Here is a 144,179-nt window from a genome sequence, read left to right as displayed (position 1 = left end):
GCTTGGAGCCCTAACGACTTAGCCGTGGCCCTGCTTTCCTTAAAACGTTCCAAGGCCGAATCAGCCTTGGCTCCAAACAGTTTGTCCCCATCAAACGGGAGATCCAACAATGTGGACTGTACATCTGCAGAAAAGCCCGAGTTACGGAGCCAGGCCTGTCTCCTTGCCACCACAGTTGTGCCCATTGCTCTGGCTACCGAGTCGGTGGTATCCAGTCCCGTCTGGATAATCTGGGTCGCAGCAGCCTGGGCATTTGAGACAAGATCCAAAAGACCCTGGGGAAGCTCTGTAAACGATGAGGAAATGTCATCCATCAGAGCATGAATATACCTCCCCAGGATACAGGTTGCATTGGTGGCTTTTAACGCCAGACTGCAGGACGAAAAAATCTTCTTCGACTGCGCCTCTAGCTTCTTTGAATCTCTGTCCCCAGGCACCGTCGGGAAAGAACCAGGCGCTGACTTGGATGAACAGGAGGCCTGCACCACCAAGCTCTCCGGCGTAGGGTGCCTAGATAGAAACCCAGGGTCAGTCGGAGCCGCCCGATACCTCCTGGCCACGGCTCTGTGAACTGCTGGGGAAGATACCGGCCTCTTCCACACCTCTAACACCGGATCCAGCAGAGCGTCATTAAATGGCAACAGAGGCTCCGCCGCAGCTGAGGCCGGATGTAGCACCTCTGTTAAAAGGTTTTGTTTAGCCTCCACCACCGGCAAAGGCAGGTCCAAAAAACTAGCTGCCTTCCGTACCACTGCATGAAAGGAAGCAGCCTCCTCAGTATATTCCCCCGGGGACGAAAGATCCCACTCAGGGGAAGTGTCCAGCCCACTGGCCGACTCCAGTCCACGCAGCCCATCACCCGAGTCCTCTAGCTCTCCTTCCTCCAGGGCTCGTTCGTACTCCTGCTCTTCTAATACACGGAGAGCACGTCTCCTGGAATGAAGTCGTTGTTCAATACGCGGAGTCGACAATGCCTCCGCCGAAGTCGAAGATCGGCGCCGATCTTCAGAAGCCACCGACGCCGCGTCCGGCGCCACAGGTAACTTCGGCGCCGACAAAAGAGCAGCTGAAGCCGATGGACCCACCGGAGTCACAGGCCGAAATCCCGACTTCGACGTCGACAGGATGGAAATCCCCGGGGCCAATCCTTCTGAAGCCACCAGAGCGGCCACCGGCGCCGACACTGGCTCCGAGCCCACGTTCCCAAAAGGGAGAAAGGGCATAAAGGATGCCGGCCGAAGAGGCGCAGGATCACCCAAAGAAAAGGCCAAAGGCCCAGCCGGAGCACCCCCAGGAGCCATCTGTTGGAAGATGGCATACATCGCATTCAAGAATGCGGAACTATCGGCTCCAGGGGTGGGAAAAGCCGGATACTGAGGTGCCTGTCTCGGAGGCGACCCCGACGCCGGCCTCGGCGTCTGCGCCGGAGAAAACACCTGAGGCTCCAATACCTCAATCACCGACGCCTGTCCAGGTGAAGTCGGAGACGCCGGAGAGGGCAACGGCGTCGAAGGATGCGGCGTAACCGTGGGACTGATCTCCCATGTCCTTCGGCGCCGATCCGAAGACCTGGAACGAGTCTCCTTCGAATGACGCCGAGATTCTCTACGGCGCCGGGAGTCTCGATGACGCCGATGTCTTGGAGAAGAAGACTTCTTGTGATGCTTCTCCTTCGATTTAGCCATAAACAGCTTCGCCTCACGTTCCTTGAGGGCCTTTGGATTCATGTGCTGGCATGAATCACAAGTCGAGACGTCGTGGTCGGAGCTCAAACACCAAAGGCAATCGGAATGAGGATCCGTCAACGACATCTTGCCTCCACACTCACGACAAGGCTTAAATCCAGACTTTCTCTGCGACATTATTACCACAGCGAAAGACTACGCAGCAAAAATACACTGTAACCAAAAAAGTAACAGTTGCTCCCTCGAAGATAACCGTTTCGAATGCACGGAAAAAAGGGAACTGACGTCCGCACGTCGTCGAGGACCTCTTATTGCCTGTATGACGTCAGACGGCGTCGCGTGGGCTAGAGTGACGTCCTCGTCGACGTGCAGAGACTAGTAAGAAGATTTCCGTTGAATGCTGGCGCCATGGGAGTATTCATTAGGTGAGGAATCCACAGGTAGTTGTATCCATCAGAAGCCAATCTCTGCAACCCATGGACTGTTGAAGTTAGCACCTTGAATAGGCTTTACTTGTGTTTCTTGTAGTAAAGCAATATCACCTGTCAGTTTATTACAATAGTCTGCAGTCTTTCATCTTTTAACTGAGTGATAAGGACTTTTCTATTTTATGAAAGTACTGTAATGGCTGATGTCATAGGGCAATTGTGAGACATCATTATAAATAATGGTGATAGCTAAAGAAAACAAAGATGAGTCGAGGACCCAGAAGAAAACATTGGTTAGGGCATTCATTAAGATAATCATCACAAACAAAACGTAATGCAGCAGTGCCCCATGTCACAAGAGAGTGTGTAGCATAATGCATCTTCTAGGTAGCCAATAGAAGTAAGAAAGACAGGGGGAAAGGAAAAACAAAAGCAAAGAACCAAACAGAAATCCACAATGATCAAGACATGAGAAATAGTCTCCGAGTCTGTCCCTCCTGCTACCCCTCCTGTGAAATGCGAGTAAGGCACATTTCACCAGCTCTTCTCTATTTCAGATGCTAGAACCACTAACATGCCTGCCTTAGTATACCTCTTATTACATTTTAAAATAACAATATCTTAGAACAACTCAACATAATATCACATACACCATATAGATCAGGACAGTGAAAGTAGTAGCAGCAGCATTTTAAATTTTTTACAGGTAAATATATCTTTAAGATAATATATAACAAATAAGAGAAAGAGAGCAAAGCAAAATGAAAAAAAATATATTATATCAGTTACCAACATCGGGTATGTATAGTACAGCTGCCTTGATGAGACTAAAGAAGATGAGAAAGTAACACGTTCATTCAAATGTGGCCAGTACAGGTAGGATTATGGAACCTCGTATAAATAAGAACATAAAAAGTAGGTTGAGGTAAACTCTCAATCTTTTTATTAAATGAGGTCCCCAAGATGCTTAGAATCCAAGTTTCAAGGAATTCAGCACAAGAATTTGCTCCCCCATCCACATTCTCCAAACATACACAAATTGCCTCTCTGATTAATACCTTAAAGTTCGGACATCTCTCTGGTTAAGGATTTAACCTTGTTCGCTGTCGCCTTGTTTCGCTTTTCCTCAGAAGTAGACAGATTATCCAACATACCAATTCTAGATGCTGCATCAGTTAGCCTACCCGCAAGGTTTTTGTAGTCAACACGTAGAGCCTGCAGGTCTTGATGCATAGTGTCTGCATCCGTCTTGATGTCTTGGGCTAGATCATGGAGCACCCAAGTCTTTGTTGAATAACGTCAAAGGTAGCATTCATACTCGTTTTTATTTTGATTGGGGAGTCTGGTAAGGGTGTTTCGGCTTTTGCCCTTTTTAGTGTTGTCTTGTTATCTTTGTGATCTTTTCTATCCTTCACTTCCTTGGATTTATGATACACAATTTTGAATATAGGTTGTTATTCAGTGTGATCAAGGAGAGATTTCAGATAGATGATGAAAGATACTTATAAGTAGAATCGAGAGGCCAGCTATTCTATCGGTAATAGAATCGAGAGGTTCATTACCTGATCATTACTTATGATCAGGTAATGAACGTATCTTTAAGCCAGGTATAAATTAACAATGCATCTCCAGTGAACAGATCATCACGATTGGATGAGAGATGACAGTTATAGGAAGACATATATAGCACAAAGTATTGGATTCTAGTGGATGTTCAGCATGCTTTACACCACATCATATTTTTCGCCGATTCGTACGGGAGTGTGTGCATAAGTAGGCAGTAGAATGGTTATTACTTATATGTACGAGCTGGATGAGCACAGCCACACTTTGTGAGATAGGCAAGTTCTCGGTGAGCACAGCATGTGTAACATAGCAACTCTTGTTTATGTTCATGACCCCAGAGTACTCAGCACTGAGTTTGCATATGCAATTGAAGGCGATGGATCAGCAAAGAGATGCAGTAAATATCATCCTTTATAATAGAAAGAAGCGATAGCTGTCAATTGGGAGACTCTGCCGAGAACGGGCCATGAATAGTAGATAGAACACTCATCTCGTTATCTAATAACCCAGCACTCAATGTCTTGAGTGAGGGCACAACATTCTAGTTACAACAAAGAATAACACTTCATATTTCTAACATCAGGTTACTTCAGAAGCGGTACAGAATATAATCGGCAATAGGTTCTAGCGGTGCCAGACATTAGCACATTGAAAAATTGATCAAAGTTCCCCAATGAGCGCCACTTTCCAGGCGTAAGCATCTTGTCATTATTTTGATATTGAATGCCCTGCAGTCATCAGAGGTGGTGTGTCATTGGAGCAAATCAATGAGAAATGCGTCCGCCGTCATTTAGAGGGACTATGGCTCATATTTATACTTTTTTAGCGCCCCATTTGCGTCATTTTTTTACGCAAATGCGGCGCTAAAAAGTATAAATATGGGCCTATGTATGTATCATGCCAAAACAAGGACTTAGAACACTTTGTTAGTCATTTGGTAAGCCCACAATGAGTGGCTTAAGTAGGGCAGCATGCACACGATACAAAAAGGATTAGTGCAGCATGCCTCAGTAAGATTCAACAAGCTCCAATGGTTCCTATCATTAGCGTGCATATATAAAAAGTTAGTCAAAAAGCGCTACTCACCAAGTGTAAGAGCCTTGTATTATTTTTATCATTCATCATCCTGCAGAGATTAGAGTTGGTGTGCTGAGAGTCCGATCCGGAGTTACACATAAAGAGGGGCCACCATTTTGTTTTTGTGTGGTCGTTCAGAATGCAGAGACAAATTTCTCTTCCCTCCTTTGAGATCTCTGCCTGACTTCTTGCCTGTTTACAGTGGCAGATTTCACATCTCAGTATCTGCACTTTTTGCATATCCTGGTATGTTTTAAGGTATCAGGGACCCAAATGAGTATAGGTCAGGATCATAGAAGCCAACTCAGGCTGCCATCGTGCTAGGGCTTAGGCTACGCCCCCTTGTGGAATTTATTTTAAAGTTCGGTGATCACATACATTCGAGAGACAATCCAAAAATGCCAGCAGTAAAAACGGGGAATAAAAAAGGTAAATCATGTAAGGCCTAAAACAATGTAGACATGACATACAAACAAGACATCAAAGATTATCCTTGTCCACATCAGTTCCTAGCAGATGCTTTCGGTTTATCACTGTTCTAGTGCAATAGAAATCTAGCATCTCATTCTTTCCTTCTATGACTATATCACTCTTTGTCCATATAACCTCTAAACGACCTGCAACTACGACAAAAAAACTAAGGGCCACATGTACGAATATTTGGAATTGTGATTTTCTATGTGAAATTCCAGTTGTGCATCACAATTTGGGAATTGCAATTCCAAATGTAAGAAACTCCAATATTAATGAGGTAGGTTGCATTTTGCGACCCACCGGGAATCGCAAAAATCACAGGGATGGTGGCCTGCAGGTGTCAGCAGACCAGCATGTCTGTGATTGCTTTCAAATAAAGCAATCTTTTTCTAAAATGCAGCTTGATTTCCTTAAAGGAAAACAGGCTGCGTTTAAAAAGGAAAAATTAAATGTTTCAGTTTCATTTCTGAAGAGTAGGCAGTGGTCCGTGGGACCACTAGCTGCTCTTAAAAAATGTTTTTGCATGCATTCACAAAGGGGAAGGGATCCCGCTGCGACCTATTCCCCTTTGCAAATGGGTTACCACAAATTTGAAATTGATGCTAACTGAGATTGCTTTGCAACCACATTCATGGTCACAAAACAATCATACATACCGTTTAGATTTGGTATTAGGAAGGGACGCCCTGAACACGTGCCTTCCTAATACCGAATCGCAAACCCCAAATTGCGATTTGGTAACAAGTTACCGAATCGAAGTTTGGGCTTTCGACATCTGTGAATTGGCCCGTTTGCGACTAGAAAAATGCTTTGTACATGTGGCTCTAACATCCTTCTGCTGTGACTTTGATGAGTTTGCAGTTTGGGATGATATTATGGATTGTAATTACATTTCTTACTCTGAAAATGGCAATTAACCTGTTTAGTGCGGACGTCGGCCACACTACCTCCCTGGTGCGGGTCATGACCAGTGGCCAACACCTGGGAGGGGGTTAAAAAATCCTCGGGGGCATCGCACCTGGGGATTTAAAAAAATAAATAAACCCGGGAGGCACAGAAGATCTTTTGTGTCTCCACCCGCCACGGCGCGCTGACGTCACAGTTTTGTTTTCCCCATTGGATCAGGAAGAGGCTGCAAGGCCGCTTCGTGCTCTGATGGGGAAAACGGCCCCAAACAGCCTTTCCGACATTCGGGAAGGCCTCGTTTGAAAGGGGAGACTCTACCCTTTCAAATCAGGCCTTCCTGAACAGGTTTCCTGGCCCTCGATCGCAGTGCAGGTGCGATTGAGGGTCAGGACCCCCCACTAGACACCAGGGATTTCACTTGGCAAACCGGCCGCCCTCCCCCCGGGGGCATATTTTTAAAAATAAAGGAAGGTGTCCCCTGGGGGGGCGCGATCACGCCTGATCGTGCCCCCCTTGGGCTAATTGTTTTTTTTTTAAATAAGGAAATTGACAGGGGGTCACCCGTGGGCTGGGCGACCCACTGTGGGGGCAATAATGTTTTTAGTAGTTGTAGGGTTTCCCTGGGGGTCATTATGTCCCCCAAGGAAACCATACAACTACTAAAAAAATATATAGATCTATATATATATATATATATATATATATATATATATATATATATATATATATATATAGATAGATAGATATATCTATCTATGTAGATAGATCTATCTATGTAGATAGACATAGCTATCTACATAATAATAGATATATCTATCTATCCATATATATATATATATATATATATAGAGATCACTTTTGTCAATGCATGTGTGGTTTCCCTGGGGGATGTGACCCCAGGTAAACCAGACCCACATATAAAAGTGATCTATATATATATATATATATATATATATATATATATATACATCTGTGTATGTATATATATGTGTGTGTGTGTGTGTGTGTATAGATATATATATATATATATATATATATATATATATATATATATATATATATATATATATGAAATCCAAAAAACGCGAGTCAGTCAGCACCCAACACGGCAGGCTGCAACAGGATCGCCAACCCTTGTAAATCATCAATAGTACTTCTCAAAAAGAAGACGGTGTCACAGCCACTTACTTGTTACAGTCCAAATATCTTTAATCAGGCAGACTAATAAAAAGGCAAAATGCTCTCCAACGCGTTTCAGGAGACTCAGCTCCCTTGCTCACAGAGATATTCCTAACCCCATTTCCCTTTCCATTATAACTGATGCAATGAACATAAACACAAAAAACGGACTACATTTAATGCATATACCAATGTCAGCCATCTTAGAATGTATTACTACTACTAAAAATACAACCTCATTTTTATAGCACATTTCATCTAATTTACCACGTTCTATTTAATACACCTCTACTTCCTTGTGATAATTCCAATCATCCTACTTTTTGCACATTTCCAAATGGTCCAAAATTTCATAAAGATATAACTGCTCATTTACTTGTTACATAAATAGTCATACCTCTTGTAGTATCACCAGTCTTTCTCCTATTATACCTGTTCAAGTAATCCTTTTTTGTAGATATAATAGCTCCTTTGCTTTTTTGTTTGGTCAGTCAAACCTCCTGCCAAAAATAAAAATAAAAATGGGGACCCATTTTTAACATCTTAACTCTAAATGAATACTATAATAATTTCAAAACCAATTACAAACACCTTACCAAGGAAATTATTTGTTTCATGACCAGTTAATATAAATGCACAGATAATTCTTCATCCTTGTTCATTCCTATAGGTTCCATTGTATTACATTTAATAATCAGCCATGATTCTAATTTTCTTAAATCCAAAGTTCTGTTGCCACCCCTCATTTTCATTGTGACCCTATCAAGAACCATAAATTGTAGTTTGTTTTCATTTTTGTCATGATATTCCTTGAAATGTCTTGCTACAGGATATGATTTGTCTTCGTTCCTTATTGCTCTCATGTGTTCCAAAATGCGTATTTTTGCCATATGTATTGTGCTACCAATGTAGAATTTATTACATGGGCATTTTAAAGCATAAATACAGTAATCCGATGAACATGAGACATGCTTTCTTATTATAAATGATTTTAGTGTCCCCGGAAAATGCACCACCTTACAATTGGAACTATATTTACAAGCTTTACATTTACCACAAGTGTAAAACCTTTGAATAGATTTGACTTTTTCATTGCTAGATATTAAACTGTGACTTAACATATCTTTCAAGGACCGACTCCTTCTAAAAGTGAAAGCCGGATAATCATCCAATAGTTTACCTACATTTTCATCAGTCTTAAGGGCTGGCCAAAATTTTAAAAAGGATTTCTTAATTTCTTTAACTCTGTCATGATATGAGGTTATAAATCTTATCTTAATGTTCTCTTTCTTGGTATCATCCAACTTGTCAACCAAGAGGTCATCCCTTTTGATTTGTCGAACCCTTCTCATGGCTTTTTCTATTACAGCCTGTGGGTAACCTCTTTCACTAAATCTTTTAGCCATTACTTCAACCTCACTTTCAAATGTAGCATCTAAACTACAATTTCTTCTGGCCCGTAGTAGTTCCCCATAAGGAATACTATAGATCTATTTTTTTGCATGACTACTGCAGTGTTTTTCCTGTATAATTCACATTCCAATTTGTCCTTATTTACCTTAATTCTCACGTCCAAAAATTCCAATTCAGCTGAATTCATCGTACAGCTGAACTAAAGATTCAATTGGTTATCATTGAGTTCCTCAACAAAATTGAGGGCTGATTCCTTCTGCCTTTCCAAATGCAAAAAATATCATCAATATACCTCACCCACAGGACTGCTCGGTCTTCAAAACCTGAAATGTTCCAGACCACCTGTTCCTCCCACCAGCCCAGGTATAAACCAGCATAGCTGGGGCAAAGCAGGTCCCCATCGCAGTCCCCTGGCACTGATGGTATAGAGTATTGTCAAAAATGAAAAAATTATAAGTCAGACACATTTGCACCATGTCTAATAAAATTCAGTATGTAAAAGATATAATAATGACCTTGCCCTCAAAAAATGTCTCACTGCCTCAATACCCTTCTCATGTGCTATACATGTGTATAGACTATTAACATCTAGACTTAAGAGAAGGTAATCATCCTCCCATCCTACTCCATTAATTATCCGTAAAAAGTCTCGTGTCTTTAATATATAATGGTAAAGCCTCCATAAAAGGACACAAAAATAATATACATACTTGGAGACATTCTCCAACAACCTCCCCATAGAGTATACAATGGGCCTTCCAGATAGATCTTTCGCATTTTTGTGTAATTTGGGTAAAAAGTAAATTGCTGCTGTTTTAGGAAATTCAACCTTCAAAAACTGGTATTCTTCCAGTTCAATCAATCCTAGTTCCTTCCATTCATCTAATCTGTCGAACACTTTCTTCTTAGCTGTTAACATTTCATTTCTATCAACCACTGAGTGACTTTCTTTGTCTGGCAATTGCCTTAATCCCTCCTTTAGATAATTATCTCTGGATAGAATTAGAACATTTCCGCCTTTGTCAGATTGCTTAATTATTATACTGTTATCATTTTGTAAGGACTCAATTGCTTTTCGATGTTTCCTTGATAAATTGTAATGCTTGGGTCTCCTCTTATGCCTTAAAGCTTTCAAACATCCAATTACACCCTTCTCAAAGACATTAATTGCATCACAATTTACTGGTGGTGAAAATGTTGATTTGGGGACATCTCTCATCAATTTCAATTCCTATCTGAGATAAGTTCATAATTGGATCTTGTTCAGCCACAATATTCTCATCTAATTCACAATACAATACAATACACAAAGTGTGTAACAATCCAATATCTCCAATTTCTAAATTAGATGGCCTAATCATACTACTTTTATCTCCATCCTTCAATTTTGTTTCAAACCACTTTTTCAGCTTTAATTTTCTCACAAAATGAAAAAAAACAATACGACTTTGTGTATAATCAAATTGCATAACTGGACAAAACGAAAGACCCAATGATAATACTTCACGTTCTATGTCAGAGATATTTCTATTGGAGAGATTAACAACTGTCATTTTCTGCATTATTTCATTAACGATTGACCTCTTGTCTGTACTCCCATTGGGCCTTCCTTTGATTCTCTGAGACCTCTCCTTGGTCTTCCTCCTCTTCCTCGACCTGGCTGAACATCTCTTCCTCTTCCTGCTTGGCCCATTGATCTCCTTTGGGCTATCATGGCAAACTCCTTCAAAACATTATCTTTTACTCCACCACTGTCCGACTGTGAGGAAATAACACTCTCACTTTCCTCACTGTCTCGTACTTCTTAGGTCCCTTCCTGTTGTGTTTTTGTTATTTCCTCTCCTAATTTCAAATTCTTATCACTTCCAGTTCTCATACTCAAGAAGCCCTCCTTTGACCTATTCCTAATCACTTCATATTTCGTCCCAAAAGTGAGACTCTGTCCTCTTTCATAATCTTTAAGATCTCTTAAGAATTTCTGTTGCTTCTTTGCTTTTAACACATCTTCTGTTTTACGTAATCTTTCATTACACTTTTCCATTTCTTTTTCAAAAACTTCCGCAGTGCACAAGTCTTTCAGATCCTTAATTATTGCTTCAATCTCTTCACTCAATTTTGTTTGATCATTCCATGCATATTTGACTAATATTTTTAACATGTTTATACTGCACTGGTGGTTATTCTCCATCCATTCCACCACCCTTTCTGGATCTGGATTCTCAAAGGTTGGTATTATAAAAATCCTCAAACCTCTAGGAATTCTTTCACAGTCTATATATTTCTGCAGGGTTACTGCCTCCCACCATTTTGACTGTTCCTTTTTAGAGTTTTTCCACAATTTATTCCATAATACTCGCTGATTTTTAACTCCTCCTTCATTATTTCCGGATTCCAAATTATTATTATTCACTGCACTAAACAGTGCCTCAGCTGCCACTAGTTGGGAAACATTCTTATCAGAAGCCATCATGTTTTCTGCCTGAATGTCATTTGATTTAACCCCTGTAGCACAAACTCTGTTCACTCACAGAGTATTCCGTTGCTATACACCCAGCTTAAATAATTCAAAATATACTGTATGAATCACCATTTCACTATGTGCAATATCACATTAGTCAGTCTTCATTCATTCATTCAGTAAGGCTCACAAATTATTAACATCCTGTCACTGCTTTAATCCATTTAGATGAACCACACTTACATTTTGGCCAGCATAACTTATTTTAATTTTAGGCACCACCAAGAAACAATTCTGCTCGACACACTCTACCGCTCGACACGCGCTGATGATCTTAACAGGTGTGTCCCAAATTGAAGATCAAACGCACTGTATCTTCTCCTGCGCATGTTCGATTTCACAGTTAAGTAAATAAAAGCACGTATACAAGAACTTCTACTTCTTGTACGGCACACGCTAATGGTCGTAACGCGTGTGTCTCGAGTGAAAGTTACTCAGTGGTTGATAGAAATGAAATGTTAACAGCTAAGAAGAAAGTGTTCGACAGATTAGATGAATGGAAGGAACTAGGATTGATTGAATTGGAAGAATAACAGTTTTTGAAAGTTGAATTTCCTAATACAGCAGCAATTTACTTTTTACCCAAATTACACAAAAATGCAAAAGATCCACCCAGAAGGCCCATTGTATCCTCTACGGGGAGCTTGTTGGAGAATGTCTCCAAGTATGTAGATTATTTTGTGCGTCCTTTTGTGGAGGCTTTACCATCATATATTAAAGACACAAGAGACTTTTTACGGATAATTAATGGAGTAGGATGGGAGGATGATTACCTTCTCTTAAGTCTAGTTGTTAATAGTCTATACATATGTATACCGCATGAGAAGGGTATTGAGGCAGTGAGACATTTTTTGAGGGCAAGGTCATTATCACATATTTTACATACTGAAATGTTATTAGACATGGTGCAAATGTGTCTGACTTATAATTTTTTCATTTTTGACAATACTCTATACCGTCAGTGCCAGGGGACTGCAATGGGGACCTGTTTTGCACCCAGCTATACGGGTTTATACCTGGGCTGGTGGGAGAAACAGGTGGTTTGGAACATCTCAGGTTTTGAAGACCGAGCAGTCCTGTGGGTGAGGTATATTGATGATATTTTTTGCATTTGGAAAGGCAGCAAGGAATCAGCCCTCAATTTTGTTGAGGAATTGAATGATAACCAATTGAATCTTAAGTTCAGCTGTACAATGAATTCAGCTGAATTGGAATTTTTGGACGTGAGAATTAAGGTAATTAATGACAAATTGGAATGTGAATTATACAGGAAAAGCACTGCAGTAGTCATCCCAAAAATTTGATCTATAGTATTCCTTATGGGGAACTACTATGGGCCAGAAGAAATTGTAGTTTAGATGCTAAATTTGAAAGTGAGGTTGAAGTAATGGCTAAAAGATTTAGTGAAAGAGGTTACCCACAGGCTGTAATATAAAAAGCCGTAAGAATGATTCGACAAATCAAAAGGGATGAACTGTTGGTTGACAAGTTGGATGATACCAAGAAAGAGAACATTAAGACAAGATTTATAACCTCATATCATGACAGAGTTAAAGAAATTAAGAAAGCCTTTTTAAAATTTTGGCCAGCCCTTAAGACTGATGAAAATATAGGTAAACTATTGGATGATTATCCGGCTTTCACTTTTAGAAGGAGTCGGTCCTTGAAAGATACGTTAAGTCACAGTTTAATATCTAGCAATGAAAAAGTCAAATTTATTCAAGGTTTTTACACTTGTGGTAAATGTAAAGCTTGTAAATATAGTTCCAATTGTAAGGAGGTGCATTTTCCGGGGACACTAAAATCATTTATAATAAAAAAGCATGTCTCGTGTTCATCGGATTACTGTATTTATGCTTTAAAATGCCCATGTAATAAATTCTACATTGGTAGCACAATACATATGGCAAAAAAATGCATTGTGCAACACATGAGAGCAATTAGGAACGAAGACAAATCATATCCTGTAGCAAGACATTTCAAGGAATATCATGACAAAAATGAAAACAAATTACAATTTATGGTTCTTGATAGGGTCACAATGAAAATGAGGGGTGGCAACAGGACTCTGGACTTAAGAAAATTAGAATCATGGCTGATTATTAATTGTAATACAATGGAACTTATAGGAATGAACAAGGATGAAGAATTATCTGTGCATTTATATTAACTGGTCGTGAAACAAATAATTTCCTTGGTAAAGTGTTTGTAATTGGTTTTGAAATTATTATAGTATTCATTTAGAGTTAAGATGTTAAAAATGTTTCCCCATTTTTATTTTTATTTTTGGCAGGAGGTTTGACTGACCAAACACAAAAGCAAAGGAGCTAGTATATCTACAAAAAAGGATTACTTGAACAGGTATAATTAGAAGAAAGACTGGTGATACTACAAGAGGTATGACTATTTATGTAACAAGTAAATGAGCTGTTATATCTTTATGAAATTTTGGACCATTTGGAAATGTACAAACAGTAGAATGATTGGAATTATCACAAGGAAGTAGAGGTGTATTAAATAGAACGTGGTAAATTAGATGAAATGTGCTATAAAAATGAGGTTGTATTTTTAGTAGTAGTAATACATTCTAAGATGGCTGACATTGGCATATGCATTAAATGTAGTCCGTTTTTTTGTTTATGTTCATAGCATCAGTTATAATGGAAAGGGAAATGGGGTTAGGAATATCTCTGTGAGCAAGGGAGCTGAGGCTCCTGAAACGCGTTGGAGAGCATTTTGCCTTTTTATTTGTCTGCCTGATTGAAGATATTTGGACTGTAACAAGTAAGTGGCTGTGACACCGTCTTCTTTTTGAGAAGTACTATTAATGATATATATATATATATATATATATATATATATATATATATATATATATATATATATTTGCCACCAGTTGTTTTGCAGTTGCAGCTTGCGTCTTCAAAGCGATACACATACTTCAACTGACACGTTTCAACTGTAGCTTTTAGGCAGCAATAAAAAAGTCAAGTAAGTCTTGTGATTATCAGAATTTGTAACACTTTCTTACAACCTTTAGTGATTAATTTGCCATCATATATTAAAGTCATGAAACACATTTTGAGTTTGTTGACAGATATACAATGGGAATGTGGTATGATTTTGGTTACCTTGCATGTGGTAGCTTTATACACTAGTATTAAACACGAAGTCTGCATGCGAGCATTAAAACACATGATTTCAGGAGGTCGGTGAGCCTACTAGAACACACGGACATGATTCTGAAAATGGTTGATCTGATTTTGAATCAGAATGTCTTTCTATTCAATAACACATGGTATAGACAAAAGCAAGGAGTAGCCATGGGCTCCAGGTTCTCTCCCTCGTACGCGAATCTCTTTATGGGATGGCTCGAGGAAAAGTGGATCTGGGGACCAGGGGCAGCAACATGGCAGACGTACATCTTGTATTGGGGTAGATATGTAGATGACTACCTCATGATATGGACGGGTACTACAGCAGAATTGGAGGAATTCTGTAACTACCTCAATGCAAATGAGGGCAATAAAAAAATTACTTACCAACACAGTATGGAAAAAACAGAATTCCTGGATGTGTAATTGTTTGTTCTAGACAACAAAATCCACAGTAAATTATATAGAAAACCAACCTCGTGCAATGCTATACTACATGCCTCGAGTGCACATCCCAAACATCAGATACATGCAATCGCCTATGGGGAGATGATAAGAGCAAAACAGAATTGTAGCTGAACTGAAGACTTTGATATGTGTATACAGGATATGGGACAACGTTTTGCACCAAGAGGCTATCAAACTCAGGTGATTAAGAGAGCAAAACAAAAAGCCAGACAAGTAACTAGGGATGAGACTTTACTCTCTAGGGTAACTAAGGTTAAACACCAGGATAGAATCAGAATAGTTACTGATTACACAGAGTCCTCTAATATGTTGAGGAGAATAATGAGCTGCCATTGGAACATTTTAAGGCAGGATGAGACATTAGCAGATTGTTGAACGAGCAGACCAGAAATAACATACCGAAGAGGGAGATCATTAACAAATTTCCTATGTGTTAGTTATCCAAATTATGAAAGGAGAGACAATTGGTTAACGGAACGGAGTAGGGGATTTTTTAAATGTGGACAATGTGGGGTTTGCAAATGGACTTGGCATGGAAAAAAAAGATTTCATGGATCATGATGGTCACCAATTCAAAATACAATCAAATATCACATGTGGGACAGCATTTGTGGTCTATTTAATACTATGCAAATGTGAGCGTATGTATGTAGGGAGCACGATTCGTCCCTTGAAAGTCAGAACTGGGGAACATATGAGGTCTATTAAACAGGAGGACAAAAGGTACCCTATTGTGCAACATTTAAAATTGTGTGAAACACAAAATTTGAATCAAAACCTAAAATCTTTTGTTATTGAACACATACGTGTTGACCCTAGGGGAGGCAATAGAGAACTTCACTTAAGGAGGAGGGAATCTCTGTGGATTATGAAATTGCGGGCGGTAGAAGAGGGTCTCAACATTGACTCGGAACTTGAATATTTTCTAGGAACGTAATGACAATCTGTCTAACGTGATATATATGTATAATATGTATGTATATAACCAACTCTAAGAGTTGAGATCTATGAACATTATGTAGTTGGCAAGTGTTCGGGATATATAGTATTTGTATCAAGGAACAACTCAAAGGGCTATGTTATGGCATACAAATATTAGTTGGTTTCAGAGAATGGACTAAAATGGAATATATAATACAAACTAATGTGCATGCATGCAGATGTGGAGTTTTCTATATATATCACCCCACTTACATTCAGGAATGGAACTACATTATGGGAAAATAGTATGCTACACTTGTGGCTTGTAGGACAGGGACAACATAATCACCGACACTGGAATCACGGCGTTTCTCTGAGCATAATATAGTCCCATTTTGATATCCATGAATGGCTGACTACATATAGAGGTAAAATAGAAAATGGACTAGATGATATCACAGGGATCATACTCACGGCAGTGATAAGACGCTGGAATCAGGTGAGGAGACTCAGTTTTTAAAGTTGAAACTTGGCACGGCGTTATACACTACCAAAACACTTATTGGGCCCCAAAAGGTGGGGACTGGAGGCAATTTTCAACTGACAGAATAATGGACTAGATCTGGGGAACCATGGCACTCTAGCGTGTGATAACCGTTAGCGGGTTGGAGATTTGCCAACACGCAGTATTTTGGGGCACGCAGCGGTTTCTTGATTTATGCTTAATGGGGTACGCTTTACAAAAGCAGTGAGGGACCGGGGGAGCCCACATGAGTATAACGACACTCGAGTTAATATTTATTGTCAAATAGACTGTTATTACGGACAACAGATATTTTTGGATATCACTGGATTATGCAACATACTGATAGTGCATTACGCGTTTACGTTGGAAAAACTAGACTCATGGTGTAGGTGGGAAAAAAAAGAATATTTTTTTCATGCCAAACGATATATATTCTTAAATCTAACAGGGGGAGTTTACGAATATGGTTTGGTTACAGACTACATGGCAGACACGACACAAGAGTCAATATTTATTGATAATTAGAATGTTTATTACAGACAACAGATATATTTGGATACACGGTGTTACTTAATATATTGATAGTGCATCACGCGTTTATGCTGGAATAATTAGACCCATGGTGAAAAGTTTCATGCTAAACGGTATTTATACTGAATTCTAACAGGGGGAGTTTGCGAATATGGTTTGTTTACAGACTACAAAGTTACACCCCACAATATTACCTGACCAAATGACGGAGGCTCACATTGGTTCGAACTAGAGGAGCTAACATAACTAGATATTAAAGAGGATAAGACAGTATACAGAAGAATGCATATAAGGAATCTACAGGCATTTTTCATTGGTGAAGGGATGATCTTTTGAGCTCTAAACTCAACAGGCATAGAATTATTGACAAAACTGCACTTGTGTATGCTTGCACATTGGGGTACTCATGGGCTAAAAATCCAATAAAATATAAGCACTATAAGTCTATAATGAGAAAAATCAAGTCTGAGAAAATAATGGGTGCACTAGAACACTGCCTTTGAACATAGTTTTCTATGTATTTACTTTTTGTATTATTTACAAACAATTATTTTCTATATTCTCTATTGTTCACTTTCACTGGGTTAGTTGGTATGAATAATTAACCATATCAGCATCCCACTCTTTGCACAAGAGGTGTAATTAATTGTATGATAACAATGTCACTATGTTTTGAAAATGAATAGACAGTTTTTCATATATATGTAATTGCAGCCCTGATGAAGTTACGGGGTACACCCATAATGAAATACGTGTTGGCGGCAATTGGCAAGTGATGATTGGGACTTACGGCTGAAACTCAAGATTCAAAGAATTAAAGATGAAAAAACTGACTTAAAGTTGACTTTTGTTGGATGTGTGCCTTATATATATCAATGTTGTCATCAGTGATTTTTGATCACTGAGCAGAAGGAGTTAGGGGTGATCTTTCTTTAAGTGCACCATCTGGATTACTGGATACAAGAAATATCAATAGATTTTTTATAGAAAACTGACAGCGGCACCACACACTCCTCACAATCACCCATCATCACAATAAGTCTTGTGATTATGTTTCCGCTACAAAAGGATCAGACTTTTGTCTAGTGGCAGTTTTGGTGCCATAAAGAAGCGCAGAAGGTTTATATGCCTACTGCAAAGAACAAATCTGTATTTTATGTAAGTAGCTGAGTACATTAGTAAAGTCAGCCATTACCTGTGCTATAATATAAATAAAATGTATGTGCTGGGGCGACTATGCAGAGATGAAGGGCACTTTTGCTAGGTGGTAGTGAGGGAATCGGAGGAGGAGGACATGGGAGTGGGAGCACCAATAATGATTGTTAGACTGGGCGCTAGAGGTGCTAAAGACTGTGACGATTGGTGTGAAACAAGGTGTTTTTTGAGTGTCTTGAAAGAATGTGCTGATTGAGGGAAGAAGTGAAGGTAAGGTGACCTCTACTGTTGCACGTATCACACACACACCAGCACTTTTGTGACTGACTACGTAGGCTAGTGTTTTAGAGAAACAGTTTAGCCAGTAGCAGAGATGGCATTTTGTTGGGTGACTGCTGCACGCACCCTCACTCAGGTTATAGAGGACCGCTCTGACATTGGATCAGAGACTGAGACAGCAGATACTGAGATAACATCTGAGGGGTAGGACAATGGCGCAGACTCTGGGAGTGATTTTTCAGTCAGAGGAGTCCCTTTCGATAACTCCTCTTCCAGTCATTATGAGGGAGGTGAAGAGGACAGTCCAGCTGTCCCTTTGCAAGCACAGTCTGTGCAATGGGACAATAGGGGGTTAGCCCAACCCAGAGAGCAGGTGAATGCAGCGGCAAGCACAGAGAGAGAGTGCTCTCTTGGGAGCTCCCCAATTTAGTTCAGCCCCAAATTTCACCACACAAATCGTATTGTTGAGACATCAAAATTATATATCACAAAACAAACTGGTTTGTTAAGGCATGCATCTGAGTTTTTGGTCCTGGACTCGGCGGCCATATAGGGAAACATACTAAACCCAGACATTTCTGGAAACTAGACATCCAGGGGAGTCCAAAGAGATGTGACTTGTGTGGATTCCCCAAAGTTTTCTTACCCTGCAAATCTGAAATGTTGAATAAAAACTCTATTTCTCTTGCATTTCTGTCACACAAACTACAGGAATATGCTGGGATCCACAAAATTCCTAACACCCAGTGATTCCTCACCTGTCCTGATAAAAACGCTACCCCACTTGAGTGCCTGTACCTAGTGCCTGCGTCAGGAATGGATCACCCCAGGGTCAACAGTTGCCTCATGGAAGGACCAACATTGACCGTTGTGTGATCTCTTCCTGTCGCGGGCACTAGGCCTACCCACACAAGTGAAGTACCATTTTTATAAGAAAACTTGGGGGAATGCTGGGTGGAAGAAAATGTGTGGCTCCTCCCAGATTTCAGAATGTTCTATCACCGAAATGTGAGGAAAAAGTGTTTTTTTTGCCAAATATTGAGGTTTGCATAGGATTCTGGGTAACAGAACCTGGTGAGAGCCCCACAAGTCACCTCATCTTGAATTCTCCTAGGTGTCTAGTTTTCAAAAATGCACATGTTTGGTAGGTTTCCCTAGGTCCCGGCTGAGCTAGTGGCCAAAATCCACAGCTAGGCACTTTGCAAAAAACAGGTCTGTTTTCTTTGGGAAAATGTGATGTGTCCACGTTGTGTTTTGGGGCATTTTCTGTTGCGGGCGCTAGTCCTACCCACACAAGTGAGGTACCATTTTTATCGGGAGACTTGAGGGAACGTTGGGTGGAAGAAAAATCATGGCTCCTCTCAGATTCCAGAACTTTCTGTCACCGAAATGTGAGGGAAAGTATTTTTGGGGCCAAATTTTGAGGTTTGCAAAGGATTCTGGGTAACAGAACCTGGTGAGAGCCCCACAAGTCACCCCATCTTGGATTCCCCTAGGTGTCCAGTTTTAAAAAATGCGCAGGTTTGGTAGGTTTCCCTAGAGCCGGCTGAGCTAGAGGCCAAAATCTATAGCTAGACACTTTGCAAAAAAACACTTCAGATTTCAATGTAAAAATGTGATGTGTCCATGTTGCGTTTCCTGTCATGAGCATTAGGCCTACCCACGCAAATGAGGTACCATTTTTATCAGTAGACTTGGGGGAACACAGATTAGCAAAACAAGTGTTATTGCCCCTTGTCTTTCTCTACATTTTTTCCTTCCAAATGTAAGACAGTGGGTAAAAAAGACGTCTATTTGAGAAATGGCCTGTAATTCACATGCTAGTATGGGCCCCCGGGATTCAGAGATGTGCAAATAATCACTGCTTCTCAACACCTTATCTTATGCCCATTTTGGAAATACAAAGGTTTTTTTGATACCTATTTTTCACTCTTTATATTTCAGTAAATGAATTGCTGTGTACCCAGAATGGAATGAAAACCCATTGCAAGGTGTAGCTCGTTTATTGGGTCTGGGTACCCAGGGATCTTGATGATCCTACAAGCCCTATATATCTACACAACCAGAAGGCTCCAGCAGACGTAACAGTATATTGCTTTAAAAAATCTGACATTGCAGGAAAAAGTTACAGAGTAAAACGTGGAGAAAAATGGCTGGTTTTTTTCAGCTCAATTTCAAAATATTTTATTTCAGCTGTTTTTTCTGTAGGGAAACCTTGTAGGATCTACACAAATGACCCCTTGCTGAATTCAGAATTTTGTTTACATTTCAGAACTGTTTAGCTTCTGGGATTCAGCATTGGTTTCACACTCATTCCTGTCACTAACTGGAAGGAGGTTGAAAGCACAAAAAGTTGTCAAAATGAGTTATGTCCCAGTAAAATGCCAAAGTTGTGTTGAAAAATGTGGTTTTCTGATTCAAGTCTGCCTGTTCCTGAAAGCTGGGAAGATGGTGATTTTAGCACTGCAAACCCTTTGTTGATGCCATTTTCAGGGGAAAAAACACAAGCCTTCTTCTGCAGCCCTTTTTCCCATTTTTTTGAAAACAAATCAATTTTTGCTTTATTTTGGCTAATTTCTTGGTCTCCTCCAGGGGAACCCACAAAGTCTGGGTACCTTTAGAATCCCTACAATGTTGGGAAAAAGGATGTAAACTTGGTGTGGATAGCTTTTATGGACAAAATCTTATGAAGGCCTAAGCACGAACTACCCCAAATAGCCAAAAAAAGGGATCAGCACGGGGTGAGGGGGGGAGAGGAGGGGGGAGCCCAGCAGCTAAGAGGTTAAAATGTCAATTGCATGGGACAAGGAAACACATATATGTAGACTTTCGGTCTTTGAGGAGCCACATCTGAGATAATGCTCCAGCATAGTTTAATGTAACCTACTCTGTCAATTTGAAGGGAGTATGATAAAAATCAAAGAGTCCCTGATACTGTTAAAGCATATATGTGGAGGTATATCATTTTAAGTTGGATTTTGTAAATTATTCTTCCAGTGTTCAAATAAATACGGGAAACTCCTGCTAATTGAACTATTTATTTACCCTTTTTCTAGATGTTCGAAAGCATAGGAAAGATAAAATTGGTAGAAAATTGAAGAGAGCTAAAGAGAAAATCAGAGTATGGGCAATTCATTCCTTAAGACATGATTAAATAAATGATAGTTCTAAACACCTAAAAAGAATGCAATCCTGAGGTGATATCTGCTGAAATTCTTAATTATAAAATCATAAAAAAATAGAAATCCGTTTGAGATATGAAGTTTACCAAATTTTCCAACTTCCATCCCTGAAGATTAATCTTAGTAAAGGTTTGTCGTAGGGCAGATGTTCACCTGTAACAAGAACTTGGTGTGTCTCTAAGGAAGAATAACAGATCAGAAAGAAAAGAGAAGGCTTTTACTGCACCTGAAGCATGAGAGCAGCCCAACAATTGATTCTCATTGTGGACAAATATCATTTCCCATTTAGCAACTCAATTGTCAGACAGCACCCCCACTGAATAGTTCTTCTACAAACTTATGAAACAATGTAGTAGAACTTATCTGTTGTAATTCTTGGGCTAGATATCAATGTAAACCAATTAATCATGTCTCTTTTTTCTCATTCCCTATAAGAAGAAAAACAGGAAAGCAGGTAACTTTACTTTGTTTTCAGTCAGTGATTTACCATATAGGGGGTTATTCTAACTTTGGAGGAGGTGTTAATCCGTCCCAAAAGTGACGGAAAAGTGACGGATTTACCACCAGCCGTATTACGAGTCCATTATATCCTATGGAACTCGTAATACGGCTGGTGGTATATCCGTCACTTTACCGTCACTTTTGGGACGGATTAACACTCCTCCAAAGTTAGAATAACCCCCATAGTGTATTGAGAAAAAAAACCTCTTCTGAAACATGACTAGACATTTTGATACAACGTGGTGCACTTCAGTAGATGACGTTGATTGAAGAATAGTTAGTGGCAATAAAGGCCATGACTATGATGCATGAGATTACTTTATTGAATGATTGTCTAATAATGGAATGGGAGAGGGTGGATTTCATGGTGAAGCAGAAGCCAACATCAAACCATAAAATAGATAGAGGGGACAAAAGAGCGTAATTTGCTAAAAATGTAAATTCAGCGTCCTAATGTTTTTCTTAGGAGCCAACTGCTGAATTCTAGGCCTGCCAAATACCTAGTCTGCCCAGTCTTGATTCCACCTCCTGCCTCTTTTTTTAGTCACTGTATTCTCTCTGACGCCTCATTCCACTTTTACAGGGTTTTCTCCCTCCAATGTTTGCCTCTCTCTCTTTCTCTCTTTTGCTCTTTTCTTTCTCTTTGTTCAGCAACAACGAGTGCTTGTGCCCACCACCTGTCACCACTGGCACAAATTAAGCACATTGTTATAGAATAATGAATATAGTGAACATGAGTGACAACTGAATCCCTATGTAGTTTCCTGTCCACACTGAGCACCAAGTGTTTTGACCTGCTGTAGCATTGTGGCCTTTTGACCACGTTCACTGCACGCCCATCAATTTCACTCGTTCGTGGGCTTGTCTTAGAAAAATCCTTTGTTATCATTGGTAAATGCTTTACATTTGTTCCTCTTTGGGGCGTATTTGTTACCACCTTGCAAACTGCCCCTGTTACATGGATAATTGCATGATTGCCAATAAGTTTGACAGTGAGCGAACTTCTTTTTCATTTTGTGTTGCTCCTTCGCAGTTATGCTCATGGAGGCCATAGCACTCTGAATCAGCTCACTTATGTCAACTGTTTTACTTTTCATTTTCAATTAGTGGCAAGAAAACTCCAGATAGGAATTTACAATGCTAGTAGCTCTAACTCGAGCAAATGCGAGACCTACTGCATATGCTTGCTTTCTTTTTCACACACTCCAGAATGTTATCTTCATTCCAAAAGGAAGGAGAGATTTTCAGCTCAGATCAAATTCATCATAACTATGAAAAACACTTGATCTACAATGTGGTAAACTTGTTTATGAACTTTCCACGAAATATTGAAAACTGTCGTCTTTATCTTTTAGCAAGCATCAAATAGGAGGGCTCAGGTCCTCAGGTGCCAGGCAGGGTGTCATGTAGTTTAGGAAGTGAAGATGCATAAAGCTATTGATTCAAACCTTCCAGATTCATGTGGCTATGGTTATAAAAGTAGCACTGTTGTTGTTAAGTTTGAACGCTTGAATTTTACTAGAGGGGGCCTTCCTGATGATGATCATGATGATATTGATGTTGTTGTTGTTTTCATTTTCTTCCAGTAGTGTTCTTGCTGTTCGTTTTGTTTGAGCACTTACATATTGCCAGAGGAAGCATTAATGAATTTGCCCTCAATATTCAGAATCACAGTAAACTGATTATGGGACACCTTGTTCTTAGATATTAACCCAAGTACTTTCCCTCCACGTATGTCCCAGTTGTGTTGCAATATTAATAAAATAGAAAGCCATTGCTGCATCGCTGCCAATCCTTCTGGATCCTGGTGGTCCTTCCTTGCGGCTTGGCCTATTCAGGTTATTACTAGTTGTGGGGGCTCCCAGAATGATGATTTTTCATGGCAGTGTGATAGAGCGGTCCGTACTAGTAATTTTACCTGTATTCGGACGCTCTTTAGCCCGATGAATCTTTTGACTAAGTGGGAACTCTCTGTACTCCTAATCGATCAATTTCATTAAAATCAATAATCAATAACGAACATAAGCAATACCCTGATCAACATAACACTTAACAATTAACCCAGAATACATTTCGGCGAACCCTGACCTTTCAGTCAGGAATAATCACACCAGTTTATTGCAAAAGTTAGTGAATTTATTTCCCTATATTAACAAAGCTAGCACAATATAGATGTGTCTCAACACCAAATGATAAACATAAATGAACATTAATAGCTGTCCATAGCGGCGGAACAGGTGCAATCTATGAAGCACTTGAATCACAAGACATTCGATAATGGCAATGCAAATCACTAATACGATAATCTGTAATGAACTAATCGCATACATTTAGTCAGCATAACAAGATCTCAAATTGCATCGTGCAACATATGGAATCCTCGTCTAACCTCAAATTAGCATCGGCATGTGGGACTTCATGCAAAAACAATTTAGCAACATTAATTTAGAAAACTCCTAACTATGGCTCTTATCAAAATCAGCAGTTGGTTACCTAAAAGAAACACAATGCAATTTTACAATTTCCTTTCATATTTACCAATTACGATCAGCAATCAAGGAAGTCTTCGTCTCACAGGTACCGTTCTTCGGTCAGCATGGGTACCGTTTCGATCAGCATGGGACGGGACTAAGGGGGCAGGGGTGGACGGGGCAATTGCCTCACGGCGGCAAGGTAAAACTATTACTTCATGCAAAGGGACAAATCAAAGTTAAAGTCTTTAGGGCCAGAATCATTTAAAGTCTTTTTCTCTCGATTAGAGAAAGCATCAAAGTCTCTTTCAAAATGGCGTCGCAGCAAAGTGGGCCATAATAGCTACGAAGTCTACAAAATGGCGGGTATCGAGCTGGTAATGGCTGCAATGATCTCGCAATGGCTGTAATGTCCGTAATGGCTACCTTCTTCTCATGCACCTGGTTTTTATAGACAACAGTTCAAATCCAGTAGGGTCTTCCATTGGAGGGTTCATAGGTTAGCTTCAAATTGTCCAATCAAAAACGGCAGTTCTCAAGCTTTTACTTAAGCATACATTATCCTTGGAGATGGGTACGCAAGTTGCAACATTGTCTACCAATTAGCTCACTTTCAGAGCCTCCATTGTCCGCACCTGCAAATCGACCTTGGAGTAAAGAGAAAATATGCCAGGCTGGCACGAAACCTTAAGATAAGCATGTGAACGGTTTCTGTGGAAAAGTACAGCTTCAAGCAAAATACACGTTTAATAGCACATTGGAAAAATACGAGCATCTAAAACGTGAGACCAGGCAACTAGGCCAAAGCCTCCGCTAAAGTCATGCTAAGCTAAAACATTTCAAGCAAGCAAATCATAGCACACGTTTACGATTATGTCGGATTAGTGCAATTCTAATACACCACGTTATATGAAGCACGCTTATAAATGTTGGCAAACTACTCTGAGGGCACATTTTGTCCCCGTACAATCTTTATTAGTTCGGTTAAAGTCACACATGATTATTTCACACTACGTTTACGGGTTAGTAAATGTAAAACCTTCATTTTCTGCTTCATCAATCCCTCCTCTGATGACTACTAGTCATCACACCAAATCATGCCCACAAATTTTATTCCATTAAAATTCTGTCAGTTCCCTCTTCCTTTTAATTCCCCTAGTTTGCGCCTTGTATTCTTCTGCCATTCTTTTCATAATTTTCTCTTCTTTTCTTCTCTTAATTCTTTCCATAATCATTATTATTCCCCTTTTTATTCCCCAAATCCCAAATATGCAAATTATTACCATTAATATCCCCTCTATTATTTTTAGCAATATTCCATTCCAAATTCCCCCAATCCAATGTCCCACTGAAGCAAGTCCTTTTCCAACCTTCTCCCACACTCCTGGTTCTTCCAATTCCTTCAAATCTGCACTTTCTTTTGTTAGATTAGCAAGCATAGTTTTAATTTTCACACTATTGTCTGGAATATAAGTACAACAGTGACGCGCACCAAGCATTTTGCAAACACCACCATCCTTTGCTAAAAGAATGTCTAAAGCAAGCCTATTTTGAAGAGTCATAGCTCTTTCCGCTGCAAGTTCAGCATCTATCAGGATTATAGCACCTGAAAACTTCGTCAACATGTTATCCACTATAGTAGACAATTTTCTTATTTTGATGGAATTCAACACAACTCCCAATGAAGGAATCATGGCTCCAAATATATCTCCTACCACAGCAGCTGCGGTCTCTCTTTTCTGGATACGATGGGATCCAGATGTCTTTTGAATCATCGATAGGTCATCCAGTTGATAAACCTTTGGGAACACTATACCCAAATAACATCTCCCCCACCATCCCTTTGGAAGACGATAATAGGCATTATATCCACAAATGTAATATACACCTGGAATGACAGGGTCAAGTCCGTTCATCATGAATGTCGATTTGGCCTTAAAAATAAACGTATGTTTACACTCACTCGCTCCTACAAAAATATTGTCATAATAAGATTCACCTCGATATATACAAAATTTCCCTACATGCCAAGCATCTAAAGCTATTTTCCCTTGTGTCTTTATTGCAGCAAAATCATAATTATCTACTGAAGTCCTCTTATGTAGCTCTTTTTCTAATTTCGCATTCATTTGTGCCCTTCTATCATCTGTGCGATCTAAAAAGCTTATCTCTACTGCAGAGAGCGAGCAGGTAAGATTTTCCCTATGAGCGTGAGCCGTTTCAAAAAGGTTGCATTGGCTCGAAAAATTCTCTCATTATTTTAGCATCCCAATCTTTAGCAATCTGGCTTAGCTGCGCTATTATAGGAACATAAGCAAAAGTAACATCATAATTTGAGTAAAAATACTGTATGTTAGTTTGACCATAAAACCTGGACATTACTATACTACATGTAATCCCGTATGTAAGAGGCATGTGGTGATATGTCACCCCTTCCTTTACTGATGTCGGTATCTGTGTACACACATAACAATCTTTCGCATCCATAGTCTCAACATATTCTGTTAGCAAGCGATAGAAAACGTTATACGAAAGCTCTTTCTTATCATGCAAGAGTCTCTCATCTATTTCTAGTCTTTTCAATGCGGTTAGTTCGGTGACAGTAACAGGAGCAAAAGTAGAAGCATCTATTCTCTCATCCTCACCCTTTCCATGCATTCCAAGCACTATTGCCATTATTATTAGTACACATGCAATTATCAAGCCTATACACACATATTTACAATATTTCTTTCTATTGTTTTGCGTCATGATCTGTATAGAATCAGAGAGCTAGAAGCACCTGTAAATGAAACTATTTAGCAATTCAGTTACAAAGCTGAGCAAGCACAATGTTCACACCGTCTTCTTCAAAAGGCCAGTCACTTATCGGTTAGCAGCATTTGTCTCTATTCGGCAATAACTCAGTCTTTATCGGTTTAGCAAATGTCTCATCCGGTTTAGCAATGTCTCAGCTGGTTGTTTGTTTCACGTTAGATTGTAGCAAGCAATGTCATTTATCACCCTTTCAATCAACACTGTCCATAAAACTTTTCTTTTCTATTGGTATCTCTTCCTCTTCTTCGTTCTCGATGCTTAGAGATACAAACTCGTCAGTCCAATCGTCATTGACTACATATGCCCATTCAGGACCGGAATATCTTCTGTTTGGTATCCTTTTCCTTTTCAATTTTGCTTCTCTTTTCGATTCTGCCTCACTGGTACTTTCCTCTTTTGTCAAGTCCTTTTCTTCACTCGAGGTTGGTACCACGACAGACACTTCCTTTCTTTTCTCTTTCACTTTTGGCCTTTCCCCGTCATTCAAACCTTCTCCAGTCCTTTGTTTTACTGGCGATATACTTAGTCTCCTCTTTGCACCATGTCCATTTGACGGACCTGCAACCTTTTCTGTAGAAGTTTGAACTGTTTCGTTCTGTTCTGCCTTGTCCCCTCTTTCTGGGGAATCAATCACGTTCTCCTTTTCTTTTTCTGTATCGTCTGCTTCTGGGAAAGCCCTCCTCTGATCAGGCTCTCCTGCTTTTTCACCTTTTTCGAGCCCTTCGTCACCGTTACTTTCGTCAGGCTCTTTATCACTTTCAGCTGCTTCAGGTTCTTTTTCACCCTCAGCTGCTTCAGGCTTTTTGCTACCCTCAGCTGCTTCAGGTTCTTTGTCACCTTCAGCTTCTTCGTCGCTGTCTGAACTTTCTCCTTGGTCTTCCCCAAGTGAGTCGGACTCTTCGCCCTCCAATAATATATCTCTCTCTCCTGCTTCTGCCTGTTCGCTTTCAGTTCGGTTTTGCTCTGTCTCAGCACTCAGCACTGTTTTGTCAGGCACTGGTAATTTCAGCGCTTCAACTTCCTCATCTGTGGGACACAACACCTTCTTTGTGTGACTGGCGTGGATCCAGTTGGGAACCCCCGCACACTTCACAGCGGTAGTTGTCGTCAAGATCACTTGGAAAGGGCCTTTCCAACGGGGTTCCAGACACGACTTCCTCACGTGCTTCTTTACCACGACCCAGTCACCTGCTTTCAGTGCGTGTCCTGGACCTTGGATCGGTGGCAAGGTGGTCGCTTCCACCTGGTGAGAGAAAGAGCGAACCACGTCAGCCAGACCCTTGCAGTAGTCTAACACCATATCATCTGTAATATTCAAAAGCGCGTTTGCGGGAACTGCAGGAAGTCTCATAGCCCTGCCCATGAGAATTTCGTGCGGAGACAATCCAGTCTTTCTATCAGGGGTGTTTCTCATTGACATTAGCACTAAGGGCAATGCGTCAGGCCATTTCAAATTTGTCGATGCACATATTTTCGCCATTCTTGATTTCAGTGTACCATTCATCTGCTCCACCAGTCCTGATGCTTCAGGGCGATAGCTACAGTGCAGCTTTTGCTCAATGTTCAGCGCTTCGCAGAGTAACTTTATCACCTCGTTATTGAAGTGACTTCCCCTATCTGATTCTAAAGAGATCGGGAATCCGAAACGTGGTATCAACTCCCTCAACAATAGCTTGGCAACTGTAAGGCTGTCATTTCTACGTGTGGGGTATGCCTCAATCCAGTGACTAAAAATGCACACAATCACCAACACATATTTCAGACCTTCATGCACAGGCATCTCAATGAAGTCCATCTGCATACGACTAAAAGGCCCACTGGCCCTGCCAATGTGGCTCGCGTTCACAACTGTTCCCTTTCCTGGGTTCATCTGCTGGCAAGTGACACATCGATGGCAAACTGCTTCTGCAGCTTGACGAAATCTGGGGTTAAACCAATCAGTTTTGAACAATCTTATCATGGCATCTCTCCCTAGGTGAGCTTGCCCATGATAGAACCGCGCAAACTGTGATAAGAGACTGTTTGGCAAAACAAATTTTCCCTCATGTGAAAACCATAACTCGTCTTGTCTCTTTATACATTGTGATTTAATCCAGGAATCTCTTTCATCCTCCCTGACATTATTCTGTAGTGCTTTTAGTTCATCTATTGTATCTACGACCTTTAAGGCAAATGCTTCAGCTGGTTCGAGTTCTGGTTCACTTATTGAATTCCATTCATCTCTGAGTAATATACAGTTCAAGGCACAAAATCTTGCGACTTGATCCGCATATGCATTTCCCAGAGAAACATAGTCCTGTCCTTTCGTATGAGCACTACACTTTACCACTGCAACTTCGGCTGGCACTTGAATGGCGTGTAACAATTCCCTTATCCTCTCCCCGTTCTTCACTGGGGATCCTGAAGAAGTCAGGAAACCTCTCTGTGACCATAGTTGTCCAAAGTCATGCACAATCCCAAACCCGTATTGACTATCAGTGTAAATGGTGACTTTCATCAATGCAGACAGTTGACATGCTCTGGTAAGGGCTACAAGTTCTGCTACTTGTGCAGAATAGACTCCTTGAAGCCATCCCGCTTCCAAGACCCCTGTTACAGTGCATACAGCATATCCTGCTTTCAAAATTCCCATCCCATCTCTTAGACATGAACCATCAACAAAAAGAATTTGATCATTTTCATCAAGCTTAGTATCCTTAATGTCCGGTCGAGGTTTTGTGCAAAATTCAGTCACCTGAAGGCAGTCATGCTCGACGTCTTCAGCGTTCTCAATTTCAGCATTTTCTCCAGGGAGCAAGGTTGCTGGATTCAACGTAGTGCACCTTTTCAGCTGCACATTCGGTGAGCCCAGAATTATCGTTTCATACCTTGTGAGTCTTGCTCCAGTCATGTGCTGCGTTCGGGAGCGGGTCAAAAGTATCTCAACTGAGTGAGGGACCATGACTGTTACTGGGTGTCCCATCACTATTCCTTCACTCTGAGTGAGGCTGATGCCAACTGCTGCTACGGCGCGCAAACACCCTGGGAGTGCTGCTGCGACCGGATCCAAAGTAGCTGAAAAATACGCTACTGGTCTGTTTACGCCACCATGGGCTTGTGTCAAGACAGACAAAGAACATGCATCACGTTCATGGCAAAACAATGTGAAAGGCTTTGTGTAATCAGGCATACCTAAAGCTGGAGCCCTGCACATGCATTCTTTCAATTCAACAAAAGCATCCATCTCATCTCCTTTCAGCTCAATTTGATCCAAGGCATCCTTCTGGGTCAGTTTCAGTAGAGGCTTCGCTAGAGTCGAGAAGTTGGGAATCCACTGGCGACAGTTACCCACCATTCCCAAAAACTTCCTCACCTCCCTCCTTGTCTTTGGTGGACTCATTTGAAGTACGCTTGTAATTCTTTCCTTCATTATTCTCCGTGACCCTTTCTCTATTTGGTGACCCAAGTATTTCACTTTCTTCTGACAGAACTGTAATTTGGAAGGAGACACCTTGTGTCCATTCCTTCCCAAATGATTCAACAGAGCAATGGTATCGGCTGTGCAGCCACTTTCTGTGTTTGATGCAACCAGTAATTCGTCAATGTACTGTACTAGGGTTGACTCGAATGGCAATTCTAATGCTTCCAAATCTTTCTTTAGAATCTGATTGAAGATTGACGGTGACTCAGAAAACCCTTGAGGAATTCGACACCAACTGTATACTCTGTCTAGGAATTTGAAACAAAAGAGGAATTGGCTGTCCTCATGAAGAGGCACAGAAAAGAATGCTTGTGACAAATCGATGACTGAGAACCATTTGGCATCGCAAGGAATTTGAAACATTATCACAGCTGGATTTGGTACGACAGGGCAGCACTTGACTATGATGTCATTTATTTTCCTCAAGTCCTGCACAAGTCGGACTTTTCCACTTGGCTTTATTAGTCCCATTATTGGTGAATTACATGGACTACTTAACACTTCTTTCAGTACTCCCTGCTTTACAAATTCGTCAATGAGTTGGGCAACTTTCATGAGGGTATCTTGTGGCATGTGGTATTGTGGGGTCTGGGGAAAGATTGCATTGGGCTTTACAGCCACTTTCACTGGTTCCACTCCTTTCATCAATCCCACCTCTTTCCCTGTCATATCCCACACTTCCTTTCCGACTGTTTCCCGTAACTCGGCTGGAATATCTTCTTCAGTTATCATCGGGAAAAGACAAATTAGAGGATACTCTTCATCTACAGTTTCCATCTCGTCCCCCTCTACACTGTCCTCTTCTTCCCCATCACTGCTCGTCTGTATTGTTATTCCTTCGTTCGAACACATTATCGAACAACCCAATTTGCACAATAGGTCTCTCCCTAACAGTGCTATTGGGCTTGAGTCACATACTACAAACTGATGCACCCCTTGATAGTTACCGATGCTGACTGGTACCGGATCTGTAATTGGGTTTGTCAGGTGCCTGTTTGCTACTCCCACCACTTGAACTGTCCTCCCTGAGAGTGGCAAATTTGGTACTTCACTACTCTTAACAGTTGAACGTGTGGCTCCCGTGTCAACCAAGAATGAGACACGATGACCCATTACTTTTCCCTCTACGTACGGACCCCTTTGATCAACTTCCAAGGATGCTGCAAGCACACAATCTCCTTCTTCTTCTGAGCTCTCACTCTCCCATACATTGTTTATTCCACTCTCACTGTGTAATGGGAACTGTTGTACGGTGCCATTTGTACTCATTACCTGACCCGAGACCTGTGGAGGAAACATCACTTGCTGCTGACTCATTGGTGCCAAGGGTATTTGCATTTGCTGATTAGGTACCATAGGTAACTGCTGTTGCATTGGCTGCATTTGCGTCATCTGCATACGAGGCATCTGCATCTGCTGCGGCTGCATAGGTTGTAATCCCTGCAATTGATTTATGGTCTGAAAATTTGGGCTTGGACCTCTCAATTTCGGTCCCCTCATTGTCTGAAATGCATTGACATCATTGTTTTGCTGACCAACACCTGCACCTGCACCTTCCTGCACCACCATCGGGCACTCGCGTTTCCAATGACCTACAATTCCGCACACGTGACACGGCATCACCTTCTTCATTGCCTGCACACCCGTCACAACAGTGTTCAAATCCGGACCATTATTCGCAAAACCTCCTCTGCCTCTGCCTCTGGCCTGTGGCTGAAATGCCATGTTTCCCTGCAACTGCGGCTGCGATTGCGGTACCTGCTGTTGGAACCCTTGCATCCCTTGCAAACCCTGCAGACCTGTCTGAGCTGCCTTAAGCTGCATCATCATCACCTTCTCTTTCAACTTTTTCTGTTTCACTTCAATTTCGTCGCTACAGTATTTCGCATAATTCAACACCTCATCAATTGGTTTCGATTGCCAACAAATCAAATGTGACTTTATCATCTGACTTATCTCTGGCCTCAGCCCTTCCACAAATCTGAACACAAAATGAAGCATGTCCTTCACCTCGATTGTTTCCATGCCACTGTAATTCTTGAACGCCTTCAACAACCTCTCATAGTAACTATGAATCGATTCTTTAGTCTCTTGGGCAATTCGATCGATCTTCTGCCAGTCCACATTTTTCGCGGCAACCTTCGTCTTCAAATGCTCAATCACCTTATAGTACAAGCTCATCACCATAGGTGATGGTGCACCCGTCTCCCTGTCTCTCTCTGGTTCACTTGTCGGCCAACCTACCGCTCTTTTGCAATCCTCCCACAAATCTGCTGGAACCACAATCTCAAAGAGAGTGTTCAGATCTTCCCAGAGACATTTTGCAAGCTTCACAAACCTATCAGTCTGCTGATACCATTCAATCGGTTTCTCTCTCAGTTTGGGAAAATCATCCGTAAATGACTGAATGTCGCTTCTGTGCCATGGTACATGTACTAATTTTCCCCCTGCTGTCTCCCTCATTGGTAACATAGTTACTGTATCACTGCTCTGTGGTCTTTTCTCATTGTGCTCTGTAGCGCTGTCCCTCCTCTTTTCCTTTCTCTTTACCCACCTGCTTTCCCACTTGTCTAGACACCTCCACACTTGGGCACTCTGCAGCAATTCTCTAAGGTGTGCCTTCATGCCTGCTGACCTCATGTGTTCAAAATCTGTGGTCCCAAAATCCAACCTGTAGCTTCTGCTCAAGTGTTTCATCTTGTCTATGTCCACCCCGTTTCTGTCAGCTGCTTCCTGCAAGCTCTTATGTACCTTGTTCACTTCCTTCGTAATCCTGGGACATAGATACCTCAGCTCTTCTTCCGTGTAGGACTCTAACCTATTCACACCCATAGTCCCTTCCACCAATTCTTGTGCTTCCATGTTCAACCTGACCCTATTCATATAGTCTTCTCCTTTCCCACTTGCTGAACTTTGTGTGGAATTTAAACTGTTGAACCACTGTGTCAGCTGTTGCGCATTCACCCCCATAAGTGTAGTATTCACATCGACTGCCATTGATGGTTGCGGCAACTTTTCAGTGTTCGATGTCAGAGGTATTATCAGTGGGGGGCTTGACCTCACCAGCGTTGACTGAGCACATATGGGACTAAACTCCATCAAGGACCCAGATCCATTTGGCTGAGCCGCTATCGGAGTTATCCCTGGAGTGTTTTCTATGCACTTCCTTTCTGTCCCGTTCTGCAGCATTGATCCCTGACCACTCATACCTAAGGTAGGCTGACTGTACAGAGGTACCGGTGGACCTACAGTAATGGGTAGTGATATCGCGTCTGGGTTCTGTCCATTTCCCATGTTCTGAGGCATGTTCATTCCCACACCATGGGTCATCATTGCCGGCATGCCCATCTGACTCCCCGTCATCTGAACATGTGCGTTTCCTCCCTGCATCTGCTTTTGAGGCATTAAAAACTGAGTTGATTCAGCTTGTGTCAATGTCTGGTTGTGACCATTCTGTCCTCCCCTTACGGTTGGATCTATAATCATTCCTGCACTTTTGTCACTGCTGTAGTACCTTGGCATCTGCGGCTGATAATTTTCTGCTGGTTTCAGCATGGGCACATCTGGATATATTCTCCTCACCTGCGGTATCTGCGGGGTGAACAATAAACTCGGGTCCTTAGATCCCGATGACGCTCCTGAACTCTGGGTTTCACTGTTCTGTACCGGTGCCGGAGGGGCAGAACTGGTACTTGGACCTTGTCCATTTTCCGCATAAGGTGGTGGACGGTCGTTCAGCAATTGCATTATTAACTCCTCATCCTCTAACTCCTCTTCTCTTCTCAACTTTTCCTCGTCCTCTCTATCCTTGGAACACTTCCTGTCTGTCTTACAGGTAGCTTTCTTACCTGTCTCCTCTTCTTCCTTAGTAATTGCGGGGAACAATTTTATCCCCTGCAATACATCTGACCTCCACACCTTCTGTGCATTATCCCACCTAGCATCCGCTAGTGTTTTTTCTACCTTCCTCATTCTGGTCTCGAACTTCTTCTGCTGTTGCTGTCTGGCCATTAGTTCCCAAATCGCTAGAGCCTCAAACTGTGCTGGCCTTGGAGGCACCTTCATGTCATACATCGTGAATCTCAAATTCTCTAGGATCCTTATATTGAATGTCCCATGAATCGGGAACGCTACGCTCCCATGTTTCTCTGTCAGTTTGTGCCATTGCTTTAGCCAAAGACACGGAGCTACCCCCTTCTCTTCCATTACAATGTAAGCTGGTGTACCCTCGGGTGGCGTCTCCTCTCCTACGCTCGCTTTAATGTAAGACTCCCCCTTCATCGCACTCCTGAATGCTTTAAAGAATTTCATTTTCTCGTCTTTTATTTCACAACGTTTGTAATCAATAGGTGACTTTAATTCCCGGAATACTCTTCGCTTGCCTTTCCCCTTCCAATCGAGCCCCACGGACTGCGTCCAATCCGTGCGCGACCCTTCTCTGCAACCAACCTATCCCAACGCGGCTCCTAGTGACGTCACACTCACACACACTGCGGCTGACAAAGCCTCGCGGCTAGTCCTCTTTCACTCACCTCCTCCCGTAACAACTTTTTGCATGTATCGCGAGCTACCAAAAAATAAAACAGATCTGTCGGTTTACTACAGGAAGGGTAACACAATCGCTTCAGGACCTTAGGGACCTTTCACTAGCCTCGGCCGCTATTCCGTCTTTCTCGGTCCCCACGTTCGCAAGCAAATCTGACCCGCAGACCTACTCTCAACTTGTCAATGATCTATTCTAGTGCACTTAGAATCTTGTCAAAGCCCGAAGTCGAAGTTTCTTTCACTCCCTAACACACGTACCGATTTGTTGACCACGCCCGATCAACCTACTAAACCGCCCAGACCACAACATGGATCAACATACTCCGGAGTCTCTTGACCTCGCAGGGCCCGCCTCAACAACAACAACCATGTGGACCTTTTTATGCACAAAGCGCCACACGCACATGAAGTTCGACGACTTCCCTACTCTCACCCTCGGAGCCGCACCTTCGCTATTTCTATGAAGTTCGATGACTTCTCTACTTCTACACTCGGAGTCGCACCTCCGCTATCCTTTAAAAGAAAAAAAAAAAAAATCCTCGCAACCTTTTCACACACCCTGCGGCAATAAGCTGTGCAAGCGCAAAACCCTAACTTAACTCATACCATCACTAGTACCGCCAACGCCGATTCCACACCTCCATTCTCTCCATTCGCAAGCTCCGAGATCCCGGGAAAGTCGCGGTGGACCTAGCCCATCATCATTCTGTCAATCTATTTTACCCAAGAAAAATCTACTTCAACTTCTCGAATGGGGTCTCAAAATGCGTAACCGTTAATTCAACACCATGTACTCTAAGAGTACAGGGTCCCAAAAGACGAAACCGTCCTCTGCTACCATCTACTGATAGAGCGGTCCGTACTAGTAATTTTACCTGTATTCGGACGCTCTTTAGGCCGATGAATCTTTTGACTAAGTGGGAACTCTCTGTACTCCTAATCGATCAATTTCATTAAAATCAATAATCAATAACGAACATAAGCAATACCCTGATCAACATAACACTTAACAATTAACCCAGAATACATTTCGGCGAACCCTGACCTTTCAGTCAGGAATAATCACACCAGTTTATTGCAAAGTTAGTGAATTTATTTCCCTATATTAACAAAGCTAGCACAATATAGATGTGTCTCAACACCAAATGATAAACATAAATGAACATTAATAGCTGTCCATAGCGGCGGAACAGGTGCAATCTATGAAGCACTTGAATCACAAGACATTCGATAATGGCAATGCAAATCACTAATACGATAATCTGTAATGAACTAATCGCATACATTTAGTCAGCATAACAAGATCTCAAATTGCATCGTGCAACATATGGAATCCTCGTCTAACCTCAACTTAGCATCGGCATGTGGGACTTCATGCAAAAACAATTTAGCAACATTAATTTAGAAAACTCCTAACTAGGGCTCTTATCAAAATCAGCAGTTGGTTACCTAAAAGAAACACAATGCAATTTTACAATTTCCTTTCATATTTACCAATTACAATCAGCAATCAAGGAAGTCTTCGTCTCACAGGTACCGTTCTTCGGTCAGCATGGGTACCGTTTCGATCAGCATGGGACGGGACTAAGGGGGCAGGGGTGGACGGGGCAATTGCCTCACGGCGGCAAGGTAAAACTATTACTTCATGCAAAGGGACAAATCAAAGTTAAAGTCTTTAGGGCCAGAATCATTTAAAGTCTTTTTCTCTCGATTAGAGAAAGCATCAAAGTCTCTTTCAAAATGGCGTCGCAGCAAAGTGGGCCATAATAGCTACGAAGTCTACAAAATGGCGGGTATCGAGCTGGTAATGGCTGCAATGATCTCGCAATGGCTGTAATGTCCGTAATGGCTACCTTCTTCTCATGCACCTGGTTTTTATAGACAACAGTTCAAATCCAGTAGGGTCTTCCATTGGAGGGTTCATAGGTTAGCTTCAAATTGTCCAATCAAAAACGGCAGTTCTCAAGCTTTTACTTAAGCATACATTATCCTTGGAGATGGGTACGCAAGTTGCAACATTGTCTACCAATTAGCTCACTTTCAGAGCCTCCATTGTCCGCACCTGCAAATCGACCTTGGAGTAAAGAGAAAATATGCCAGGCTGGCACGAAACCTTAAGATAAGCATGTGAACGGTTTCTGTGGAAAAGTACAGCTTCAAGCAAAATACACGTTTAATAGCACATTGGAAAAATACGAGCATCTAAAACGTGAGACCAGGCAACTAGGCCAAAGCCTCCGCTAAAGTCATGCTAAGCTAAAACATTTCAAGCAAGCAAATCATAGCACACGTTTACGATTATGTCGGATTAGTGCAATTCTAATACACCACGTTATATGAAGCACGCTTATAAATGTTGGCAAACTACTCTGAGGGCACATTTTGTCCCCGTACAATCTTTATTAGTTCGGTTAAAGTCACACATGATTATTTCACACTACGTTTACGGGTTAGTAAATGTAAAACCTTCATTTTCTGCTTCATCAATCCCTCCTCTGATGACTACTAGTCATCACACCAAATCATGCCCACAAATTTTATTCCATTAAAATTCTGTCAGTTCCCTCTTCCTTTTAATTCCCCTAGTTTGCGCCTTGTATTCTTCTGCCATTCTTTTCATAATTTTCTCTTCTTTTCTTCTCTTAATTCTTTCCATAATCATTATTATTCCCCTTTTTATTCCCCAAATCCCAAATATGCAAATTATTACCATTAATATCCCCTCTATTATTTTTAGCAATATTCCATTCCAAATTCCCCCAATCCAATGTCCCACTGAAGCAAGTCCTTTTCCAACCTTCTCCCACACTCCTGGTTCTTCCAATTCCTTCAAATCTGCACTTTCTTTTGTTAGATTAGCAAGCATAGTTTTAATTTTCACACTATTGTCTGGAATATAAGTACAACAGTGACGCGCACCAAGCATTTTGCAAACACCACCATCCTTTGCTAAAAGAATGTCTAAAGCAAGCCTATTTTGAAGAGTCATAGCTCTTTCCGCTGCAAGTTCAGCATCTATCAGGATTATAGCACCTGAAAACTTCGTCAACATGTTATCCACTATAGTAGACAATTTTCTTATTTTGATGGAATTCAACACAACTCCCAATGAAGGAATCATGGCTCCAAATATATCTCCTACCACAGCAGCTGCGGTCTCTCTTTTCTGGATACGATGGGATCCAGATGTCTTTTGAATCATCGATAGGTCATCCAGTTGATAAACCTTTGGGAACACTATACCCAAATAACATCTCCCCCACCATCCCTTTGGAAGACGATAATAGGCATTATATCCACAAATGTAATATACACCTGGAATGACAGGGTCAAGTCCGTTCATCATGAATGTCGATTTGGCCTTAAAAATAAACGTATGTTTACACTCACTCGCTCCTACAAAAATATTGTCATAATAAGATTCACCTCGATATATACAAAATTTCCCTACATGCCAAGCATCTAAAGCTATTTTCCCTTGTGTCTTTATTGCAGCAAAATCATAATTATCTACTGAAGTCCTCTTATGTAGCTCTTTTTCTAATTTCGCATTCATTTGTGCCCTTCTATCATCTGTGCGATCTAAAAAGCTTATCTCTACTGCAGAGAGCGAGCAGGTAAGATTTTCCCTATGAGCGTGAGCCGTTTCAAAAAGGTTGCATTGGCTCGAAAAATTCTCTCATTATTTTAGCATCCCAATCTTTAGCAATCTGGCTTAGCTGCGCTATTATAGGAACATAAGCAAAAGTAACATCATAATTTGAGTAAAAATACTGTATGTTAGTTTGACCATAAAACCTGGACATTACTATACTACATGTAATCCCGTATGTAAGAGGCATGTGGTGATATGTCACCCCTTCCTTTACTGATGTCGGTATCTGTGTACACACATAACAATCTTTCGCATCCATAGTCTCAACATATTCTGTTAGCAAGCGATAGAAAACGTTATACGAAAGCTCTTTCTTATCATGCAAGAGTCTCTCATCTATTTCTAGTCTTTTCAATGCGGTTAGTTCGGTGACAGTAACAGGAGCAAAAGTAGAAGCATCTATTCTCTCATCCTCACCCTTTCCATGCATTCCAAGCACTATTGCCATTATTATTAGTACACATGCAATTATCAAGCCTATACACACATATTTACAATATTTCTTTCTATTGTTTTGCGTCATGATCTGTATAGAATCAGAGAGCTAGAAGCACCTGTAAATGAAACTATTTAGCAATTCAGTTACAAAGCTGAGCAAGCACAATGTTCACACCGTCTTCTTCAAAAGGCCAGTCACTTATCGGTTAGCAGCATTTGTCTCTATTCGGCAATAACTCAGTCTTTATCGGTTTAGCAAATGTCTCATCCGGTTTAGCAATGTCTCAGCTGGTTGTTTGTTTCACGTTAGATTGTAGCAAGCAATGTCATTTATCACCCTTTCAATCAACACTGTCCATAAAACTTTTCTTTTCTATTGGTATCTCTTCCTCTTCTTCGTTCTCGATGCTTAGAGATACAAACTCGTCAGTCCAATCGTCATTGACTACATATGCCCATTCAGGACCGGAATATCTTCTGTTTGGTATCCTTTTCCTTTTCAATTTTGCTTCTCTTTTCGATTCTGCCTCACTGGTACTTTCCTCTTTTGTCAAGTCCTTTTCTTCACTCGAGGTTGGTACCACGACAGACACTTCCTTTCTTTTCTCTTTCACTTTTGGCCTTTCCCCGTCATTCAAACCTTCTCCAGTCCTTTGTTTTACTGGCGATATACTTAGTCTCCTCTTTGCACCATGTCCATTTGACGGACCTGCAACCTTTTCTGTAGAAGTTTGAACTGTTTCGTTCTGTTCTGCCTTGTCCCCTCTTTCTGGGGAATCAATCACGTTCTCCTTTTCTTTTTCTGTATCGTCTGCTTCTGGGAAAGCCCTCCTCTGATCAGGCTCTCCTGCTTTTTCACCTTTTTCGAGCCCTTCGTCACCGTTACTTTCGTCAGGCTCTTTATCACTTTCAGCTGCTTCAGGTTCTTTTTCACCCTCAGCTGCTTCAGGCTTTTTGCTACCCTCAGCTGCTTCAGGTTCTTTGTCACCTTCAGCTTCTTCGTCGCTGTCTGAACTTTCTCCTTGGTCTTCCCCAAGTGAGTCGGACTCTTCGCCCTCCAATAATATATCTCTCTCTCCTGCTTCTGCCTGTTCGCTTTCAGTTCGGTTTTGCTCTGTCTCAGCACTCAGCACTGTTTTGTCAGGCACTGGTAATTTCAGCGCTTCAACTTCCTCATCTGTGGGACACAACACCTTCTTTGTGTGACTGGCGTGGATCCAGTTGGGAACCCCCGCACACTTCACAGCGGTAGTTGTCGTCAAGATCACTTGGAAAGGGCCTTTCCAACGGGGTTCCAGACACGACTTCCTCACGTGCTTCTTTACCACGACCCAGTCACCTGCTTTCAGTGCGTGTCCTGGACCTTGGATCGGTGGCAAGGTGGTCGCTTCCACCTGGTGAGAGAAAGAGCGAACCACGTCAGCCAGACCCTTGCAGTAGTCTAACACCATATCATCTGTAATATTCAAAAGCGCGTTTGCGGGAACTGCAGGAAGTCTCATAGCCCTGCCCATGAGAATTTCGTGCGGAGACAATCCAGTCTTTCTATCAGGGGTGTTTCTCATTGACATTAGCACTAAGGGCAATGCGTCAGGCCATTTCAAATTTGTCGATGCACATATTTTCGCCATTCTTGATTTCAGTGTACCATTCATCTGCTCCACCAGTCCTGATGCTTCAGGGCGATAGCTACAGTGCAGCTTTTGCTCAATGTTCAGCGCTTCGCAGAGTAACTTTATCACCTCGTTATTGAAGTGACTTCCCCTATCTGATTCTAAAGAGATCGGGAATCCGAAACGTGGTATCAACTCCCTCAACAATAGCTTGGCAACTGTAAGGCTGTCATTTCTACGTGTGGGGTATGCCTCAATCCAGTGACTAAAAATGCACACAATCACCAACACATATTTCAGACCTTCATGCACAGGCATCTCAATGAAGTCCATCTGCATACGACTAAAAGGCCCACTGGCCCTGCCAATGTGGCTCGCGTTCACAACTGTTCCCTTTCCTGGGTTCATCTGCTGGCAAGTGACACATCGATGGCAAACTGCTTCTGCAGCTTGACGAAATCTGGGGTTAAACCAATCAGTTTTGAACAATCTTATCATGGCATCTCTCCCTAGGTGAGCTTGCCCATGATAGAACCGCGCAAACTGTGATAAGAGACTGTTTGGCAAAACAAATTTTCCCTCATGTGAAAACCATAACTCGTCTTGTCTCTTTATACATTGTGATTTAATTCAGGAATCTCTTTCATCCTCCCTGACATTATTCTGTAGTGCTTTTAGTTCATCTATTGTATCTACGACCTTTAAGGCAAATGCTTCAGCTGGTTCGAGTTCTGGTTCACTTATTGAATTCCATTCATCTCTGAGTAATATACAGTTCAAGGCACAAAATCTTGCGACTTGATCCGCATATGCATTTCCCAGAGAAACATAGTCCTGTCCTTTCGTATGAGCACTACACTTTACCACTGCAACTTCGGCTGGCACTTGAATGGCGTGTAACAATTCCCTTATCCTCTCCCCGTTCTTCACTGGGGATCCTGAAGAAGTCAGGAAACCTCTCTGTGACCATAGTTGTCCAAAGTCATGCACAATCCCAAACCCGTATTGACTATCAGTGTAAATGGTGACTTTCATCAATGCAGACAGTTGACATGCTCTGGTAAGGGCTACAAGTTCTGCTACTTGTGCAGAATAGACTCCTTGAAGCCATCCCGCTTCCAAGACCCCTGTTACAGTGCATACAGCATATCCTGCTTTCAAAATTCCCATCCCATCTCTTAGACATGAACCATCAACAAAAAGAATTTGATCATTTTCATCAAGCTTAGTATCCTTAATGTCCGGTCGAGGTTTTGTGCAAAATTCAGTCACCTGAAGGCAGTCATGCTCGACGTCTTCAGCGTTCTCAATTTCAGCATTTTCTCCAGGGAGCAAGGTTGCTGGATTCAACGTAGTGCACCTTTTCAGCTGCACATTCGGTGAGCCCAGAATTATCGTTTCATACCTTGTGAGTCTTGCTCCAGTCATGTGCTGCGTTCGGGAGCGGGTCAAAAGTATCTCAACTGAGTGAGGGACCATGACTGTTACTGGGTGTCCCATCACTATTCCTTCACTCTGAGTGAGGCTGATGCCAACTGCTGCTACGGCGCGCAAACACCCTGGGAGTGCTGCTGCGACCGGATCCAAAGTAGCTGAAAAATACGCTACTGGTCTGTTTACGCCACCATGGGCTTGTGTCAAGACAGACAAAGAACATGCATCACGTTCATGGCAAAACAATGTGAAAGGCTTTGTGTAATCAGGCATACCTAAAGCTGGAGCCCTGCACATGCATTCTTTCAATTCAACAAAAGCATCCATCTCATCTCCTTTCAGCTCAATTTGATCCAAGGCATCCTTCTGGGTCAGTTTCAGTAGAGGCTTCGCTAGAGTCGAGAAGTTGGGAATCCACTGGCGACAGTTACCCACCATTCCCAAAAACTTCCTCACCTCCCTCCTTGTCTTTGGTGGACTCATTTGAAGTACGCTTGTAATTCTTTCCTTCATTATTCTCCGTGACCCTTTCTCTATTTGGTGACCCAAGTATTTCACTTTCTTCTGACAGAACTGTAATTTGGAAGGAGACACCTTGTGTCCATTCCTTCCCAAATGATTCAACAGAGCAATGGTATCGGCTGTGCAGCCACTTTCTGTGTTTGATGCAACCAGTAATTCGTCAATGTACTGTACTAGGGTTGACTCGAATGGCAATTCTAATGCTTCCAAATCTTTCTTTAGAATCTGATTGAAGATTGACGGTGACTCAGAAAACCCTTGAGGAATTCGACACCAACTGTATACTCTGTCTAGGAATTTGAAACAAAAGAGGAATTGGCTGTCCTCATGAAGAGGCACAGAAAAGAATGCTTGTGACAAATCGATGACTGAGAACCATTTGGCATCGCAAGGAATTTGAAACATTATCACAGCTGGATTTGGTACGACAGGGCAGCACTTGACTATGATGTCATTTATTTTCCTCAAGTCCTGCACAAGTCGGACTTTTCCACTTGGCTTTATTAGTCCCATTATTGGTGAATTACATGGACTACTTAACACTTCTTTCAGTACTCCCTGCTTTACAAATTCGTCAATGAGTTGGGCAACTTTCATGAGGGTATCTTGTGGCATGTGGTATTGTGGGGTCTGGGGAAAGATTGCATTGGGCTTTACAGCCACTTTCACTGGTTCCACTCCTTTCATCAATCCCACCTCTTTCCCTGTCATATCCCACACTTCCTTTCCGACTGTTTCCAGTAACTCGGCTGGAATATCTTCTTCAGTTATCATCGGGAAAAGACAAATTAGAGGATACTCTTCATCTACAGTTTCCATCTCGTCCCCCTCTACACTGTCCTCTTCTTCCCCATCACTGCTCGTCTGTATTGTTATTCCTTCGTTCGAACACATTATCGAACAACCCAATTTGCACAATAGGTCTCTCCCTAACAGTGCTATTGGGCTTGAGTCACATACTACAAACTGATGCACCCCTTGATAGTTACCGATGCTGACTGGTACCAGATCTGTAATTGGGTTTGTCAGGTGCCTGTTTGCTACTCCCACCACTTGAACTGTCCTCCCTGAGAGTGGCAAATTTGGTACTTCACTACTCTTAACAGTTGAACGTGTGGCTCCCGTGTCAACCAAGAATGAGACACGATGACCCATTACTTTTCCCTCTACGTACGGACCCCTTTGATCAACTTCCAAGGATGCTGCAAGCACACAATCTCCTTCTTCTTCTGAGCTCTCACTCTCCCATACATTGTTTATTCCACTCTCACTGTGTAATGGGAACTGTTGTACGGTGCCATTTGTACTCATTACCTGACCCGAGACCTGTGGAGGAAACATCACTTGCTGCTGACTCATTGGTGCCAAGGGTATTTGCATTTGCTGATTAGGTACCATAGGTAACTGCTGTTGCATTGGCTGCATTTGCGTCATCTGCATACGAGGCATCTGCATCTGCTGCGGCTGCATAGGTTGTAATCCCTGCAATTGATTTATGGTCTGAAAATTTGGGCTTGGACCTCTCAATTTCGGTCCCCTCATTGTCTGAAATGCATTGACATCATTGTTTTGCTGACCAACACCTGCACCTGCACCTTCCTGCACCACCATCGGGCACTCGCGTTTCCAATGACCTACAATTCCGCACACGTGACACGGCATCACCTTCTTCATTGCCTGCACACCCGTCACAACAGTGTTCAAATCCGGACCATTATTCGCAAAACCTCCTCTGCCTCTGCCTCTGGCCTGTGGCTGAAATGCCATGTTTCCCTGCAACTGCGGCTGCGATTGCGGTACCTGCTGTTGGAACCCTTGCATCCCTTGCAAACCCTGCAGACCTGTCTGAGCTGCCTTAAGCTGCATCATCATCACCTTCTCTTTCAACTTTTTCTGTTTCACTTCAATTTCGTCGCTACAGTATTTCGCATAATTCAACACCTCATCAATTGGTTTCGATTGCCAACAAATCAAATGTGACTTTATCATCTGACTTATCTCTGGCCTCAGCCCTTCCACAAATCTGAACACAAAATGAAGCATGTCCTTCACCTCGATTGTTTCCATGCCACTGTAATTCTTGAACGCCTTCAACAACCTCTCATAGTAACTATGAATCGATTCTTTAGTCTCTTGGGCAATTCGATCGATCTTCTGCCAGTCCACATTTTTCGCGGCAACCTTCGTCTTCAAATGCTCAATCACCTTATAGTACAAGCTCATCACCATAGGTGATGGTGCACCCGTCTCCCTGTCTCTCTCTGGTTCACTTGTCGGCCAACCTACCGCTCTTTTGCAATCCTCCCACAAATCTGCTGGAACCACAATCTCAAAGAGAGTGTTCAGATCTTCCCAGAGACATTTTGCAAGCTTCACAAACCTATCAGTCTGCTGATACCATTCAATCGGTTTCTCTCTCAGTTTGGGAAAATCATCCGTAAATGACTGAATGTCGCTTCTGTGCCATGGTACATGTACTAATTTTCCCCCTGCTGTCTCCCTCATTGGTAACATAGTTACTGTATCACTGCTCTGTGGTCTTTTCTCATTGTGCTCTGTAGCGCTGTCCCTCCTCTTTTCCTTTCTCTTTACCCACCTGCTTTCCCACTTGTCTAGACACCTCCACACTTGGGCACTCTGCAGCAATTCTCTAAGGTGTGCCTTCATGCCTGCTGACCTCATGTGTTCAAAATCTGTGGTCCCAAAATCCAACCTGTAGCTTCTGCTCAAGTGTTTCATCTTGTCTATGTCCACCCCGTTTCTGTCAGCTGCTTCCTGCAAGCTCTTATGTACCTTGTTCACTTCCTTCGTAATCCTGGGACATAGATACCTCAGCTCTTCTTCCGTGTAGGACTCTAACCTATTCACACCCATAGTCCCTTCCACCAATTCTTGTGCTTCCATGTTCAACCTGACCCTATTCATATAGTCTTCTCCTTTCCCACTTGCTGAACTTTGTGTGGAATTTAAACTGTTGAACCACTGTGTCAGCTGTTGCGCATTCACCCCCATAAGTGTAGTATTCACATCGACTGCCATTGATGGTTGCGGCAACTTTTCAGTGTTCGATGTCAGAGGTATTATCAGTGGGGGGCTTGACCTCACCAGCGTTGACTGAGCACATATGGGACTAAACTCCATCAAGGACCCAGATCCATTTGGCTGAGCCGCTATCGGAGTTATCCCTGGAGTGTTTTCTATGCACTTCCTTTCTGTCCCGTTCTGCAGCATTGATCCCTGACCACTCATACCTAAGGTAGGCTGACTGTACAGAGGTACCGGTGGACCTACAGTAATGGGTAGTGATATCGCGTCTGGGTTCTGTCCATTTCCCATGTTATGAGGCATGTTCATTCCCACACCATGGGTCATCATTGCCGGCATGCCCATCTGACTCCCCGTCATCTGAACATGTGCGTTTCCTCCCTGCATCTGCTTTTGAGGCATTAAAAACTGAGTTGATTCAGCTTGTGTCAATGTCTGGTTGTGACCATTCTGTCCTCCCCTTACGGTTGGATCTATAATCATTCCTGCACTTTTGTCACTGCTGTAGTACCTTGGCATCTGCGGCTGATAATTTTCTGCTGGTTTCAGCATGGGCACATCTGGATATATTCTCCTCACCTGCGGTATCTGCGGGGTGAACAATAAACTCGGGTCCTTAGATCCCGATGACGCTCCTGAACTCTGGGTTTCACTGTTCTGTACCGGTGCCGGAGGGGCAGAACTGGTACTTGGACCTTGTCCATTTTCCGCATAAGGTGGTGGACGGTCGTTCAGCAATTGCATTATTAACTCCTCATCCTCTAACTCCTCTTCTCTTCTCAACTTTTCCTCGTCCTCTCTATCCTTGGAACACTTCCTGTCTGTCTTACAGGTAGCTTTCTTACCTGTCTCCTCTTCTTCCTTAGTAATTGCGGGGAACAATTTTATCCCCTGCAATACATCTGACCTCCACACCTTCTGTGCATTATCCCACCTAGCATCCGCTAGTGTTTTTTCTACCTTCCTCATTCTGGTCTCGAACTTCTTCTGCTGTTGCTGTCTGGCCATTAGTTCCCAAATCGCTAGAGCCTCAAACTGTGCTGGCCTTGGAGGCACCTTCATGTCATACATCGTGAATCTCAAATTCTCTAGGATCCTTATATTGAATGTCCCATGAATCGGGAACGCTACGCTCCCATGTTTCTCTGTCAGTTTGTGCCATTGCTTTAGCCAAAGACACGGAGCTACCCCCTTCTCTTCCATTACAATGTAAGCTGGTGTACCCTCGGGTGGCGTCTCCTCTCCTACGCTCGCTTTAATGTAAGACTCCCCCTTCATCGCACTCCTGAATGCTTTAAAGAATTTCATTTTCTCGTCTTTTATTTCACAACGTTTGTAATCAATAGGTGACTTTAATTCCCGGAATACTCTTCGCTTGCCTTTCCCCTTCCAATCGAGCCCCACGGACTGCGTCCAATCCGTGCGCGACCCTTCTCTGCAACCAACCTATCCCAACGCGGCTCCTAGTGACGTCACACTCACACACACTGCGGCTGACAAAGCCTCGCGGCTAGTCCTCCTTCACTCACCTCCTCCCGTAACAACTTTTTGCATGTATCGCGAGCTACCAAAAAATAAAACAGATCTGTCGGTTTACTACAGGAAGGGTAACACAATCGCTTCAGGACCTTAGGGACCTTTCACTAGCCTCGGCCGCTATTCCGTCTTTCTCGGTCCCCACGTTCGCAAGCAAATCTGACCCGCAGACCTACTCTCAACTTGTCAATGATCTATTCTAGTGCACTTAGAATCTTGTCAAAGCCCGAAGTCGAAGTTTCTTTCACTCCCTAACACACGTACCGATTTGTTGACCACGCCCGATCAACCTACTAAACCGCCCAGACCACAACATGGATCAACATACTCCGGAGTCTCTTGACCTCGCAGGGCCCGCCTCAACAACAACAACCATGTGGACCTTTTTATGCACAAAGCGCCACACGCACATGAAGTTCGACGACTTCCCTACTCTCACCCTCGGAGCCGCACCTTCGCTATTTCTATGAAGTTCGATGACTTCTCTACTTCTACACTCGGAGTCGCACCTCCGCTATCCTTTAAAAGAAAAAAAAAAAAAATCCTCGCAACCTTTTCACACACCCTGCGGCAATAAGCTGTGCAAGCGCAAAACCCTAACTTAACTCATACCATCACTAGTACCGCCAACGCCGATTCCACACCTCCATTCTCTCCATTCGCAAGCTCCGAGATCCCGGGAAAGTCGCGGTGGACCTAGCCCATCATCATTCTGTCAATCTATTTTACCCAAGAAAAATCTACTTCAACTTCTCGAATGGGGTCTCAAAATGCGTAACCGTTAATTCAACACCATGTACTCTAAGAGTACAGGGTCCCAAAAGACGAAACCGTCCTCTGCTACCATCTACTGATAGAGCGGTCCGTACTAGTAATTTTACCTGTATTCGGACGCTCTTTAGGCCGATGAATCTTTTGACTAAGTGGGAACTCTCTGTACTCCTAATCGATCAATTTCATTAAAATCAATAATCAATAACGAACATAAGCAATACCCTGATCAACATAACACTTAACAATTAACCCAGAATACATTTCGGCGAACCCTGACCTTTCAGTCAGGAATAATCACACCAGTTTATTGCAAAGTTAGTGAATTTATTTCCCTATATTAACAAAGCTAGCACAATATAGATGTGTCTCAACACCAAATGATAAACATAAATGAACATTAATAGCTGTCCATAGCGGCGGAACAGGTGCAATCTATGAAGCACTTGAATCACAAGACATTCGATAATGGCAATGCAAATCACTAATACGATAATCTGTAATGAACTAATCGCATACATTTAGTCAGCATAACAAGATCTCAAATTGCATCGTGCAACATATGGAATCCTCGTCTAACCTCAACTTAGCATCGGCATGTGGGACTTCATGCAAAAACAATTTAGCAACATTAATTTAGAAAACTCCTAACTAGGGCTCTTATCAAAATCAGCAGTTGGTTACCTAAAAGAAACACAATGCAATTTTACAATTTCCTTTCATATTTACCAATTACAATCAGCAATCAAGGAAGTCTTCGTCTCACAGGTACCGTTCTTCGGTCAGCATGGGTACCGTTTCGATCAGCATGGGACGGGACTAAGGGGGCAGGGGTGGACGGGGCAATTGCCTCACGGCGGCAAGGTAAAACTATTACTTCATGCAAAGGGACAAATCAAAGTTAAAGTCTCTAGGGCCAGAATCATTTAAAGTCTTTTTCTCTCGATTAGAGAAAGCATCAAAGTCTCTTTCAAAATGGCGTCGCAGCAAAGTGGGCCATAATAGCTACGAAGTCTACAAAATGGCGGGTATCGAGCTGGTAATGGCTGCAATGATCTCGCAATGGCTGTAATGTCCGTAATGGCTACCTTCTTCTCATGCACCTGGTTTTCATAGACAACAGTTCAAATCCAGTAGGGTCTTCCATTGGAGGGTTCATAGGTTAGCTTCAAATTGTCCAATCAAAAACGGCAGTTCTCAAGCTTTTACTTAAGCATACATTATCCTTGGAGATGGGTACGCAAGTTGCAACATTGTCTACCAATTAGCTCACTTTCAGAGCCTCCATTGTCCGCACCTGCAAATCGACCTTGGAGTAAAGAGAAAATATGCCAGGCTGGCACGAAACCTTAAGATAAGCATGTGAACGGTTTCTGTGGAAAAGTACAGCTTCAAGCAAAATACACGTTTAATAGCACATTGGAAAAATACGAGCATCTAAACCGTGAGACCAGGCAACTAGGCCAAAGCCTCCGCTAAAGTCATGCTAAGCTAAAACATTTCAAGCAAGCAAATCATAGCACACGTTTACGATTATGTCGGATTAGTGCAATTCTAATACACCACGTTATATGAAGCACGCTTATAAATGTTGGCAAACTACTCTGAGGGCACATTTTGTCCCCGTACAATCTTTATTAGTTCGGTTAAAGTCACACATGATTATTTCACACTACGTTTACGGGTTAGTAAATGTAAAACCTTCATTTTCTGCTTCATCAATCCCTCCTCTGATGACTACTAGTCATCACACCAAATCATGCCCACAAATTTTATTCCATTAAAATTCTGTCAGTTCCCTCTTCCTTTTAATTCCCCTAGTTTGCGCCTTGTATTCTTCTGCCATTCTTTTCATAATTTTCTCTTCTTTTCTTCTCTTAATTCTTTCCATAATCATTATTATTCCCCTTTTTATTCCCCAAATCCCAAATATGCAAATTATTACCATTAATATCCCCTCTATTATTTTTAGCAATATTCCATTCCAAATTCCCCCAATCCAATGTCCCACTGAAGCAAGTCCTTTTCCAACCTTCTCCCACACTCCTGGTTCTTCCAATTCCTTCAAATCTGCACTTTCTTTTGTTAGATTAGCAAGCATAGTTTTAATTTTCACACTATTGTCTGGAATATAAGTACAACAGTGACGCGCACCAAGCATTTTGCAAACACCACCATCCTTTGCTAAAAGAATGTCTAAAGCAAGCCTATTTTGAAGAGTCATAGCTCTTTCCGCTGCAAGTTCAGCATCTATCAGGATTATAGCACCTGAAAACTTCGTCAACATGTTATCCACTATAGTAGACAATTTTCTTATTTTGATGGAATTCAACACAACTCCCAATGAAGGAATCATGGCTCCAAATATATCTCCTACCACAGCAGCTGCGGTCTCTCTTTTCTGGATACGATGGGATCCAGATGTCTTTTGAATCATCGATAGGTCATCCAGTTGATAAACCTTTGGGAACACTATACCCAAATAACATCTCCCCCACCATCCCTTTGGAAGACGATAATAGGCATTATATCCACAAATGTAATATACACCTGGAATGACAGGGTCAAGTCCGTTCATCATGAATGTCGATTTGGCCTTAAAAATAAACGTATGTTTACACTCACTCGCTCCTACAAAAATATTGTCATAATAAGATTCACCTCGATATATACAAAATTTCCCTACATGCCAAGCATCTAAAGCTATTTTCCCTTGTGTCTTTATTGCAGCAAAATCATAATTATCTACTGAAGTCCTCTTATGTAGCTCTTTTTCTAATTTCGCATTCATTTGTGCCCTTCTATCATCTGTGCGATCTAAAAAGCTTATCTCTACTGCAGAGAGCGAGCAGGTAAGATTTTCCCTATGAGCGTGAGCCGTTTCAAAAAGGTTGCATTGGCTCGAAAAATTCTCTCATTATTTTAGCATCCCAATCTTTAGCAATCTGGCTTAGCTGCGCTATTATAGGAACATAAGCAAAAGTAACATCATAATTTGAGTAAAAATACTGTATGTTAGTTTGACCATAAAACCTGGACATTACTATACTACATGTAATCCCGTATGTAAGAGGCATGTGGTGATATGTCACCCCTTCCTTTACTGATGTCGGTATCTGTGTACACACATAACAATCTTTCGCATCCATAGTCTCAACATATTCTGTTAGCAAGCGATAGAAAACGTTATACGAAAGCTCTTTCTTATCATGCAAGAGTCTCTCATCTATTTCTAGTCTTTTCAATGCGGTTAGTTCGGTGACAGTAACAGGAGCAAAAGTAGAAGCATCTATTCTCTCATCCTCACCCTTTCCATGCATTCCAAGCACTATTGCCATTATTATTAGTACACATGCAATTATCAAGCCTATACACACATATTTACAATATTTCTTTCTATTGTTTTGCGTCATGATCTGTATAGAATCAGAGAGCTAGAAGCACCTGTAAATGAAACTATTTAGCAATTCAGTTACAAAGCTGAGCAAGCACAATGTTCACACCGTCTTCTTCAAAAGGCCAGTCACTTATCGGTTAGCAGCATTTGTCTCTATTCGGCAATAACTCAGTCTTTATCGGTTTAGCAAATGTCTCATCCGGTTTAGCAATGTCTCAGCTGGTTGTTTGTTTCACGTTAGATTGTAGCAAGCAATGTCATTTATCACCCTTTCAATCAACACTGTCCATAAAACTTTTCTTTTCTATTGGTATCTCTTCCTCTTCTTCGTTCTCGATGCTTAGAGATACAAACTCGTCAGTCCAATCGTCATTGACTACATATGCCCATTCAGGACCGGAATATCTTCTGTTTGGTATCCTTTTCCTTTTCAATTTTGCTTCTCTTTTCGATTCTGCCTCACTGGTACTTTCCTCTTTTGTCAAGTCCTTTTCTTCACTCGAGGTTGGTACCACGACAGACACTTCCTTTCTTTTCTCTTTCACTTTTGGCCTTTCCCCGTCATTCAAACCTTCTCCAGTCCTTTGTTTTACTGGCGATATACTTAGTCTCCTCTTTGCACCATGTCCATTTGACGGACCTGCAACCTTTTCTGTAGAAGTTTGAACTGTTTCGTTCTGTTCTGCCTTGTCCCCTCTTTCTGGGGAATCAATCACGTTCTCCTTTTCTTTTTCTGTATCGTCTGCTTCTGGGAAAGCCCTCCTCTGATCAGGCTCTCCTGCTTTTTCACCTTTTTCGAGCCCTTCGTCACCGTTACTTTCGTCAGGCTCTTTATCACTTTCAGCTGCTTCAGGTTCTTTTTCACCCTCAGCTGCTTCAGGCTTTTTGCTACCCTCAGCTGCTTCAGGTTCTTTGTCACCTTCAGCTTCTTCGTCGCTGTCTGAACTTTCTCCTTGGTCTTCCCCAAGTGAGTCGGACTCTTCGCCCTCCAATAATATATCTCTCTCTCCTGCTTCTGCCTGTTCGCTTTCAGTTCGGTTTTGCTCTGTCTCAGCACTCAGCACTGTTTTGTCAGGCACTGGTAATTTCAGCGCTTCAACTTCCTCATCTGTGGGACACAACACCTTCTTTGTGTGACTGGCGTGGATCCAGTTGGGAACCCCCGCACACTTCACAGCGGTAGTTGTCGTCAAGATCACTTGGAAAGGGCCTTTCCAACGGGGTTCCAGACACGACTTCCTCACGTGCTTCTTTACCACGACCCAGTCACCTGCTTTCAGTGCGTGTCCTGGACCTTGGATCGGTGGCAAGGTGGTCGCTTCCACCTGGTGAGAGAAAGAGCGAACCACGTCAGCCAGACCCTTGCAGTAGTCTAACACCATATCATCTGTAATATTCAAAAGCGCGTTTGCGGGAACTGCAGGAAGTCTCATAGCCCTGCCCATGAGAATTTCGTGCGGAGACAATCCAGTCTTTCTATCAGGGGTGTTTCTCATTGACATTAGCACTAAGGGCAATGCGTCAGGCCATTTCAAATTTGTCGATGCACATATTTTCGCCATTCTTGATTTCAGTGTACCATTCATCTGCTCCACCAGTCCTGATGCTTCAGGGCGATAGCTACAGTGCAGCTTTTGCTCAATGTTCAGCGCTTCGCAGAGTAACTTTATCACCTCGTTATTGAAGTGACTTCCCCTATCTGATTCTAAAGAGATCGGGAATCCGAAACGTGGTATCAACTCCCTCAACAATAGCTTGGCAACTGTAAGGCTGTCATTTCTACGTGTGGGGTATGCCTCAATCCAGTGACTAAAAATGCACACAATCACCAACACATATTTCAGACCTTCATGCACAGGCATCTCAATGAAGTCCATCTGCATACGACTAAAAGGCCCACTGGCCCTGCCAATGTGGCTCGCGTTCACAACTGTTCCCTTTCCTGGGTTCATCTGCTGGCAAGTGACACATCGATGGCAAACTGCTTCTGCAGCTTGACGAAATCTGGGGTTAAACCAATCAGTTTTGAACAATCTTATCATGGCATCTCTCCCTAGGTGAGCTTGCCCATGATAGAACCGCGCAAACTGTGATAAGAGACTGTTTGGCAAAACAAATTTTCCCTCATGTGAAAACCATAACTCGTCTTGTCTCTTTATACATTGTGATTTAATCCAGGAATCTCTTTCATCCTCCCTGACATTATTCTGTAGTGCTTTTAGTTCATCTATTGTATCTACGACCTTTAAGGCAAATGCTTCAGCTGGTTCGAGTTCTGGTTCACTTATTGAATTCCATTCATCTCTGAGTAATATACAGTTCAAGGCACAAAATCTTGCGACTTGATCCACATATGCATTTCCCAGAGAAACATAGTCCTGTCCTTTCGTATGAGCACTACACTTTACCACTGCAACTTCGGCTGGCACTTGAATGGCGTGTAACAATTCCCTTATCCTCTCCCCGTTCTTCACTGGGGATCCTGAAGAAGTCAGGAAACCTCTCTGTGACCATAGTTGTCCAAAGTCATGCACAATCCCAAACCCGTATTGACTATCAGTGTAAATGGTGACTTTCATCAATGCAGACAGTTGACATGCTCTGGTAAGGGCTACAAGTTCTGCTACTTGTGCAGAATAGACTCCTTGAAGCCATCCCGCTTCCAAGACCCCTGTTACAGTGCATACAGCATATCCTGCTTTCAAAATTCCCATCCCATCTCTTAGACATGAACCATCAACAAAAAGAATTTGATCATTTTCATCAAGCTTAGTATCCTTAATGTCCGGTCGAGGTTTTGTGCAAAATTCAGTCACCTGAAGGCAGTCATGCTCGACGTCTTCAGCGTTCTCAATTTCAGCATTTTCTCCAGGGAGCAAGGTTGCTGGATTCAACGTAGTGCACCTTTTCAGCTGCACATTCGGTGAGCCCAGAATTATCGTTTCATACCTTGTGAGTCTTGCTCCAGTCATGTGCTGCGTTCGGGAGCGGGTCAAAAGTATCTCAACTGAGTGAGGGACCATGACTGTTACTGGGTGTCCCATCACTATTCCTTCACTCTGAGTGAGGCTGATGCCAACTGCTGCTACGGCGCGCAAACACCCTGGGAGTGCTGCTGCGACCGGATCCAAAGTAGCTGAAAAATACGCTACTGGTCTGTTTACGCCACCATGGGCTTGTGTCAAGACAGACAAAGAACATGCATCACGTTCATGGCAAAACAATGTGAAAGGCTTTGTGTAATCAGGCATACCTAAAGCTGGAGCCCTGCACATGCATTCTTTCAATTCAACAAAAGCATCCATCTCATCTCCTTTCAGCTCAATTTGATCCAAGGCATCCTTCTGGGTCAGTTTCAGTAGAGGCTTCGCTAGAGTCGAGAAGTTGGGAATCCACTGGCGACAGTTACCCACCATTCCCAAAAACTTCCTCACCTCCCTCCTTGTCTTTGGTGGACTCATTTGAAGTACGCTTGTAATTCTTTCCTTCATTATTCTCCGTGACCCTTTCTCTATTTGGTGACCCAAGTATTTCACTTTCTTCTGACAGAACTGTAATTTGGAAGGAGACACCTTGTGTCCATTCCTTCCCAAATGATTCAACAGAGCAATGGTATCGGCTGTGCAGCCACTTTCTGTGTTTGATGCAACCAGTAATTCGTCAATGTACTGTACTAGGGTTGACTCGAATGGCAATTCTAATGCTTCCAAATCTTTCTTTAGAATCTGATTGAAGATTGACGGTGACTCAGAAAACCCTTGAGGAATTCGACACCAACTGTATACTCTGTCTAGGAATTTGAAACAAAAGAGGAATTGGCTGTCCTCATGAAGAGGCACAGAAAAGAATGCTTGTGACAAATCGATGACTGAGAACCATTTGGCATCGCAAGGAATTTGAAACATTATCACAGCTGGATTTGGTACGACAGGGCAGCACTTGACTATGATGTCATTTATTTTCCTCAAGTCCTGCACAAGTCGGACTTTTCCACTTGGCTTTATTAGTCCCATTATTGGTGAATTACATGGACTACTTAACACTTCTTTCAGTACTCCCTGCTTTACAAATTCGTCAATGAGTTGGGCAACTTTCATGAGGGTATCTTGTGGCATGTGGTATTGTGGGGTCTGGGGAAAGATTGCATTGGGCTTTACAGCCACTTTCACTGGTTCCACTCCTTTCATCAATCCCACCTCTTTCCCTGTCATATCCCACACTTCCTTTCCGACTGTTTCCCGTAACTCGGCTGGAATATCTTCTTCAGTTATCATCGGGAAAAGACAAATTAGAGGATACTCTTCATCTACAGTTTCCATCTCGTCCCCCTCTACACTGTCCTCTTCTTCCCCATCACTGCTCGTCTGTATTGTTATTCCTTCGTTCGAACACATTATCGAACAACCCAATTTGCACAATAGGTCTCTCCCTAACAGTGCTATTGGGCTTGAGTCACATACTACAAACTGATGCACCCCTTGATAGTTACCGATGCTGACTGGTACCGGATCTGTAATTGGGTTTGTCAGGTGCCTGTTTGCTACTCCCACCACTTGAACTGTCCTCCCTGAGAGTGGCAAATTTGGTACTTCACTACTCTTAACAGTTGAACGTGTGGCTCCCGTGTCAACCAAGAATGAGACACGATGACCCATTACTTTTCCCTCTACGTACGGACCCCTTTGATCAACTTCCAAGGATGCTGCAAGCACACAATCTCCTTCTTCTTCTGAGCTCTCACTCTCCCATACATTGTTTATTCCACTCTCACTGTGTAATGGGAACTGTTGTACGGTGCCATTTGTACTCATTACCTGACCCGAGACCTGTGGAGGAAACATCACTTGCTGCTGACTCATTGGTGCCAAGGGTATTTGCATTTGCTGATTAGGTACCATAGGTAACTGCTGTTGCATTGGCTGCATTTGCGTCATCTGCATACGAGGCATCTGCATCTGCTGCGGCTGCATAGGTTGTAATCCCTGCAATTGATTTATGGTCTGAAAATTTGGGCTTGGACCTCTCAATTTCGGTCCCCTCATTGTCTGAAATGCATTGACATCATTGTTTTGCTGACCAACACCTGCACCTGCACCTTCCTGCACCACCATCGGGCACTCGCGTTTCCAATGACCTACAATTCCGCACACGTGACACGGCATCACCTTCTTCATTGCCTGCACACCCGTCACAACAGTGTTCAAATCCGGACCATTATTCGCAAAACCTCCTCTGCCTCTGCCTCTGGCCTGTGGCTGAAATGCCATGTTTCCCTGCAACTGCGGCTGCGATTGCGGTACCTGCTGTTGGAACCCTTGCATCCCTTGCAAACCCTGCAGACCTGTCTGAGCTGCCTTAAGCTGCATCATCATCACCTTCTCTTTCAACTTTTTCTGTTTCACTTCAATTTCGTCGCTACAGTATTTCGCATAATTCAACACCTCATCAATTGGTTTCGATTGCCAACAAATCAAATGTGACTTTATCATCTGACTTATCTCTGGCCTCAGCCCTTCCACAAATCTGAACACAAAATGAAGCATGTCCTTCACCTCGATTGTTTCCATGCCACTGTAATTCTTGAACGCCTTCAACAACCTCTCATAGTAACTATGAATCGATTCTTTAGTCTCTTGGGCAATTCGATCGATCTTCTGCCAGTCCACATTTTTCGCGGCAACCTTCGTCTTCAAATGCTCAACCACCTTATAGTACAAGCTCATCACCATAGGTGATGGTGCACCCGTCTCCCTGTCTCTCTCTGGTTCACTTGTCGGCCAACCTACCGCTCTTTTGCAATCCTCCCACAAATCTGCTGGAACCACAATCTCAAAGAGAGTGTTCAGATCTTCCCAGAGACATTTTGCAAGCTTCACAAACCTATCAGTCTGCTGATACCATTCAATCGGTTTCTCTCTCAGTTTGGGAAAATCATCCGTAAATGACTGAATGTCGCTTCTGTGCCATGGTACATGTACTAATTTTCCCCCTGCTGTCTCCCTCATTGGTAACATAGTTACTGTATCACTGCTCTGTGGTCTTTTCTCATTGTGCTCTGTAGCGCTGTCCCTCCTCTTTTCCTTTCTCTTTACCCACCTGCTTTCCCACTTGTCTAGACACCTCCACACTTGGGCACTCTGCAGCAATTCTCTAAGGTGTGCCTTCATGCCTGCTGACCTCATGTGTTCAAAATCTGTGGTCCCAAAATCCAACCTGTAGCTTCTGCTCAAGTGTTTCATCTTGTCTATGTCCACCCCGTTTCTGTCAGCTGCTTCCTGCAAGCTCTTATGTACCTTGTTCACTTCCTTCGTAATCCTGGGACATAGATACCTCAGCTCTTCTTCCGTGTAGGACTCTAACCTATTCACACCCATAGTCCCTTCCACCAATTCTTGTGCTTCCATGTTCAACCTGACCCTATTCATATAGTCTTCTCCTTTCCCACTTGCTGAACTTTGTGTGGAATTTAAACTGTTGAACCACTGTGTCAGCTGTTGCGCATTCACCCCCATAAGTGTAGTATTCACATCGACTGCCATTGATGGTTGCGGCAACTTTTCAGTGTTCGATGTCAGAGGTATTATCAGTGGGGGGCTTGACCTCACCAGCGTTGACTGAGCACATATGGGACTAAACTCCATCAAGGACCCAGATCCATTTGGCTGAGCCGCTATCGGAGTTATCCCTGGAGTGTTTTCTATGCACTTCCTTTCTGTCCCGTTCTGCAGCATTGATCCCTGACCACTCATACCTAAGGTAGGCTGACTGTACAGAGGTACCGGTGGACCTACAGTAATGGGTAGTGATATCGCGTCTGGGTTCTGTCCATTTCCCATGTTCTGAGGCATGTTCATTCCCACACCATGGGTCATCATTGCCGGCATGCCCATCTGACTCCCCGTCATCTGAACATGTGCGTTTCCTCCCTGCATCTGCTTTTGAGGCATTAAAAACTGAGTTGATTCAGCTTGTGTCAATGTCTGGTTGTGACCATTCTGTCCTCCCCTTACGGTTGGATCTATAATCATTCCTGCACTTTTGTCACTGCTGTAGTACCTTGGCATCTGCGGCTGATAATTTTCTGCTGGTTTCAGCATGGGCACATCTGGATATATTCTCCTCACCTGCGGTATCTGCGGGGTGAACAATAAACTCGGGTCCTTAGATCCCGATGACGCTCCTGAACTCTGGGTTTCACTGTTCTGTACCGGTGCCGGAGGGGCAGAACTGGTACTTGGACCTTGTCCATTTTCCGCATAAGGTGGTGGACGGTCGTTCAGCAATTGCATTATTAACTCCTCATCCTCTAACTCCTCTTCTCTTCTCAACTTTTCCTCGTCCTCTCTATCCTTGGAACACTTCCTGTCTGTCTTACAGGTAGCTTTCTTACCTGTCTCCTCTTCTTCCTTAGTAATTGCGGGGAACAATTTTATCCCCTGCAATACATCTGACCTCCACACCTTCTGTGCATTATCCCACCTAGCATCCGCTAGTGTTTTTTCTACCTTCCTCATTCTGGTCTCGAACTTCTTCTGCTGTTGCTGTCTGGCCATTAGTTCCCAAATCGCTAGAGCCTCAAACTGTGCTGGCCTTGGAGGCACCTTCATGTCATACATCGTGAATCTCAAATTCTCTAGGATCCTTATATTGAATGTCCCATGAATCGGGAACGCTACGCTCCCATGTTTCTCTGTCAGTTTGTGCCATTGCTTTAGCCAAAGACACGGAGCTACCCCCTTCTCTTCCATTACAATGTAAGCTGGTGTACCCTCGGGTGGCGTCTCCTCTCCTACGCTCGCTTTAATGTAAGACTCCCCCTTCATCGCACTCCTGAATGCTTTAAAGAATTTCATTTTCTCGTCTTTTATTTCACAACGTTTGTAATCAATAGGTGACTTTAATTCCCGGAATACTCTTCGCTTGCCTTTCCCCTTCCAATCGAGCCCCACGGACTGCGTCCAATCCGTGCGCGACCCTTCTCTGCAACCAACCTATCCCAACGCGGCTCCTAGTGACGTCACACTCACACACACTGCGGCTGACAAAGCCTCGCGGCTAGTCCTCCTTCACTCACCTCCTCCCGTAACAACTTTTTGCATGTATCGCGAGCTACCAAAAAATAAAACAGATCTGTCGGTTTACTACAGGAAGGGTAACACAATCGCTTCAGGACCTTAGGGACCTTTCACTAGCCTCGGCCGCTATTCCGTCTTTCTCGGTCCCCACGTTCGCAAGCAAATCTGACCCGCAGACCTACTCTCAACTTGTCAATGATCTATTCTAGTGCACTTAGAATCTTGTCAAAGCCCGAAGTCGAAGTTTCTTTCACTCCCTAACACACGTACCGATTTGTTGACCACGCCCGATCAACCTACTAAACCGCCCAGACCACAACATGGATCAACATACTCCGGAGTCTCTTGACCTCGCAGGGCCCGCCTCAACAACAACAACCATGTGGACCTTTTTATGCACAAAGCGCCACACGCACATGAAGTTCGACGACTTCCCTACTCTCACCCTCGGAGCCGCACCTTCGCTATTTCTATGAAGTTCGATGACTTCTCTACTTCTACACTCGGAGTCGCACCTCCGCTATCCTTTAAAAGAAAAAAAAAAAATCCTCGCAACCTTTTCACACACCCTGCGGCAATAAGCTGTGCAAGCGCAAAACCCTAACTTAACTCATACCATCACTAGTACCGCCAACGCCGATTCCACACCTCCATTCTCTCCATTCGCAAGCTCCGAGATCCCGGGAAAGTCGCGGTGGACCTAGCCCATCATCATTCTGTCAATCTATTTTACCCAAGAAAAATCTACTTCAACTTCTCGAATGGGGTCTCAAAATGCGTAACCGTTAATTCACCACCATGTACTCTAAGAGTACAGGGTCCCAAAAGACGAAACCGTCCTCTGCTACCATCTACTGATAGAGCGGTCCGTACTAGTAATTTTACCTGTATTCGGACGCTCTTTAGGCCGATGAATCTTTTGACTAAGTGGGAACTCTCTGTACTCCTAATCGATCAATTTCATTAAAATCAATAATCAATAACGAACATAAGCAATACCCTGATCAACATAACACTTAACAATTAACCCAGAATACATTTCGGCGAACCCTGACCTTTCAGTCAGGAATAATCACACCAGTTTATTGCAAAGTTAGTGAATTTATTTCCCTATATTAACAAAGCTAGCACAATATAGATGTGTCTCAACACCAAATGATAAACATAAATGAACATTAATAGCTGTCCATAGCGGCGGAACAGGTGCAATCTATGAAGCACTTGAATCACAAGACATTCGATAATGGCAATGCAAATCACTAATACGATAATCTGTAATGAACTAATCGCATACATTTAGTCAGCATAACAAGATCTCAAATTGCATCGTGCAACATATGGAATCCTCGTCTAACCTCAACTTAGCATCGGCATGTGGGACTTCATGCAAAAACAATTTAGCAACATTAATTTAGAAAACTCCTAACTAGGGCTCTTATCAAAATCAGCAGTTGGTTACCTAAAAGAAACACAATGCAATTTTACAATTTCCTTTCATATTTACCAATTACAATCAGCAATCAAGGAAGTCTTCGTCTCACAGGTACCGTTCTTCGGTCAGCATGGGTACCGTTTCGATCAGCATGGGACGGGACTAAGGGGGCAGGGGTGGACGGGGCAATTGCCTCACGGCGGCAAGGTAAAACTATTACTTCATGCAAAGGGACAAATCAAAGTTAAAGTCTCTAGGGCCAGAATCATTTAAAGTCTTTTTCTCTCGATTAGAGAAAGCATCAAAGTCTCTTTCAAAATGGCGTCGCAGCAAAGTGGGCCATAATAGCTACGAAGTCTACAAAATGGCGGGTATCGAGCTGGTAATGGCTGCAATGATCTCGCAATGGCTGTAATGTCCGTAATGGCTACCTTCTTCTCATGCACCTGGTTTTCATAGACAACAGTTCAAATCCAGTAGGGTCTTCCATTGGAGGGTTCATAGGTTAGCTTCAAATTGTCCAATCAAAAACGGCAGTTCTCAAGCTTTTACTTAAGCATACATTATCCTTGGAGATGGGTACGCAAGTTGCCACATTGTCTACCAATTAGCTCACTTTCAGAGCCTCCATTGTCCGCACCTGCAAATCGACCTTGGAGTAAAGAGAAAATATGCCAGGCTGGCACGAAACCTTAAGATAAGCATGTGAACGGTTTCTGTGGAAAAGTACAGCTTCAAGCAAAATACACGTTTAATAGCACATTGGAAAAATACGAGCATCTAAACCGTGAGACCAGGCAACTAGGCCAAAGCCTCCGCTAAAGTCATGCTAAGCTAAAACATTTCAAGCAAGCAAATCATAGCACACGTTTACGATTATGTCGGATTAGTGCAATTCTAATACACCACGTTATATGAAGCACGCTTATAAATGTTGGCAAACTACTCTGAGGGCACATTTTGTCCCCGTACAATCTTTATTAGTTCGGTTAAAGTCACACATGATTATTTCACACTACGTTTACGGGTTAGTAAATGTAAAACCTTCATTTTCTGCTTCATCAAGTGAATGGAAGCATAAAGCACCATGCCTGTTACCGACCTCTTTAAATGACCAAAGATTAAGGAAATCTGGAATCCCTGGTTGCCTTGCGCAGTAGTTTCCTCAGACAAGGATGTGGCCAGGAGGTGTGGGAAACGTGCTACCTGTGTTGAATCCGTTGTCATACTAATTGGAGGAATTAATTTTACAGACTTCTCCAATTAGCCTTCTTCCATGAGCGCTAAATTAACGCCCAACAATAAAAAGTAAAACGCAAATATAGGGGTTAGAACAAAAGACTAAAATATGCAAACTTATGCACAGCCCCATCAATGTGATATTCATAATTACACTGCGCTGTGGCTATGAAATCAGCCTTGTTGGCAGCGCCCCCAGTCTGAGGGCTCAGTTCTGGTTTGGCATTACTCCAGGTGAATTACCGTATACAAAATCCGGATAAGACTCTTATTCCTGGGAGTGCCATGAGCAGGAGGTTTTGATGAGTGTAAAACACTGCAGTAGACTCCATTCGAGGAATTATCATAAAAGCTGTGACAGCCCGACCTCTCCTAATCCTGTTTTGCTCTCACTTGTGAAACTATTCCTTTTGGCAGCCGGTCTAACCTTATTAAGCTTGTAATTGGCGTCCTCGGCGGTCACATTCGAGCTATCATTGCTGGCTCCATGCAGTTTTTTGCAGGGATTTCTCTATCCGGTTGATTCACTACACGTTCTTCTCCTGGGGAGCTCCTGGCACCATTCATCTCCAAGGTGCGTTAGCCGGGCTAGTTGTAATTAGATGGGAGAGGGGAACAGTCAGAGAAAATGTGGATAAAATGGCACAAACAAAAATGCATCACACAAACAGCTTCCTTAGTTAGTCTTTGACTGTGGGGATGTAAAGATCAAGAGGCTATTAAAAGGTTTGTAAGAGCAGTTTTTCTTGACGCAACTGACATTTTATAGCTTTTCATCAGACATCGCTTCATTTCACAGGTACTTTCCTCATTGGTTAATAATGCAAATTCCATACGGTTAATAGAGAGCTAAAATAAAACAAAGGTATGGGCTGATGAGCTTGAGTGAATGTAAATAGTGCATAACGGTGCTGATTGTAGGGTTGATTCGTGAGTGGATTATATGTATAAAATGCTTATCGCTATGTTGGGCCCGTGTATGAAAGACCGGACAAGGCAGACAGGTGGTGGCCAGTCTCGGTCCATGAAAACATCTGTGACCCCCCATTCACCAAGGTTCCCTGTCAACCCCTTGGAGGTGAAAATCTCTCCCGCGTGCCAAGGTGTATCCTCCCAGCATAATCCGACCCTATGCATATGCATAAAACACATAGGCTGTTCTTTGCAGGCCCCAGCCAAAGGTTTTTCAAGGGCAAGAGGCCTCCAACTAACAGGACATTGCTTACTGGGTGCTTTGGTGTTAAGCAGAAAAAAAGGGGTCGCAGCAATGCCCTTTAACCCGCAGGCCAAGCTCATCTGGGGCTTAAGGTCACAAAGATCTGCTGTGGGGGCAGAAGTGCTGTGATTTCCCCAGTGACATTACTTATTCCAATCAGGACATGGGGTGTCTGCGACGCGCCAGCCGCGCTGTGTATGGGAACTCCCATTGCAATAGAGGGCTCAGGCGGGGTCATTTCCTTTCTGTGCGGCGTTCTTATGGGCAGCCCTGGTTTAAATGAGAAAACAATTGTCTTCAGAGTGCCAAATGGTGAACCTAAGTTTCAACCCATTTTAGTCCTTCCTTCTCACGCGTCACATTCATTTAGAGCCATGAATGGAAAGCAATGGCGTTTGTTATCAGGAAAACAACCGTAGGTTGCCCTGAACTTCTAATGCCGTTGTTGGCATTAATATGGGGACTGTATTTTGAGTGCCCTGAAAATGTTGCACTCAGTTTATCCACATTCTTTAGAAAAGTAGCTTTAAACACTATTTCTGTCCAGAGTAGCTGAATAAAAATGGGCTGTGCACATGTCTTATTATACAAGCCAACTTTTTGCAAAAATCCTGACTGATGGCCTTTGCTTAAATTTCCGGCTTTCCCTTAAACTTTGCCAATGCACTTTTTTGTCCTTGTACTTACTGCCATAACTGTAAACATTCTGCAAACAGATTACCTGAATCTGTTTTACTACCTCATGCTTGGTGCATGTCTTTACAGTGAAACTGGATCAGCCTAATATTTTCTCAAAAGTGCTAGAATTATGATGAAAATAGAAGCACGCTTTTCTTTCGATTTTACTGTGAATCGGTTTATACACTGCACTTGCTTCGTTTTTATGCATAACTTGGTAAAATGGTGAGTTTGCAATATTATAAGCCTCAGAAAAGTCACAGTTTTGACATGAAAGCCCAATATTGACTCAAAAACATGAACCTGGATGGATTCAAACTTCAAATTTCACAAAATAGCAAATCTCGTTGAATTATCCTGGACACTGATCTCTCCCTAATGGAACACATTACTAGTGGTGGGCTGACCTTGCAGAGATTCATTCCAATTAATTCTGCAGAGCTGCTTGAAAATTCCACGAGATTCCGTGGAGTTATGCAAATGGGCGGAAATCGGCATGTTGCATTCCCACACTGATTTATAGCTCTAGGAGCTTGTTCCGCACTGAAAAATCAGTGCAAACTGCACCATGCGGCCTACCTGCTTCTCGAGTTGGTTTGGCTCCAGCTCAAGAAGATTTTCTACTCGAGCGGCAGCTTTCTCACCGGGAATGATTTGGACCGCACATGCTTGGTAATTCTCACCAGGTTCTCTCCTAGCACCTGAAAATGGGGCAAGGGTATTACAATTCTCACTTGCGTTCCCCAACTTACTGTTGGCAAGCTGCATGTGATAAAAAAAAGTCCACCAAGCAACAGTTGGCTGAATTTGGCCAGAACTCCAAAATTCTGCCAACTCCACTGGTGGAGTGGAATTTATCCCCTACTCCTACACATCGTCAAGAAACCCAGATAGCTGAGAACCAGTTCTCTCTTCTAAAGGAAGTGGGACCATTCCACACAGGCATGTGACTTCAGATCTGCTCTTCAGGCCCTCATACTCTTTCACCTAGATGATGGCAATGCCGTGCTCAATAGACTCACAGATTTCACACTGGAACCCCCTTAAGGGCATCTCACATGCACCAGTAAACATCATCAGACGCTTGAAGAAATATGACCACATCATCGCCACCATGATGGAACTCTATTGGACTAGTTATGAAAAAGTGAAAGAAAGTGAAAAACAAGCCAATAGACTTCTCCATCTATTCCCCCAGGACTTGGAAGGGCATCACCTGTAATCTATCAGGATTGCCCCAAACCTGCTCCAATTTAGGAAAGAGCAGAGGACACACCCATTTAAGAAAATGCTAACTGTCCACTTTCACTTTTAGAAACTAGCCACCCCCTCCAATCACACATTATCTTTTTCTTTGACTTAGACCTCTATAGTATTATGCTTGCTTTTGGCTAGGTTATTGCTACATAAATGAGATATACATCAATACATACAAATGGGGTTAACTTCATGACATTGGGCATCATTATGACCAGCCACGGTTACGGTGACAGTCAAACCACTACCAATGTGGCGGTTTCGCTAGCGCCTTGGTCGGACTGCCAGGATCTCTAGTTTCCCTCCTTAGGAAGAACTGACAGTGCTGGTGGCCCTAATCTGCCAGGGCGGCGCTGCAAGAAGCACTGCCCTGAGGATTACGCCCCCCACCAGTGGTTATATGCCAGGAGCATCGCCATTTAACTGCTGGCAGAGACAGGGTGCAGGAGGCCCCATGAGGGCCCCTTCACTGCCCATGCACTTGGCATGGGTAGGGAAGGCCCCCCCCGGCCAGCTTTGCAGACAGTAAACATTGCAATGGGTGCTGGTGCACCCTACGCACTACACCATTGCCGCCAGCTCTATTATGAGCCGGCGTCAATGTTGTAGGTCGTTTCCCAGTGGGCCTGCGGGCAGAAACTCAATTTCTGTCTGCTGACCCAGCGGGAAACTCTTAATGGGGCCCCCAGAAAGGTGCCCGCACTGGCGGCAACCTGACCGTCAGGACTTCGGTGGACGGGCTTTTCCGTCCGCTGGAGTCATAATGATCCCCATAGTGTTCTTTGACATTTTTACAAAATACACATCATGCAAGAGAAAAACTTAATAACTTTTCACACCATTTATTAATAACCAAGGAATGGATCAAACAGATTTTCTAATAAAGTTAATCCCATGCAGAATTGAGTTGGACTTCCCATTGGATTGCTTAGCATCTAAAATTAATAGTGAGCTACTGCATAATACTTGCTTAGCATGCAGCTTACCACCTACTAAACCTTCTTGTGAACCTCTTGTGCTAGGAATGTGTGGCATGGCCAATAAAATATGCTGACTAGTGAATTTGCCATAACAATTTGAGGTGCATTCTGGCATCAATATGGCATCATTTGAAGTTATGAAAAAGTCTAATAGGCAGTTATAAAACAGCCAACATAATCAAACTTTGTATGTCAGGATATTGTTGTAGGACTCCACTTGTAGTAATGAGACTGCTAGATTTCGGGCGGCAGCACCACCGAGTATGGGGGACTGAGTCTGATCCCACACCATGTGACAGTGTTGGCCTAACTCTTCCGACTAACTAGCAGCACCTCACCCGTACCAAAGATAAAGGTGATTTGTAGTAGCCTATCACATGACACTCGGGGAGACATGGTAGAACAACTTCTACCCCTTTCTCTCAGTCATACAAGTCTCATACATGCAAAGACAAACAGAAGCAAAATCTTGGTTCAAAAGGTTTTATTGAAGCAACTGCATTTAATGTAAGAAGGCATGAATTGCGATTATGAGGATAATGAAACACAACACTAATACAGCAGTGACCAGGGAAGTGAAACACAGACAGGGTCCCACTATATTGTCACCATGGTGTACCTAATATCCCTACCTACACTGCTAAGCTTCTACATGAGAGCAAATAACAATGGTTGCCCTATTCTGCCTTTCTTGTCCTGGGTAGGAAACAAAATCCCTTTACCTGCGTTAGAGGTAATGAAGAGATCTACTAGTCTGCTGGGATTCCTCATATGTGCACAAAGAGGAAATGTGAGTTTTCAGCAGAAACTGAGACTACCTGCAGCAGGAGATGACAAGCTGGCTGGAATGTCACCTCTAGGTTGGTGGGGGCAGCAAGTTGTTTTTATAATAAAACATATTGTTGTTCTGAGAACTGCCCTGGCGTGACAACACATAAGGGGTTATTATGACCCTGCCGGTCCTGCCCTGCCAAGCCGGCGGTGGCGGTCAGACCGCCGATAACTTGGCGGTGCAGGACCGCCAAATTATGACCACTGCAGTGAACAGGCTGCATCGCAGCCAGTTCACCGCCTGTACCGCCAGGGGGGTGGGGCCGCCTGGCCGAAGGTTGACCACTTTCAGCCCAACAGTCCACCTAACACTGCCTACAGTATAATGAGTATCCTTACCACCAGGGATTCTGTGGCGGCAGCCCTGCCACAAAATCCCTGGTGGTAAGGATACTGCCGACACAACCCCCCTCAATGTAGGACCTCCCCCACCCCTGACTCCATCAGGAGCCCCCCAACCTCCAAGCAGCGACACCCCCTTCCTCGATCCCCGTACTGACCCCCCGCCCCTCCGATCCACCCACGCACACACCACACATGCATGCACGCACACATTCCACACTCACTCATTCACACACACATGCACACTTGGCCACAACACTCCCCCAACCCGCCACATACATGGGCACAAACTCCGCCCACCCCCACGCACACACACATATACTCCCCCCACCCCCTGCATACACGCACACATACTCCCCGCATACACGCATTCACACAAGCATACAGACACTTGCACACACGCACACAAACACACACAACATCCCCCACCCCCTCCATTCACACACACACACACATTCCTATTCACGCACACAACACTCAACACCCCCCCTGTCGGATGATCACCTTACCTGGTGGTAGAGGTGGTCATCCGGGAAGGAACGGGGTCCATGGCGCTTGCTCCCCTGCCAGCACCCCACCAACAAAACACTGCCACGCTGTTTACAATGTTGTAATACAGAGGGCAGTGTTGTGGTGACGTGGCGACAGAGCAAGCTCCACTAGACCACCAATCGCCAGTATGGCTGCTGACGGCTTCCCCACCAAATAGTATAATATGGCGGTCTGAAGATTGCAAACACTTGCGGTCATGTGGCGGGCGTGACTTCTGCGGTCTACTAATAAGACAGCGAAAGTCATAATGAGGGCCATAGTATTCTGTGTAGGGTAAACATTGTACTCTTTGGACCGGCAATACTCGGTAAACTGTCATGTATAACCTTGAAGTGAACACAGGATGGAGTGTCATTCAGAGAAATGAATAACAATTCTGCATGGAAGGACAACTGACATAACATAACAAAACATTGCCACCAAAATAAAGCCTTGCTAAAATAATAAGAGGAATAAAATGGCAAGTGACTAGGTAAAACGGCACAGGCCCCAGACCCAAGCTAAAATAACATCACAACAATATCAATCACAAATATATTGCTGGCAAAAAATCATAAGCAAAATATTTATTACCCAGCAAATGTAAAAATAAGTATATGTAGATAAGTATATATTTACTATTCATAACTACATATATGTGGAAGATATATATTGCCAATGTACATATATGTGGAGTTAAGTATAGTAAACGTATACTTATCAATATGTGCTGAAGTTTAAGATATTTTAATATTCAAATTTTCTGTTGTGACATTTCTGTTACATAATATTTAAAAACTCAATGTTCAGGTAGCAAACGATCAGACTGGTGACAATCCTATGTGTTCTGCACCATTAAAGCTGGTTGAATCAAACTATCAACCTCTTCCTATTCAACCTTGTGAAACTGAACTCGCCCATATTATATGTAGAACTTACCAACTTTGCGTCTCAATCATAAATGGATCACTTTTGCTCATGTTTCAGAAACAAACAGTGTTGATTCTAAATGAATTACCAGCACAATTGCAGCAACTTGCTCTGACGCTCTACCAGTGCAGACTGAAAGGGCTTGTGTTATTAGCCCCGTCCTCATGAAGCAGGCCTTTGACTTAGTGGCCAAATTATGGTGCAGAGTTGCTGATTGTCTCAGAGAAATACGGGGTACCGAAATTGCAGATAAAGACATACTCACTGCCATTCTTTTATTACTTCACAGTGTGAGAGGAAGCAAATTGAAAATATAACATTTTGCTCTGGCAATTTTTGATGCATTACATCACACCATGGGAATCTTTCAGTTTGCTCCAAACGGGTGAACAAACCAGGTGAGTTCCATTAACTTCCATTTACCTGCTGCCAGGGAACATTTTAATCACATAAAATGAACACAGAAGACCCGTCTTGCTTTCTGTTACGATGCCGGCACACAAGATGTTATCTAGACAATGAAAGAAAGAAAGAAAAATGGACCAATTATTGACATTACAGCTGCATTTAGACTATATAACTTGAATCTTTCACCCATAAACTATATTCAGAAAATGTATTTCTGGCAACAAACTAGAGTTCACCTTCAATGGAGTTGCTGCACTACTTCTCTTGGACCTCTCGGCTGCCTTTGATACTGTTGACCATGACACCCTAATTCAAAGACTCCACGAAGCCACCATAGAAGGGAATGCTCTCGAATGGATTACATCCTACCTTCAAAACAGAACTAATAGTATTTATTCTCTCCCCTTCTCGTCCAAAACCTACCTCACAAAAGCAGAAGTCCCCCAAGGATCAATCATCTTACCCTTGCTTTTCAACATCTACATGATGTCATTACCAGAATTAATCAATCATTTTCAACTCACATGCTACAACTATGCAGATGACACACAAACATTACTTGAATTGGAATGCCCAAAGACATTGACAACTCACAAATCTACAGTTGCCTCAGAGACGTTTATCAGTGGATGACTGTGGATGACTTGGAGCCATCTCGAACTAAATGCTTCCAAAACTGAAATTCTCATATGTGGTGACTGGAAAAATTATGACCCACTGTGCGCCTGTCCTGACGATTTCAGACCTCCTCAAGTATCCGAGGAAGTTAAAAACCTTGGAATTACCATGGACTCCAAGTTAACAATGAATGCCCAAGTGGATAAATTAGCACAATCAAGCTTCATCACCTTGAAGACTCTGCAAAGCATTTTCCCCCACCTCTTATTTTCACATAAGCTACAGGCTACTATCTCTCTTGTACTATCCAAACTGGATTATGCCAATGGCCTCTACCATGGATCATCTCTATCTATTATGAAAAAACTACAACATATTCAGAACTCCGCTCCATAAAGCCACAAGCCCACATCTCCCGTACCTTGAGAGCACTGGTTACCCGTTGCCAGAAGATCCACCTTCAAACTGCTTTGTATCACCCGCGGGGCTATACGTGGAACAGGACCACTTTTTATCAGAAACAAAATACCCAAATACATTCAACAAAAGAAACCTCTGCTCAAGATTGGCACCCCGCCTTAGAAAACCAGCATACAAGAAAAAGACAATAGGTGGTACATCCTTCTCCGTCCAAGCAGCCCAACTATGGAATCAATTACCCCCAAATATAAGATTCTAGGATGAATATCCTACCTTCAAAAGACTACTCAAGAGATGGCTCTTTCCTTCATAACCACCATATCCAAACAGCAATAGACTTCATATGCCTATGCTGATAAATATTTATAATCTGATTATGTGTATATTCTACATATGTATAGTTCTTTAGGAAATATGTATTGTTACTATGTCATAATAATAAATTATACACATACTCTTTAAGCCTGTTCAACAAATGTATATTTATATATATATATATATATATATATATATATATATATATATATATATGTGTTTGTGTACATACATATATATGTGTATATTATTCTATGCTTAACAAGTTTATAGGTCATTGCATAGCTCCTAGATAAGTTGTTATATTTGATACTTACAAGTCCCTGCTTTCGTTTTTATATCACATTGATCAAACGTTTTATTATCATAAGCATTTTGCTATTCAAAAATTGAGGAAAGATAAATAAATGCTAAAAAAGTACACTTATTAATTAACTTCAAATATTACAAATCTTGAAAGTCTGTGTTTATACAATACTACTTTTCTTCTCATATTATAGCCATTATTATATTCCTTGCACATATATTTTCCTTACTATGTATTTACATATCTATGTATTACTCTAGTCCTACAGTACTAGAGAAAAATTACATAAAAATAAATAAAATCATATCTATAAATAACATTCAATGTATACATAATTAAATTAAAGTAAATATATATATATATATACTTTATATAAATATATATATATATATAGATATACTATATATATATAAATATATAATAAATAAAAGACAAATATTAATACAAAATATTAATACACACACACATATATATATATATATATATATATATATATATATATAATAATGAAGGACAAAAAATATATAAATTTACTCTCTTGTAAGCTTTACCCTGTCTCCCCATCACCCCATTTCTCTATCAATCTATCCTCCATCCCCACTTTGACTCATCCCAAATCCATTCTACTACTTTCATCTCCAAAATAACCCTGCCTACGCTCTTCCCTTCTCTACCACATCTAGCTATCCCCAAACCTCAGTTTACTACCATGATGCCCCAAACAACCCTTCTAAAGTATCCTTAATTTATCTCACCTTTGACTCATCCAAAAAAAAACTGCTACTATGATCTCCCTAACCCTTTCCACGGACTCTTCCCTCCTCCATCTCTCCTTTCCTCATCCAAAGCCTCATCCTATTAGTATAAACTCCCAATTAACACTTCTGGATTCTTCTCTCCTCTATCCCTCCATTACTCTAGTCAAGCCAGCTTACAAACTCACATATCCTCTGTTCAAATTAACTCATAATAATACTAATACGGTACTCGTATTTCCCTAAACTAATCCACCACTAATTCCTTTTGGGTTCCGGAGTAACGTGCTACTTGCCGAAAAGCGTTTTGACTCCTCATAAGGGGTAGTAAGCGATATATAAATACAATACAGTACCTCTTATGCTCAGTTATTAAATGACTCTGAGGATTTCTATGTAAAATACAGCTGATTTCGGTAATTTTGGAATGCAGAAATACTGCAATATTCCGAGTGAGACCCATAGAAAAGGGGAATTTCCAGAAGAATCTCTGTTACCAAACTCAATTTGGGGGTATAGCTGCATTTTATGGGAGCTTCTTATTCAGGCACTGCAAACCCTTTCAGTGGATAAAATGCTTCAGTAACAAACAGGAGTGCAGTGTTGCCACATCTCTCGCAGTTCCCAGCATGGGCGTTCACGTGGGAGGGCTGCTTGCCCCCTGCTGGATTTAGGTAGAGCCTGGTGTGCAGGCTCACAGTGCAGTGCCTGCACTACTACAGCCCTGGCCCCCGCGAAAAACAGTCCCGGGACGCACTCCCAAGAAAAACTTTCTTCAGATGCCCATGGTTCCCTGTTCAGAGGACTGCTCCTTAAACCATCCTTTACTGGCGCAGGCATAATGTAGCGCAAAAGGTTACAAAGTGGCGCAACACACCTGCTGCCACACCTGTAAGAAGAATCATCAACAACTCTTTAACTTCAGGAACTTTTCCTGCAGACCTGAAAAAGGCATACATACGACCATTATTAAAGAAAACAAAACCTAGACCCGCAAGACCCCAACAACTACAGACCAATCACAAATGGACCTTTCCTGGGCAAATTGATAGAAAGAGCAGCATTCGCCCTGATGTCACAATTCATTGAAGACAATTCTATACTTTCAGACTTCCAAACTGGATTCCGCCCAGGAAGAAGCACTGAATCAGCACTCATGGCAATCTGGGACAATCTTAAAAACACAGTCGACCGAAATGGAGTTGCTGCACTACTTCTCTTGGACCTCTTAGCTGCCTTTGATACGTTTGACCATGACACCCTAACTCAAAGACTCCACGAAGCCGGCATACAAGGGATTGCTCTCGACTGGATTACTTCCTATCTTCAAAAAAAAGCAAATATCATCCACTCGCCCCCCTTCTCGTCCGAACCCTACCTCACAAAAGCAGGGGTCCCCCAAGGGTCAATCATCTCACCTTTGCTTTTCAACATCTACATGATATCTTTACCAGAACTGATCAATGATTTCCATCTCACATGCTACAACTATGCAGATGACACACAAAGACTACTGAAATTAAAAGGCCCCAAAAACATTGAAAACTCACAAATCTTCAGTTGCCTCAGAGCCGTTGACCAGTGGATGGCCTGAAGCCATCTCAAACTAAATACCTCCAAAACAGAAATACTCATATGTGGTCACTGGAAAAATTATGACCCTCTGTGCGTCTGGCCTGACGATCTCGGACCACCTCCTCAATTATCCAAGGAAGTTAAAAACCTAGGAATCACCATGGATTCCAAGTTAACTATGAATGCCCAAGTGGACAAATTAGCACACTCAAGCTTCATCACCTTAAAGACTTTACGAAGCATCTTCCCCCACCTCGGACTTCCACACAAGGTGCAAGCTACTATCTCGCTTGTACTATCCAAACTGGATTATGCCAATAGCCTCTACCATGGATCATCTCTATCTGTTATGAAAAAACTACAACGTATCCAGAATTCCGCAGCCAGGCTACTACTACATATAAAGCCGCAAGCCCACATCTCCCCTGCCTTGAGAGCACTACACTGATTACCCGTTGCCAGAAGATGCACTTTCAAGCTGCTTTGTATCACCCACAAAGCTATACATGGAACAGGACCGCTTTTTATCAGAAAGAAAATTACCAAATACATCCAACAAAGAACCCTCCGCTCAAGATTGGCAACCCGCCTTAGAACACCACCATACAAGAAAAAGACTATAGGTGGTACATCCTTCTCCGTCCAAGCAGCCAAACTATGGAATTCATTACCCCCAACTATAAGAGCCACAGATAACTTTCTTGTCTTCAGAAAACTACTCAAGAGTTGGCTCTTTCCTTCATAACCACCTTTTTCAAAGAACTATGAACTGCATATGCCTATGTGGATAAATATTTTTTTCAGATTATATGTATATTTCTATTTACTTATAGTTTTCTTTGGAAAATATATATTGCTACTATGTCATAACAATAAAATACACACACACTCTTTAAACCTGTCTGACTAAGTATTTTTTACCCATGATTCTAATTATGTATTGTATGTGCATATGTGTGTGTATTCATGTATGTGTGTGTGTGTGTGTGTATATATATATATATATATATATATATATATATATGTATGTGTATATGTTGTTTCTGTGCTTGGCGTGTTCGTGGATCATTGCATGGCTCCTGGTTTTTGGGTTGTTATACTAGATACCTATGAATTCCTGCTCTCATCTTATCACACTTATCTACTCATCACTCTTATTTCATGTCTCTATCAAACTATCCTCCATTCTCACTCTGACTCATCCCAAATCCCTTCTACCACTTTCATCTCCTAAATATCTCTGCCTAAGCTCTCCCTCCACCTCCACATCTAACTCACCAAACCTCACTCTACCTCTGTGACCTCCCACACAACCCTACTAAATTCTCCTGCATTCATCTCACCCTGCTACTATGCTCTCCCTAACACTTCAACATACTCTTCCCCCTCCACCCCCCTTTACTCATCCCAAGCCTTTGGGTTGAGTAAATGAAGGATATACTCCCAATTAACACTTCTGGATGTATTTCCTCCTCCACCCCTCCATTACTCCAGTCAATCTAACTAACAAACTCTCATATCCGCGGCTCAAATTAACTCATATTAATACTAAAACTGTACACATTATTTAACGATACTAATCCATCACTAATTCTTGTTGGGTTCTGGAGTAGCGTGCTACTCATCGAAAAGCGCTTCGACGCCTCGTCAGGGGTAGTAAGCGCTATATAAATACGATTACAATACAATACAATACATGCATTGCGCCACTTTGTAAATATGGCACAGCATTTTAGGCCTTCTAATGCCACATTAGCTTAAAACAAAATATTACACTAATATGGCATTAGAATGGCACTAGGGGCTCCTAAATATGCCCCTATGGGCATTTTTGAAAAAAGTGGCGCTGCACACATTGCTGCACCACTTTTCTCTGCTCCTTAGCGCTCACCTAACACCACCATGTGTGCACTGTATTTAAAATATGGCACAACATGTCAGTAGTTAAGGGACTAGTGTCAGAATTTTTTACACTAGTCCAGCGCTTTGCAGGATTAGCGTAAAAAATGCTCATGCTAATCCTGCAAAGCACCCAGAGGCCCATTGTAACCAACAAACACCTCCTTTTAACACCTGCTCTGAGCAGGCGTTAAAAGTGGCAGAAAAAAAATGGCGCAAAGAAATCTGTCAGATTTCTTTGCGCCATTTGTTTGGCCCTCCCTAACGGGGGAATGCCACCTTTGCATACATTATGCCTGGCGCAGGCATATTGTAGCACAAAGTGATACAAAGTGGTGCAGTGCATGCATTGCGCCACTTTGTAAATATGCCATTGCATTTTTGGCCTTCTAACGCCACATTAGCGTAAAACAAATTGACGCTAATGTGGCGTTAGAATGACGCTAGGGGCTTTTAAATATGCCCCTATATTTTATGTGGCTAGCTGAGTGGATTAGTAAAGCCAGCCTTTAAAACACATGAATGTATGTGAAAGGGGAGTGATGGAGAGATGAGGGGCACATTTGCCAGGTGGTAGTGAGTGTAACCGAGGAGGATGCCAGGGGGTGGGGGGCCACCACAATAAACGGTTGCACAGGGCGCCACCAGTCCTAAAGCTGGCCCTGCATGTAGCTAGCATGTCTTGGAAAACTCTTCTCAATTATCATTTTATCCCACAGTGGAACTTTACTTGCAACTGACTGCTAAATAAATCTGCTCTCTCCTTTCACTGTACACTGGTAATTTTTTTCGACTATCTGTATCTAGCACAAGCAAATACAGTGCCCACTTGGGTGCTATAATATAACTCTGACAATGCAGAACAGTTTTACTTGCACACAAAATGGCTGCTGCTCAGGCACAGAAATTCCTCCCTTTTACCGGTGAACGTAGGTTTTGCATTTATTTAGCGCTTATTAAATGTGAGGATGATCCTTAGCTCACTTTGCAGGCGGATACCACACCAGTGCATGGTGTGCTTGGATGGAAGAGTGTGGTTTTTGGTGCGACCTGAGTGGCAATATCGTGTGTGATGACACGAGCCCTGCTCCTAGTGTGTGTGGGGGGCTCTCTGCCTTTGATGTGTAGTGAAGAAAAGGCAGTGAGAGACAGAGCAACTGCGGGGCTTTTGTGTATGGATGTGGAAGATATATGGCAAAGTGTTTAAGTGTTGTGCATGTATGACAGAGGCTGTTCATAACATGTCGCTGGGAGCGGGTGGCTCCACGTATGCGTGGATTGACGCAAAGGAGAGAAAGAGATCGCTAAGCCACAAGTCTAGGCCTACAATCTTTGTGAGTGGTTTGGGGCAGGATCCACTAAGGCCCAAACAGTCACATCAACTAAAGCGGACTTGAAGGAGGGGATGAAAGACCATTTATACATAACCAACGCCAGTTTAAAACATGACTAATACAGACAAATGTGCCTAAAAGTAATGAGTCAAATATTCCCAAGGGCAGCAGATCCCACAAATGCCCAGTCAGAACAACCAAAGCACATTTAAGAATGGAACCCAAGGCCCATTTAAGCATGACCCAAACCAGTTTAAACCGACTAATACCATAATTTTGTGCATTCACTTAAGGTGGGCGTTGCACAATGTCTACCATTTTTCCAACATAGAACACTGATATGACAGTGAATGGGTGCATGGACCTAAGATGGCTACAGAGAAGGTGTGGCATCAACCACAAAAGTATTAAAGTAAGCATGCTGTCAGGCTTAAAATGGTACTGTTTGCTATTGCCACCCACTTCCCTAATAACATTCATAATGCATCCAAAAGACTGCTGCTTGAGCACTTTGAAATCATATTTTTTTAAACTAGAAAATAATAGTCATATGTGAAGGACATTTATAGAAAAACCAATACAATAATACAGATTTATATACACAACTGGGACTGAAAATTCTGCTTGGACAGAACAACAGATTTATTGCAATATGCTACAAAACAGACACAGTAAATAACACCGTTAGAGCGTAATGATGTGAAAGCAGTGCTGGGGTAAGCCTGGCAGAGAGCACCAAGCCAGTGCCCACCAATGCTCTTTCTCATTTAGATATCTCTGATAAATGTTCCATTTCTGGCAAATCTGTTTTTTTCAGAAGAGGTGATGCATTCAAATCAGAGATCTCACGCTAATGTATGCTGTGCAATTTTGATGACAATTCCCCTTCTGGTCAGGTCCTGGTTCCTGCCCAGTGAGTCAGCATATAATTTGCAGAACCACTGGAAACCAATTTATCCCAAAAAATCTTTAAGAAATATTGGTAGAAAATAATGTGTGGGTACTGGTCCCCAGACACAAACACCTTTAGGATCAGTTTAAAGACTTCATATTTCACTACTAACCTACTCTGAATCTTACGTTTGTACCACAGGCAATTTGGGAACAATGCATTTTACAAAACACAAATACACTACATATATTTATCTCGATTTTTTGTGGTTTATATAGCACCATTGTGGCGTTCTTCACCACTTTTTAGGGTCGAGCCTGCGTTGCATGCGCTCGCGCATGTGTATCGCAGCGAGACGCTTTAGTTATTAGAAAAGGGCTCGGAGCCCTGTCGACATCACGTCAGTGTTTATCATTGGTTCGTGGGCTTGCCTATTAAAATCTGCTTGCTTTCATTAGTCGAAGGCATGCACATGTCATGCCTTTTCCGGTGGCTAGCCCTCCTCGAGCGCATCGACCAAGTACAGAAAACATGCAAGGCTCGCTGTTTTCTGTCCTGCTCGTGGACTACTTTTTCTCTATTTTACTAGCGCGATTTCGCTTGGTAGAAGTCGAGCGCTTTACACAGTTAATTACACTTTTTCGGGTTATGTACATAAATACACTTTTACAGATAGGTGAAAAGTCGGGTTAGGAGTTTACAACGCTATCAGCTCTAACATGAGCAAACGCAGGTCGTTGCATTGCAAATGCTTGTTTTTTAATGTCGTTAGTATTTCAAACATTTACCAATACAAGCAGTTCTCATTAAGTCAGAGTATGTTACATGGAATGCTATTGGCTCTTCTCCGACCCCCCTTGCCTGGAGAAGCACCAGCGCGTTAGCAGACCACCTAATGACCCCAAAAGGTCAGCTTCTCTTAGAGAAATACCAATGTATTTTTAACAGGAGTGTCCACCTTAGGCAGACGAGCGCCAATTCCATTCCAGATTGTCAGCGTGTCAATATAAAAATGAATTTATATGCATTGGATCTGAAGGGAGCTTACTTAGTGTTTTTCCTAGTAACTTGTCGCTCTTGGGCCCAAGTTGGACACCTGCTCTTTAAGCAAAGATGGCAGGTAACGTGGGTAGAGGTGTGTGGTGGCGCTGTTATGAAATGTAAATTAGCCTTCCCTCCAGTGAGAGCTGCTCTGGGAACGAGGGAAACGCTGGCGGCCGCGGTGCAGATCCGGCGAAGAAAAGCGACATTTAAATAGCCTTATAGTTCGCAGTTACGCAGACAAAGGGCAGGATGTCGCTGCTTAACGAACCACGACGCCAACAGCGTAACCCCCTCGTGGGCAGTCAATAGCCCTGGTAGATGACGAGCAGTGAGCCCTCCGTATTTCACTTAAACGTTTTTCACCCATTTTGTGTCCCACCTAGGAGTCCCAGTGAGTGTGGGTGTGAGAGCCAAGAGAGAAGTTCATTGATCTGAGTTCAGGCAAGAGAGATCGATACAGATCTTTATTCGGTTTTAAAAACCATAAAAGCGCACAGTACAGTTCATTACATAGAATATAATATCACTGCCAAGATTATAGAGCATAAAAATAGTGTCTCAGGAAAAAAAATCAGTTCGTCGAAATCTATGTTCCAAAAGCATTTACAATCACATGTAGGGTCGGCCAGGAACGCATTCTTGAAACCAGTTATCACGGGCCTAGCGCGGTAGGAACGGCGAACTAATAACAACAATGTACGGAATATTTTTCATGCAAAACAATTGTTTACAGTCACTTTGCGGATCTTTGGAAGAACTTCGACGAGTCTATATACTCTATAAAATATTATATCTGACTGTAAAAATTAAATAAAACCCATCTTATCTGGGAGACCTGAATGACAGAAAATTAAAAACATATCTACTCATTAGAATCTGTTCGTCAGTCCATATACAAATACCTCAAGATTTACAATTGCTTATGGGACCAGGAGTGAGCACTTTCGAGAGCTTAACAGCAGAGACAAGGAACTAGTAACAGCAAAGTATCTAGTGCAATAATTATTACGATACAGAGCCCCCCCCCCCCCAACCATAATAAAATTAAGAACATGTCTGCATGTGGAGAGTTAATTCATTAGGCTGTTCGCATTTCACTGCCTTTACGGTCATTTGTGGAGACAGACATAGGCACTTTCAAGCGCCTAGCGCCTAGCACCTCAGGAAATAGCAAAGTATTGGCTACAAGATGTAAGGAGCGTTGTTTACAGTGCGATTATTTTCCAACCTTGACGAAATGTAAACATGCCCACATAATAAAAGCCGTTCGTCAGTCCATATTCAAATTCTTCAACATTTATAATCTCTTGAGGAGCCTAATATGAAAGCTTTCTTTTCGGCAGCACTGCCAAAGACCTAGCATGGCAGGAGTTGGAGAACAGCAGCAGTGATAGGAAGAGCATTTAGTGCAGTGGTTTCCCGACTGGTTCAGGTAACCTTACGGAAGCAGCAATGAACCTGTATACTGTCTGGCGTACGTTTGATTGTAACCACTGTAGATGAAGCAAGGCCCATCTGCAAGATCTAATATTAACATTTCCGAGCGGTGAGATTAAGAAAGTTTTACTAGGGACCTTATATAGGTCACAAATATAAAGGTGTATCTGTGATTGAATAGATGTTGAGTCACCTGGGCAAGCCACAAGATCTTTGCAACAGAATGCCTGCCACGGGTATGAAACCAGCAAGTGGGCTATGTTAAGGCAAAATCTTACCAAAAAGTATCTCTTTGTACTGGGGATAGTGAATAGGTTAGTGGGCTTCTGGTAAGCGTCGCTAGACTCGTGTGCATTGTGCCGTTTTCGCCGTATTTGTGACTGCTTTCTGTTTTTCTGCGCCTTGCTTCCTTGCGCTCTGCCCCCATTTGTGCCTTTTTTAGATTGCTGTAATCCGCTTTTACATTGTGCCGTTTTCGCCGTATTTGTGACTGCTTTCTGTTTTTCTGCGCCCTGCTCCCTTGCGCTTTGCCCCCATTTGTGCCTTTTTTAGATTGCTGTATTCCGCTTATGCATTGTGCCGTTTCACCGTATTTGTGACTTTATTCCGTATTCTGTGACTTGCTTTTGTGCCTTTGTGCTTTTACTTCCAATTGTGCCTTTTGCTGTTTTCCGCTTTTTTCGCCCCTTGTGCGCTCCCCCTTGCCGATTTTCCCTGCCGCTGCCTCCCTGCGGCCCCACCCCCCTCACGCCCCCACTCGCCGCTCCCTCCCGCCTCCCAGCTGCTCCTCCCTCCCCCCTCCCTTCTTAATGGCTTGCGCTGCGCGTCCGCGCCGCTGGCGTGCCAGAGGCAAGCCCGTCTGGGCCCGTCCGCGCCTGGACCGTGCCCAGCGCCACCCCCCCTGGTCCGCCCGCCCCCCGCACCTCCAAACGTCGCTACTCGGCCAGCGAACTCATCGCCCTCAACCCCCTCCACAACTTGCTTCCAGGCCACACCAAAGAACACCAAAGGACCCTTCTCCTGCCACGCCTGCAACTTCACCTGCAACAGAACAAGGAAACCTGCAACAACCAGCACAAACCACCTCCACTGCATACTCCTCAACACACGCTCCGCACGAAAGCACGCCATCGAGCTCTGGGACCTGCTCGACACCACCGCCCCAGACCTAGCCTTCCTGACCGAAACCTGGTGGAACGACTCCTCAGCACCTGACATCGCCATAGCCATCCCAGACGGCTACAAGATCACCAGAAGAGACCGCCCCATCAGAATCGGAGGAGGAATAGCCATCGCCCACAAATCCACCCTCAAAATCCACACCCACACGGACGACACCCTCAAGACCGCCGAACACCGGCACTTCCGGATCCACACTGACCCCAACACCACCCTCAGGGGAACGCTCATCTACCGACCCCCAGGACCACGAGCCCCCTTCAACGACTCTATCGCCGACCTCACGAGCACCCACGCCCTCGCCTCTACGGACTACATCCTCCTTGGAGACCTCAATTTCCACCTGGAGAACAACAACGACGCCAACACCACATCGCTGATCGATAACCTCTCCAACCTCGGCCTCAGACAACTGGTCAACACACCCACCCACATCGCCGGCCACACGCTCGATCCAATCTTCACCACAAGCAACCACGTCACCTTCAGCCACACCACTGAACTCCATTGGACCGACCACCACTGCGTCCACTTCACATTCAAGAAGCACACCGAACACCACCGCACCCAACTACCACCTCACCGCCGCTGGAGCAAAGTCACCAAAGACCAACTGACCAGCACCCTCGCCCAGAACCCGCCTACCGACCCCACCGACCCAGACACCGCCGCCATCAACCTACGACGGTGGATCAACGACTGCACCAACACCCTCGCACCACTCAAGAGGTCCACCGACAACCAAGAAAAGAAAAAAGCCGCCTGGTTCACAGAAGAACTCATCACCTCCAAACGCACCTGCCAGAAACTAAAAAAGAAATGGCTACTCGAACGCTCACCAGACAGCCTGGCAGCCCACAAGGAAGCCTCCCGCAAGCATCACCAACTAATCCGACTCGCCAAACGTTCCCACTTCACGGAACACCTGAACAACAACGCACACGACAGCAAACAACTCTTCTGCATCGTGAAAGAGCTATCCAACCCCAGCGCCAACACCAACGACATCCCACCCTCCCAAGAACTCTGCGACGCCCTGTCCACCTTCATCTATCAGAAGATCGCCGACATCCACAACAGCCTCAACACCACGCCTCCGCCAGACCCCACCTCCGACAGCTCCACCTACAACAACCGCCTGACCGCCTGGACCCACGTAGATGACTCGGAAACTTGCAAGATCATGAACTCCATCCACTCAGGATCCCCTTCAGACCCATGCCCCCACCACGTCTAGAACAAGGCCGACTCCACCATCGCCCCCCCAACTTCGAAAGATCATCAACCTATCATTCGAAACCGCAACCTTCCCGGAAAGCTGGAAGAACGCCAAAATCCACGCCCTCCTCAAGAAACCCAAGGCAGACCCCAACGACCTCAAAAACTTCCACCCGATCTCCCTCCTGCCCTTCCCGGCGAAGGTCATCGAGAAGATCGTCAACGCTCGACTCACCCACCACCTCGAGGACAATTCCATCCTGGACCCCTCCCAATCCGGTTTCAGACGCAACCACAGCACCAAGACCGCTCTCCTCGCCGCCACAGACGACATCAGACAGCAAATGGACAACGCAAAACTTCAGCCCTCATCCTCCTGGACCTCTCCGCAGCCTTCGACACGGTCTGCCACCACACCCTACTAACACGCCTCCATGAAGCCGGAATACAAGAGAAAGCCCTCAACTGGATCTCCTCTTTCCTCTCCGGCAGAACCCAGAGAGTCCGACTCCCTCCCTTCCGCTCCGAAGCCACCAACATCATCTGCGGCGTACCCCAAGGCTCATCCCTCAGCCCGACGCTGTTCAACGTCTACATGACCCCCCTCGCACAACTGGCCCGTCAGCACAACCTCAACATTCTCTCCTATGCCGACGACACCCAGATCATCCTCTCCCTCACTAAAGAACCACACACCGCCAAAGCCAACCTCACGAGGGAATGAAGTCCATCGCAGAATGGATGAGAAAAAGCCGCCTGAAGTTGAACTCTGACAAAACGGAGGTCCTCATCCTCGGTCACACCCCTTGGCCTGGGACTACTCCTGGTGGCCCACTGCACTGGGACCCCCTCCAACACTAACCAACCACGCACGCAACCTGGGCTTTGTCCTCGACTCCGCCCTCACCATGTCCAAACAGGTCAACGCAGTCTCCTCCTCCTGCTACAACACCCTCTGCATGCTCCGTAGAATCTACAAATGGATCCCGACGGAAACCAGAAAAATGGTGACCCAGGCCCTCTTCAGCAGTAGACTGGACTACGGCAACGCACTCTACACAGGCATCCCAGCAAAAGACATCCGACGCCTCCAACGCATCCAAAATGCCTCTGCCCGACTGGTTCTAAACGTACCCCGCCGATGCCACATCTCCCACCACCTGAAAGACCTCCACTGGCTCCCCGTGGACAAGAGGATAACCTTCAAACTCCTCACCCACGCACACAAGGCGCTCCACAACGCCGGACCTGTCTACCTGAACAACAGACTCAACTTCTACGTCCCCTCCCGCCAACTTCGCTCCGCCAACCTCGCCCTCGCCATCATTCCCCGCTTCCAACGCAAGACCTCCGGCGGCAGATCCTTCTCCTATCTCGCCGCCAAGACCTGGAACGCCCTCCCGACCGCCCTGCGACAGACCCAGGATCTTCTCACCTTCAGGAGACTCCTCAGGGTTAGCCGTAATTAATGATGCATAAGCCCTCACCATCTTTTCTTGCCGGACTCCATTGCATCTCTATTGTTACCCGTAAGGGCCAATATTTAGATTTTGGCAAGTGCTTTGGAATGCGTTACTAGGTTCTGTTTGGTATCAAAGAAGTCATGCCTTCCAATTGAATATAGTTGGATCTTCACATACTGTAGCCAGTGGATATCGTATGCTTGATCTAAATCAAGCAGTCGGTTGAGAAGTGCAGCTTCATGTCGTCTCCACATAGATATCCATAACAAGCTATCCCAATAGGTTCCCCCAGATAGTTTATACCTAGCTCCTCGTGGCATATGGTGGCAGGTACACTCCCATGTAATCTAAGGAGTTTAAGCAAAAAGCTGTTTTCACCAGTCTGTAACTGCGTCATATCGCTGAGGCCCCAGGTACCAGCTCTGTATGAGGCAGCCAAAATACATCTAGCTTTATATATATTAATATTAATTATCTCGTCAAGTGCATGGAGCCCAACTTATTCACAAACTTAAATATAGAGGCCCCATTCTGCTCAAATTGCATGCACCTCACTTTTGTCCGGGTGCACTTGTTATCAGTGGGTATCCCTAAATTTGTAAAAATTGGTACAGTCCGTTATTTAGTGTAATTGATATGAAATGAGCTCACCTTACTTTTAGATCATCCACATATCATTGGGAAGGATTTAGATTTATTTGTTGATAGCCCTAAGCTGTCCAGGTACTCCACAAATCTGTCCAATAATCTCTGTAAGGCAACCCCTCTTCTGGACAGAAGAACACAGAGATCGGCGTACATGAGGACTGGCAAACATTTAGTTCCTGCCCTTGGGGGAGTCAATCTCTACCTCTAGCAAACATGTCTCCAAATCGTTAATGTAGAGGCTAAATAAGAAGGGGGCAAGTATGCAGCCTTGTCTTACACCCTTTTGGAAATGGCCTCTCTGAAGAGTCACCCCAAAACTTTTTGCCCTCCTCCTCTTCTTTTTCTGACCTCATTTTTGCTGGCTTTAGGATTGTGGCCACTTTACCACTGCTAACCAGCGCTAAAGTGCATGTGCTCTCCCCCTAAAACATGGTAATATTTGCTCATATACCCAATTGGCATATTTAATTTACGCGTAAGTCCCCAGTAAAGTGCACTACATATGCCCAGAGCCTGTAAATTACTATTGGGCCTGCAGCACTGATTGTGTCACCCACATAAGTAGGCCTTCAACCATTTCTCAGGCCTGCCAGTGCAACTTTGACTTGGCATTTAAAAGTACTTGCCAAGCCTTAAACTCCCCTTTTTCTGCATGTTAGTCACCCCTAAGATAGGCCCTAGGTAACCTATAGGGCAAGGTGCTATGTAGTTAAAAAGGCGGAACATGTACAGGTGTGTTTTATATGTCCTGGTAGTGGAAAACTCCTATATTCATTTTACACTATTGTGAGGCCGGCTCCTTTCATAGGATAGCATTAGGGCTAGCCTCATATACTGTTTGAGTGGTAGATTCTGATCAGAAAGGGGTAACTAAGTCATATTTAGTATGTCCAGAATGGTAATAGAAAATCCTGGTTATTGGTGAGTTTGAATTTTATATTACTATTTTTGAAATTACACTTTTAGAAAGTGAGCATTTCTCTGCACTTAAAATCCATCTGCGCCTTACAGCTTGTCTCCAATCCACGTCTGGGCTGGGCTGGTTGACAGGTTCCTTGTGCATTTCACACAGACAACTACAAAATAGGATACTCAGTCACTCCTGCACTCATCTGCATACTGAATAGGTCTTCCTGGGCTGGAAGGGTGGAGGGTGTGACACTTACATTTCAAAGGCTAGTGGCTTGCCCTGCCACAATGACCTGCCTAACCCCTTACTGGGACCCTGGAAGACAGACCTGTACTGAAAGGGGACCTTGTGCACTTCAAAACCACTCTTTAAAGTCTCCCCCACTTCAAAGGCATTTTTGGGTATATAAACTGGATCCCTGACCCCACCAACTGACACATTTCCAGACCTGAACATGCAACCTGTCAAGAGGAACTGCCTGGCTGCTCAAAGAACTCACCTGGATTGCTTTGCTGAGAAGGACTACTGCCCTGCTGTTGCCCTGCTGCCTTGCTGCCCTCTGGCTTTGCTGAGAAGTGCTCTCCAATGGCTTGGATTAATCTTGCATCCTGTTTTCTGAAGTCTCAAGGCCAAAAAGACTTCATCTCTTGAAGAAACTCCTTGTTCGTCAAAAATCGATGCACAGCTTGTGGGAAACTACGCATGACCTGCCCTGACACGAGAAAATCGCCAAACAGCTGAATGGGAATGATGCAGCCCGACTTCCCGAGTGAAGATTCGACGCAGCGCCTGCGTTGCGACTGGAAATTCGACGCACAGCCCTACCAGATTGATGCACTGCCGAGCCAGAACAACACAGCCTGACTTCCTGAGTGAAGAATTGACGTGAGACAGAAAATTTTACGCATCGCCTACCGGATCGATGCAATGCCTGTGACTTCTTCCCGCACACTCAGGATTTTCCCCAGCATTGTCACTGGGTGTCAAAAAGATCCCCGCATCGCCGTGAGGAACCAAGACTGTGTGCCAGAAATTGACGCAAAGCCCCTTGCAGCATGGAAAGAAACAACGCATCGCCTGAGCCGTGTCGGAAAATTCAACGCACCCCCTATTTTTACACGCATCTCCTCCTCTGCAGTCACCGTGCGTGTTATTTTCGATGCAAACCAGGTACTTTGTGCAAACAAGAGACAACTGTTGATTTCTAAGATGTAAGACTTTTTTTACTCTTGCAAAAGTGATATTTCAACTTGTGCTTATCGAATCTTTATCGTTTTGACCTTAATTTAACCAGATAAATATCCTATATTTTTCTAAAGCTGTGTGCTGTATTTTTGTGGTGTTTTTACTGTGTTACTGTATGATTTATTGCACAAATACTTTACACATTGCCTTCTAAGTTAGGCCTGACAGCTCAGTGCCAAGCTACAAGAGGGTGGGCACAGAATATTTGGATGTGTGTGACTTACCCTGACTAGGATTGTGGTCCCCATTTGGACAAAGGTGTATACTTCTGTCAACTAGAGACCCGATTTCTAACACACCCCTCCTGATCTCGATGGGAGGTTTAAATTCTCCATTAGGCCCATATCTTACACAGCCCTCTACATCTTCATGCAATTTAGATGATATTTCCATATTCTCTGAATCTGCACCCATAGCCAGGATCTTTAACCATATCCTGTCTCTACTCACGTTGTTGAATAGTGAGCTAAGATCCATGAAGGCAAGGCATAAATACCCACCTTTGATGTGGATATACTTGTTAATCATAAGGTAAAGGTCCAGGCACTGATCGGTGGTTCATAGACCTCCTCTGAACACGTACTGTGCAGATGTTAGATTGGTCTCCTTGGCTGTCCAGGTCTCCAAGCGGTCCAGCAGTATTGTAGCCTTCGCTTTTGCTGCTGAGTCAATAAGTGGTATTGGGCGATAGCAACAGGGATCTCTACTGCCCCCTTTAAAAAAAATCAGAACATTGACTGCATTTGACCATGACTTGGGTGGGCCACAGTCAATCGCGATTTTCAAAACATTGACTAAGAGTGGGGCACAGAGATCGATATTACTTTTAAATAGGTCGATTGGGACCACATCCAGGCCTGGGGCTTTATTACTAGGGCATTGCTTAACTGCTGAAATGACCTTTTCTATTGAGACTTCCAAGTGTTCTCCTTCATCTGGGGTGGGAATGTTGTCTGCCGTGTGGTTGTTCATGCTCCCTAATTGTTTTATTTCAAAAGCCTTAATGAAATGTGTCACCAATGTAACAGACTGAATAGTCATGTCAGTGCTGGTGTGATATCACTTGCAAAATATGGTTAATTTACCACTTTCCAGAATAAGGATGCACCGTTAGTAACACTCACCTTCTCCAGCTGTTCCCATGCTTCCCTTCTTATCATTTTCTTTCTTGCCACAATCCTGGACTTATATTGATATCTATTGCATTGGACTTATTCAGGGTCCTTAGGTACCTTTTTCAGAGCACATTTTAGATGGATATGTGCTTTCGACCATGATCTATAAAAAACACTTTGCCTTTGCAACAGCAAGTGTTGAAAGGCCTGTTAACAGTTATGAGGTCCACTTGAATATTTTTCTATATGCATCCAATATGTCTGATGACTTAGCTCCACAGTCAAGACAAACCATAAAGTGTGCCATGCTATCTCCGACCAGGGTTCTCACCGTTTCCCCAACATTGATAACATTGCTAGTTATAAAGTGCTCTTTATTTAACACATTAGGCACACCTAAGGCTGTTCGTTTCATCTTACCCATAGCGTGATGAGGTCTTTGTCAGTGCTGGCAGCACAGCATGTTCGCAGCAAAGGGCCAAGGGGGTAGCCCAGCCCAGCTTTGGTCGGCAGTGGACAGGTGCAGACGGGCCCTCCCTTGACTTTGCGGGGGGCAGCCCGCGCACATGGACACATTACGCTTATGTGCCCTAGCTGCCAGCAGAAGAGCCCTCCTCCTGGGCTATCACGGAGTCCTAGGGGCTGTAGTCTCCCACAGCAGCAGTAGGGGCTGATGTATAGATGTGTGTCCCACCGCCCGTGAGGACACAGTATGCTTATGTGCACTGGCTGCTGGCAGAGGAGCCCGCCTCCTGGATAATCAGGGAGTCCTGGGGGTTGTAGTCCCCCCACAGCAGCAGCAGCGGCAGAAGTTTAGATGTTTTGAGTTCAGACAAATAAGATTAACATGGGGTAATTGGAGTGTAGATACAAATCCTCTAAAATGGAGACATTGAGATCTAGGCAGCTACAACCCATCTATGAGCTTATAAGTAACGTTAGCCTATGACCAACCTTCAATTTGCAGAAATCCCGATATGTGGCGCAGGTTCAAGACTGTAGGTGTGGTAGCTAATGTGTTGGCTATCAAGGGCATGCATGGATGGTGTCCTTTTTCCTTGGAAGAGGTCTGGGTGCAACAGATTCCTTTGAAATACTCCACAACAGACAATGGCAGACTCCTAAGAAAAGAGGCATATGTAACATTTTGGACAGAGTATGAGAGTAGAAACTGGAAAATGCGAGTAGAACTGGAAAAACAGCAGGGCTTTTCCTCCTTTTCCATATAGGTTTGTGTACCTAAGACACAGGCTAGGCCCTGATCACTGTCGACGAGCTGTTTTTATCAAGGAGTATGTTTTCAGTTGCATGCTAATAGTGGAAACCAGACTGGAAGTTACTTAAGATGAACATGTTTTGTATGTAACCTTCCAGTTATGCAGACAGTATGGTTTTGTGGATCTTTATCAGGGATTATCTGACGAGGGTGGATGAAATGTTCTTTGGATCTGCATCAAGGTTTCTTGAAGCATAGTACTGATGGCTATCTAGAGATTATGTGGACCATTACTGCACTGGAGAAAGGCATTGTTAAGCTGTGTTATGTTTGAGGGAGAGTAGGTTGGCTCATTTAGGTGATGTATTACAAATCTCAAAGGATAATTCTTAAAGTTGAAGATGCTTGATTGACTTAGAAAATTCATCTTCAGCCTTGGCATTTACCTCACAGAGCAGGCTTAAATGAAGGGGTTATTTAGTGTTAAACACATGGTGGAGAGGGGCAATTGAGTAAATAGTGATGCTGGTAGTTCTGTGTTGTCTGTAACATAGGCCATATCGTTGTCATGGAGCCATTGCGATGCTTGGCTGAGGAAGGAACATACACCAATTTCTGATAAATCTGTACTTGTTATTTCAATGAAGTAGGAGTTTTATCTTGTTCATGGTGAACTGCTTGTTTGTACCAATGATTGTGGCTGTGGCATGATAAGTCATCTTGGGGACGTTGAACTTCCGCCATCTTTCGAAAGTTTTAACACTGCAGTTAAGAAGTCGGAAACAGCAAATAACCGTTTATTAAAAAATGTTTGTTTCTAACTTTTTTTGTCGGAGTGGGGCACTATGTCTAATGTACCATAATCACATCTTTTATTAGGCCTGCGGGCTGGACGAACCATTAAAACTCTAGGAAGGCGTGGGGAAAGGTATCACCTACAAACCAGTAAACCTAAGTTCTCCACCATATCTGGCAAACAAATAAAAAATTGACTGTGTTAACTTAAAAAGGAAAATATTGCTCTTTGCTAGTTTCTTGATGGCGAAGAACTTGGTTTAGGCGAGCAATCTGTTTTTGCTGTCCACAGCCTGTTACCTTCGCCTTTACTGTGCAGTTCGACTCAGGTGTTTTGAATCTGGAAACGGCGGCTTCTTCTTCCTGCAATTTTTTTTTTTCTGAAAATATTTCTCCATTTAGAACAGCGTATTGAAATGCAGAGAATACCTACTGCTTCCCTCTTACATTTTAATTGTTATGTAATAAACTCCTTTTCAAGCTGCTCTGTTAGGTGTTTAGGCATCGATGTAATCCTAAATCTATGCTTTCTCTTTAACTTCTACTATGCTATTTATCATACAAGGGGCAAGGCAGTTGTTTTGAGGTGAGTTTTTTTCACCTGGTGGAATGGGGAACGATTTACTTACTATTGACTCTAGATCAGCCTTGGAGCCTTTTACTTCAGCTATGCCTAGCTCTCCTGCTACATCTGTGTTTTAGTATTTTTCCTTCCTTCCTGAAGCTACTGTGACTATAGGTAAAGAAGATTTTACGTTCCTCAATAATGTAATACACAGCAATAACATTTTAGTGTCTCTGCTGCTGCAGAACAATTGAACGAGAAGGAGTGGAATACGTTCTTACAGAAAAGCCAGAACATTTGGAATGCGGATGATTATGTACTCAGGAGAAAATCAAGACTATCTAATGATCTGCCGTGAAACTGAAAAAAACAGGCAGTGGTTGGAACGGCCTGCCAGAGCTTCACGAAAATGTAGCTGAGACGTTTTAATTGTTCTCACATTATGCCTACTCTCAAACTACATATTAATATAGGTTTTCATTACAAAGTCAACTTCTTTAGAAATTAGGAGGGTTTGTGGCATTTGGAAGGAAGTCCCACCTTAGCGAACATAGGAGAAACTCAGGGGCTTATTTACAAGCCCCAAGTGCCACCGTTGTGTCATTTTTTTTTTACGCATCGGTAGCGCTAAACAGTCCCCTGCAGTGAGCCACATTTACAAACTGGTGCAAGGGGACCATTGCGCCAGTTCATAAAGCCTTGCACCACATTATACCTGCACGAAGTATAATGTATACAAGGTAGGCATTCCCACATAAAAAGCCACACAGAACTGGTGCAGTAAAACTTACAACATTTCATTGCGTCATTTTACGACTTCACTGTATCAGAATTTAAAGCCTGCTCAGAGCAGGCATTAAACTGACACAGGGCTTTTTAACATGGGAGCCTTCCTGGCGTTACTGGAGCAGCATCATTTTTTTTACACTAGTCCAGCAGTGCGTGACTTGAGCGCCATCGATGCATCAGAATTTCTGATGCGTCTGTGAAAACGTGTGCCATGGAGCTCTGTATTGTAAATAGAGCACATCCATGGTGATGTTAGGAAGGTGCAGGGCAGCGCAAGAAATCTGACACGTCGGAGCTGATGCGTCAGATTCTTGTAAATGAGGCCCTCAATTTCAAAAACAGGTCTCAAAATATTTGACCAGAGAACATAATTAAAGAACATTTGCGGATTCCTAAGAAAATTCATGATAAAACTAAAATACTTTCTGTGGAATGCAAATCACTTAGTTTTCACAAAAGATGTTTTTTTTAAAAAACACAGGAAAAACGATTTCTAAAAAAAAATGCAGATCCTGCATCCTGACACTGATAGCCTTTGCCACTCATTTGTGGATGTGTAAGCATAACACATTAAAAAAAACCAGAGATATGATTGGCTAGAAGTAAAAAAGCTTCCAAACACCTTTTTTTTCTTTTTTTAAGTAGCTATTCTTAAGAGGCTAGAATTCCAAAAAATTACAAGACATCATATTGCATCCAACTCAAACCCATAGAAGGATGCATCGAGAAAAACAGCATAAATTCAGCTGCAAGGGAAAAGTTCAAGGAAGAAAGTCATCATACTCAGGTCACACTACGTTCTGATTTTCCACCTCCATCAACCTAGCCACAAGGTGAGATATGGTTGAGATACCAACCACTCCACTAGGAAATAAATACCCAACCAGAGAGACTGTGGAATTTAAATGTTATACTCATACATGGTGTGGCAAAAGGGTGAATCATGGAAATATCACCTGCACTCTCCCTAATTAAGTATGGCAAAGGGGCATAGCAGGCAACTGCCAGGCACTTGCTTTCAGACTCAGGGGTGGCTGACCTTCCTACACCCTTCTGAGCAATATCCCTACTCTTGGAAGCACCAGAAAATAGAGAACATAATACTTTAGGAAAATAATTGAGAGGCGGCATTGGTAATGGTACCCCCTTTCAGTGAAAACAACGGTTTGAGCAAAGAACATGGACAGTGGTGTCAGTACAGCACCACCCAAACACATGTTCCAGAAATAAAAGCCAATGGATTGCATAAGTATACTCCAATGGCTTAGTATAACTTCACAGGCAGTGGTGCTAACTGGTTGCGCTTTTCCAAGTGGCTTCAACAGTATATTGAGGCATATACCTTAAGTTTAAAAATTGTGTTTTTAATATTTACGTGTTACGTTTGGCTGAACTGGTAAAATTCTTTGGTTTGTTAACTGTTTTATATATGGACGATTAACAGATTATTGTGTCAGTGTCCCATAATCACCCAGACAGTCGGTTTACATCTTTGTTCATTTAAAAAATTGTAAAACCATAAAAGATAACACAATTTAAAATGATACCTCAAACTCAACCCATTAGGCTCCTCGGTCTTATTACTGCCCCTGATAAAAACCATGGCACATACAAGCAGTCACTACAAGTGTAGTAATGCAGGTCTAACATTTTTCAAATGTTTCTTGACCAAAAGAGGGCACATATAAATCCTCCATAAGTCCCTATAAAAAGGGCAGAACCTAATGAAATTAAGTGTCCTGTTTAGAAGTTAAAACATATTTACAAGTAAGATCACAGTCCTATGTCCAGTCCTTTGAACAGCTAGCAATTGATGAACCATATTGAACCTGAATTGTGCCAGTAAAAACTATGATTATTAAGAATATCAATCAATAGTTACAGTTCAGTCAATAAAATGGTTCTTCCCATTATATAAGATCGAACGGCTGTTGGAACCATTACATATGTTTTCCTCTAAACTTCCTTTTTAGCTTGAAAAATACTTTTTGTTCCAAGCTATATCAGATTTAAAAATACTATTGGGGGAGTCAAATGCATGAGGATGTCCGAAACTTTTAAAACAGGTCTCCCCCTCAAGAATCTTGACGCTCGAGCTACACAATGACAATCTTTTATGATTAGGCAACTGAACTCAGTTTATGGTTTTAACCACAGAAAGCCATAAGAGCAAAGGTAGCAACTTCAAAACATCTGTCACAGAACCTTGTCCTAATTACTCATGAACTGCAAATGTGGCTGAGTTTTGAGAGAGTGATGACAATCTTCTCGCAAACGTGTTTTCACAATTTACAACACAGGAGTGGTCACATCCCTCCAAATGTCACTGCCATAAGAGGCTATGGAGACACATTTGGCATTATACATTTTCAACACAGCCTCTATGGACTTTTGTCCCAACCTAGAAGCAAAATCAGAAACAGGAGCATTACTTCTCAGAAATATATATCTTTGGACATTAGAATCAACTATTTGAAGTATCAAATATCAGCCCTAAGTAAGGGAATTACTCCACCATGTAGACAGGGCTGCCCTTAATGAAAAGTGCTCCAGATTTAGTAGTTTTATGCCTGATCACCATAAAGTTTGTTGAAATGTGTGCATGGGTCAAGGAGAGAAAGAGAGAGAGAGAGAGAGAGAGAGAGAGAGAGAGAGAGAGAGAGAGAGAGAGAGAGAGAGAGAGAGAGAGAGAGAGAGAACAATAATGGTTTAGGAATAAAATGATTGCACAAAATACCTTAAAGTAGCTGTCAGGTTCTGATGAAAATCCTGCAAAAAATAGACAATGTTTGCCTCAATGACCATAACACTCAACATGGCCCAAAGTCTGTCCTGTTGACCATACAAATGCTGAGCTGAGCTCCATAAATGCCAGATGTATTAATCCCTGTTTGGTCACATGAGGTGTAACTTTAAACACTGATCAACCGTAACTAGTCCAGGTTGAAAGCCATACTGAACATCTGATAATATATGATGTCCTCTAGCCCATTTAATCAGTTTGTTCAAGACAATCCACCCTATAATCTTTACCACACAGTCAATTAATAATATGGACAGAAAACAAGGATCATCTTTACTTCCCTTCTTAAATACAGGCACAATCACCGATTTAGACTAACATGCTGCGAGACCAAGCATAATGACCACATTGATGTAATGAGTAACTACAGGGGTTGAGAGTTCTATGTTAAACTTAAACGGGTCTGCTGGAACCCCATCAGAGCTCAGAGCCTTGTTAGTTTGTAATTTATTAATTGCGTCCCTGATCTCCTCCCACAAGAAGGGAATCTTAGACCCACATATAGGCAGGTGATAATTGTGGGTTTTAAGTATAGTCTTAAATGCATCATAGATGACTTCAATGTGCCTAACCCAGGTACCAGAAGAAATCTGCTGGAATATCGAGGGCCCTGCTTCTTGCTTGAATAGGTGATTAACAATTCCCAGTATATTGAGCTGTCACTTCGGCTACTGGCATAACTAAGTTGTTCAAAGTCCCCCTGATGTAAATATATTTTAGGATCTTTAAAACCTGTTTTATAAAACAGCAGGAAGCTACAGTTGATTTATCTTTCGGGTTTCTCTTTAGGATTCAGTCATATCATGATGGACCTTAGAATACCAACGATCAAACCATCTATTACTATTCACTCACTAGTCAGATGGACTTCACCAGACAAATAAATATATCTCGAAGGCTGTCATTTAAGCAAACTCTACATTTGGGAGAACACTCACTAAATAAATCTGAATAAAAGACATTCAGCAAACTTTTGTCCACTTTATTTTACGGCCTTGGTCATGAATTGTCTCACTCAGTAAAGGACTAAATAATAGAATTTGATTCCAGGTCTCAAACCGAACTAGGCAGTTAGAAACATGTGATTAGCTATGAGCATCCCATAAAGCCTCATGATTTTTAGTGTATGGAGCAGAGTGTGAGAAGCAAAAAACATCTATCACCGTAAAATTCCCTCTGCCTGTGAAGGTCGGTACACCAGAGTTAGGCAAAAGGACCTGAACTCAGATTCATTAAAAGGGAAAGATGGAAGTCGTGGATATTAGAGTTCATGATTTCATCTAGGGTTGTGTGTTTAAAAGGCAATTCATTAAATGTTGCGATCTCACAGAATCTGTCACCTATATTGCAAGAACTGGTGTAAAGTGGAAGTGGAACTCACCCATCAGCAATAATGCAAGGTAAGCATTGTTATGAATAGTAAGTAACCTTTGTGGGTCCTAGCATGATCATGAGTACATTGCCAATGATTAGAATTATAAAAATTGACAGCCTTCACGATTTATAAAACGATAATAAAATGGCATCCAAATCGGAGAAGCCTGTTGCTATCAGTTTAAGTTTGCAACTTAATAATATAAGTAGGCTGGGCTTAGTGCTCCCGAAATTAAGGAAACAGCGGCAGTGGAAAAAGATCTAAAACCTTCTAGAAAAATAATTATTACCACTATTCCAAGTTTCTGAAAGTAAATGATGTTGAATTTCTTTAAGGTACACCAATTTACAAAACTCCTTCTCCCTGCCAAACACGGTATATTCCACTTCAAAATGACAAACAAACACTCAGTGTAAAAGTTCCTTCATGTCCGCGGTATCTACATGAATAAGGCAGAATTGTCGGAAATTGAGCTTGTTTAAAGCCGAGATACTTGTGTTTGTAAAACTCTCTCATTCTTGAACTTAGTCATGGTGGCCACCCATTCTTGGAGTACTACCCATCCCAGTTGCTGTTACTAGAAATCTATATTCATTAATCTATCAAGAGTTCTCTATGGCAGAATAAGTTACACAACTGGATGTTATCTGTTTTTGTCTTTTACGTATGTAATAACATTTCAAAAATTCTGCTTTCATGTCGCAAAACAGAGGCTCACGCGGTAGTGTGATTAAGGAACTCACTTTATTTTGGAATCTTAAGCTTTCTATTACATAGACGTCAATAGGTGCAAAAATCCTCGGCACAATTGATTTTAAATTTGCTTAGGACTGCACATTATTCAAGCCATCTTGCTAAACCTCATTGGCCACTGTCCAAACACGAGCTGGCTTTATGGCTATTTGCTTTGCTTTTAATGCCCATGAGAAACGTGCCCCTTCTTACCTTAGTAACAGAAGTCATTTTACCAGCCCTTGCAGAACTGTGCTCAGGCTAACAGCCCTAATATTCCCTGGCACGGGGTGAGGGTAGTCTTTCTTTGAGCTTGCTGCCTACATCCGGATCCGTAGCCACCGTCTTCTTCTCAGCCGCTGGAAATTTCTCCGTTTAAAATGACTGAAGACTTTTTGCATTTCAGAAGTAAGAGGTTTAGGGTTGTTTCCACTGATAGCACCAGGATGAAGTGCATTAGGGTAGTAGTAAGTGCTTAATTTGTGCTTGTTGTTTCCGGTGCTGAGCACCGGCACTTATTTGTGAGGGCCGGGGCTTATTCTTCTGCCTCAAGCATTTGCTGCGAGCAAAAGACACATATGGGAAAGACGGAAGAAGGAAAAACTAAAAAGCGTCATAAAGGTATAAAGTATAAAGTTGCAGGATGAGCTGAAGGGGCGGGGGTGGCCGTAAATGGATTGAAGAGACCCGAGATGGCTACAGGATTATGCTGCCTCAGTATTCCGTGCTGGCAGATTTAATTGCAGCAGCCTCGTGTTTAAGAGAAGGGCTTTGAGCACCGGCACCTCTTTATTTACAAATTAAGCACTGGTAGTAGTACGACTTATATAGGTATGTACCTGACGTAACATAGCATAAGTTAATAAAGAATACTGTAAGGAAACGGGACTACAGAAAGAGGCCACAGAGAAAAATATTCAGAGACAATATATAGAAACTGAGAGAGTGTAACTTATATATATATATATATATATATATATATATATATATATATATATATATATATATATATTGTATATTAACATGAAATGTTTATGAACTAATGTGTAATAATGCCACATAGAAAATGTAATAATGTATTTTGCTAAAACGTGTGCTTGAAATGTGCCCACGGGGAGTGGACGCCAATATATACGGGGACTAATGAAACTGACTAATAATGTTGAAATGTTATATTATGATATGATTTTGCACTAATAATAATAGGTTATATGTAAAAGTTTTGCTAATAAATCATTAGGCCTTAGTTAGCATGAGTCGAGGCCTAGCTGCCTGACTTTCATATTAAATGTATTTTTCTAACGTGCAGTGTGCTGACTTGCTGAAGGATATGAACTCTTGTTTTCTTCCAACTAGGAGATTAATGTAACTGTAGTAGATCCTTTCTCATGAAATTCGACTTGCTTATAGAAACATTTTAGCTGAATGCAACAGTGTAGACCACTGGCAGGTACAAGGTTGCCTGAACCGGTACAGACAATAGAGCCACTGACTGAAGATGTGCAAAGGACCACAAGAGTATGAAATCATACCGGACATTCCACCCGCTAAAGACATCAATCATAAGGACCAATAAAATACGTGAGAACTGTTATGGGGTGACAAATTTGATGAAGTAATCGGAACTCTATTGGAGGGAGATAGTGGGGTGCAACCCCTCTCCAACTAAATTTTAGGGGAATGTACAACAAAAATGGGATAACAACCCTTGATACCAGGAAGTAAATCAAAACAGGAGAGAATAGGAGAGAGAGAATTAGGGAGATGATGATGCGATTTGCTATGACCCAGACACTTTGTCACTCTGCATAGAGACTTTGCTGTTTGGTTCTTAAAACCATTCTTGCCTATATTGCCCGATTACACTTTACCTCCTTATGAGGGAAGTGCCCCCTTTTACCCGATTGCTGAATTCCTGATGGCGAACCAATTGATGTCCTGAGGACGAAGACCGAACCTGAGTGCTGACCCAATACGGAGGGTAACTATATGACAATGATATTGTGATTGTCTGTTTGCTTTTCCTTTCTAGGTACCAACTGCTTCTTTTGACAGAGTCCATAGTTAGATGTTTTCCAAATTGGTGTTACAAAATTATTTTGCATGAAGCCCAACATGCCAATGCTAATTCAAGGTTAGGAGAGGGATTCACTAAACAGACGCAAATAGACAAATGACTGAATCTATGCTTTGTTAAATAACGTGATGATGATACTTCGCTAAGGATAACCTATGCTGACGCCATGTTATGTTCTAATATTCGTGATTCTTGCTTTGATGAAATCTTAGCAGAGTTGCCATATTGTGACTATGCTAATGTGTTTCTTGGTTTTGAGATTAATAAACTTGCAAGTCGAATTTTAATCAATAGGGAATAAACTTCACAAAATCATATTAAACTGGTGTGGTTATTCATGACTGAAAGGTCATGGTGGTTTGCGAGTTCTATTAAATGTATTTGATTAATTTGAATTGTCGTATTACTGTGAATTTTTGATGACATTATTGACATATTGATTGGCATGCTGATTAGCTATCTCGTCCTAAGGTGTCTTCAATCAGGGTCAAAAGATTCATTGGCCTAAAACGAGTCCCAAAGTGAGTAAATTAGTCATAAAGGGACACGTAAACAAAACCATAGGGCAGTAGAGGAAAAAGTCTTCAAAGTGATGAAGAGGTAATTCCCTGTATGGAGACATTCTCTGTATGGAGACATATTATGTAGACATGTATACCCCGTATGTAGACATACAGGCATATGTAGAATGTTCGGTGGTTCTAAAGAAATCCGAGCCCTGATTGTTTTTTAGATGAAGCATGTTATCCATGAGACACACTGACATCATTATGGCCAGTTTGTGTCACCCTTGTTTTTAATCATACAATAGGGCCCCTATGATAAAGTATCTTTATATGGTACAATATAGGTATTTTTAATGCAGTTAGGTTCTAAGATCCACTCAGTCAGCACAGGTAAGACAACAAAACAAAATTAAAGTATGACAACAAAACATAAACAGCAAAGTGTCACTATCCAACATGCACAATGCTGCATATCAGGTGAAAGGCAAACATTTCCATTCTGTTATGAAAGCCAACAGTCATGCCCCCAAAGCAATGAATAAAATGCAGCATTAATCACCTTCGGGCATATTATGAATACTATTAAAGGAACTCAAAGCACTAAGAGGCCTTATTAATGGAAGTTGTTTACTATCTAAGAAACCAAATAGGTCTGAAGGGCTGAGTTAAATATCTTTTGTGAGGAAGGGCAGGGCTAAGAGTATGTTTGCTGTCCTATAAAAAGCCCCCAGAAGAAAATGTCAGTGCAAGTAATTTTGCTGCCAGAGATGCAGTGAGAATAATAACCCTCAGGCACACAGGCTTCGTACTCGTTGTAGGAAACTGGAATATGAGTTGAGCTGGGTGAGAATACACCTCAAGTAATAATCACAATCTCTGTCAGAGTGAACCATCAAACTAACTAAATAAAGCTGTGCTTACCCTTCTGGTAGCAGTGGCGTAATGAAACCTGAAGCGGTCCCCCTGCAAAGTAGATGAGGGGACTCCCCTTTGGAGGCACTCAGGAGCTCTCAGGTCAGAGTTCTGTGCTGATGGGGCCCCCTGATACTCACCCCCGCACCACTGGGGCTGCGGGGGGCTTTGTTACATCACTGTCTGGTAGCTTCACACAAAGTGGTCAGGCTTAACTTAAAGGTAACATGTAAAGTGCCTATGCAGGACTCAAACACTAATGAAGTGAAAACAGAAGGGAAGAAAAATCCCAAGCCAATTTAGAAAAATAGAGGGCATTTTAATAAATGTAATGACATCAAACAACAAAGATCCAATAAGTATAACTGGAGATATGTTTTTTTTTTTAATTTGAATTAAAAATAGCACCAAAAAGTAAAAATTCCACCCGTGGCTATCTGGTCACACTAGACTGGATCAAATTCAAAAGTTAGGGCCAACCGTGATGGAGTGCGGATCGAATGCAGGGATCAGGTTCATCCTGGTGGAATGTTTACCTTCTGTATTAGAACATTTCATAGAGGAAAAGTGGTTGTCGATGAGTTATTGGCATGGCAAGCTGGATCCGAAGTGGGGCTGAACAACCATGGGTTGGTGAAGAGTGGGGCGTGTGGTCATCAATAAAGGCGGCAAAGCTTTGAGCAGGCGAAGTCCAAAGTCCATGCCCGAAAGACCTCAACATCGATCAGATACTACTCAGTGTCAGTCGTGATGAAGCCATTTATGTTCAGACTTAGAAACTGTTCTGGTAGTCAGGTCTCCTTCAGCAGGGCAAACCAGCAATTTGAGTCCTACTGGCGATTTAATGTCAACAGTCTCTGCCGTTTCTCCAGGTAGAAAGTTGACAAAGTCTCAGATCTTGCACTCTAGGGAACAGGCTGAGTAAACGTCTAACACTACGCAAGAGTCCAGGACCTGTGGGGAAACCACTTCGGGATTAGGACTCACACCAACAGAGGCCAGAAACAAAGCCCAGGGCAGGTCCAGTTGATACTGGTCAGTTGGGTAGTTGTAGTAAAATAGTCTCTGGAAACTTGTGTGTTCCTGCATCTCAAACAGGAGGTCAGAAAACTGAGCCATGGAGTCACTTCTGGGAACATGGCTTAAAGACAAGAAGGTCCAGTCTTCCTTTGAGTTTTCAGACAGCTGGGCAGTCCTTCTTCTGATTCTTTTCAGGTGCAGGAGTGTTCTGGAGAGAGGCCTGTGGGGTCCACGTTTATGCCCAGTGCCTGGCTGTGGTTGGGGGGCTAGCCTTTGTTCCCCCAAACCATTTCCGGTCAGTTGCTCTACTCCCACTGGGTTTGGTGCCAGTCTGACTAAAGAGACAAGAGGGAGACAGGCCGAGGAGTGAACTTCATCTGCCAGTGAATTCAAAGTTGTCTTGTTTGTCCTGAATTCTTGTGAAAGTCCTCATGTAGGAGCTCCTGCCCGGAGTCGAATTCATACAACCTGGACAATATGCAGGGGCCTCAGTCTCTGTTTTACACTTTCGTCCTTAGTGAAGTACACAAAGCTCTGGCCCACATCTCCAAATGCTAAATGTTGAATAGTGTGGTTCAGTGTAGAAATGTTTCTAATGTGTGCAGGTATTTTACATCTGTGTGAGTGGTTGCACCATACAGTATAAGACCCTCCACTTAAGTAGAGGATCTTAGGAGGTCCAGAAGAAATCGGAGCACTGACGTTGTTCGGATAAAATATTTCGACCATGAGCATCAGCATCATTGTGACCTGTTTGTGTCATCCTTCTTATTAATCATACTGAAGGGACCATTTTATAAAGTATTTTTATCGGGTACAATATAGATATTTTTAGCGTAGGTAGGTTCTAAAATCCACTCAGTCAGCACAAGTAATAACAAAGGGCTCCCTCCCATTGCACACGCAAGCCTGTCCGGAGCTGATTCTCTCTCCATACGCAGATCCGATGATGAAGCGAGCCACGTGATTATCATGTGATGAAGGCCCTTTTAGACACAAGGGTGTCCTTGTGTTATAAGCTGAGAAAACTTTTTGAGAGACTTTGTCTCTCTTCTTTGAACTGTCCTTCGCTCTATGGTGGCCTATATTTGTTGGGGAACCAAGGTACAATCTCTTTGTTTCACTTATCATCTTACCACTCTTGTGATTGTGTGTAAGGAAAATGTAGGCCGCACATGACAACTGACTTGCCTCTTAGATCACTAAAGGCATTGCCCTCAGTGCCTAGAAGCATGAAGGTTACTAAGTTCGTGTTCAAAAACTGCCACTTTCAATAAATAACTGATGTTTTTTTCATATAATTTGTGTACTAAGGTGAAATACTTTCACGTTTAAAGGAATACAATTCTGTATTTTGAAAAGACTTTATCACGCTTAGACATATATTTGTTGCAAGAATGACATTCCAAACACTCTCATGGCTGAGCACATGCATGGTCTTTTAGATTCAGGCCAGGCAGGGTCTTAGCTCTCCCTTTTAACTTGTGGGCTCACCCACCTTTAATTTATGCTCACACACCACGCAGCCGACATGACTAGGAGAGTAAACAGAGAGACGCACGGAACATCTCTTTCTACAGCATAGGAATTTTAGTATATCAGACGTAAAATGTCCTTTCAGCACATTGGGAGAGTTTACTTCAGTCAGATGCCTCTGGTGGCCTTTGAAGCTCGGTAAAGTTTTAGTCTCACGTGGACTGGGCTCTACCTCAGCCCTGGAGGATTTCAGAAGCACTGTCCTGGTCTGATTTTACAATATCCAATAGGCAGCCCTTGCGGAGTACTACAAAATAAAATGCTTGAACGGCTTCTGCACGATTCATGAAACAGACAAGCACAGTGTGTCTGCTCAATTACACTGTTGCCGACAACAAACAATCCCACGGGCACATATGGAACGGAGGAAACCGCCCCCTCCTCCGCCCAACCCCGGGGATTCTGGGCAGCTGGAGCAGCTCCCTAGGCCAGGAGGATTCAATCAGCGGCAGATCAATACGGAATAGATCGGAAGATGTCCATTTCCAGCATTCATGCATTAATGAAATTCAGCAAATGAAATCTCAGGCGCAGAGTGCCTCTGGAGGGCCTGGGGGTCATACATTCTTCAAGGGAGGCAGACCCTAGATCCCTCCATAGGCCAGGCAGACTACAATAAAACCACATGTCCCACACACATCCTCTTAGATAAAGCTAGGGTAGGGAATCTGCTTATTTCTCCAGGTGGGCGGTTGCTGTGTAAGGAAAGGCCCACAATGGTTATTACAAGTTGTATGGTGTATGTGTGTCCTTGTGCTGGTGCAGCAACATCAGTGTGCTTCAGTTTCCCCTGCTATTTGTTCCCTGATAAACCTGTCCCACTACCTATGTTCTGGCGCCATGTCTTGAAATTTGCGCACTAGCATATTTGGGTCAGTTCTTCCTTCTCACTTGGGTCAGTGATTTAGTTTTCCACTGTCACTGACCACTTCTGACAGCTTTTGTTCCAGTGTCTGTGTCAAGATGTTCTTGCACAAGTCCCTCTGTTTCAATATATGTTTCAAATAATTTGCAACCCACTATCGGTGAATTAATGTCCTGGTCTGAGTGTCTCCATTGAGCTCCACTGCCTGCGTCGTGTGATCCTCAGGGCTGGTTAATGAATCAGTGCTTTGGCTCAGCGCCTTTTTTGTGTTTGGGATTGTCAACGTTCATTCAGCTAATAGGAATTTCTTTTGGTTAATGCGTGAACGTCAGACAGTACTAGAGGCGGGAGAGCTAAACTTGAGCCTAAAGCTTGGCTCTGACTCAACTCGAGGTACTGTTTGAACATCAAGCCAATTACGAGCCAAGCATTTGTGTGGCTTCTGCCTGACTCTCCCACGATAGTCAGAGCTGCCAATTGGGGAACCAGGTATGAGTCTTGGTGTCAGCTCAACATCCTGTGATTCTTGGCAAATCACTTAATCTTCCTATGCCTATAAAGAATGCCTGTGACCTTGTGTAATAGAACTGGTGCTCACGTTAAGTGCTCCATTACCTTCGGGTCGTGTTCGCTCTATTTTTCTAAAAACTGCAGTAAATGCAATAAGAAGTAATAACAAAGCTTTAGCATAAGGAAAGGCAAATATATATCTATTTACTGGCTGATTTATACACAGTGAACCCAGAAAACTTCGATAAATTACATCTTTCCCACTTAGATTGTGCCATCGTAGGCAAATATTTTATTTCACCAAAACACTTTTTTTCTTCATTATCGAGTATGAAAGCACTTTTAAATATGTGTTCAGGCTACCAGTTGTACAAAACTATCACCTCACAGTTCAGTGCTATCATGTGCCCTATTAATGTGAAAGCTTCTATTTGGTAAAGAAATACACCTTTTTTGACCTCTGAAGAGACTTGACCTTGTTTTACATGATGTTTGTTGTATGATTTACTTAGCAAGTATTTTCAGGAACCAGCTCGTGCATGGGCTGTCAGATCCGGGCCAGAATACACGTTCAGCTCTCCCTGTTACTATGTTGGCTCACCCACCTCTAGACAGTATTAGACAGAAACAGAGAAAATCACTGCTAGAGAGTCCCAGCGTTCTATCTGATTTTCGTGTATTAATTCAGAGAAATTTTATGTTACAGGTAGGAACTTTAGACACCTATGAGCTGGGCTTTGTGCTGAGCCAGTGCACCTGTTCATGACATGACCCCAGATGTCAATGCGAGGGCCATACATGCACACACACACTTACTCACACCCATGCATTCACACACACGCACTCACACACACACACACTGTTAGAAATGGGGTTTCTGGTTGGCTAGGGTATGCACCTCAGCCAGGCAGAACCTACCCACTCTAGTCAGGGTTTGGGAGTTACTGTCCAAGATAACCCCTGCACACCCCCTTGGTAGCTTGGCACGAGCAGTCAGGCTTAACCTGGAGGCAATGTGTAAAGCGTTCGCACAACACACAACACACGTGATGCAAAATGTACACCACAAAGTAAACACAACACTGAGCTATGTAAAAATAATCTGTATTGCACAAAACATAATTAGACCAATATTATATGTAAGAAATACCCTGCTACCTTAGCAGTTTTCAGAAGGTTACACAAGTTACTAATACTCTGCAGTTGTCACATTAGGACACGTAAGTACTCAGGATTCTGCAACATAAGCAGTAGTCAGAAATTATAATAAGAGGTATATGCACTTGTCAGGAACAATTCCTAAATACCCATAAAAGGAACATTAGAAAACATACCCCAAGTCATATACATACACATCAGCTAGACATGCCTAGAAAAGGAACATTAGCACATATGTGTTTCACCAGTAAACAGGTAGGAAATAGCACACATCTGTAAGTTTGTCTTAGGCTCCTAGAGCCTAGATTTTCTAAAGAGTACCTGGTTCCAGTTGTTTTGGGCACTTCCCATGCCTATAGGTGAGTGTAGAGGGCCCCCGGTGCTCCGGCGCGCAAAATGGGGGCCACGCGATGCCTTGGAGGGAAGAGGGGCGCTTGGCACCCTCTTTTCCTGAACAGGCCCCTCTGGGGGCCTCCGTTCTGGGTGGGGGCCTGCCTCGGCCTCCGTACACCCTGTCCGTGGGGTAGAGGGCTGGGCACGGCCCACTAATAATTCTGGGGGCCAAGGCGGGAAGGGACCTCCGTTGAGGTCTCCCTTCCTGATTTAGATCAAAGAAAAATGCCCCCGAAAAAGGAAAAGAGCGTCCCGCTCCTGTCGCAGCGACCGGGGAAGGGGGCGCTCCCTGCGCCTCCCCCGAGTCATGCTTCGCTTGTGGATGGACACTCGGAACCCTCCGGGGGCCCGAGGAAACACTCGCCCGCACCCGATGTGGTGCGCGAGTGAAGGAAGCCTCTCCCTTGACAGGCTACTTCAGTGGGTGGCGCAAGCAGCGCTGCAGGCCCACTAGTAGCATTTAATTTACAGGCCCTGGGTATAGGGATACCACTTTACAAGGGACTTATAGGTAAATTAAATATGCCAATCAGGTATAATCCAATCATGCCAAATTTGTAAGAGAGAGCACATGCACTTTAGCACTGGTTAGCAGTGAAAAAGTGCTCAGAGTAAAAACGTCAGCCAACAAAGGTCAGAAAAATAAGGAGGCAAAAGCAAAAAGTCTGGGGAATGACCCTGTAAAAGGGCCAGGTCCAACATACACCCATTCACAACACTCGCTAACAAATATGCATACAATCATACATATGCGCACCAAACATACGAAAACACATAAAATACCTTCACTGTAGAGAAGGGAGCCTTGAAGGCCCCAGGAGGGTTGGTACTGCTGCCTTCCTAAGGTCAGCTAATGAGGGTAGGCAGAGGTCCCTCACTCGTCACAGAGTGGAATTAGTTCAGTGAGCCTGCTGACTCCACATCACTCTGTGACAAGTTGTCACTGATTGACACTCGACCCATGGCAAATCAGGACTTAAAACTAAAGCGCCAGGGCCTGAGAGAATCAGTGTCCCTCCCTCAAGTCACAAGGGGGAGAGCCTCAAGGCACTTTCGCCAGGCTGAGGTGGTCACACCTACAAGGTTATCAAATCCTTAGTGATGGACCTGGCCCTTTTTGCAGGGTTATCCCGAAATGTTTTGCTTTCCTCGTCCTATTTTCTGACCTCTAAATTGCAGGTGCTCTCCCTTCTAAACTGGGTATGATTGGCTTACACCTGATTGGCTCATTTAATTTACCTGTAAGTCCCTTGTACAGTGGCATCCCTTATAACCAGGACCTGTAAATTGAATGCTACTAGTGGGCCTGCAGCGCAGCTTGCGCCACCCACAGAAGTAGCCTTTCAAACCTGTCTCAGGCCTGAAACCGCATGCGTGTACAGTTTACTACCAAAGGGACCTGGCATCTAAATTTACTTGCCAGGCCTGTAACTCCCCTTTACTACATGTAAGTCACCCCTAAGGTAGACCCCAGGTAGGACTATGGGCAGGGTGCTGTGTAGGTAAGAGGAAGGACGTGTGCCTGGTTGTGTGGCCTATCCTATGAGTGACAAACAGCTAATTTGGTTTCTCACTGCTGTGAGTGCTGCCTCTTCCATAGGATTGCATTAAAAATGCCCTTTCTTATGGCTAAGTGGTAATGTCTGATCTATGGGGGGTAGTGTAGGCATGTTTGGTATGGTTGGACTGGTAGTTAGAAATGCTGCTCACAGGTGTAGGTCCATTTTTTATTACCATTGTGAAAATGCTACTTTTAGAAAGTGGGCATTTCTCTGTGCTTATAATTCTGGTGCTTTTGCAGCTTGACTCCAGTCCACGTCTGGGCTTTGTGCATACTTTTCAGACAGCCAGGGTGGGTGGAGGTGTAACAGGTGTACATCTGCATACTGGGTTGTCTTCCTAGGCTGGGAGAGGTAGAGGCGAGGCACACATGCATCTGTAAAGACTGTGCCCTAGCCTCACACAAAGTGTTTAGCCCCTACTAATGTCTGGAGCCAGTGTTGGAGGAGAAAGGGGCATTCCTGGAACAGGTTAGAACTGGTTGGAACCCCCTCTCCACCTTTGTGGAAACTGTGTGAAATGAGTACAAGTACAGGGGGTTGTCTCCCACATTCGGAGAGACACAGATGAACACTTCATGGACTTGGAACCAGATGCTGCTGATGGGGACTGTGACGCTGCAAGGAACTGCCCCTGCATTGACTTGTGATGTGCTGACCTGGGTTCTCCTAAGCCCCCAGAGGGACCACCACTTATTCTGCTAGGACCCTGGGGGGATGGCCTGTTGCTTGTCCTCTGCCCTGTGTTCCCCCACTGATCTCCAGGGGTTGGTGGTGTACCCCACTTTCCCTCTGCATTTCAGTGGCCCTAGTGCTGTTTCTTTCTGCTGGGCATGAGTATAAGTGCCCCTTGCCTCGCGGAGCGCATGGAGAGTGTGTTAGGGGCAATAGAGCAGGAGGAAGCACCTTACTCTGTGGCTAAAATGCTTTATATCTTGCTAAGAGCGCTTCATTGTTGGCTGCCCTGGTGCAAGAAAGTGCCCCATGTCCCCGTGGTTGCGACCCCCCGCCCTCGAACACAGGAAAAGTGGAGAGGAGCCCACCAGCAGCCTCTCACTGAGCACGAGCTAAACGCTCACCAGTTTGTGCAACCAGGCACCTAGGTGGGTGTGATCCCTGGCCCAGCTGAAGAACTAAAATGAGGTCCCGACACCTTGATTGTAGCTGTTGTGCCACCTGTTTGTGGGCAGCAGCCCTGTGAGAACTTAGGCAGCAGACTGGGAGTCCCAGGAGGGGCACGGACATGCTATCAGTACCAGAGGCGGTCCCATAGAATGCCCGTGCAGGGAGCAACGGTCTTCCCAGATGCGGGAGACTGCCTGGAGGAGCACCCTACTCTGGGATCCCCGAGAGGTTTCCCCTCCTCCAAGGAAGCCAGAGTAGTGGTCCAGATGGCCTGGTGGGGCTCAGGACACATTACTTGGCAAGGCAGTCACTGAGAAGAGCCGGGAAGGATAGAAGTTGCACCGCATTGACGCAGTGAGGCTGGCTTGTCGCAGAGTATATGCGGGAAGACGAAGAGAGGTCTCCCCACCAACGAAATAGGTGTGTGCGCCTCCCCCTTTCCTTTGGTGGAATTTATTTGGGGCACTCACAACACAGCTGGCAGGATGGGAAGGGAATCCTCATTGGAGGGGCCATTCCTGCCAAAGCCACCCATTACCATAACTGCGGTATTAGGATCACAAGAGCTCCTGTGGTGAGAGTAGTGGACTGGGATCGACCATATACCCTAAAATAAGGAGCCCAGAGGCTTTGGGCCTATAAGCTTGTGTTCTTCTTGCTGCATATTGATGTTCCCATGCCAATGTATGTCTGGCTTGCTGCAGACAGGGACATGGAACACTGTTTAGGGAACACTATGGTATGTGCAATAATGTCTCTTCTATGATATTTTTCTTTGAGCAAAATGGAAGTGTTTCCTTTTGGACATTCTTGATAAGGTTTTAGGCCTCATGAAAGTGTTTCTGCCCACACTGCATTTGCATTATTCTCTTCATAAGCCGACTCATCTAATATGTTGTGGGTGCCATGTTGGGGGGGGGGGGCATACAGATTCCAAGTTTTGGTATTGCAGGCAATGGGAAGGTAATGTTTGTGTATGACATTTGCCCTAAGGAAATGTTCTCATGATATGTGTATTTATCTTGGTGACAATGCTGATCTGCCTTTGGGGAATGTCTCATGCTACGTGCCTTAATTTTTAGTGATAATGATGACCTGACTACTGCTTGTGTGGCAGAATGCTAGTAACTAGGTGTTCACCTGACTACTGCTTGCTTTTGCAGAGTACTAGAAACCTGTTTGAGGTTCGGGCAACTACTTGTGAGGTAGGGTATTACTGATACATGTTGTTTTGGTCTAATGATGTTTTGTGCAATACAGTATATTGTTTTTGGTGTATTTATTGTGTCATGTGTTGTGCGTGTTGTGCAAACGCTTCACACATTGCCTCTGGGACAAGCCTGACTGCTTGTGCCGAGCTACCAAAGGGGTGAGCAGGGGTTATGTAGGGTGTGTAGCTCCCTTGCCCTGACTAGAGTGGTGGTCCCTGCCTGGCTAAGGTGCCTAGCCAACCAGGAACCTCATTTCTAACATTCAGCCTGGTAAAGTTCTGCTCTGGCACCCAAGAACTTGCACATTTAGTGCATTTCCTAGCTCCTAGCTGCCTGAGCTGAACAAGAACACTGTCTGACCTTTGTTCAGCCTGATAAACGCTCTTCTTGCTGGGAAAAAGGGGGGGTGGGGTGTTGGGGGAGGGAGGGAATAATAAAATATATATTTTTTAAAACGTACCTGTCCGCCGCTGCTGCCGGCCACTTTGCTCCTCTCCTGATGGTGTTGGTGTCCCAGATGTCCCTGGGACACCAGCACAGGCTCCTCACACATTCCTGTTGCTGCTCTCATGCTATTTCTAGCACGAGAACAGTGTTAGGATTGGTCTGAGTGGCTTGGTCTGCCGCTCAGACAGTGCACTGGAGTCTGTGTTGTTTCTCCAACCAGCTGTGCAACATAGCCGGGTTGTAGAAACCTAAGTGCACATGTCAGTTTGGTTGCCCTAAGACGGCCGGGTAAACTGACATGCGCACTTTTAAGTGTACTCACACCACTCCCCTCTCCCATGGCACAGCCCCTCCCTGCACATGCTGGCTCAGCCAGCATCTGAAAAATAAAACAATAATTAAATATTGTTTCATTTTTCAGCTGCTGGCTCTGAGCCAGTGGGGTGGCGTTCCGCCATTGTGGAGGAGCTGCCCGTGGGGGTGTGGCCCTTAGCCCATTTGGAAGGGCAGCTGCTGACCTGTACCACAGTTCCCGACAGAAAGTATCTCTATCTCAATGTCCTCTCTCAAGAGCTTGTATTCCTGTAACTGTCCCCGTGTGGGCGGGGGGGAGGGGGAGGGCTTGGCAGGAGTTGGGACACACCTGCAAAGACTCCCTCTAGACTCCAGTCTCTGCCCTGGGAGGCACAGTGTGCTTTCAAATTACACACACGCCCTCCTACACGACTGGATGGAGATTCACTACACACTCTCCTCGGTTGTGGATGCTTCAAGTGATGACATTCAAAAAGATGAGGGGGGAAGAGAAGGTGCTCTCACGCCTACACACACACACACAGACACAATCTCTCTCTGTCTCTCTCCCTCTCTCTATATCTCTCTCTAACTCTCTCTTTTTTTGGGACATCAGCTGGGCTTTCCTGGAAGAGCACTCGCTGCTGCACTGATTAATTAACACAGGTGTAATTACAGGGTTAACCTGAAAGCTTCATTTTGTAAAAATGCAAGAGACACGTGTAGAGAACTGTGAACCAGCACTTTGCGCCCATTCATCATGTCATATTAGCCATACTGTATGACAAAACACATTATCATAATATCGTAATAATCCAGTGGGATGCACAGGAGAGTCTGTGCATTAGAGCTCATTTACCATCACATATTAACACCGCCGTACATCACATTAGTGCAGTAATGGCGCAGCGTTGCACAGGGCCCAGACGCCGTGATTAATGAGCTTTAATACACTGACACTTTTTATCATATCACCATTACATTCGACTGATGTGACGGAGAGCGCCTCAGACACGCGGTCCCTTCTCTGGGGACCGGCCTGTTCCTTGGGGGCTGGTGGAAAGACAGTCCCAAAAATGTGCATTTCCACTTCCGGTATTTAATCCCCGGACACAGCAAGGTCGCCGCCAAGGAATGGCTGCCATTGGTGCGTTAAGGCTCACTCTGACCAAGTTGACCGGGTGCTGAAAAAAACCGTGATTAAGATGAACATATTGGATTTGCTAGAGTTCTGCAATGAGGCGTTAGTGTCAGTGGACTTATGGGTGCTCAACTGCAGTAGAACGCGCCGCTCCTGGCAAATATATTTGTGCCCCGTGGACCCTACTTAATATCAAGGCCCAGGGGAGTAACAAAGGCCCCTGCAGCTCTAGTGCGCGGGGTGGCCACAAACCCTCCAGGGTGTCCACATACATCCCAACGCTTTTGAATATTTGTGATATATTGGGAACACGGGGACCCCCTTATGACATTCTTCAGGGGGTCCCATCATTTTGCATTAAGCCACTGCCTAGGTCTCAGGAGTTTGAAGGCCCAGGGAGGTACAGAAAGTAATCAGCGCCTTAACAAGGGGTGTAGAGGAGCTAAGGGCAGGAGAAGGGGCCAAAGGGTGTGCAATGTCACGGCTGCTAAAACCCCGGTATTTTGGTGGATGGATGTCAGTGACTAAAACTATGCAAGTTAGCTAAGTGAGCTAATCGTGCTGCTGGGTTGTGTGCAACGTCAGAGAACAGAGCATTCTGATTGTTTGCTGTAATTAGAATGTTGTGCAAACTCTGTTTATAATATAAAACGTTTGTTTTCTGAGTTTTTCAACACCTATAAAGAGAGACTTGCATAGAACAGATCGTAGCTCTGTTTAGAAGGAAGGTTCAATTGTTAAGTGAAACACATTTTTCGATAAGAGTGGTAGAATGGAAAAAGATCAAATGCTGAACGGAGCAGTTGCAGCTGAATGGACCAGCTTTTTCTGGAGTTTGACCACGGAAAATATACTAAGGGTACATTTTCAGAAGTTAGAATCGCACTAGAGTCCCATAAAGTGGCTCAGTGGGCTAATGCATGCAGTGCAGGAATCTGTGCTTGACATTAAGATAAGAGGTTTGAATCCCATCTAGTCTAATCATCTTTCCTAGGTCTATACAATGAGTACCATCGGCAGAGATACCAATACAAATCTGCTATTTCAGCACCAAAGTACCTTTTAGGCTGAATGTGCACTTTACAAGTAGACTTTATGTTGTGTCCCTCCATTGTGCTACTGAGAGTGGAGGCCCCATGCTCCATAACTTCAGGTGAGGTGGGCGTCATTCACTTACGAGATGGGAAATGGATGGGAGGCAGACCCAGGAGTATTGGTACTTCAGGGGTTTGGGGTACCATGCGAAAACAGATATTTTGTCTTAAGCGATTGCTCTTTCAGGAAGTGGAAGAATGAGGTGAATGAGCCACTGCCAACTGCATCGACTGCAGCTAAAACATACGCCAGCCAGCACTGCATAGACGTTGAAACCAGCCCACCGCAACTAACTGGAGGCAGGACAGCAAGCCATTCTGATCAGTGTTGGTGATCAAGTGGAAGCCACAGATCTGCTCCAACCAAGCCACCAATCAAGCCTACACCTACACGCTCGATGATGAGGCCACATTGTCAGCAAGAGACTATGCAACAGAGAAGGAACCGCTGCCATATAAGAACTGTCCAAAAAAGCATCCAAAATGTCACAAGATATCAAATACCAACTATTCACTCTGGGCATAGATAGATATCACTTCTCCGTCCCATGTCCAAGGACGCTCTCCCTGCCACTCTCCACTGCCTCTAGCATAACCATTGGCAGTAACAACACAGGTGTGTTGGGCCTATGGCCAACTGCAGTGTGTAAGAAAACAGGATTTGGTCTTGTGCTCGGTTAGGGTCACGAAATGGTCATGATTGCCCTGGGAAAATGTTGAATTGCCCTGGGACCATGATGGATTTGTTTATTTATGAGGGGTGTAGGATTGCAGTAGAGAATAGTATATTGTTAGGCAATCATTTTCCATTTGGTACATTTTCATTGCATCCGTTTGTTTTCACCTTCGTGGTTAAACAGTATTTAATAGTCAGGCTCTGCCTCATGATATTATCATCTACATCTTCCTGCGGAGGAGCAGGCCTATGGTTATCTCTTCATTATAGCAGAGTAGGCCATTGTCCGCTTCATCTGCCATGGGTAACCACCTCTGCGCTGCCATGATAATGCAGTAGCATACCCCATAGAACAGCACGGGCACCTCTGCACAACTGCCCATTGTTGGCAACAACAACAACATTTTCGCAGAACAAAGGCAGCTACTTTACTGACTTACCTGTCGCCAATAGCTTTGCTTTGTGTTGCTCATGTTATGCTCTATGGCGTGGCCTTTAGTGATAGATGGAAGAGCCCATACCCAGTTGTCTCGAAGAACTCACAAAACAAACACAAATACATACATTCCCAAAAACCACTATCCTGAGATAAACTATATTAGTTCATTAGTAGTATATTCAAATGTAAGAGTAAACAACATTTAAAAAAGAAACGCATATGGTGATTTTTTCACACCGTAAAAAGGAGAAAGACGAGGGGAATACTCTTTTGAAGAAAATTGAGGCTTTCAGCAGAATGTTGACTGGCATAAAGTGAGAACGTGGGCTTCATGCCTGCACTCACTGCTGCCTCCTGTAGAAGTATTGAATCTGAATTGATTGTGAGTAATGCAGAGGAAGTCATGCTATGCAGCTGGGAATGCACATCAGATCATCAGTGAGCATGATCAATAATGCCAGTCTGCCGAGGGACAAACACTTGAGGGTGTTATCCTTTCAGTTGTGCATCAGATAACCGACAGAATTGCGATAGTATTGTCTCTCTTAAGTGTCACTCAACCCAAAACAGAAGGTAAACAAATGTCAAGATGGTGGAAGTAACATTACCTACTGCAGCGGAAATACCAGGCTACCCATAATGAGTGCCTTGGTGAGAACTCCTAGGTGTAGAATGTTAATAAAGTGAAGGATAACAGAAAGAACTAGTTTATAATAAAATTAAAAAGTATACACATATTTTTCACAGATCAGCTAGGAAATTCGTTGAACAGGAAGATGCACACTGTTGAAAGGGGCTGCAAGCAACAACATATAGTTAACAGTTTCTACCACCGTATGCCCCTAAATGGTGTTAATATTAGATAATCATGATTCACTCTAGTTCCAGTTAGCACATCGCATCTCAGAAATTTCCAGTATTTAAATTTCTAATTTATAACCTAAGAGCTAAAACTGCAATCTTGCCCAGTGACCAATAGAATCCTAGAGAGCTTTAACACGCCAGATCTACTGCACTCACTGTGAATCACTAGGTCAGCCACTTTCACATTCTAACCCAAGACTCTGGAGGAAGGCGAGACATGGGAGAAACCTCTGAATCCCTTCTCCTGCTATAGTTACTCCCTTGCGTTCCCCTAAAAATGTAAGTTCAAGGAGTCAAAGTTTCTCTCAGGAGCCCTTCACCAGTGATGCCAAATGCTGGGGCTGTCAAGTCCAATGGTTGCCCAGTCTTTTTCTGCAAACAATCTGATCTGAATTTCCACTGAAGTCAGACAAGGAATGGTCGCCATTGTACATGAAAAGATGTACAATCAACCTCTCAAACACACACCCTGATTACATACACTCTTGGAAGTCTACCTTTTGCAAGATGTCGTATTCGGTGGCCTTCTACTCTACTCATGAAGATTCTACCAGGGTCTGGAGTCTGCAGGAACTTGCGACAAACTAACTCACAGAAAGCTTTGTTTCTGGAGGTTAGAGTCTACATTTTACATAGTACAGCAAACAACGTCCTAATGTGTAAGACAGAGAGGGAATGATTTCTGACCCAAAATGGCAGTTTTGAAAATATCTAATTGTGATATCAATTAAAAAGCCAATCGTTTAACAATACATTTTAATTCAAGTTTACTCATTTTTGTAGTTAAATTTATATACAATTATATGAAACAAAATATTTAATTTACAAATTCTTTATTATTAATATTATTAGGTTATTTTCACTATTTTGACACATGTAGATAATTTACTTTAACACTAGAGGTGCTATTAATCACGATATAAAAAATCAACAGTGATTGCATTACAAGTTACATACATTTTCTGCTTTAGAATAGACCCAAAATGGCAGTCGTTTGCGGTACTCTATAAAATGTAGTGACTCTAGTGGAGGTTTCTCGTGCACGTGCTCTAGTGGGATAACAACATTGAACTAAGTAGTGTGCATGTCTGCCGCTAGATGGAGATGTCTGACCATCACTATTGTACATTGCACGTATGTAATTTGCACCCAATGTTTTTACAAGCTGACAGAAAAGGAACTTTTAAGAGCCAAACAGTTATGTGAATCTGAGGTCTATGGTTGATGTATTTTATGGGTACATTACATTAATACAGTATTTTCATTATAGAGTCTTTAATGTAAAGTTTTTATTTATTTGAGTTGATTAATTTTTTGCTATCTTTCAGAAACAATCTAAGAAAGCTTGATTGTAATTTTCTTTCAAGATCAAACAATATTATGTTGATACATTGTCACAGGGCCCCTAATAGGAGTGGGGCCAATAGGCAGGTGCCTACTTTGCTTATTTTGTAATCCAGAGCTGTCCATAAGGTAGGCAAGGACTGCTGGCACCCTTCCTTTTTGGTTGAGGTCATTTGCAACTACTATCTTGTATTTGACCTACTCTGGCTCTGCAAACTGGGCCAAGTACAACCTTCTCTGTAATCAACATTGAGGTTTGCAATGGCGAGCAGTTACAGGCTTCTCAGGTAAATAGTGTGGGAGGGGCAAGAGCTCAGAAATCAACACGCAAACAACAGACATGAAAATATTTTGTCCAGCCAGTTCTATTCTTTTTAGGACATAAAGGGGGTCATTCTGACCCTGGTGGTAATTACCGCCATGGCGGAGGTTGGCGGTAGCCAGAAGCGGAAAGCCAGCGGTGTACCGCCGACTTTCCGCTGCCCATGGGAATCCGCCATGGGGATTCTGACACCCCATACCGCCATCCTGTTCCTGGCGGTTCGCCCGCCAGGAACAGGATGGCGGTATGGGGTGTCGTGGGGCCCCTGGGGGCCCCTGCAGTGCCCATGCCAATGGCATGGGCACTGCAGGGGCCCCCGTAAGAGGGCCCCACAAAGAATTTCAGTGTCTGCTTTGCAGACACTGAAATTCGCGACGGGTGCAACTGCACCCGTCGCACCTTCCCACTCCGCTGGCTCCATTCTGAGCCGGCTTCCTCGTGGGAAGGGTGTTTCCCGCTGGGCTGGCGGGTGGACTTTCGGCGGTCGCCCGCCAGCCCAGTGGGAAAGCCAGAATGACCGCCACAGTCTTTTGACCGCGGAGCGGTCTTTCGGCGGGAACCGCTTGGCGGGCGGCGACCGCCGACCGCCGCGGTCAGAATCACCCCCAAAGTGTTTTTAATCTCACAGGAAAACAAAATACTACACAATGTAATCAATCCAGTACACAGGGTATGCTATTCAAGATGTACTACACCCACTTATTATTCCTGGAACCATCTTCCCTGTGTCTGAGGAGGTGGGGCTGCTGCTATTACCATACTGTACAATAGGGAATATGTGAGGATTAGCGATTAGGATCAGGTGCAAATTGCTCAATGTTCCCTAGGATCTGTTAGGCAACTCATCACAAATGTCTTCAAAGTGGTTTTAAAGTTATTATGGTCTCATTTAGCACAGTGCTTTTACCCACACATTTTAGTCTCTCTTTTCCCCAGGTACAGCAAGCCCCAGTGGATACCTGTATTAGCTCAGTGACCAGTCAGGCTGTGCAGCGGATGCTAAGGGCACATCTGTTGTATGAAGCATTCCCTTCCTTCGTAAAGAAGAACATGGAACTGGAACAAAGTGGGTGGTTTGGATCCCACTTGTATACACATTTTTGCAGACATGGGTTTGGGTCCACTGCCTTAAACTTCAGAACCGGTTTGGAGTAGTTTATTTACATGTGTCCTCCTCTGGCTGCTGTCCCGATGCAGTGTTTGTGTAAAGTGATGCTTCTCATAGCAGGTAGGACTAGGGCTGTGTTCAAACAGGAGCACAAACAACATGGTCCCTATGAGGTGTGAGTATAGCACCTGGGTGTAATGAGTTTTCTTGAAGCAATAATCAAGGACACACAAATGGGCACACCTGGCCTACAAACTTCCTCACCTTGAACAATAGAAACTGAAGCCCCTTCTATCACCACTACATTAAACACAAATGGCAAAACACAGGAAGAACTAATCAGCAGCCCATTGCTAACAAAGTTTTCATGGAATTCCTAAAGGTAGTTCTAACTCCACCCTAGTTGCTTTGGTGTCTGGGTCTCCTCCCTCCACTCACACAAATGCAAGTGATAGAATTTCACTGGCTGGGGTTTCTATCCTTGCCCATCACCTTGTGCCTTTTTAATCCAAGGGCATCCAAAATAGATTCAACTAACCACAGGGGCTGGGGGTGGGCGGAACAGGCAGACAGAGACACACACATACAGATACACACACACAAAATGTCAGCACAACATGCTGGGTCTCACTTTATAGCAGAACTTTACAAGAAAAAGGTTGGTGGGCCACACTATCTTTTTACTTGGCAGAAGCAGAACATGTCTTTAGCATTCCAGTGACAGCCATGTATCACTGTTGGAGGTGGTAATATCGCACTATTCCAGATCTTTACCTATTTAAGACACCAGCCAGTGTAAAATAAGGCCAGACACTGTGTCTTAAATTAACACTGGTAGGCATTGTTTTTTAAAGTAACACTTGCGGTACTCACTTTGGGGGTTATTCTAACTTTGGAGGAGGTGTTAATCCGTCCCAAAAGTGACGGAAAAGTGACGGATTTACCACCAGCCGTATTACGAGTCCATTATATCCTATGGAACTCGTAATACGGCTGGTGGTATATCCGTCACTTTACCGTCACTTTTGGGACGGATTAACACTCCTCCAAAGTTAGAATAACCCCCTTTATGTGATGCGGCCCAGTATGAAGAGCTACTGAGGCAAGGAACATGCTTTGAATCTCTCAGGTACAGTGAACAGGAGCATCTTTAAATAGTGAGTGTTTTAATGTGGTTCGCGCATTTCTGCGTTTAGGAAACATACCCTCATATTGCACTGCTTGAATATTGTTTTGGAAAGAATCCATTACGGTGATTTGTCGAATGGAAACAGGTTAAATATAATTTCTGCAGTACTAAGTAAATGGTTTTCCACACTAAGTAGCACACTTCCATCCTATGTCCTATGCACATAAACAAATGCTCGTTATTTCGACGGTCATTGGAATTATGCATCAGTGGAGGAACACATGATGCAGCAGGGATAAAAAAAGATTTGGCAAGAAATGGAAAATTAAGTGGCATAAAAATAAAATAAACAGAATAATGCTGCACATTCTGAAGCACTGTTATTCTGCAATGTTATCAGTGTAACAACTATTAATAGTGACTGGGGAAAGTTGCACCTCTTCAGTACCAACTTTACTTCTAAATCAACCATCCTCTGAAAGATGATCCATTATCCTTCGCAAAGAATCTGCTACAGTGCAGAACTATATGTAGTGTTTTTTTGTCTTATAACTTTTGATCCGTTTGGGCTAGAAACGAAATGCTTGTGAAATATTCAAATATGCAGCAGATGCTAGATTATGTGACCAATGCAGCAAATTCATGATTATACAGAAACCCTGCAGGCATAGAATTACATTATTCCAGCTGCCCCGGTTGTAACTAAAAATGCACATGGGATGAATGGGTTCTAGAAGTGCCCAATATAATAAAATACAACATTTTAGTACTAGATTTATTCACATTAATGTTCATAAGTGCTCTGACAAGCCGTATATTCCTTGTTATTTGGAAAAATTAGGGGAAAGAACCAGGAAAAAACATTTTTTTACATTCTATTCCAATTGTTCTCCTCTGCAATGGCATATAACATGCAAATTGGTCCAGATGATGCCACTGTACCTGTATCATCCCCTCCGACAGACTTATATGGATGTCCTTTTTACAAGAAAGGCTTTATGACTAACAGATATAAAACACTCAGAATGGGTGTCACCTGTTAAACGTCCAAGTTACACGTGGTTTTATAAGTCACACCAAAATGTGAGAATAGTACATCGTTTCAGAAAACAAAAGAATTAGAAACCCCTTCCGTCTGACGCGTAGCAGCTATATGCAGACAGTGGAGCAGAACACTGGATCTTCTGCTGCCAACATCCTCCCTCTATGTCCTCCCTTTCCGTCTTCCCTCTATGTTCTTCCTCTCTATCTTCTCTCTCCATCTTCCTCTGCCCATCCTCCTCGTTCCCTCTTGCCAAGGATACAACATGCACTGAGTCGGTGATGACCAGAGTCCTAACAACAGCCCCCGCAGCCCCTGCTGTGCGGGGGAGCCCCAAGCTTCAGTGGCCCCCCAGTCACTGTGCAGGGGCCCCTAGCCTGAGAGCTCCTCACCAGGCCTGAGCGTGGTGGCAGGGCAGGCTTTAGGGCGGTGTGACCAGGGCACTGGCTTTGCTGTGGGCGCTGTGTTTAAAAATAACTTGTTGGTTTAGAAGCACTGAACTTGCTTGTGCATCCAGCAGCTTTCAAGCAGCAATAAAAATAAAATAACTCTCGTGATTAATGTTACTGCTGGTAAGAGATCCGAATTTTGTCTGCTGGCAGTTTGGACTCAATATAAAGTAGTGCAGAGGGATAATGTTCCTGCTGCAAGAAAGTGTACCATGCAGATCACAAAACTGAGTGAACTATGAGTAGCACTTCAAACAAGAAAAATAAATGTATATCAGAGAGGGTCTATATGGAGAGGTGAAGGGCACTATTGAGGGAATTTGTGGAGAATAAGGTCATGGGAATGGGGGCAAAAACAACTGTCAAACCAGGCGCAACCAGCGGAAAGCCAGCCCTGCATGGGGGGAGGGGGGCTCCATGTATTTTGCAGGAAGTGGAGCTCAAGTTTCGTTCCACCACTGGTGATGGCGCCACGGTAGGGGCTGTTCTGGAGCTCAGTTGCCCGTCACCTACTGGACTGTCTCTCAGGTGTGCAAATGAGAGGGGCTAGTGTTTCCCAGCTGGGTGGTACTCAGGCCAGCTGCTGTACTGAAACCAGAGACCTAGTGCTCCATACTGAGTAATGACTGTACCCAATTATTGCCTGACCCCCACAAAATAGGCCCCAACAATGACTAAACAAAGGTACCTACATGAGGAGAGCTGGATAATAATTACAAGATAAATAAAAGGAAGAAAAGTGAATTAAGGAAAAGCCAAGGGCACATTTGCGACTGACGACTAATTTGATGAGGCACACAATTAAGGCACAAGTCATAGAAGATTATATATGGTCTGTGTAACTAGAAATTCTAACGTAGCCAAGACAGAACGGTTGATAGATACGTGCCTATTTTGGTTAGACCCTCATTCGGATTATGGTTAATTTGAACCAAAACAGTACTACAACTCCCAGAATGCAGTGGCTTGTTAAATAAAATCGCAGGACTGGCTTTGTGGTCTCCTGGTGACATGAGGTCAGCTACTAAGACTACACAACCTCGTCACTTGAAAAATGAACCGCCAAAGAGTATTTAACACATGAAGCACATACAAACAAATGGTCCTAGAAGTCATTGTGAGTGACAGACTCGCTAGGGCGCCTCGCGATGATCACACGTGGGATTCACCTTGCTTGCACCAGAGGTAAAGGTTAGGAGGATGGATGAGGTGCAGTCAGCCGGAGGGAGGGTCGTGAGACAGCCTGATAGAGCGGGAGGCCGCGCACACATGATCAATGGACTGGGATTCTGACTGGGCATGATCAATGGAGCAGACGTCTGGCTGATATCATCGCTGAGCGGCCATTCGCCCTAATATGATTGAGGGGATGTATCACTGACCGTGACTTTAATTGGGTTTTCAGTTATGGCGCAGGGTGGGGACCACTTAACTTTGATTAAAACGCAGAGATGCCCGTTATGCAGTGGGTCGCACCCAGAATGTTGTAGAAAGTGAGGAGGTGCGGTCTGGAATGTTTGGTATATTTTAATAAGGCAATAACGTTGTTGAACTCGATAAGCATTCACGAAATGATCGACAAAATGTTTTTCCCCAATAATATCACATTTCCTTTTCAGGCTAGTGTGAGCCGTTTTGTTCCAAGAAAGCTGGACCCATGCCAGATTTTCATGATAATTACAGGGTATGTAAATGAGTCCCACTTAGATGAATTGCACATGCGTGTACTTTGTGTGGTTATCTCGAAAAGGTGGCATGGATTTTTCCCCCCTGGATTCAGGGTGGACACCTCTGATTTGGATTTAGGATCTTTGACAGTGAAAGGAGGTATATTTAGTATTAAATGTTTTAGAATTATGTCTATAGGTGCTAACCATTCAGCAAAACCATTTCCCCCATCCTGATTCCTGCTAAATGATCTTGCTGTGTACATGTTTAGGGTGACAGAATGTTAGTCAGATAGAATGTTGGCAATCATGTATTTCACTGCACTTTTAAAGGGATAACTGAGCTTACCTACAAAGTTTAAATTTCCAAATATGTACAGAGCTTCCAAGAAGCCCCATTTTTTATGAACCATCTTCAGCCAGTCCCAGTATTTTAGTCAAAAACGCATTGCATTTTGGCACTCGAAGTTTAATATTTATAATATAATTTAATAATATGGACAGGCTCACAACTTCCAGCATAGTGCTCTCGGCTGAAAAACAAGGACCAACTGGAGGTGTCACACATGACATCTAGCCTTTTGGCAGCTGGGAATGACATTCTGGCAACATAAAAGGAAAGACTGGACATCATTAGTCAAGATATCTCTGGCAACCTCTATAAAGTCTCTTACACGTTTTGACTCCTTTGCTTACAATATTTTCCAGTTTTCTATATCTGATTTATCATAAAAATAAAATAGGACAGAAGGTATCGGCTGGATATATATGCCTTTCACCATAAAATCCTTTAAATTCCTTTCAAAATTAAACATCTTATAGAATAATTGTGAGAATCTGTTTTTTTAGGGGGGCTTCAGTGAAATTGTGTTACATGGGGGTGACCGTGACAGTAAATATAGATAGAAATGCATGCAGGCACTTGAGCATGCCATTACTCAACGGTAATTTTGAAATTTCGTGTACTTCAAAAAATATTCCAGGTGCATTTCTAGAAATTTGCCACTGTCACAGATTTACATTAGTGCTCACGTGCACAACCATTATAAACATTGAAATTAACAGAAACACACTTCAGCATGTTTTGTAAATCCACCTATTCGTCATGTGAACGAATCCCTTCCTTTACACCCCTTGTCACTTTTAAAGGTTATTTCTTCATTTTCCGACATGGCAATTGGTTTCAATCCAGCACTTGACAGGAGTAAATCCACAACCCTGTTAATGATGGAAATTACTTGGAAGTAAGTGTAAGCATAATACAAACTTGAATGTTTGTGGGTGCTTGCCAAGTTTTGAAGGTGAATTCATCATGGAGTGGCTACAAATTTGCCAGTCTGAGCAGATGTGCTCACAGTGGATTCCTGCCACACTGGTTAAATTTGTATGTGAAAAATCACATTTGTAAGCAAAATCTCACCAACAGATTTACCCTTGTAAATTATTTTATTTGCCCACCCAAGGTTTACCAATGTGGGTAAGTAACTTCATGATATGGATCTTGTGGTAATCAGAGCTCTCTCGAGCCTGAAAAACTCTGGACCATGGTTTCCCACACCTTGGGCCCCGACCTATTGGTGTGTTCTGAGTCTATTTTAGCTTGGTCATGAAAGTCCAAGCAATAAAGTTGACTTTAAATTCTGTATTCAGTTTGTCACTTTTTCTGCACTTCAAATAGAAAGGTCTAATGTCAGGCTATGCCTTCCAACAAATTTCTGCTTATTTTGTATTAACTTGGGAATTGATGTTTACAAACTCCTCTCACTTTACAGTTAGGGAAAGAAAAGTAAAGTGAATTATGTGACAATCAAAGTAAAGGAAGTGTGAAACGAAAGGTTGTAGCATGTCATTTTTTGTTAGATCCAGCACAGTTTAAATACTTTGTAAATTAATTGTACGCATTCAGCAGTTAGGAAAGCAAAAATGAAGCACATTTGTGTGTGCTGTAAACACAGATTTCAATGGGACCAAAACAAATAAAGACTCTCCCGAATGCGTGAAAGCCTCTGTTTTTAGCTTGGTACTGCTGGGTCTGTATGGTTGTTTACCATTCTGGGATCCTTCATTCATGATGGACGTATAGTCATAGTAAGATACTGACTGGAATCTTTAATTCTGGCTCTGCTATTTCCCCATGGTTTCTGGGAGAAGAAGGAGTACAGTGGTCAGTAAATTGACCGAGAGCTTGGACAATCCATATTTTCACTTTTGAAGCACACCTCATGGCCAAAGGGTCCATGTGTCGGAGCCTGAACTTGTGCGTCAGGAGATAAGTTAGGAATAGTAGGCATGGTGACTATTTCTTTAGGAAGGCAGAAGACTCCAGTGAAAGACTCTGAGTAATCAATGGATTATAATCTCACCCTCACCCGTTCATGCACATATCCTTTTAATCAGAAGACAGGCAAAAGCATCACAAATTACCTTGCACTACTGGTTCAGAGAGCGTTAGAAGAGCCAACTGCTTGTATTCGGCCCTTTTAATACAAAACACCGGGGTATACACAAATATGTCAAAAGTAACAAAAGAACACAAAGCCACATTTTGGGCAGCCAAAAATATAATCGGGTTTAGCTGTAGTTAACAGGTGCACAACTGAAGGATTTACAACTGTACACATCTTTTACCTCTATATACTTCACAATGGAATCAAATGAAGGAATTCTGAGTAAATGTGAGAAAAGAGGCTTAAACTTTGTTTGCTTTCTGCCATCCTCCGCCCTCCCTTCATTTTCCTGACTCCGTCTCATTTGAGGGATGTAAACAAAAACACTACTTTCTCCGTGGTAACTCTGAGGGCAAACCCAGTGCTCACTCAGTTGTTCAGATGGTAAGCTTCTGTCTTAAGCATCCAAACCCAGCCATTCTCAGACAGTCAGACACACAGCTGCCATAAGTCAATGTCAGATCAGAAGCTGACCATTTTAACAACATCCACAGATTTAAGGCATTAGTTCTGGTATGCTTTTCATCACGACAACTTTTATTAAACGATTAGATAAGCTTCGACATCCCGCCCTACCACCTCTCATTCACTCTATTCTGTTGGCAATTGAACATTCCAAGTTGCTTAGTGTGAGAGTGGAGCTGGTTGCCAAAATATCTTTCTAAGTGGCATCTCTCCTCTGCAGGGACATTTCAAGGATTTAAGGGTTCCTGGGCCAAGTGTATTTTGGGGGCCCTTGATCGGAGCAGCTTTCAATTTATGATCCAATGTCAGCTCTTTCATGGTTTCTTTGGCCAGGTCACTGACAGCTCAAAGTCCTACTCGTCCAAGTTCTAAATGTGTTTACATCTAATATTAGGGAGTGACGGTGTGTTTTCAATATTGTCACACAGCAGCAGCTCACGAATATTACTGCAAATAATCTCTGTGACACCCTCTAGTTTCTCATTTGCGAGGTCCCCTGTATTGAACTAAAAACACTTTTTTAATGGATGCTGCAACATAAACTCAACATTTCCTTACAAAATGTATGTAATAGACTCTCACACATGACCGACATTAAAGATAAATTCAAGGAAAATTGTATTTCTAGCAGAGCTGTTTAAGAATAATTCAAGTTCATCAGGGCAAAGCTCTCTGCAGGACAGAGCTGGATCTATCAGGCCCCCTCCCCTGAAAGGCTGGGGCTGTGGGCCAGAGCCCATACTACCCATGGCTGAAAAAGTCTCTGCTCCTCTGACCAAGCTGGTTACAGTATCCATCCATCTTAAATGATGCAGCTCTGTCCAGAGCACTTTGCACTCTCCTGCCCATTTGCCATTCTGCCCTCTTCAATTGTAACTGCACTTGGACTCAATGGTTGAATGTGTTTGGTTGCCTGCCTCCCTCTCCGGCCTCACCAGCACTTGATTGCGTGTGGAGGAAGAGGTTGGGGGGACATTCTAAGGACTACTTGAGCTCAAGCGCTTATAAACACCTTTAGTGTAGGAAAGAGACAGTAGAGAATAGGCACAGGTTCTAGGCCCAACTTTATTCTAGTGATGACAACATGGATCTGCAGTACAGATGATTGAAACAACCACTCTGTTAGCTATAGCCCAGACTTGCTGTATTTACTTCCCTACCCCCAACAAATCTAAATGGCAATAGTAAAGTCAAGGAGTCTCTGCTACCTGGCATTATTCATTACATGCCTACAACACTACCTGCCAGTCATGAACCTAATACAAGTGTCCTAGACAACTGTATAAACATTACACAGGAAGTCACTAGGCCCAAAAAGCAAATTACATGCGAGGTAAACAACCGCAGGTCATCAAGGACAGAAACTAGAGGGTCGCCCTGCAGGTTTACCAAGCTGCAAAGCATACCTACAATATTACCCATGGCCAAAATGCATTACCTCGAACTAAAGTCCAATTGGCTGCAAAGTCCTCATCTAATATGGGTGTTTCTCAACATTTTTCACAGTAATTTCAGTTGTAGCTTAGGCCCTAGGAAATCACCACACTACAGTGCTAAGTTATAGACATCCATGCCAAACTGGAAAGCTCTACCACTCAGTCTGCTGCAACTCAGGCTTAAACAATTAACACTGCTGGAAACGAATGTATTCTGTGCCCTCAACTTATCTTCCAAAACATCCTCCCCGACCCAAAAGAAGATTGTAGGAGCCAAACATTCGACATGAAAGGTGTCATCTACCATATAGAAGACTTGTTAGTAAAACCGCAGCACCCATCCATCTGAAAGGCCTAAATTGGACTCACTCATTGCTCTCCTCATCAGGCGTTCGCCATGGGTTGATATCTTCCTGCGACACTAGAGCAACACTCTCTGTCTGCTCCGTAATAAAAAAAAAGAAATGTCTGCAAGCTGTCTAAAGCAACTCGACCAAGATAAGCAATTAGTCCTAATAAGTGTTCACAGCCACATCTAATTTCTAAGATTTTTATTTTTTGTCCCCTAGTGCAGGAGAGTTTGAAACTTGAAACACTTGGCACAGCCTTGGTAGTCATGCATATATTGGCCCCAAGACCTCTCATCCAGCGATCCACTAACTGTCCTCTTATGTAAAAGGAAGGGTAACCACCCCCACAATGAAACTGGCCTCATATGAAGGCTAAATGTCTTCAAGGGAAGGTCTGTGCCATGGGGCCTCCTACTATCATATGCCAGACTCCAGTATTCCCAAATATGACCAGCAAGATGGCCTTCGAGTTTGGGTTCAATCGAGGTTTCCCAGCTTGATGCACATCTGTCGCCATAGCACATATGTTCCTGTAACCACCAACTTTCTACACCTGTCAAGATGGTAACTCCAGTTAGATGGTTGGACTTTCGCCGACCCTGGATGCTAAAACTTCTCTGTCTGGCTCGGTGTGATGTATACTGCTGTCTGTAGAGCCCTGATGCTAAACTCCCAACAACTCTGCATGTGTGTCACAAAGAAAATCAATAACCCAAAGCCCGGAATGATCTCAGCCGTATCCTGAACACTTTTACTTGTGCAGATGTAATATAACCCGTGGAACCTTCAAGGGTTTGCGTGGGAAGACTCGCATGACGCAAAGTCACTTCTGAGTCCTAAAGACAATGATCAGAAAAGAAATTCCCGGAATAATCTCTGCTCCACAACATATTACAAATATCCAGCAAAAGCTCTCTTGAATAAATCTGCATACCATCATTTCTTCCAAACGCTGTTTGTAAAAGAGTAACCCATCCTGGAGGAGATAACAACGAGAGCGGAGAGTTCTTTCTATTTGAGAATCACTCTTTTATATATGTGGTTTCTTTTCCCTTGAATGAAGCTATACCTCCACTGTAACACTGCTGACACACCCACAGCAGAAGGGCTGCTGCCCCCACAGCAGAGAACCACACCCCGTGACAAGGAGCGCAGGGTTTGCTAGGCCAGGGCTGATGAAGGGATGTCTACAGAAGCAGAACTGATGATCTTCCACATGAATATCAAGTAATTCGATAATATCAAATTAGAGCTTCATTACACAGCACAAAAAATGAGTAACTCGCCATTTTTACGGCTTCCGTGGTGCTTCCAATCTCTTAGCCTAACAATTATGGTATTGATCAGTTCATTTTCTGGTGCTGCACTAATGAAAATATGAGTGTCTTTAAATTACTCAGGAGGAAGGGAGAAGAACTTGGCAGTTTACATAATGGACGAGCTGGATGCCAAGAATCAGTAAACCAAACGGTGCTAAGCTTCAAGAGCGGGCCTACAGGTAATTCTCTTGTGATAAACGACGCATGATCTCAGCTTGAAAGAAAGATGTGCTCGCAGCCTTGTCAGTGACAACCTCTTTTTCACAAGAAAGCAAACTTTTTTCCCCCTAAAGACATTGATTGATTTTGAATGGTAACATTATTTATTTAAGCAATAAGTCTGCAAATTTCTTAGGACCCCTCATGACCCCCGGCTCCACCCAACGTATGGGAGCAGAAAAAACACAAAGATGTCACTGTATTAACTAAATGTTATTGTAGAACATTTTGAAGGCTTTGGACTCAGTGAGATGTAAGAAATTCAGCATTGACACCTGAAGTGTGAAAGTCGCTGAATGTTTATCATTCCGAAGATTCCCTTGGAATCAGACATTTTATAGAGGACAGGTGATGGTGCCCAAGGCTTTACATGGCATAATGTGCTTTTCTTGAAATCGGAGTTCCACGTGTTAGATATTGGTGATGTTATAGTACAATAGAGCCGAAGGGACCAGAGGTATCAGTCAGCATCATCAATGGCCTAGAGTGCCACCAAAGTCCTTGGAATGCTTTTATTTTTTTGCTTGATTTAGGGTTTTTTGATATATCAGGAGTATTCCTTAGGATTTTATGCTAGTGTAGACAAACATACAAAATACCCCACCAGGATTTAGACGTAGCAAATACATGTTATGTGACCTACACAATGATAAAAAGTTGCTTTCATGATATTAGAGAACTGTAAAGTGATTTCACCATTTTGAGGTCAGAATTGAGACCTTGTCTCACTTCCACTGACGCTGTTGTCAGGAGGCTTCTATACATCTTCCCATAGAGAAATCCTGACAGGTTGATACTACCTTTGCTTCTATTTCAGAACTTGAAGCCATGGAAGAGCACTGGGCTGATGAGGCTTGTAATCACCCTTAAGTCTTGCCTTAATCAACTCTACAACCCTTCAAATTGTTGGTATTCTGGTCTGGCCACATTCAACTCAGGTAAGATCATCCTCTAAATTGTGAGTTGGTGCAAGCTGCAGCTAAAGAAGATTGAGCCTGTTGTGTCAGTAAAAGAAGGAAATCAAACTTGAAACCAAGGTTTGTTATTGACCGGCAGGTGGGGGAAAACTAGTAATTCCTCTGGATAGAAGACTTAGCCCAACAGTTTGCCAATGCCTCCACGTACTGTGAGCTGGGTCTTGGCCAAACTTAGTCTCATCTATCGTAGGAATGAAGGCAATCCATTAGCAAAGTCGTCTCCTGAAAGCTTATAACTGATTTCACATTATTTTATCTGGGAGCTTTGATGCAAGTCAGAGTTGGCAATGATTGTCACGACATGCTCTTTTTCAGGCACAAAGGTGTAGTCTGTATAAAACGTGATTGATGCCTTCACCTCGCTTTTCCTGATGGACCATTTTAAAGTATGCAATGTTCTGGCCTTCAGTTTCTAAAAGGATACTGGAGACAAGGTCACTAAATTATAATATTAAAGTGAAAAGAACGTAGTAGGGACTTGGGTGAACAAAAATAAAATATGATTTCATAAAAAGTGAACAGCGTTGAGAAATGTGTTTATTTTTACTTTGTGAACATTTTTAAAACCTTCGGCGGCTTTAAGAAGTTCATAAACCCTAACTTTTCTTTTATTTTTTTTAAAGGATTCGAAAAGTCGTTGTAAAAATATGCTGGCATGAAATTTTGTTAGGAAAATCCTATCAAACCCTAAGTGAACTGGAAAGAATTTCTAGAAAAAACATATTGTGGAAAAATATTGTGGAAGATAATCGAGTCAGGCAAAATTAAGGCGTGCACAAAAACGTTGCAAAGTGTTTAAAGGTTGTGTACCTTGCCAAAGTCATAATTTCTCACCCCCCTCCTGTATTTTGGTCACGTTAGCTACGTTTTGTGTATTGAAACTATGTAACTCGACTGTACTGCTACATTCACTTGAGTATTATACACTTTGTGGTGTATCTGAGGCCGTCCTCAAGAGGGATGTGGGGCCTGGTGTGTTTTTCTGGGGGGAACAATAAGCATGGACGTCATTTAGGGGTCACCAGGGGTCTCACCTGCGACCCCTAGCTTTTCTATTGCGACCCCTGGCACTGCATTTGTGACCCCTGACCTCAGTGGTGACAAAATCTCTTTCTGGGACATAGTGGCAGCTGGTCCTTATGGTTGTCTGTTGGGGCTCCACCCTCCTTGTTTTCTATCAAGTTTTTATTACACTAGTAGTAAATAATGATAGATTATTCACTATTAGTGATATAAAAATGTGCAGTTGGCAGGTATGTGACTTTTTGACAGCCGAGGTAAGTAAAACATGCTTTTAAGTGTATGTTTTCTGCATGTTTGCAGTGGGTGCTGATGTGAGAATGTGTGTATGTGTGAACGTGTATGCAACAGTGAAGGTCAAAGGGCGTGTGATGTCACTTCCACTACCCAATGCATTTTGGTGAATTGACGTCCATGACGGTAAGTTCAAAATATCCGAGTATAACCTTTATACAAAGGAGTAACTTTTTCTAACTCAGAAAAAAATACAATAAATGTGGCGACTCCGTTTTTGGACTGCTGTGACTGAAAGCAAGAGCAAAAATGTATATTAGGGGGAGTTGCATCTATGTTATGGGTTGCTCCGCATCGACCAATAAAAAAGTTATGACAGTGTGAATACGCCTAAAGATAGAATCAAGCAGTTACCTGTGTTTCCAAATTTTGCTTACACTTGGGTTACTTGGTATGCTTATATTTTACATATTTTTGCTTGTGTATTGAGTAAGGTTCATTTTCGACAGGCTATCGACAGCTCTTTGCTTGCTCGCAAGTCTTCTATAAATCTGGTGCTGCACGTTCATCAACTACATGCTCTGAATGTCCCTAGCTGAGAAAGCCAATTTGAAATGAGTTTGGAAAGCGTTTCCGTTTGGCTCTGTAACCTTACGGTTGGCATGTACCACCAATAATTCCACCCTGTTGTGGCGGCAGGTGAATGTGAGTGATAAACTTCTCGTCCTGAGGCCGAGGGCCCTGTCCGTCACGATCCCATTAAGGCCATATAATGGCTCCTTACCATGGCTTAAGTGCCATATTTTAAGATTTCTGCTGGCGGTGAATCACTCGAAAAGGGGACCGGAATGTGCTGCTAGCAAGCTTTGTATGGCACGGTTTGGGAATAGCAAGTCTGCTGAGAGTATGAAATGAAAACAACTTTGGTCTACACATATAGATGTGGGTTCCCTCTCAATAACAGCTCCAGTAAGTATTTAAAAAGGCCGATTTATTTTCACTTTTTGTGCAAGATATTACAGCTGTCAGTGTGCTGGAGTTTCCAGTGGCAAAGCAAGGGTACGAAGCAAGGACAATGCCCCCCCCCCATCAGGACTCGGTGTGGTGGTATAGCACAGTCATACCAAGGCCTTATTGCACAGCAGTAACAGGACACAACACATGTGGTAATTGGTGGCTGCGTGCTCTGCCTCGAGCGGCAGGGGCACCTTTATTTGTCTCTGCAGGCTGCTCCCGGCCTCCAGGGTGTATGCAGTATACAATATATAGTAGTGGCCTGGTGGCTCACTACATCCCTTCCAACCTTCCATAGGGAACAAAAAAACAAAGGAAAACAACAATACTGAACCAAGTGAAGTCACAGATGGTGTTGGTCCCAGATGTGGTAGGTGGCGATTGATTCTCAACTGTAGGGATGGCCCCACCCGACTGTCAGAGGCTCTGCCATCTTATTATTCATTTTCTGATCACTCTCTTGATGCTTGATGTGTTGATCAGGACTCATATTTGCTAGACTCTGGCTGAACTCCTTCCTCCTCATTACTTAGTAGGCTTCAGCATCCAGATCATGATCTCCAACTTCTTCTGTCACACCTAATCCAACACTGGGGATTTTCTTGAACCACAAGACATTTCTGGTTTCCTGGATGGTTCCTCTCTTTACAGTTATCGTACCTGTCACCCTCCCCACCTTCGAGGCTTCCATCTCAAAGGAGTGCTATATTTCCAACCTGGATGGCGATCACAAATTATGACTCGGTCTCCCACTTGAATTTGAGGTACTACAGCCCTCCTTCGGTGGCTTGCCCTCTCATTACCAACTCTCCTCTTTTCCAGGGTGATCGATATGTCAATCACAGCCGGTTTCCACTGAAGACTCGCTGGCAGAATGTCTCTCGCCTTTCACCTCTTCAAGAGGTCAGTTGGCTCACATCAAGTCGTGCTATGTGGAGTTTAGGGATATGCTGCTAAGAATTTTTGTAAACAACTCTCCAGATTTTCACCCTTCTCAACCCCAATTCGGAGGGCCCTGTTTAGCATTCTCATGAACCTCTCCACTTCCCCGTTTGCCTGAGGCCACTGAGGCCACAGTGGGGTTATCTTTCTATGCCGAATGTTGAGGCCATACAGAGATTCCTTGAACTCTTAAACTGGGAAGGGAGGCCCATTGTCCCTTTCGATTTTTTCTGGTAGGCCAAGCAATGCAAATACCTGGTTGAGAACTGGCTTGACACACTCAAAGGACATTGATCTGTCAATTTCCACAACGAGAAACATGGTGTGACTGTCCATGATCACCAAAGTGATCATTTGGTCCGTAAAGCTTTTAAAATCAATGCTGATGGATGACCAGGGAGTGGTACTAGCTTTTTCAGTTTTCACCAGGGCAACCGATGGTTCCCCACTCGTAAGAATGCAGGACCTACAATTCTTCACCTTTTCTTCCACTATCTGGTCCACCCCTGGGAACCATACTTTACTTTTGATGAGACCTTCGTCTTGGTGATGCCCTGGTGCCCTTGATAGGCAAGTTCTACAGTCCTTCCCTACAGGTCGTGACATCTCTCAGTATTAGCCAGGTGCAGCCCATCCTTTAGGGCGGAGGGGCCACCCCCCACACCTTTTGCACCACATGAAGAGTGCCGGTCAAGTTGAACAAAGGTCAGCCTGGCAGACACTCTTCATGTTCAAGTCAAGCAGCCAGGAGCAGACATGCGCAATTTGCGCAGACTCCTGGCTGCCTGAGCTGAACTTTGCTGGGCTGAAGAGGTCACAGCTCCTGTGGGCGTGACCTCCCTGTCTCAGAAAAGGTGTCTCAAGGCCCTCCCCCGGGTGACAAGGGAAGCGTCACCCATTGACTTCGACCTGGGCGCTTCAGGTTTAAGCCCTAAAGCGTCCAAAGCGAGTGTAAATCAGTGACACCTCGTCACAGAGAGGGGTGGGGTCAGCAGTCTCACTGACCCCATCCCACTTTGTGACGAAGTTGGGACTACTGCCTTCCCTGATGGCCTGACCTAAGGTCAGCCAGTGAGGGAAGGCAGCAGCCCCAACCCTCCTGGGACCTACGAGGCTGAAAGTAAGTGTGTGTTTGTGTGATCTTTTTAAATGAATGTTTGGTGCGTGTGTGTATGTTTGAATGTTGATGAGTGTTGTTAATAGATGTGTGTGCATGCATATGTGTGTGAAAGAATGTGAGTGTGCTTCCCGCCCCCCTCCCCACCTAAAAGTGCCGGCCGCCACTGGCATTAGCCCTTCTCCACTTTCGTTCAATTCGTTGCAACACCTCCACAGCTGTGTACGGGCCTCACGTTCTTCATCAGTTGATCCCTGCATGTCATCCAAAAAGGTTTTCCACTGATATCTGTATAGGGCCTCCTTCACCCTCCGGAGACAACCAGCAATCTAGGTTTACTCCACAGCTGCTTCCTACAACAGTTTCCTCGGACACTCTACAACCATCTTGACAAACCCTTCGACCCCAGGGTCCTCTTTTCTCTGTGCACCGGGATACCCCAACAGGGGATGGCGTGATAGGTAATCAGCTGGATTATTCAATCCAGGCTGGTAGGCAATGTCAAATGAGTATTGTTGGACCAGAACTGCTCATCTTTAGATCCTGGGAGGACCACTTCTCACAGTGCCTGTAAACAAGGGTACCACTATTTTGTGATCCATGATGACCCTAAACTTCTGACCACACACATAGAGATGAAAATGTTTACAGACTCATCAAATTGCCAACACCTCCCTTTCTATCTGCGCATAGCGCGTTTCCACAGCCGCCAGGGCTCTGCTTGCATAAGCTATGGCCACACAATCACCTTTCCCTTTCATTTGTAACAGGACCGCTCCCAGCCCGACGGGGCTGGCATTTCCAGTTAGTTCAGTGGGTCTCTTGAAGCTAACATATACCATGATGGCATCCTGGAGAAGCGCATTCTTGACGTCCTGGAAAGCTTGAGCTGCCTGACTGTTCCATTCTCACATCAACTCCTTGCAAGTTAATGCTCTGACTGGTTCTGACAGAGTGGTAAGCTGGGGTATGAACCGGCCACAATAGTTCACCAGACCCAGAAAACAACGCACCTGTGATGGATTATGTGGGATGGCTGCTGACCTGAGGACTTCAGTTTTCTGTGGATCAACCTGGAGCTCCTCTTTAGAGAACCGGTACCCAAAGAACTTCACCTTCTTGGTGTAAAATGCACATTTTTGGTGATGTAATGTTAGCCTTCTTTCTTCGAGCCTCTGAAACATAGCTCCCAGTCGCACATGATGTTCCCAGAGGGTATTGGAAAATATTAGGATGTCATCACTCACATTGATAACTAACACCAGTCCAAACAGAACCCCTCTTATGGCATCGTGAAAGACTTCCGCTCCTGACGAGATGCCATAACTGAGACACTTGAACCTATGGAGTCCTACATGAGTTGAAAAGGTTATTATGAGTTGACTGGACTCTTCCAGCATCAGTTGGTGGTATCCCGAATTGAGATCAATTTTTGAAAACCAATGGTCCCCATTGAGGTCTGCCACTATTTTGTCAATGTTTGGCATAATATGTCTCTCCCTTTTAATAGGCTGGTTGGGCAGTCTCATGTCCGCACACAGTTTTATAGCCCCGGCTGTTTAGGTTTTGGTGCAATGACCAATGGCAACACCCATTAAGTGGGCCCAGTGACCTTTTCTATTACATCAGCTTGCTCTAGCTGGTCTGGTTCCTTTTCTAGCACTGGTTGTAGATGAAATGGCACCCTCTGGTGAGGCAAAGCCTGGGGCCGTACAGTCTTATCAATGTGGAGCTTGATATTAATGTCTTTCAAACACCCCAAACCCCTGAGCAGTTCTGGGAATTCATCAAGGATGTTGTCTGCATGAACCTGATGTACCTGCTTTGTAAAGAACACAAGCCCCAGATCTCCATTCACTACTTCCAATTTTATGATTCCTGGTTGTGGGAGGGGGTCCGTGCCCCCATATATGTACATTTTGGTTTTAGTCTGGAGTATTTCTGGGTTAGGGTCGGGTCTCTTGAAATGACCCATGACAAAAAACATTTACTGATGCCCCTGTGTCAATGAGTGCTGGGATTGTTTTCCATCCAATATCTACCTGACACATGAAAGGTGGCCTTTCCCTCTGATTGGCTCTTCCGGTAAAGGATATGGTAAAATCCTCCTCTTCTTCCTCCTCCTCATCCTGAGCTGGTACTTTGACATAGTTCTTAGACATTTTGTGTCCTCCTCCTTCTTCCAACTACCTGATGTTCCCCTTTTGCTGTCCCTTCTTACTCGCCCCTGATGTGACACCCAGAGTGTGGCACACTTTTACAAAGTGGTTCAGGTGTCCACATTTAAGGCATGACGTTCCTTGTACGGGCACTCTCCTGGGGGATAGTGCACGATTCCACAGCTCCCACATCTTTATTCTCTAGGCCTAGCAGTAGGATTTGCTCTCACTGTCATCTGCCACTGCTGTATAGCATCAACCTGTTTGCCCTTAACCTTCACTCCTTGTGCCGATGATTGCACCGATGTCAGCTAGTTCATGAGAGAAGGCCAGTATTAAGATGTCATCTAGCAAGATGACAGGCTCTCCTAAAATGAGTTTACATAGGTTGGATGACTGACACCCTTGAATCAGCTGTGCACCAATTTCATCCTGTTTATCAATGTCAGAGCACATGCCCTCCAATTAGCGTAGGTGAATGAAGAAAGTGTCCGACGACTCCCCTTCCACCTGCCTTACCTGTCGCAGTTTAACTCTTTCGTAGTCCGGATTTAACTGAGGGTCAAAGTACCTATTGAGAGCTGCTACACCAGCATCAAAGTCATCACCAGCTCCTGTATTAGGCAAGCCCTCAAATAGTTCAAACACCCCATGTGCAGTATCATTGATCTTTTCAAAGCGCCATCCATTTCGAGGGTGGCGCGGAAATAGTGGTGGCAATGCTGTGACTGAGGAATATACACCCTGCTGTGTCGCTAGGGCTGCTACCTCTTAGTGAGATACATGGGCCCTACAGCTCTGGGGCTGTGTTCCACTGTACTTGCTGCACTATTGGTAGCTACGCCAGTGGGAGCTACCAAGACTGCCACACTACTGTGAAAAATGTTAATGACGATGCCAGCCTCGTCTTTCAGATAGCCTGTCTTTGCCATGTTTCAACGGCACTGTCTGAGGCGCATCCTTTCTGAAAGAGCATTGCTGCAGAAGCTAAAGCACAGAGGTCTTAGATCAGCCAGGAAATCCTGCCCTGCTGCAAGTGTTGCTGATAGCCACTTTGTTTATAGCTGAGGTACGAACGTTTAAATTAAAAGGTATTTTGGATTGTTGCGCTTAAGCACATTAAATTATATTAGTGCACTGATAAATATTTATTAAAATTAGTGAACCATGCCCCTTCTGCCCTAATATTATTAACAACTCAAGAGGTTGAGGCAAGTCAGTTGTTTTGTGACTCCTATATAATTGTTGGGACGAGAATCCCACTTATGCTGTATGGGAGTGTTCCTGCCCTGAAAGTCCAACTATGTGTATTTGATATCCTAAATTATGATTTTTGACGGTGGCATCATGCTTATCTATCCTGTGTGCAGACACCTAATCCTTTCCTTGACATGAGTAGGTTCTGGACCTGTCTTATGACCAATAGGGTCACATCAAGTGTACTCTAATTGACCGTTAGTAGACTACTGTCTCTGTCATGGGTATAACATAGGGACACGGGTGGTAGCATTCTGTGTTTTGAGAACTCATTGAATGACTAATCCTTTTCATTTGTGTCACTTGAGTGGCGACCTACTGGACCATTTGTGTAAAGGTTTGGCTTTAATGTGCTAACCAGCTCTTATCTGTAATCTCCTCAATGCATGTAAAGCATTTTGGTATGTGTAGCCTACATGATACATGTCTGGACTATGTGAGTGAGCCCCCTCACCCGGCTTGTGCACACAATGGAGATGAGGGTTGTTTTCCAAGGCAGTGGAAGTGAATTGCTGACATTCCCAAAGCTGGAGGGAGGAGAACTAGACACTGAAGTGAGAGGAATCGAGACAGGGCTCCTGTAGAAATTCCATTAGGCCTCTTGTTTAGCAAGGAGCTGATGATTAGTCATCCTGAACACTGCCATATGGTAGATTTTAGGGGTGAGAGGTATGCATGACCACTCTGCTGTGCGAGGTGAGGAAACCTTTAGGTAAGGCATGTCCTTTTGTCTTTCCCTTAGTACTCCTTTAGTTGAGCTGACATTTTAGAGTACTCAAAAACTGCTGTGCAACAAGGGTTAGTGCCTGAGTCTAACTGCCAAATGTGGTGGCCAGCCTGTGCATGGCTGCAACTGCCAAGAGGGAATGACCCTGCCTGTGACTGCCTGTTTAGATCAGCCTGCACGTAAGCTGCAACTGCCTGTTGTACCCAGCCTCTGCACGGCTACAGCTATTAAAGTCATGACCCGCCAGAAGGGGCTGCACCTGCTAAAGTATTACTTGGTCCCATCAGAGCCCCAGCAAGGATCTGTGGGCTCCGACAAGGTTGTGAAGACACTCACCCTTGGTCGAATTGGAACCGCCTCAGACAAGGATAGCCATCTCTACTCCTGCTGCTTGACGATCCAGATGAGCGCAAAGCCATGCGTGGCCCCAGTGCCTGAGAAACCTGTAATTGCTCACAACTGGTGAGAGTCAAGCATCAAAGGGGTTGTGTTTGAGCCAGGTTGCTGAGCCTTGATAGGGAGTACCCTGAGACATCCTAGACTAACAGATTCAACCTCTCACTGTTCAGGCCCAGTAACTCCTGCTTATCACATGGCCCCCTGGACTGACTATAATCCTTTATTGTTATAAATGAAGCAACATCATGATCTATTAAGCCATATGCAAGAGACATTTTGACCTCCTCTGCCAAGGCTGAGATGAGTGTTAATGTGGTCGAACTGTGATTCACTGCCCATTCACATGGTGTTTGTGAAACAACTATACACAAGTAACTCGAAAAACACTGCCCTAGACATTTTGTTGAGAAAAACATTGTTTATTGTCATAGATTACGAAGGGGTGAAAATGTTCTTTAACATGCTGGTACGCACAGCACTTTAGATATTCATGAGTACGTTTACAACGCGCTGCTCACCCCTTTGCTGTGGAGTGAAAATCATAACTAGTTTTTGTGTTTGGTTCCTGTGATTTACTAGAAGATGGCAATGATCGCTGACCCATTATAATAGAATGGTTACACATGAAATAAAATGACTTTTGGCAGGGAAATTGGCAGTCAACTGGATTGAAAAGGGTCATTTTGGGAGGTGAGCCCAAGAGTCCATTTTGGGACCACTCTACAGCACTTCTGCTGCAACCCTATTTGGATTTGACAGCAGACATTCAATTGGGTGCCATGTTATGTATCTTATGAGTATGTCCTAAGTCTACAGGGTTAGATCACCTAACCCTAGAACACAAGGATTTAGTTCATAGTTCAATCTACTATATATTAGGAAGGCAGATCTGGTTTTACTGCAGACTCACACTCTGCCCCGTCTCACAAGGGAGAGGTGCTTTCTAGTAAATAAACAGTTAGTTTATTTTCAGGAATGCAGTGGTAATTGGGAAACTCACCTTTTGTGCTTAGAATACCACACTAAACCATTTGTACTAATAATGACACAATGTATGTTGGAAGGGATTTATTGCCATAACCTGCCTCTTAGCACATGTGTAGTACCTGGACACCGCGTTCACATCACACCACACCCAAAGGCGCTCCAGTGACTCCCCATTCACAATTGAGCACAATTCAAACTTACATACCACTGGCCCAGAATTCCTCAACAATCACATATGCTCTTACAATCCTTCCAGATACCTCCACTCATCTGGACTTCTACTTGCACAAATTCCCTTCAATGGAAAACCAGATCCAGAGGTTGAACCATCTTCTACATCACGCCTAAAGCATGGAATGACCTACTACTACACATAAGAAGCTGAGTCCTGGCTCTTTGAGCAGCCCCACTAGACCCTGGGTGTAGCTAGACTCACACCTACTCAGTGCAAGGATAATCTCCCGGGTGATAGTGACTCTACAAATTTGCAAAACATAACACATAATATAGAGCATATTACTATTATCAGAGTTACTAGAAATGCAAACATGAAAAACATTTCTACCATGTTTCCCTGGAATATATTTCCTAAACCCTACCCCCTCATTCTTATTACTGCTCAGACAACATGAATTAAAGTAACAGTGCCCAAAGTAGAATATTTGGACAGTCGACCTGCATACCTACACACATCATGCCTCTGTGTTTATCAGACTCTCAGTTGGTACAGAGGGAGGAAGGAGGAAGAGGGAACAGTTTTATTCTCTCAATTAAAACATTATCTCTGACAGCAGAGGTCAGCTGAATTCAGCTTCTGTTCCATGTGTCCAACCTCAATTCAAGAGGTTCAGCAACCAGCAGTCTGGGATCTGACTTCTTTCTGGATGCATCTGGAAAAAAAGGCCTCTCTCACTCAAATGGTCAAGCCTCGGTGTTTACATAACAAAATGATCACTGATTAATCTAGCTGATTACAAGTGAAAACGAAGCAGAAATGCAATAAAAAAATCTGACCCAAACCATTGTTCACAATATTCATCACCTCTGTGCACATATCATCTTTATATCTTGTTGTCTGTACCAGGCAAGCCTGAGAAGCAGATATTCAAGACATCTTGGCCAGACTCATCTCTCCTATTCTGTTGATAATAAAATGAGAAGCTTTTGTTGTTCAAACTGAATGTGCTTGCTTGTTGTGAAATGTGCAGACAGGTTGTTAGAAGCGGACAATGGAAAATAACTTGGTCAGGCTAACACTAAGTGTATTAGAAATGAAGTCAGGCTCAGTAATCTATATCAGCTGTTAGCAAGCACAATTGAAGTTACAGGCAAATGCCACCAGTAATATAATTAAGAGACAATGGGCATTTCCTCCAAACAACGGATGATCTTTATAACAGATAGGTGGTCACCCGCCCATTGCACCAAGCAGAGGATTTGGGCTTAACCGTGGCAGAGGGCACCCTGATGCCCTCATGAGGCCCCTTCTTGGCGGCAAAAAATGCCAAGTAATAGCTGGTAAACCACAGTGGTTCTTGGTACTATCGACCAGAAGCTCAGAGCCTACGGTGGTTCCAAAAATGTAGCTGCTCCTTCCCCTTTGTCAGATGAAAGGGAGGATGGAAAGCTGGCAGGGTGATCAACTGCAATACGTCAAATGGCAACAAAAACTTAGGGAGTTCAGAAGCCCTCATCTGAAGCATCAGCTTGTCATTAAGAAAAGGGTGAATGGAGGATGGAACAAAGGGGCATGCATATTACTCACTCATCTATTGAGGTAAGGTTGATAAAGAAAACTGTCTTCAATGACAGAAGCTTTACAGAAATGCTGTACTCATCAAAAAAATAAGGACCACGTTCAAGTACCAGTGGCCAATGATAAAAAAGTGGAAGGACAATATGAGTAGGCTGTTTAAACAACTGCAACACAACAGATGGTTTAAACACTTATGGCTGATAAACACCAAAATGTTGACAAGGTAAAAGGTAGCCTTTCCCTGGACACAAAAAGCAAGTACCACAAAATGTTAGACAACAATGTCTTAAGCATATTGTCTTTCTCTTCTGGGCACCAAATCACAAAGTGTAAATGGAATTAGTGGAGGGACCACAAGCAGTGAGTTTGACATCCACAACTTCTAAAGTCAGGTCTAACAAGTTCAGATTGCCCCTATTAATATTCATGCACAAAGGTGTAGGCTGTGAAAGTCTGGGTGGAATACCTTCCTCTCTTGATAAGGCATGAAGAGGGTCCTCACCAACACACAGACTCCCCTTGCCTAGTCTCTGGCAGTAATCAAAATCATCCTGAGTGGTGTGCTGCAGGACTCAAGAAATAAGGTGAGTGGGAAGGAATGCATAGTGCATGCAGACCGAAATCCCACCTAACAGGGGACAGATACCTTAGGCCCTTATAACAGAAATGTCAGGGTACAGGACAACAGAGACTGAAAATCACCTTTGTGGCAAACAGATCCAGCTGAAGCATGTTGCACTGGATAAAGATCGACTGCACTACATCCAGCTGACGATACAACTCATAATCAGCAAGCTAATACCTTCTAGACTCATCCACCCTTGTAATGAGGGGGCCGTGGAAAACTCACCATTAGTAAGACACTATGAGTAAGGACCATGTCCTAAAACTTCAATGTCTTGAAACACAGAAAACAAGATTGGATGATGTTGTGCTGTGCTGCTTTTTGGCATAGCACTTAGTGATAGGCGTTGATTTACATACCTTTTTCCCCAGACTCAAGACAAGATTACCTTTAGGGCCAACTGAATCACCCGCAACGTGAGCAGAATGATTTGGCACCTCTGCTCTGCTGGGGACAAAAGGCCATGAATCTCCATGACATCCCCCCAAGCAATTAAGTTAAGATATGTCTCTTAAAACTATAAACCTTCACTATAGGTGCCAGAAGATAGAATGGTCTCCAACATGCCAGTTGGTCCTGTACTAGACTCCACTACAGGCTCCAGGGGAACTCCAGAGAGCTAAGAATGTCATCCAACAATTATGACTAGTGATGGGCCCACTAAAATTGGAAGCACCACTGTGCAACCTCACAGACAGAATGAGCAGAACCTAGGCCAGGAGACTCAAAAGATGCAAGACTATCAGGCCTTGAAGAAAAGTTCCTAGCTGAAACAACATGATTGTATCTCAATTTCCGGGAGTTTCTGTGCAGGTGGAAAGGCATTCAAAACAACAGTGTTCCAGAATCATCCCAATGTGAAACCAAAATTATGGGTAAATGTAGGACTTGGAGAATTTGATAAAAACCAAAGAATGAAAATCATAGAGATTATTACGTGAAATGCATCTCTGACTCTGGACGTTCACATTCCGGACATTGCCAGAACGGTCTGCTTGGGTAAAAAAAACTACCTGAAATGTTTGTTGAGAGCCAATATCAAAGGAACTGCCACTCGTGTTGAAAATACTGCTGTTCACGTTTGGATTTGTAGTTTTTCGCTCAAACATTACCCAAATGCTTTGGTCAAGTAAAAAATGTACCAGAATTGTTGCTCCCAAACCGTACATCTTGCATTAACATTTCTCTCCAAAACTGCACGATGCACAAAACCATGCCAATAACTCTGACGTAATTAAAAATTCACCCAGGACTAGTTCTGACATTAGCTATGGTGAGCCAGTTAGCAAGGCACAGGAATACGTGTATTTCCTATCTGTGCAGGTGAGTTGGAACCACCACCATTACCTTCAAGAAGGCCCGAGGGGCAGATGCACGGCCGAAATCGAGCACTGCAGAATTATGCCTAATGGAACCATCCACAAATTTCAGGCACAGCCTATGGAACTGCAGCATTAGATCTGGAAAATATGCATCCTGCACGTACAGAGGTACCATCCTACATTTGATGAAAGGGTTGGCTTCTAAAACCACTGTAGAACTTCTGGTACTGCTGATGAAACGGGCACACCAGGCAGTCTATGCCCAGTGAAGATGGCTTTGATTAAAGCACTTTAGTGCAGTCACCAGTGTTATAAAAAGCTACATGTCATTGAAAGGACTAATCAAAATGTTTCCATTCATGTCACTGAAAAACACACCCAGGCATGCCATTGAATGATGTTCTCCATGCACATAGACATGGCCATAGAGTCAACCATATCTAGGCTGGGGCTCAAGTTTTTTTTGGCATTGTCCTATCTATCTTTAATCAGTTGTGTGAAAGGACTGTGCATGTCTCCCAGCAGTCAGCTAATCGCTAGTTCAGACTTCTCCCGAAATTACAAGGGAGTTGTTGGCCAACAAGCAAGTGGCATTAAAGGAGGTAGGTGCACACCTCCAGAGGAGAATACCTTTTTTATTATAGTGTAGAGTGGACAGAAGAGCATTGGATTTGTTATGATAACAAGGCCTGTATCAGCAAATTTTCAGGTCATAAAGAAACTTGGTGTCCCGCTGTGCAGGTTGGACACCCTTAACAAACTGATGGCTCACTGCTGCGACAGTGGAAGTTGTGTTTCAATAGATAAGTATCATGTCCAAAAGAGGCTTACTGAAGGGCAGGAAAGGCTCTTAGGAGGAACAAGTCGACAACAGAATGCCTGACAACAATGCAGCCAGACTCTTTGAATGAAACAGAAAGTTTCAGTATTTCACCAGCTTTGCAGATCACCACAGTAAATAATGTATCCTTTTCAATAGGAGGCAGGAAACTCCGGCTCAAGTTCAGGAAAATTGTTCAGCCACATTACATTTTGAAAACTAGTCTGAAGATCCTGATCAGTATAGTGTAGGAGAAGAAGATATTTTGCCTTGCTATTGGGGTAGTGCTGAGAACATTTTAATGGCACTGAAATCTGAGCTAAAAAGAGCCTCCATCTTGGCACACATCTGTGCACGTGGTAGGGGAACATACAGATGGTTAGCTTCAAATGATCCTTACCTTTCTCGCACGATTAATAAAAACCAATGCAATCAGCTACAAAACAAGGAGTGAAAAGTACAGACAAACCAATCCAGTGCAGTAAAAAAATGTGAGATTAAAAAGGAAATGATACAAAAGAAACAAGATAATAAAGTTAAAAGACCTCACCGTAGGCTAAAAAGCAGAACAGGACTGTCAAAGCCAGCTGAGTTTAAATACTGCATTGAAGTTACCAGGAATGGTGGAGCCTTGTTAGACCTGTCAGCCTTAGGGTGGTCTTCTCACAAATATTTTGCAGTACTCCTATTGGCTTTGGTGAATTTGTTTTTGTTTGCATTAGGACTTTGCACACTTTACTACTGCTAACAAATGCTAAAGTGCTTGTGCTCTCACATTTAAGCATGGTGAAATTGGCTTACACCTAATTGTCCCATTTAATTTACTTGTAAGTCTCTAGTAAAATGATACTACATTTAGCCAGGGCCTGTAAATTAAATGCTACTATTGGGCCTGCAGCATGCATTGTGTCACCCACTTAAGTAGTCCTTTAAACATCTCTCATGCCTGCTATTGCAGTCTGTGTGCAGTTTTAAACTGTTGTTTCAACCTGGCAAAATAAACCTTTGCCACACCCAAACCTTCATTTTAATACCTATAAGTCACCCCTAGGGTAGGCTCTTAACAGTACATAGGGCGGGATGCAGTGCATTTAAAAAAGTGGACATGTACTTTTAACTTTTACATGTCCTATTCGTAAAAAAAAAAAAAAAAAAACTCTTACATTTTTTTTTACTTTTTCAAGTCCTTTCTCTCCCCTCGGATAACATTGGGTTACCTTATTACATTCAACAGTGATTACTTTCAATTTGGAGTAGATAGGAATGCCAAGTTTGGTCTCTAAATAATTGTAATTTAAAACCCTCTATAAAGATAATGTTGGATTTTAAGTCACAATTTGGAAAATACCACTTTTAGAAAGTTATCATTTTCATGTCCTGACCATTTCGTGCCTCCAGCCTTTATCCTGTGCCATATGACTAGGTGTAGCTGGCAGTTGATCTGTGTGTATTACTCCCAGACA

The sequence above is a fragment of the Pleurodeles waltl genome, chromosome 3_1 (assembly GCF_031143425.1).
Source record: "Pleurodeles waltl isolate 20211129_DDA chromosome 3_1, aPleWal1.hap1.20221129, whole genome shotgun sequence".
In the NCBI taxonomy this organism is placed as follows: Eukaryota; Metazoa; Chordata; class Amphibia; order Caudata; family Salamandridae; genus Pleurodeles; species Pleurodeles waltl.
This window is presented reverse-complemented; position numbering follows the sequence as displayed.